The 141,565-nt window shown below is 37.1% G+C and overlaps 1 protein-coding gene across 2 annotated transcripts; it reads right to left on the bottom strand.

The window, feature by feature from the left end:
• Window positions 1-19,891: 19,891 nt before the first annotated feature.
• On the bottom strand, window positions 19,892-137,035 carry GALNT3 (polypeptide N-acetylgalactosaminyltransferase 3). 2 transcript variants are annotated; one of them, XM_043991092.1, is made up of 11 exons: window positions 136,917-137,035; window positions 48,892-49,509; window positions 43,490-43,662; window positions 40,809-40,958; window positions 39,656-39,890; window positions 37,907-38,024; window positions 32,728-32,928; window positions 30,871-31,002; window positions 30,474-30,575; window positions 22,479-22,631; window positions 19,892-21,005 (listed from the first exon to the last, which is right to left on the bottom strand). In XM_043991092.1, exons 2-11 carry the CDS (start codon window positions 49,398-49,400, stop codon window positions 20,883-20,885), a joined length of 1,896 nt encoding a protein of 631 aa, XP_043847027.1. In that variant the 5' UTR covers window positions 49,401-49,509; window positions 136,917-137,035; the 3' UTR covers window positions 19,892-20,882. The 2 variants fall into 2 exon arrangements, with proteins under 2 accessions (XP_043847027.1, XP_043847026.1); XM_043991091.1 differs by lacking the exon at window positions 136,917-137,035 and adding an exon at window positions 71,468-72,270.
• Window positions 137,036-141,565: the final 4,530 nt, after the last annotated feature.

Here is a 141,565-nt window from a genome sequence, read left to right as displayed (position 1 = left end):
AGCTAATCTGATTCAAAAGAGAGAAGAAAATCTCAATAAAATCACAAATGAGAAAGATGAAATAACAGCAAAACCAGAAGAAATATAAAGAATAATCAGAACATATTAGGCATAATCATATGCTAACAAAACTGAGGAAACAAAAGCAATAGAGGAATACTTTCAAAAACAAAATGTGCCCAAGCTATCAGAAGTCCAGATAAAGATCTTAATCACCCAATCTAAGAAGAGATCTAACCATAAAAGAACAACCAAAGGAAAAAACAATCCCCTGGTCCTGATGGATTCACAGGTGAGGCCTATCATACTTTTAAAGAACAACTAGTATCTGTAATTCACAAATTATTTTCATAAATTGAGAAGGAAAGTAGATGCATGTCCCCCTGCCAAACACTCACCCCATCACCGCTATCACTGAGTATGCAGTGTCAGACCATGACATTGGATGGATTCAGAATTTGATCTAGGGAATGAAATAGAATACTACTTCAAAATATAAAGATATAAGATCCACAGCCTATACCTTCCTATCTTGAGACTCTTCTTTATCTGCTCCCAGCTTCCCTGACACTCATGAGTAATTTGGCTAATTTACTATGATCACATAGTTTATCAAACATAGCAAGGGGAGGGGAAAGGAAAGGAAGCCCCAAAATATGACCATCTACCTCCTTCCATTTCATAATAATTCATCTGCTTGTCCTCCCAGAGCTTTGGGAGGTAGTCAAGGAAACTACTGTGCCCCTCCATTCCCTTAGCTAATGAAAAGGAGTAAGTGAAGGATGTGTTTGTGTCCAGGACCTTTCTCAACATCGAGAACTAGTGCAAGGGAATGCAGATGGTGAGTCAGAAATTAGTCCTCCAGCCCTATAGAAATTGCAACAATTGGCAGTCTTGGTACTTAGTATCCCCTCTTGTCACTGTTACTAAGTCTACCTTTGCTCTAAGATCAGAATCTACTCTATAGCACTGGAGTGCAGCAGTCTCAGTCACCAGCCAACTGAATCTTGGGTCCCTACTGCCATACTTCATCTCATAAAAATCTGGTAACCCTACTCCAAAGGCAAATTCCTCTCACCACAATTACCTATATGGCAATCAGTAAGTATGAGTTTCAAGGGCAGCAGAAGAAGGAATGAAGAAAAATACCAGTGAATATATATCATGCCTCCCATTTTACCTGCTCCCCAAGAGGGAGTAGGAGTAGAACTCATGACCTTTGTCCAACCACACTATTCTGAACCTTCCTCTATTCCCAGGGATGCCAACATCTTATCATTGCATCCCCCATGGCTAGCACCAGGACTGACACATAATAAGCACTTAAGTGCTTAATTGATTGATATGCCTGGTTAAGAAGTAATTACTGAAGACTTGTTAGAAATGACAAATGCAAAATTTGTTTCTCTGCATTCTGTTAATTAGCTGGTATCTGTATCATTGTCCCTCTTTACTGTTACTAAACAATAGTAAAACATGTTGACTTATGCATGTACCCATTTGGCTGGCCAGAACAAATATAAAGATCTCTCCTCTTTTTATAGGCTTAGAGATCAAAGTACATGGTGTTTATTGACTTAATGTGGGTGGGGTCCTAGGAGGATGAAGCCTGAGTTGATAATAACATAGACTTAGAGCTTGACAGGCCTTCAGAGGCCATTAGTCCAACACTCTCATTCTACATATGAAGAAAATGAGACACCCAGAGTTTGTGTCTTGTCCAAAGTCATACAAGTAGTAACCGAATTGAGGTTTAAACCCATTCTTGAACTTCAAATCCAGCACTCTCCACTGGACGTTGAAAGATCCTTTGCAAAATGACCAATTAGTACTGTAACAGATGATCTAGAATAATTGACACTGACCTTGTGAACATTTTTTCTTTTATTGAGAATAAACTCAGGGGCAGCTAGGTGGCGCAGTGGATAGAGCACCGGCCCTGGAGTCAGGAGAACCTGAGTTCAAATCTGGCCTCAGACACTGAACACTTACTAGCTGTGTGACCCTAGGGAAGTCACTTAACCACAATTGCCTCACAAAAAAAAATTGTTGAGAATAATCTCAACTGGGCAATGAAGGGGAGTTGGGTCACTCAACTTTGACTCTTGTTCCAAATGATATGGAGTATGAAACCAGGAAAACCTGAGTTCAAATCCTGCCTCAGACACTTAGTAGCTGTGTGATTCTGGGCAAGTAATACTACTACTCTCAGCCTCAGTTTCTTCATCTGTAAAATGAAGTTAAACATGGTGGTCTCTAAGATCCCTTCCAGATCTAACTCTATTGTTCTCTGATCCTAGTTTTGGTTATATGAGCTTTCTCTAGAGTCAAGAATGCTAGAATATAGGGACTTCATAGCCAGATAACAGTTTATCTCTTTCTTAATATGTACATCATATGAGTCAACTTGTGTTGAGTACAACAAATAGTCTCTTTCTCCCCAAATCAGGAAGAAACTATTCACCTGGACCTAAACAGATGACATTAAAAGAGGGACAATTTCAAGTAATTTTAATTAATTTTCTTTTATGCAGTGAGTTCCTACCAGAATGTGGCTGCAATAATATTCTTGATGATTAATTTAGATACCAAAGTTCATAGTAATAACAGAATCAGAGTTGAAAAGGGTCTCAGAAACCATATCATCTAACCCTTGCCTGACCAAGTATCCCTTTCACAATGTGCTCAACAAGTGATCATCCAGGTTCTGAGGGAAGATGTCAGACAACATTTTTTATTTTGGTTTTAATTTTTTTGTTTGTTTTCTTTTATTTTTTTGGTCAAGGGGAAGGGGAAGGCAAAATAAGGAATATAGGGAGGTGGAGTTGGACTGCCAAGGCAGCCCAACCTATCTTTTCCTTATATTGAGTCCAAATTTCCCTCTCTGTACCATTTTCCTCATTTTTCCTAATTCTAATTCTTCTTCCATATAACATTCAGACACTTGAAGGCAGGTATCATGTGCTCCCCAAATTCACCCCAACCCCAACAAGTCTTCTTTGGTCTAGGGTAAACATTTCCCATTTCTTCAACTGTTTGTTTTTTGGGGAAAAAGCTTTTTTTTTTAAATTATAAACATGATAGACACATCAAAATTTCAAATACAAAGGAAAAAATGGGGGGAGATTTTGTGTGGAAACTGGGAACTTCCATGCACTTTTTTTTCTATTACAAATGGATTATGGGGGAAGATATCATTCAAATCTTACATAGTATTAATAACACTGTCCTACTTGTCTGTATCCCCTCTTTTATGTCCTACTGCTGATTTCTATTTTTTTAGGGATTCAGTGATGATCTTTTCTTTCTTTTTTTAGTATTATTTTCTCCTTTTACCCTCCCAATTCAGTCTTCCTCACCAAAAAAGGAAAGAAAAATAAAAAGCCCTAACTTGCATTGTCATGCAAAACAAATTCACATGTTGACTGTGTCTGAAAATTGATGTCTCATTTTGCACACTCATCCACCACCTCTCTGTCAAGACCAGATGATCTTTTTATGGTGTAGTCTCTCCAGGTATCAAACCATTGGAGTCACCCTTCTCTGTAAATTCTCCAGATGAATATCCTTCCTAAAGGTGGTGCCCAGAACTAAAACAATCCTCTGAATTGTGATCTAGAAAATGTAGAAAACAGCATAACTACTCCCTCCCATATCCTGGACATTGCCTCTCTTAGTGGTGCCTGATTTCATATGAATGTTTTTGACTACCATGATATTGTGACTTGGTAGCCAAAGGTGACCCATTGAGCACCAAAATCCTCAAGTCATTTTCATTGGTTTGTTTGTTTGTTTGGTTTTTTTTAGTGAGGCAATTGGGGTTAAGTGACTTGCCCAGGGTCACACAGCTAGTAAGTGTTAAGTGTCTGAGGCCGGATTTGAACTCAGGTACTCCTGACTCCAGGGCCGGTGCTCTATCCACTGTGCCATCTAGCTGCCCCCTTTTTCATTGGTTTGTACTGATGCAAACTTATGGCAAAGAAAACAAATCTTTTGGTCATTCATCTTTACTAAGATTATTAAGAACCATCATATGAGAGAAATATTATGACCTTACTATTTTTGATCTCTCAATACAAAGGAATTTGAGGGGAAATCACAATTTTGTAAAAATACGTTAGATGCCTTTTATGAAATCTCATTTTCTAGTGATATATTTCAGAAATTTCCCATCTCACACAGACATTTCAGTAATTATATCACATTAACACAGGAAGAGGGAAACACTTGACATAGCATTGCTAGTTTGTTATTAAATAAATCTTCCATGCAGAGGTGGAATAGAGTTACAAAAGCTTCTCCTTGATTTGTGTCTAAAACCAAAGAGATGCATATTACACCGAATGAAGCACACATGTCTTTAAATCTTGGGTTCTTTACCTTTTTTATGATACAATTATAAACCAGGTTATTGCTTTTCTAATGAGGGGGTCTAACATCTGTTAAAGGTAGTGTGGAGAATACTATAACCATTTGAATAATCTCAATTGCTTATAGATCTCTTTAAGAAGGGAAATCTTTACTGTTGCCAATACTTTTATCCAACCATTGTAGAAGAGGTGGAATTTAAACAAAAAGAGAACCTAGTAGAATGCAGGGGCAACTAGGCAGCACAGTGGATAGAGTGCCAGGCATAGTGTCAAGACCTGAGTTCAAATCAAATTACTAGCTATGTGATCCTGAACAAATCACTTAATTTCAGTTTCCTTATCTGAAAAAATGAAAACGAAAACATATTGTTGTATCTTGTAAGCAGAAAAAAATGAACTTTCTAGCATGATAGAATTTGATAATAAATTATAATAAATAATAATAAAATAATAGCAAAAACTCAAGTACTAAAGTTTAAAAAATGGGCTGCTAGGTGGTGCAATGGATAGAGTACTGGGGCTGGAGTCAGGAGGACTCATCTTCCTGAGTTCAAATCTGGCCTCAGATACTTACTAGCTATGTGATCTTGGACAAGTCACTTAACATTGTTTGCCTTAGTTTCCTTATCTGTAAAATGAGCTAGAGAAGGAAATGGCAAATCATTCCAGTGTCTTTGCCAAGAAAACCCCGCATGGCATCATGAAGAGTCAGACACACCTGAAAATGACTGAACAAGTAGAGTGGATGTGGAATCAGAGGACCTACATTCAAATCCTGGCTCCACCACTCACTATCTGTATGACCCTGGGAAAATAAATTAACCTCCACATGCCTCAGTTTTCTCATTTATCATATGAAGATCACTATGATATTATGAAGTAGAATTGCCAAAGAGTGTTTTGTTAGTGTTGAGAGGCATGAAATAAACAAGAGAAGAAAAACATAAACTATGACAAAGGAGAATATGGTGACTGATTCCTATGGCTTGCTATCTGTAGAAAGCAATGTATGCACAAAAAGCGAACTGGAACATAAACAATTAAAAAAAACTAAGTGTTGAGGCCAAAATCTCTTAGTGTCACCTTGAGGCATCTGGCAAACAGGGAGGGAGGTTGGCAGTTGCACGTTTAATTGCAAATGTGAAAAATTCCTGAATCTCAGCTTCAGCTATCACTCAAAGATGTGATTTAAAAGAGATAGTTGAGAGGCTGCCTAGTACCTGTCACAAATGTAGAAACATTAACTCTGTTACTGGGATGACAGTAAATATCCATGCTTTTATCCAAGCAGGAGTTCTGCCCTTTGCTTCAAGAAACGGCTGAGAGAAAGTCTTTGATATAGTTTGAGAGTAAAGTGTTTGAAGTTCTAAATAGTCCTCCTGTGCTGAAACACAAACAGTGTTTTAGATCTTCTAACAGTTACAGTTAGGTAGAAGGGAAACATGAGGATGCAATATGCACCAAAGGAGCTAAGCAGGGAAAGATAAAGAACAGACGATGCCCACTATTCTCTATTTCCTCTCATATCCAAAGAAAGGAGGTGTAGAGAGGCCAATGTATCTTTGTACTACAACAATCTGTGTATGGGAGGGCACCAGAATTTTCTTCCATGGGCACACCTGGGTTAAATGTGTTTGCCATGTCACCTGGATTTAAAGGTTAGGGGAGGGGAAAAGTCAGTCATCATTAATTTTTATGAGCCCTGAACCATATTTTCAGAGTTAATTCAACAACCAGAAAATTAAGATGAAAAGTAGATCAGGATTTAAAGAAAAGATTCACCCAAATTTTCAAGACAGTGAAATGATTATATATATATATATATATATATATATATATACACACATATATACATACACACACACACACACACACACATATATATGAAGCCAAAATACAGATGATTATAATTTCCTTCAGGTCAGTAAACTGCCTTTCCTGCAGAACCCAGCACACTTCATTGACTATAGTAAATGCTTCATGAATATTTGAGTGAAAGAACATTATTATCCAAACTAAACAATGCCCCAACTGGCTAAAGATAGCCTGTAAAAATTAGGAACATATATCACAATAAGCTCCCAATAAATACCAAACCAAAATGTAAAAGATCACCTCATAGAAAAACTTCAGTACAGAAGATTTTCAGATCGATTGTGAAAGGGAGAATTCTTAACTGAAGGAAAATGAGGATCATTAAACATAAAACAAACCATTTTAATCCAAGCAATTTAAAAGATTCTTTATAAGAAAAAAAATCAATACAGTTTGAATAAGAAGAGAAGCTGATGAATGGGAGAAAATATTTACAAATCTCTGGCAAAAGTCTGATACCCAAAATACATAAGGGATTAACACACAAAGGTAAAAACAATAACCACTCCCCCAGTAGATGAAGAGGCAGCAATGAGCAATGGAGAGGGGCTCTAGAATTAGACATTGAGGAGACTCAGGTTAAAACCTATCTAAGAAACTTAATGGTTCTGTGACCCTGGCCAAGTTGCTTCTCTGTGTCTGAGTTTTCTCATCTGTAAAATTCGGAGGTTGAACTCAATGGCCTCTAATATCCTTCCCAGCTCTAAATCTATGATATATTCCTAAATGAAAGGGATGAACAGTTCTTGAGAGAAACGCAAAAGATCAAGTATCATATGAAAACCTGCCCTAAATCACTAATAATAAGAGAACCAATTTGGTGGTTTTTACCTCATATCATCAAATTGGCAGGGATGATGTAAAATAGAAATAGTGAGTTGATCCAACCATTCTGAAAATTAATTTAGAATTATGTAAGAAAACACAACAGTGGCTGTTGGATGAGAAAAGATCAGTTTATGTCCCAATTCTAAAGAAGGGCAATGCCAAGGAATGTTCAAATTATGGAACAATTGCACTCATTGAACACACTTGCCAGGTTATGCTTAAGATTCTTATAGGTAGACATCAGCAACATGTGAACTGAGAATTACCAGAAGAGCAAACTGGCTTTCAAAGAGGCAAAAGAATTAGAGACCAAATTGTCAACATTTGCTGGATTATGGGAAGAAAAAAGAGGAGTTCCAGAAAAAAAACAAAAAACAAAATGTCTATTTCAGACTACACTAAAGCCTTTGACTATGTGAATCACAACAAAATGTGGCAAGTCCTCAAAGATATGGGAATGCCAGGTCACCTTTTTTGTCTCCTGAGGAAACTATATGAGGGCCAATAAGCAATAGTTAGAACTGAACATGTAACAACTAATTAGTTTAAGATCGGAAAAGGAGTACAAAATTTTTTGTTATCTTATTTAGTTCATTTATATGCATCATGTGGAATGTCAGGCTGGATGAATCAAAAGCTGGAATTAAGGTTGCCAGAAGTATCAACAATCTCAGATATGCAGTTGATACCACTCTGATAGTAGAAAGTGAAGAAGAATTAAGAAGACTCTTGATGAGGGTGTAAGAGGAGAGTCTAAAAGTTGGTTTGAAGTTTAACATGAACAAAACTAAGATCTTTGCAACTGGCCCCATAACTTCCTGTCAGATAGAAGAAGAAATGGAAGCATTATCAGATTTTATATTCTTGGACTCAAAGATCCCTTCAGACAGTGACTGTAACCATGAAATTAAAAGACACTTGCTTCTTGGAAGGAAAGCTGTTGCAAATCTGGACTTCATACTGAAAAGCAGAGACATCACCTTGCTGATAACGTTCCATACAGCCAAAGCTATGGTTTTTCCAGTAGTGATATATGGACTATAAAGAAAGCTGAGAGTTGCAGAATTGACACTTTTAAAATTGTAGTGCTGAAGAAGACCTTTGAGAGTCCCTTGGATCCATGGAGATCAAATCATTCAATACTTAAAGAAATTAATTCATTCTATTCATTGGAAGGTCAAATACTAAAGCTGAAGCTTACTTTAGCCACAATGAAAAGTGGGACTCATTGGAAAAGACCTTGATGTTGGGAAAGATTGAAGACAAACGGAGAAGGGGATGGCAAAGGATAAGATGACTAGATAGTGTCATGGAAAGAATGAACATAAATTTGGACAGACTTTGGGAGATAATGGAGGTTAGAAGGCCAGTATGCTATGGTCCATGGGATCACAAAGAGTCAGACAAGACTGAACAACAAAGATAAGTAACTAAATTGCTCATATCCATTGACCCCATTCAGGGAAATAAAAGTGGGAAATAAAGGTTATAACTAAGTAGATTAAAATATTCATAGTAGGGGCAGCTAGGTGGTGCAGTGGATAGAGCACCGGCCCTGGAGTCAGGAGTACCTGAGTTCAAATCCGGCCTCAGACACTTAACACTTAACTAGCTGTGTGGCCCTGGGCAAGTCACTTAACCCCAATTGCCTCACTAAAAAAAAAAAAAATTCATAGTAGCCCTTTTTACAGTGGCAAAAAAATAGTAGCCCATTGACAGAGAATGGCTAAAATATTATGGTGAATCTATGAATCTATCATGGCACTGTAAGAAATGAAAAATATAAGGGAATCCAAAGATACACAAGAAGATTTATATGAACTAATGGCAGTAAAGTAAATAGAACCAGAACAATACCCACAATGACTTTGAATGAAAATAACACTAAAGAGCAGTTGAACCCAGATAAATTTGTAACGATTGGAATGACACCACCTGCTGGATACTTACTGTAGAAGAGTTCTGCCCATGAAGGGAAGGTCTTTGAGGGCAAGACCAGGAGTCAGGAAGTGACGCGGGCTAGTGGGAGGAGGAAGGAAGAGACTGGCGCTCAGTCTCGCTCTCTTTCCTGAGGATGCTGGCGGAGAAGGGAGCTAGAAATGTGCTCTCCCTTTAATAGATAGGAATCTAGGCCTTTCTCTCTCTCTTTACCAAATTCTTATTCTCCTTAATAAATACTTAAAAACCTAACTCTTGCTAAAGCTTGTAATTGATTGGCGACCACTCATTAGATATTTTAGACAGACTAGCTAGAATTTTAGTCCTTAACAAATTACAGTGACCAATCTAAGTCCCAGGGGGCAAATAAAAAAGAAGCAGGTGTACTTGCTTGTCTCTCAATAATAGAATGTTGCATATACAGTGAAATGTGTTCCTTTCCAAGGTCAGTTTTTTTCATTACAAGGGAATCAAAGATGGTGGTGGTAGGGTGGATAGGGGAAATTTGAGCATGGCGATTCTTGATGTACTAGGGAAATTGCTGATATAAAAAAGCAACAATAAAATGTTCTAAAATGAATTTTGGTAGCACATGCAAAATAAGTCATTAACTTTATAAAAATCAATGAAAAAGGTAAAGCTTCAGACTTCCTTTTCTAGGTATTTTATTATAGTTGAAATTCCTAATCCAATTTAAAGTCTATCTATACTTTTAAAATTTATTGATCATCTTTCCAACCAGTAAGAAAAATTTGAAAATACAGAAAAAAGTGAAAATTACTCTTATAGCATTTTATGTTGCCAATGCTGATATATGAGAGCGAGATAAAAATGAACATACATTTTGAAGTTAAATGATTAAATAATTTTAAAAAGCATTGCCTCAGTGAGTCAAACTCATGATTCTATCCAGCTAAGTATGCCATCTTCAATTTATGATGGGCCATTGACCTCAAAGGTCACAAGAGACATGATATTTTCCTCCAAAACCTACTCCTTTCTCCTTCTGAACTCACTATTTCTGACAGTGGTACTACATTTCACAAAGTCTCCAATAATTGAAACCTGGGGGTTATCTTTGATTCTTACTTTTTTCATTTATCCAGTTATCAAATCCTATTGATTCTACAACCACAGCATCTCTCAAATCTGTCCCCTCTTTTCTATTCTGATTGCCATTAATATTGTACAGACACTCATCACTTACCTCTACTATTGCCATCCATCTACCCTTCTTTCTTCTGATACATTCTTATTTTTTTTTTTAGTGAGGCAATTGGGGTTAAGTGACTTGCCCAGGGTCACACAGCTAGTAAGTGTTAAGTGTCTGAGGCCGGATTTGAACTCAGGTCCTCCTGAATCCAGGGCTGGTACTCTATCCACTGCGCCACCTACCTGCCCCATCCTTCTTATTTTTGCCAGACTGATCTACTCTTGGCACCAATCTGGTTATGCCATTCTTTTTACTGGGTGGCTCCCCATTACCTACCAAATAAAGTCTGAATTCCCTTGCTTGTCATTTAAAACCCTACAGGTTCTGACACCTCTATGCCCTGTCTTACACTATTTTACTCTTGTTCTTCACTCTAGCCAAACCGAACTATTCATCATCCAAAATAAATACCTGTTAATTTTCCACTTGTGTGCCTTGGTTCTATATTCTTCACACTTAGCATGCCCTATGCACCTCTTTTTACCTTTTAACTTCAAATATCTGTCCTTTTAAAAAGTCAAACTGAAAAGCCACTTCCTCCAAGAAGTCATTTCCAGCTTCAGACTACACCTACCAGTTTGCATTCCTCAAGCACTGGTGCATTATTTTGTATTACAATTATTTCCTCATACAAAGCTAAGTTCCCTGAAGGCAAGGACCATATCTTATCTAAATTTTATATCTCTCCAGAGCCTAACATAGCTCTCTGCTAATAGTGATTTAATTGTGTGCCCAATATTTGCAGGGTCCTGATGATACAAAGAGAAAAATAATCACAGTCCGTGCTTACATTCGACTGGGACGGATATTATATCAATAGCTAACATTTAATAATATAAAATTTTCATTACAAGGGAATCAAAGGTGGTGGTAGGGTGGATAGGGCAAGTTTGAGCATGGTGATTCTCTATGTACTGGGGAAACTGCTGTTATAAAAAAGCAACAATAAAATAGTTTTAACATCTGAAAAAATGCTTTCCATGTACTTATCTCATTTGATTTGATTTGATGAATATGGGTGAACATAAAACAAGATAGGATCTAAAGGGCAAAGGTTAGGCACTGACATAGTGCTTTAGGGAAACTGGAAGAGGGAGGGAATATTTATAGCTGAAGGGAACCAGAAACAGTTTCGTGGAGGATATGGTACCTGAGTTGATTCTTAAAGAAAGATAAAGGATAGTGAAAATAGAGGTGAGGAGGGAGTGTTTTCTAGGTACAGATGCACAACTAGTGGGAAAAACTAATAATTCAGTTTAAATGGAACATAGAAAGGAAAGGAGAATAATGTGAAGTAATGCCTAATAAAAGTAGAGAGAGAGTAAAAATGTTGAATTATATTAAAAAGAGGAGCCAAATATTCTTGCTTCCTTTAGCAATTCATTATGGATTCATCTATGCATATCTATTCACATATTCAGTCTTTTGCATGTAATAAATCCCACATGTACATTACTTTCTCTGTGTAATAGTACTTTCTTTTATTTGTCCTAAATTTACCTTTTAAAAACTTTAAGATTACCCCCTTGGTTTAGTACTCTGAAACTTGGCTTGTCATTTTGCATTCATAGTTTATGGACTTAGATCATATTTCATTGATAGACCTTGTATTCCAGTTCCCAGATTTTTGGTCGATCTTCACACAGCTACCTCCCTGGTTGTTTTAGCTATACTGCTCTGACCCTTCTAAAATTTTTCCTATAGGAAGAGGGGCCATCCTTCTTGAAAAATATACCCTCCCCACAAACCTGTGAAGACCACAACAGGTGATGACCCTACCCCTGATTCTGGCAGGAGGGAAATCTTTGCATTGCATCAAGAAATACGGGACAGGGAAGATTAGAGGAGGATGTGAGAAGAGAGAGAAAGGGAAAGTGGAAATTGAGCCAGAAAGGTGCCCCATAGGTGCATCTTACTTCTGCAACTGACAAGAGATATTCACTCTTTTGCATAGGAAGCAACAGTGGCAAATGTTGACTTCCTCATCTTCCAAATAAAGGGTTGGATCAGATGACCTCCCTCCTAAAAAGCCTCTTTTGCATGACGAGAGCTCCACAGAACCTGTACTAAAATGTAAAATCTCAGGTAAAGAGAGAAATGGCAAGAAATCAAAGTCCGGAGGAGGAAAATAGCTGCATGTCCTGGATAAGGAAGTCTCTCTCATTAAGCAAGAACTGCTTGCTTCTCTAAGTCAGAATCTAGGTAGGCTAAGAAATCCTATAAAAGGTTCCAGCTGGGAGGCCACAAGAGATGTTATTTTCTTGATAGATTCAAAAGTTACAGTGGTATGTGGGGGGTGGGAAGGGTGCCCTGAAGAATTTAACCCTTTAATCTCCTGAATGTCTGCCCTGGGGCCCAACTGTCCTGAATCCTGTCTTACCTAGCCTATTTTAGGAAGGTCACAGATATACCTTACTTCATTCCTTACTCTCCAGTTTCTCAACAGTCCCATTAGCCACCAAACTGTCATGCATTTGCCCTTTCTTCTACCACCACCCATTCATCATTTGGACATTGTTGATGTTCAATAATAACAACCAAGACCAATGTGATGCCTTACAATTTGGTCCTCACCAATCCATCAGCTATAGACATTGTTCTTAGCCAGGCACTCTCCCTTCTTAAGGTGTTAAATATTTGTTCTAGTCTGAGGCTCCTCTTCTTGGAGATAGATCCTAAAGATTATATATTGGTATGATAATTATAAAGAGGGGGAGGGGATATGGGCATATAGCTTTATAAAGATATTTTAATCTTTTCAATTTTCTAGCCTCTTTTTCCAGGGTCGAGGAATAAAGCAGTCAGTTGGAACAGTGGTTTTGAAATTGTCTGATTGGGTTTTTATTTTTTGTACCCCATCTCTCTGTTTCTTCTGTAGTGCTCTAAAATATCTAAGAAATGTGTTGTTACTGAAAGGCAAAGAAATAGGAAGGGAGCGAGCCCAAAAAGCAGAAAAGGCCAAAGCCAACTGGAAACTGCCAACTGAACTGGCTGCTTGCTTATTGGCATAAGAGAAGTGGCTTTATTAGAGAAGTAGAATTAGAGAAGGTCGCCCCCTTTTTTCTGAGATCAGGTCCCAAAGCACCATGGCTTAAATTTGATCTAAGATGATAAAACTGGGGCAGCTAGGTGGCCCAGTGGATAGAGCACCGGCCCTGGGGTCAGGAGTACCTGAGTTCAAATCCGGTCTCAGACACTGAACACTTACTAGCTGTGTGACCCTGGGCAAGTCACTTAATCCCAATTGCCTCACTAAAAAAAAAAAAAAAAAGATGATAAAATTGAATAGAGGTAAATGTTAAGCCTTATACCTTAGTTAAAAATGATCAATTCACAAAGGCAAGATGGAAAAGATGTATCTAATAGAAGTCTATGTGAAAAATGATTGGGGATTTTAGTAGTCTGAAAGCGCAACGATCTAACAATATGACACAACAAACCAAAAGGAAAGTTATCTAAGACTACAGAGGTAACAGTCCTGCTATATTCTGTCCTTAGTTAAGTTCAGTGTAGTACTGTGCTCATTTGTGGTTGTCACATTTTAGGAAGTATGTGGAAAAGCTAGAAAACACAGGTGACTGGCATGGTGAAGTGTCTCTAGGTTATGTCACAAGGGGATCCTCAGAAGGAACTGGGGGCGTTGAGTCAGGAGAGGCTTGGGCCTGGGGTAGGGCATGCATAACAGCTCTCTAAACATAGTAAGGACTGCCCTTAGAAGAGGAATTATTGTTCCCAGAAGGAATGATGGATTGAAGTTGCAATGAGGCAAATGTAGGCTTAAAATAAGGAAATACTTTCTTAACTATAGTGTTAAAGGTTAAAATTCTAGCTAAACTGTCTAAAATATCTAGTGAGTGGTCACCAATAAATTATAAGCTTTAGCAAGAGTTAGAGTTTTAAGCATTTATTAAGGAGAATAAGAATTTTGGTAAAGAGAGAGAAAGGCCTAGATTCCTATCTATTAAAGGGAGAGCACATTTCTAGCTCCGCTCTCCACCAGAGTCCAAAGGGAAGAGCGTGAGACCGAGAGCGAGCGCCAGTCTCTTCCTTCCTCCTCCCACTAGCCCGCGTCACTTCCTTTTCCAAAGAAAAGACTCCTGGTCTTGCCCTCAAAGACCTTCACTTCATGGGTGGAACTCTTCTACAGTAAGTCTCCAGCTGGTGGCGTCATTCCAATCGTTACAATAGCTATCCCAAAGTAGAATGGGCTGCCTCAGGCGCTAGTGGGTTTTCTCTCAAGAAAGGTATTTAAGGGCAGCTAGATGGCGCAGTGGATAGAGCACCGGCCCTGGAGTCAGGAGTACCTGGGTTCAAATCCGGCCTCAGACACTTAACACTTACTAGCTTTGTGACCCTGGGCAAGTCACTTAACCCCAATTGCCTCACTTAAGAAAAAAAAAAAGAAAGGTATTTAAGCAAAGGTTGAATTTTTGGCAGGTATGTTGTGGAGTAGACTCTAGTTTGGTATGGCTCGATTAAAGAACCCCTGAGTTCACTTACAAGCCTAATTCTGCGACTTTTCATATGCCTAGATCATTTTAATATCATCTGTCAATTGTTTAGATTTCACTGGGCATGTCTCTCCCTCAAATTACAGAATCTGAGTTGGAAGGGACCTCAGAGGCCCTGTAATCTAAACTACATCTGAAATAAGAATGCTCTACATTGTGCTCAAGTGGTCACCCAGAATCCACTCCAAAAACCTTCCAGTGATGAGGAACCTAGCATTTTCTGAGTTTCTTGTAAGTGAAGAATTTTTAAGCTTTAAAATGTTACACAAATGTTGGCTGTCATGATCATCATTATCAATGACAGTAAGCAGCAAGTTTAGCGATCCAAAGACATTCAACATTTGAAATCTGCTCTGAGATGATGTGCTTGGACAATGCAAAGTACCTTGTCTGATTGTGTCTATCCTTTCTATAAAATGGAAATTTAGACTAGGCAGATACATTACAGATTTCTTTATTTGTGAAAAACAAAAAAACAATACAATACCTTAAAACATGTTGCCTTTTTTTGGTGGAAGGGAGGGGTAGGGAGCTGTGTGAAATCATTAAGGTCTTTTTGAAACTCTAAAATACATTGCATCGACTGGCTCTTCTCTATCCAGGTGAATATTTACTCCATCCTCAAACACTAATATAGGCAGGAAGTCTCCAACTTACACTGTGGCTTACATTTTAAAAGTTTATGGGGGGCAGCTAGGTGGCGCAGTGGATAGAGCACTGGCCCTGGTGTCAGGAGTACCTGAGTTCAAATCCGGCCTCAGATACTTAACACTAGCTGTGTCACCCTGGGCAAGTCACTTAACCCCAATTGCCTCACTAAAAAAAAAAAATTTATGAATATGCTATCCCAAATAGGAATGTGGAAACATTTTATTACAGAAATACTTTTCTAAATAATTAGGTTTTAAGTCATCCTACAAAAAATCTGTTTAACAATATCATTAAACCCTAATACTATAAACCTCAGTCACCATTTATAGCATTATTTCTTTGGAAAGATATGTTCCAAGTTCCAGATGGAAGATCAGGAACATTTTGTCTAAAGAAGGAATTCACTATTTCACATATGGTACACAATCCCCTCTCCAAATACACACATATGAGCTTGAGGAACACTCAAGTGTAGCAGGTGTTCTGGATAGAAGGTAGAGGATTTGGTTCCTGGGGATGAGTTCCAGCAAGGGGTTGGAAAGTCAGGGATTTTGATAGCTGGGGTCATTACCAATGACTTCATGGAGAAGATTCTGTGATAATCATTCTTGTTAAGAAGTAAGCATTTCCGAGGGGCAGCTGGGTGGTGCAGTGGAGAGAGCACCGGCCCTGGAGTCAGCAGTACCTGAGTTCAAATCCAGCCTCAGACACTTAACACATACTAGCTATGTGACCCTGGGCAAGTCACTTAACCCCAATTGCCTCACTAAAAAAAAAAAAAAAGAGTAAGCATCTCCCATTCTCTCAAGGGCAACAGAATAGGCTTTGGGTGTCAGGGAATAGTAGGCAGTTGTAACAAATTCTGTCTCTGCCACTTCCTGTCTGACATTGAACATTAAATTATCTGAAACTCAGTTTCCTCATCTGTTTTTTTTTGTTTGTTTTGTTTTTGTTTTCGTTTTTGGTGGGGCAATGAGGGTTAAGTAACTTGCCCAGGGTCACACAGCTAGTAAGTGTCAAGTGTCTTGAGGCCAGATTTGAACTCATGTCCTCCTGAATCCAGGGCCAGTGCTTTATCTACTTTGCCACCTAGCTGCCCCCCATTTTCTCATCTGTAAAATGAGCAGAGTGGACCAGATCACCTTTATATCTTATAGATCTAAGTCTATGAACCTATGAATAGAAAGAAGTGTTTGTAAATGGAGACATTTTCCATTATAAAAATTATATTTCCCACCACATTCAATTCTTCACTGATTCTACCAAATTGCCCATTATATAAGTGTGGCTCACTAACCTCTGACTTCTTAGAAATGGGGATCATATCAGCAGTCTGTTAGACTATTGGTATGATGGCCATTTGCAATGAATCGCATTTTGCTGAATACAATTTCAGTTGAATTCTTCTAAAATTCTCAGGGGAATGCTATATAGTTCCAGTGGATAACTTTTCTATTAACTGTATCAAGTGTCAGAATTTAAGGAAATTCTTCCTATTCCCAAGATTCCATTCCCCAATAAAATAATTTGTGTGGAAAATGGGACAATGACAAGTCTTCTGAACTAGATAAGAATATGAATTTCACCCCCAATCACAATCTTTAATCATTACAAGAGGGTGCCAAAACAACTTGCCTTGTTGATGCTGAAATTAAAGCCAAGGATCCTATTGATAGACTAATTTAATTGAAGATCATCTTTGCCTTTCACAAGATGCATCCTCATCTCCAAACAATGGTAAAAATGAGGTTCTGAAAGTCCTCGACCTGCTGAAATGAGGGGATGAAAAAGTTACATAACTCTTGAGCTATGATAAGTAGTCCAGAATATTTTCAATATTAATGGCAGTGTGAAAATGCATGTAGAGATTGTTGATTCTCCCATGAGGGGAAAATTCACTGATATTAATAATGTTTGTATTACTGGCATCACTGATACAAAAAGGCAAAAAGGAGTAACTTTATTTGACCCACTCTTAGATTCATTGATTACTGGCACTGACAGTTGTATCTCTGTATAAACCTGGTTGGGGCAGCTGGATGGTTCAGTGGATAGAGTGTTGGTCCTGGAGTCAGGAGGACCTGAGTTCAAATCCACCTTAGTCATTTACTAGCTGTGTGATCCTCAATTCATCTGTTAAAAAAAAAAAAAAAGAGCTGGAGAAGGAAATGACATACTCCAGTATCTTTGCCAAGAAAACTGCAAATGGGGTCACAAAGAGTCACACTACTGAACAACAACAAAATATCTGTTAATCACTACGACAAAAATTTGATGGAATATTTAATTTTGTTTATATTTTTATGCAAATTTCAGTCACTAAATGTTTTAGTTTCTACATATAGAAAAAAGAATCTCTGGGTACACATCCGAATGTAGAACTGGGGAATTAAGAGTTTGGAATATTGTATATACTGTCAGACATGGCTGATGTGTTGGTTGGTTTGTGGAACTTTTTTTGCTCCTTTGTGAAGGTAGGTTTGGTGGTGCACACTTGGAATCTCTGGGGCTGGAGCTGCTGAGGTGGGGTGGATCTTTTGAAACAGGGAGTTCTGAGCTGTATATATAAGGTACCTAAGTGTTTTACTCTAGACTTAGAGCATATAAAATACATGGATGTAGAGGGTGTCATATGGGATATTACATATTTTGGAAATGGATTTGGAATAACGATTGTGATACAGACTGTGTAGACTGAAGAATAAATTTAAAAGTACTAGTGTTAGTTTTAGGTGAAACTCTGGGTCAATTACTAGCTGTGTGACCCTGGGTAAGTCACTTAACTCTCACTGCCCTGCAAAAAAAAAATATAGTGTCAAGTGTATGAGACCAGATTTGAACTCAGGTCCTCATGAATCCAAGGCTGGTGCTTTATCCACTGCACCACCTAGCTGCCCCTGGGGTCAATTACTATTTAAGACAAAACAAAGCAAAACAAAAAAACTACCCCATCCTCAAGATTATTCTCAAATATTTTTCTCTAAATAAAAGATAATCAGCCATTCAGAAAGGGGGGGTACAGTTAGGTGGCACAATGGATAGAGCACTGACCCTGGAGTCAGAAGGAACTGAGTTCAAATCTGACCTTAGACACTTAGCTGTGTGACCCTGGATAAGTCACTTAACTCCAATCACCTCTCTCCTCAAACCCCCTTCACTTCCACCAAACACATATAAATGTTGAGTCAAATATTCAGTTAAACAACTAAAGCTGACTGGGTGTAGCTCCAGGGAGTTGAGGGACACAAGGCTACCTAAGGAGGGGCAAACTGGTATACCAAAGAAAAACAGCAGATTACAATTTCCATGCAGAAAAGTATTATGACCAATTCTATGAGTAGCCATTGAATTTCCAACCCAAGAGAGAAGAAAAATGAGATCTAGTAGGGAAAAAAATTGTGGGGGAAAGAGATGGCTCTCTGGGTAGAAGGTAAAGGATGTATTTGGAAATGAAGGAAATATAAAAAACAAATTATATGAATAATATTAAAAATAAAATCAGTGAGTTATAATATATATTTATATTAAAATAATACCATGACTGTAACCCTACATTAACTTAATCAGTGGCAAATAACAGTTAGCATTCAAAAGATTTTGTATTTAAAATTCACACCTCAAAAGTAAAAAAAAAAGACTGATATCAATGAAGACAATTTCAAGTCATCTTTGATAAATGTTTAAAATAGGCAGAAAAAGAAGTAAGAATAACGTATAATAAATGAACAAATCAAAGATGATGGCAAATTAAATTTTTAAAAAATATTTTCAAAAAACCTCAAGGAACATCTATCAGTCAATAAACAAACATTTGTAAATTACTTACTATGTGCTAGGTTCTGTGATAAGTACCAAATGCCTATTAAGTGGACATGAGTACAGGATTTATAGGAAGATATGGACAAAAATCACATAAAATGAGGTGAGAAGGGGGTTGCAATCCACAGTTGTGAGAGACATCAGTGAGATCACAGATGCACAGACATTTTAAAGTATATATTTTTTCATTTTAAGGTATTTTAAAATGTAGCCTAAGGAATATAAACGGTAACTTACTTAAGAAAAACTATTTAAGGAAGACAAATGCTTTAAGTAAAGTGAGCATCTAACTTTTTTCAAACAAATAAACAATAAATATACATATATCTATGTATGTACCTATCCCCTCAGAAGTACTATGGGCAGTAATAGTCATCACCATTTTTATACTCCTCTCCCCACTTTAAACCAATAAAGAAATTAAACAAGCGAGAAATTGTTTCAGAGTACAGTACAGAAACCAGTTCTTCTAGAATCGATGAATGAAGTCTTTTTACCTTTTTGCTATACCTCTCTTCCCCTACATCTGGATGAGATGCAAGACATCACCCCACCCCCCCACCCCAACAAATACAAAAGCTTAGCAAATTTTATCTCACCGGGGTTTTTTTTGCCCCCTTCCTTCTATCATTTTAAATGTTTAATCCAGAGAAGAAAAGTCACAAAATGGGAGTTGTACTGTTTCTTTATTGTGTTTTCCATTAGACAAAAAGAAATAAAGCTTTCCTGATAAGAAAAAGTTCATAAAAAGGACTTTTTTTGTAATTAAACCAGTAGCAAATAAAATTTAGTGTTCAAAAGACTTCTGAATTTTGCATCTGAATTTAAATTTCACAAACATACAAGATTAATGAATTATAGTAGAAAAAGAAGACCAACATTAGAAAGCACCTTTTCCATAGAAAGTCATTTATGAAAAGTTTTAAAAAATGTTGCTTAAGGAAAACACACAGTAAAGTTATTTAAGAATGGTCATTTAAGGAAGACATAAGTGCTTCAAGAGGAATGGGCACTGGGTTTGAAAACGGTAGTGTTAAAAATCTGCCAAGACTGTGAAATGCTAAAAATATTCCTCTACCACCTTATTCATTTAATATCATGTTTAAGGATACACTTGACAAACAAGTGAACCAAAGGCAAAAATCAATTACCTGTATTTTTAAATAAAAATATAAATCCTAGACCTATAAAATTTTCTGGTTTGCACACCATATATAAAGGTCAGTACCTGACCTTCATTGATCAGTTTCTAAGTCATTAAAAAAATACAGTATCAAATCTATACTACCTCCCCAGAAACCTGGGGAAATATAATATCTTTAAGTTGTGAGTGTGCATTATCTGTATGCATCTTTGTTTAAAGATATGACACACAAACACCACCTTATTCTGCAAATTAACTTTCAGCATACTGTAAACATCTTTTCCCTAAACCTGGACATCTCAAAAAAAGAGTCTTTGGTATTACTAGTTATATTGTGCTTGAAAACAGAACCTTAAGGGATTTCTGTAGCAGTGATGCCACTTGAACATTTAAAGATATAAATAAGGAAAAATGCACTTGGAATAAGTTACAATTAGCTGCTTTTGCATCATTTTCCATAACTACAGTGTATGCCTAGTCACAGTTTTATAAGAAAGTATCTCCTTTTTTAATTCCCTAATTCTAAGTAACACTTAATTCTGATGGACAAAATCCCACTGCTGGAATACATCTGAGGGGTTGCATGGCACCAAGCTTGGGTGTTCTCCATTTCCCATAAGACACATGTTTAGTGATGGATTGTATAGTAGTTGATCCTGGAGTGAAGAAAAGAAAAGAGACACTCAGTTTCATCCTGATCAAATGGCAAACACATTTCAAATTCTTGTTACGGCAAAACATCGAACCTCACATCACTTCTAGATATGTTACCTAATTTGCTTTTTATGATGACATAAAAACTCTTATAAATAATTTTTGTAGCTCCTCGGCTATTTTACAATTGTTATCACTTTGATCACTACAATAGCCTATAACTTAAATGAAGGTACTAGGTTAAGGAACTTTTAAAAATCCTAGCAACGCTAGAACCAAATAATCAATAAATGTACCTGAAGGGAAAAATAGCATCAATCAAATAATTTATCCTTAAGGCTTGACTTTTTAAAAAGTCTTCTCACACTATCCCTGAAGTAATGGATTTATGTTACATAAGATTATATGATATAGACTTTAAAGTTAGCTTCTAACTTTATAGACAGTTTTTAAAAGGCACATTCAGTAATAAAAGAAAAAAGGCATTTATCACCAGGTTCATGAGGATAGTTGGAATGACACTTGTTTTATGTAAGGTAGGCTTGTTTCTCTTTTAGGAGTCAAGAAGGGCCATTCTCTGGATCATCACTGGTCTGGCTTTCTTGCAGTTTGAGGTCTAATAGGTCCAGTGTAGGGTCTATAAGGCCCAAGGAATTGGTGTTGGAACATTTAGCATAATTGGTCCTTGATAATGCCTTTCTGACCAAAGTCACAGTGAATGAGGAAGTAGAGTAACCTTTCTAACTTTAAGAATTGAATCCTTCTAATCATTCTAAGTAAAGTTGCTTTTATTTCATTTTATGATCCACAAAAGTATCTCACTGAATTCTAACCTGGAATCTTAATAATTCAAAAGGTCTGAGTTGAGCTTTGTCCAGAAAAATTAAAAAGTGTCAAGTAGGGGCAGCTAGGTGGCACAGTGGATAGAGCACTGGTCCTGAAGTCAGGAGTACCTGAGTTCAAATCCGGCCTCAGACACTTAACACTTACTAGATGTGTGACCCTGGGCAAGTCACTTAACCCCAACTGCCTCACTAAAAAAAAAAAGTGTCAAGTAATTCAAATAATGAAAAATTTCTTCTTTCTTATGTAAGAAACAAAAAGATGCATAAAGTATCACATGTATCAAAATATTGCTTTAACGTGGGATAAGGTTAAAGGGATTAATAACACAAAGTATTTACCAAAATATACCATGAAATTGTGAAGTCTCATGAGTAGTAACTCATGAAGATATTCTTTAGGAAGTACAGTGAAATAGATGGGCAAAAAATTTTTTGTAAGCTTATCAGTATAATAACAAAATATGTCTAAAATACCTTATGAGTAGAGTTACATATCAGCATAGTTGACATGGCAAAAAATTTCCCTTGGGTACTATAAATGAAGTGACATTTCATATATTCCCTTATCAAGTGTGCAAATGTTTGCAGTCTAACAAAAATAATTCCACAAAAGTGTAATCTAATAAATACCTTTCGAATCTCCCATTTCTGTGCATCAATGGTAAGTGTTCTCTGACCTTTGTAGCTACATGCCTTCAATTGAACCGGGCCTTGAACAGCGTGAAGACATAACTCCTGCTGGATACTATGCCTAATTTCATGCTGTGCAGAGTATTCAAAATACTATGGAGAAAAGAAGAATTCTATTAGATACCGAGCAGCCACATAAGAATAATGGTTCAGTTGTAGAATAAAGTACTTCAAACAGAAATACATTCAAAAAGCTTATTTTAAATCATCAGTTTATCTTATGACCAAGTAAGATGTCAGGAGATCTGGGTTCTTGTTAACTGGATTTTGTTTGTCCTTTGTTTTCAAATAGGACCACAACATCAGGGTGATGTCATGATTTGCAGTGAATTGGATTTAAGTGAGGGAGGGCTGTGCAAGGTCACCAACCTCACTCTCTCCTCCAGAGCTATCTGGGTCCAGTGGCAAGATATAGACCAGGATGACTGGAGATAGTCCCAGATGTTTAAGGCAATTAGGGAAGTGACTTGCCCAGGGTCACACAGCTAGTAAGTGTTTGAGGTGAGATTTGAACTCAGGTCCTTCCAACTTCAGGGCCAGTGCTCTATCCAGCTGCCCCTAATCCCCTCACTAACTAGCTAAATTAAATTAAGTTTCCTTATCTGTAATTTCTTAATATTTTAATATCTCAAATTTCTTAAGATATTTCTTGGGGAAGCTAGGTGGCGCAGTGGATAGAGCACCGGCCCTGGAATCAGGAGTGCCTGAGTTCAAGTCTGTCCTCAGACACTTAACACTTACTAGCTGTGTGACCCTGGGCAAGTCACTTAACCCCAATTGCCTCACTTAAAAAAAAAAGATATTTCTTAAGATCTCTTTAATATATTAAATTTCCTTGTCTATAATACAATGGAGTTGTATTATATGACTTCTGACATCTCTTCCATTTCTAATATTCTATTATCCTATTACTACTTTTATTCTTCAACTACATAAACACCCCCATAAAATATGCAATCAAGAATATATACAATTTACAAGAATATTTTGTTAAGGCTAAAATTCTAGCTAGTCTGTCTAAAAGATCTAATGAGTGGTCGCCAATAAATTATAAGCTTTAGCAAGAGTAAGATTTTTAAGCATTTATTAAGGAGAATAAGAATTTGGTAAAGAGAGGAAGGCCTAGATTCCTATCTATTAAAGGGAGAGCGCATTTCTAGCTCCCTTCTCCACCAGCGTCCTCAGGAAAAGAGAGACAGAGAGTCCGGCTCCCCCTTCCTCTTCCCACCAGCAAATGTCACTTCCTGACGCCAAAGAAAAGACGCATGGTCTTGCCCTCAAAGACCTTCCTTTCATGGCAGAGCTTTTCTATAGTAAGTCTCCAGCAGGTGGCATCATTCCAATCATTACAGTTTACATGCTCTCTTAAATAATTATATAACAAAAGAGACTATGATTTACATTAGTCTACTACCAACATGAGTGCCTAGTAAGGGATTAAACAATTGGTTCATATTCTTTTTTTTTTTTTTTTTGCAGGCAATGGGGGTTAAGTGACTTGCCCAGGGTCACACAGCTAGTAAGTGTCAAGTGTCTGAGGCCGGATTTGAATTCAGATACTCCTGAATTCAGGGCCGGTGCTTTATCCACTGCATCACCTAGCTGCTCCTCATATTCTTTCAATACTAAGATATAGGAAGAATATCAAGAAAGTTGGAAGGTGGGAATCAGAACCCTGAAAACTCAAGGAGCCTCAGTACAACACTAATACCCAGAAAACCACTGAATAGGTTGTAAGAAGCACACACATTGTATGTTAAAAACATGCCGTCTGCACTTTTTGTGGTAACAAAGAATTTACAAAAATTGATGCCCACCACTTAGGAAATGGCTAAAAAAATTGTGATATGGGAATGTAATGGAATATTGCTGTGTCGTGACAATGATGGATCCAAAGAAGCATGGAAAGTAAACAGAGTCAAGGAAGCAATATGCACATCAACTATAAAAATATAAACACAACCACAAAACTTCAAAAAATGTATATTGCAAAATGAAAAAGAACAAGCTTACCTCCCTCCCCACCCCCCACCCCAAGAACAGATAGAAATAAAAACCTTCCTGCTACTCCTATGTAGAAGTTGGAGGACTGGGGAGGGGGTTATGATATCCTATGGCTGTGAAAAATTCCACATGATGCAGGTTTCTAATGTATTAATCAGTTTTCCTGATTTTTTCTTTTCTTTCTCTTTATAATTCTTTCTTTAAAAAGTTTTTATCCTAATAAATACATTATTTATTATATAATATAAAGGATAAATTTCTGGGAGGAGGAGAGGTAGAGAGGGAAATTCAGGTGTTGTAGAAACAAAATATATTAATAAAAAATTTTAAATGCTGCTTTTTCAAGTACTTCTGGTCTTTTTAATTCTATCTCAGCTTCCATTTATTGGTGAAGAACTTTTACATATTAACAATGTTAACTTTTTAACTGATCAAGAAAGAACATTCTTTACACTGAGACAAAACCATGATCACAAAATCTTGAGCTAGAAGGGCCTTTAGGGACCACTGAGTTCAACCCCATCATTGCAAAGATAAGGAAAATAAAGTTTAGGTGACTTAGCCAGGGTCACAAGGTTAGTAAACATCTGAATTAGGATTTAATACCTTCTGCCTCTCTGTCCATACTCTATTATGCTGCCTCTGAGAAGCTTAAGATATGGGAATTTTTTTTTTTTGGGGGGGGGAGGCACATATGGTGAGAGGTAGCATGACAAAGGTAGACGAAGAATCAGCCCTGAAGTCAGAAAGATGTGGTATCAAGTCCTGACTCTTATACATATTAGCTCTGTGACCATGGACAATCCATTTTAATGACCTAAGCAACTCCCTATAGGAATTTTTCTTAACTGAGGGTCTGTGAAATTTTTTTTTAATACTTTGAGAACTGTATTTCACTATAATTGACTTTGTAATCCTGTGTTTTATGGTCTTAAAAACACTATTCTGGGGCAGCTAGATGGTGCAGTGGATAGAGCACCAGCCCTGGAGTCAGGAGTACCTGAGTTCAAATCCGGCCTCAGACACTTAACACTTACTAGCTGTGTGACCCTGGGCAAGTCACTTAACCCCAATTGCCTTACTAAACAAAAAGAAAAAAAACCAAAACAAAAAAAAACCCACTACTCTGAAGAGGAGTCCACAGGCTTCACCAGACTCCCAGATGGGCCCAGGGCTAAAGAAAAAAAAGTGACAGGTCTGGACCATCATGATCATTTAACAGGGGAAAAAAGATAATAAGACATCTTTCATGTCTTAAGAATACAAATAAAATGCTTCTCTTTAGGAGTTCAGGGGAAGGATAAAAATTTCTTCTGGGTAAGAAAAGAAAGGATTAGGGAAGGCATCTTGAAGAACCTTGCATTTGAATTAGTTTAGGAGAGAGGGCAGGATGAGGCAAAGGGCATTCCAAGTGGAAAGAACTGCATGAGTCAAAAGCATGGAGGCAAGAAGGCAGGGATCACATTCTGGCAATAAATTAATAATCCAACTGGGATGGCTAACAGATTAAGATTAAGGGAACTATGGAGAAAATGGATGGTATTTTATAAAAAAAAAAACAATGATTTTTAGAGAACTTCTGAATAACACGACCATTAAGATGGGGAATTAGACATTTTCTCTGAACCTCAACAATCTTTCAAACTTCTCAAAAACAGAAATTGTGCACTAAAGACAAAGCAGCTTCAGAAGTCTTCATGGTCTAAGATGTCAGGAACCCAAAATAAAAAAAAAAAACAAACCAAAACACCCGCAACCTCATCTTAATTAATGCCTAACCTGTACTCTTTTTTTGCAACCCTTTCATGGCAGCAAGACTGCCTTAGCCAACCAGACCCATGGATTTACAACAAAATATAACCTCATATCATAGTCTCCCCACTTCTTTCCTCTTTCCAATGCCTTGGAGCTCCAAGTCCCAAACTACAGATATTTGCTGAAGTCTCAAAAACACCACCATGGCAGTGTTCTGTGCTGCAAAAGATCTCTACAGGAGAATGGAGAAACAGAGATCAAGGGGGCAAAATACATGTCTGGCCTTGAAACAGAGCTCAACTCCTCACCCCAAGTCCCACCCATCCCCCAAATCCCTGGTCCTAGAGAGACAAATTCCAAATGACAGAAATTTCTCCAATGTGCAATATTATCAGTATTGTCATGCCAGAGAACTGAGAAACAGAAGGAACTGGACAGGACACCATGTTGAGGTTTGTGTGGCACTCTACTAATCTTGAGAGAAAAGGGACCATAATCATGCTGGCTCAGTTCCTCCCTCTACCCAAATCACTTGGACACAGAGACCTAGGCTGGTGAACCACTAATAGCCCAGTGCAAAAGGAGGCTGAGACACTTTTGAGATCCAGTCAACAAGGAAATCACTATCAGAAGTGAGAGAATCATGGGGCAGCTAGGTGGTGCAGTGGATAGAGCACTGGCCCTGGAGTCAGGAGTACCTGAGTTCAAATCCGACCTTAGACACTTAACACGTACTAGCTGTGTGACCCTGGGCAAGTCACTTAACCCCAACTGCCTCACTAAAAAAAAAAAAAACAAAAACAAAAAGAAGTGAGAGAATCAGGGAAAAATAAGCAGGTGGGGGGGGACCCTGAAATTCCCAAAGATTTCAGGAATGAGAAAATTCAAAGATCTTGAGCACAAGCAGATAAGCCAAAAGGGAAAATTTTAACAGCAGAAAGAAATATGATGTCCAGAGCTAGTAAACTAGTTCAGGCATCAATGAATAAATACTGCAAAACAAAGGAAAATGATTCCACACTTGATAAAATAGAGGACCCTGTGGATTTTGAGGAGAACATGGGTTTAAAAGTGAAATGAGACTTGTGAGAGCAGAATTTGTAGCCTGCACAGCAAAAATAATGGGCAGAAAAGAAAAACATGCATCTGTGATGTTAACTTGCACCAAAGAAACAAACAAAAAGGACAACAGATTAGGAAGGCAAATACACAGAAATAAAGGACAATAAACAAAAAACAATAACATCAAAAGAGAACATGGTTTTTTTTGTTTGTTTTTTGAGTAAGGCATTTGGGGTTAAGTGACTTGCCCCGGGTCACACAGCTAGTAAGTGTTAAGTGTCTGAGGCCGGATTTGAACTCAGGTACTCCTGAATCTAGGGCCAGTGCTCTATCCACTGCACCATCTAGCTGCCCCAAACATGTTTTCTCTTCAAGTAAAACATACTGATATTGAAGACAGGATGCATTGAGACAACCAAAGAAATATAGGTCTCCCAAAAGAACACAAATCAAAAAACCTGAACATCATAATACAAGAAACAATTATGAAGAAACTGCCCAGAACTTCTGAACATAGAAGTCAAAATGCCAATTGAAAGAATTCATAGATAGCTCAAAAAAAAAAAAAGAAAAAGAAAAACAAACTGGGGCAGCTAGATGGCGCAGTGGATAAAGCATGGGCCCTGGATTCAGGAGGACCTGAGTTCAAATCTGGCCTCAGGAACTTGACAATTACTAGCTGTGTGACCTTGGGCAAGTCACTTAACTCTCATTGCCCCACCCCACCTCCCCCGCCAAAAAAAAGAAAAAAGAAAGAAAAACAAACCACAAAGCTGTAAACTTGAGACACTTAGTGGTGGTTCAACTTAAAATTCCACTTAAGAAATGACAAATTTTACAAGCAATCAAGAAAATATTTTCAAATACAAAGAAAATCTGAATAACAAAATTATTCTGCATCACCTACAGGAATGAATGGAACAATGTATTCTGAATAAAGAAGGTCAGAATGCACCCAGGGTGACCTATCATGAAAATCAGCTTAATCTCAAACGAAAAAAGGTGGACATTATAAAATAAAGAGGCATTTGAGGCATTCTTAAAAGGATGATTTTTAGCAGTGCAGCATATTGTTAGTTCACACAAAAAACTAATTAAAAATATCTTAATTATTTATATCTTTTTTGGTAATAAACATTTTTATTTATAGTTTTGGGTTCCAATTTTTATCCCTCTTTCTCTCCTCTCCCCCCTCCTTGAGGCAGGAAACAATCAGATATGGGTTATACATGTATGATTATATAAAACATTACCATATTTGTCATTTTGTACAAGAAAACTTGATTAAAAGAAAAAAATGAAAGAAAGTGAAAAATAGCATGCTTCAGTCTGTGTTCCATCAATATCAGTTCTTTCTTTGGAGGTGGATAGTATGTTTCATCAATAGTCTTTTGGGATTGTCTTGGATCACTGTATTGTTAAAAATAGTGAAGTCATTCACAGTTCTTCATCAAATAATATTTCTGTCTCTGTGCACAATGTTCTCTTGGTTTTGCTCACTTCACTATACATAATTTCATACATTACATCTTTTAAAATGAGAGTGCTAGGCCTGAAGTCAGAAAGACTCATCTTCCTGAGTTCAAATCTGGTCTCAGACACTTATTAGCTGTATGACCCTGGGCAAGTCACTTAACCCTGTTGGCTTCCTTTTCCTCACCTGTAAAATCAGCTGGAGAAGGAAATGGCAAACTACTCCAAATCTCTGCCAAGAAAACTCCAAATGAAAAGACTGAATAACAAAATGAGGTGGGAAATGTATTGTTGTTGTTTGTCCTTCATTCTGGAAGGGGTCATGCCATCACCCCAGTGAACTGGATTTAAGTGAGGGAGGACTGTGCAAGGTCACCAACCTCACTCTCTCCTTTAGAGGCGTCTGGGTCCAGTGGCAAGACACTGACCAGTATGAGTGGAGATAGCCCCAGATGTTTTAAGGCAATTGGGGTTAAGTGGCCTGCCCAGGGTCATACAGCCAGGATCTGAGGTAAGTGCTCTTGACTCCAGGGCCAGCACTCTATCCACTGTGCTACCTAGCTGCCCAGGCAGGAAATGTAAATTGAAAAGGAAATGCTAAAACAATCATTTCTTAGTTTTCCATTCTTGGGCCCAACCCATCATTGTCTCTAATCCTTTCCCTTAGTCTCTTCAAAATTCATCCCCAAGTCACAATAGATTCACTTGGTATTAGTATTAAGAGATTGGGCCTAGATTAAGGAAAGTTGAAGGAGAGGAAAGCTGGGTGGTACTGAAGGGCAAAGAAAGCATTCTTATCTTCTTAGGTCTCACATTTTCAAGACTTCATGCTTTTAATGCCAGATATCACAAACATTTTCCTTTCATGCTCAAAGAGTTTATACAATCCTGCCAACAGCTGCTTGCAAAGGTCAAGGAAAGAAAATCTAGTGATTGCTTTTTTTACATGGTTTTTCTATCTTCATTTTCTGCAATAAAGAGAAGTTGGTAGGATGGTAGGAAAGGAGGAGTTTGTAACAATGCTGATGCTAATCAGAGAGCACCAAGAAAAATGAATTTGAGAGCTGGGTCTTTCATTAATTTAGAGGCTATAGATGACAAGAGTGGAAATGCGAAGGGGATGCTTCCTGCTGTAATAAACTTTCACATAATGATAATGGTTTTCACAGGAATAATTTATAATTGTACCACTTAGGGATTAACTAGAAATATTATATCATAGCATGGAGTCATCTACTTTGACACATGGCCTTTGTATGTAATTTTCTACTGGTTTCATGTCAACAAGAAAAATTTTAATAAGCCATTAATAGTAAAGTATTTAATAAAGTGAATTATAATTTTAATAAAAATGATATTAATTAAACTCAGTTATTTCTGCTGGATGGATGTGCAAACAAGTTATATAGGTACAAGCTGCTGCCAAGGTCAAAGAACCAATGTTTAAAATAGTACACTCCTTGAACCTTAACTACAAATTGTTTAATTTTATCTCAGTTTACATAAATACAAAGTGGATAGTGCTTAAAGCAAAATGTGATCCTGAGCATAAAATATTAGACAAGAAAAAAAATTAACCTTAATTTACATTAATGTATGTGTGCTAATATGGATTATATATCACTTAATGTGATACTTTACCTGGTTTCCTCCAAGACCATGACATGTATACATAATTAGTGGTTTGCCCCCTTGGTTGTTTTCTCCAACATCTAAGCACGAATGGCGACCTTTATTTTGTATCTACAGAAAATTTTTTTCATGTTAGTTATATTTAAAATTAAAGAAATTAGTATTTATATACAAGCTTAATTAATATAAAATTAATGTGAATGAATAAAATAAAGGATTATTAGATTGAAAAATCTCATAAGTAACCTATCAACAAGTTCAGCATTCTTGGACATCTATCATGTGGTCAACAAATACTAATTTTACTTGAATAATAGAATCAGTAAAAAAATAAATAAATCACAGAATCTCAGAGTTGAGTGTCTTGGTACTATGAGTAACCAATGAGGAAAAGGAAGATACTTACATATCCAGATATTACAGGGTTAAGATCTGGCACATATATTTCTGGATACACATTGTTTAAATACCAAGTAAAATTTTTACATTGGAGACGGTGTTTTATTTCAAGTCTTTTTGAAATATCTCCAAACGATTTCTGAAGGAAGATAAGAGAAACAATCAGAAGCTATAGGATATCTCATATAAACCCAGATCTAATTTTAAATTTTCAAATCGTTTTTTTTTATGGGGGGGAAGGGTGTGCTCATATTAAGGTCTCTCAAAAACTTGGGGTCACCACTAAGTTTCAGCTTATTTGCACCAATTGGTGTCTAGATGATGATCTGTCTTCACAGAAGGTATCACCAATGCTATTGCAGTGATTTAGAAGTCATGACAGTATTTGCTCTCCTACTTCATAAGTGACATCAGAAGTGACAGAACTTCTCCCATTCAAAGGCATTTACTAAACCTTGTAGAATTTGAGATAGAAGGGATCTTTCTAGATCAACTGGTCCAATCCTCTTCATTTAACAGTCTGGGGAAGTGATTTGTCCAAAGTCAATTGATGGACTTGACAATGTTGGAACTTGAACCCAGATCTCTTGAGTGTAAATGAATTAAAGTAGGAGTACCTATAACTTACCAGGTTTATCTATAAAGTAATTTTTTGTAAAATCAATGAAACTTATCACTAGATATAAATAAAAAAGAATATTTACAGACTGATTTCCCCCTCCCCATTTAAAATTAAGAGTGACAAAACAGTAGGCTCAAAGGGTAATCACATTTAGAGAGCTCTGTTTACTTATTTCAACTGATATTAGAGAAAAACAATTTTGATTAAAGCTCATTACTCAAAGTATTTTTCTGAAAGTTATGACCTCCCTACCCCAAAATAAATAAAATCACAAATAAAAATAATCACAAATAAAATTAAAACTAAAAACAGAAAATCAAATCAAAAACAAGAAACATTATGTTACTAATATATCTTCAAGCAAAGCCAAGAACAGTAATCAGTTTGCTAAGTATTCAATCTTATGTTGCATTTGTTTAAGAGTTAAATGTGTGGGGGCGGCTAGGTGGCGCAGTGGATAAAGCACTGGCCCTGGATTCAGGAGTACCTGAGTTCAAATCCAGCCTCAGACACTTGACACTTACTAGCTGTGTGACCCTGGGCAAGTCACTTAACCCCTATTGTCCCACCAAAAAAAAAAAAAGGAAAGGGAAAAAAAAGAGTTAAATGTGTAAATGTAGTAATTTAGCTAAGGATATTTTGTTGATAACTGTCTACTAGTCCACAAGTTCTATGAGGTAAGGGCTCAGTCTTGTACATTTTTATATCTCTACCAGTGCCTAGAAGAATGCTGTGCACATAGTAAATGCATAACTATTTGATGAATAAAACTGAAATTATGGTGTCAAATTCAGCATATGAGAAAGCCTTGTAACAAAATCTGAGGGACTTCTGAAGTGAAAATATATTGTTCTTGAATTTCTCACCAAAAGTGACTACTTAGAATATGTGCAAATCACCATCTATGTCTATCAGTATGTGTCTGTTCTTTGCAGTTTCAGTAGCAGGGTGAATGGGAGTTTGACCTAAGGGAAAGGGCAGTAACCTAGCATAATACTACTGCAAATGTGCTATCTATTTGCTGTGTTACACTAACACTGAACTACTGATCCTAATTATTTTGCATAAAAGATTGAAAATGTAACTTTATTAAAATGAAAAGTTTCATTTAAAATTATCTTTCTACAACTGAAACAATGATGCAATTGACTTTTTTTTAAAGCCTATTTTATGGCTTCTGGTTAAGAAAATTTCAATAAGGAATCTGATGTCTGTAACATTGATTTTTCCTTTATAACTTACCTCTTTAACAATTTTTGCTGCTTCTGTGTTTCTTCGATAAAATATGTCTTTAAATTCATCCATCCAGACTTCTGCAAGACGCACTTGGTTACGAGCAATCACCTGAGTGCCTTTTGGAAACGTATGAGGACTTTTGCTGCGAAAAACATGTCCAACAACAGAGCAAGGCATAATCTCCAACTGCCCACCACATTGCCATACCTGATAATTAATGATATTTTTGTATAAATTCAGAGTATTTGTAAAATTTTAAATGTAAAATAAAAATCAAAGTGGTTTTCAACTTCATCTTTAAGCATCTTGCCAAAACCCCCCCCCCAAAACACAAAAAAACCCCACAAAAACAAACCAGATGGGGGGAAAAAAAAAGAAATCCCAACTTCATAAGTAGGGTCATTCTCCTGAAATTTAATACACTTCCTTAAATTCATTTGTATTACTTTTTTTTTTGTTTTTTTTTTTTTTTTTTTAGTAAGGCAATTGGGGTTAAGTGACTTGCCCAGGGTCACACAGCTAGTAAGTGTTAAGTGTCTGAGGCCGGATTTGAACTCAGGTACTCCTGAATCCAGGGCCAGTGCTCTATCCACTGCGCCATCTAGCTGCCCCATTACTTTTTATAAAATGATCCATCCTCTAGTGGCAACTAATTATACTTTTATTTTAGAAGGCCTTCCATCCTTAGCTCAATTATCTCCCCAGTTCCATACCTTAAGACCTTTCTAAAATTCATCATCTTTCCTTTCTCCCTTTGTCCCAGTTTCAGAGGATGAAGTTTCCCTTCTCTTAGCCAAAGCTAAGGGCTTTCCTGTGCCCTTAATTCCACTCCTTCACAACTCCACAAAGAACATGCCCCCTCAATCATTCCCTCTTTGTTATCTTCAGTCTCTTCCTATCCACTGGTTTCTTCCTCATTTATTCCCAATAACATACTTTGGTCTCCTCCATATATGTGTGTATACACACACACACATACTTAATCTTGCCATCCTCTCAAATTATTACCTTGTGTCCCTTGTTATACTGATGCATTCACTTCTTTACCACAAACTTGCTTCTTAACCCTTTGAAATCAGACTTTTCATACTAGACTTTTCATACTATCTACCTCCAAAGAAAGAATTGATATTGATTGAACACAGACTGAAGCATGCTATTTTTTACTTTCTTTCATTTTTTTCTTTTATTCAAGTTTTCTTTTACAAAATGACTAATATGGTAATGTTTTACATAATTACACATGTATAACCTATATCTAATTGCTTCCTGCCTCAAAGAGGTGGGTGAAGAAGGAAAGGAGAGAGAGAATTTGGAACAAAACTTGAAATAAAAATGTTTATTATTTTTTTTAGAAAGAAAAAGGGGGGCAGCTAGGTGGTGCAGTAGATAGAGCACCGGTCCTGTATTCAGGAGGACCTGAGTTCAAATCCAGCCTCAGACACTTGATACTTACTAGCTCTGTGACCTTGGGCAAGTCACTTAACCCTCATTGCCCAGCTCTCCCCCACCCCCTCAAAGAGTAGTATGTAGTGCCTCAGTTGTTGATGTTAATCTGTGTGTGTGTGTGTGTGTGTGTGTGTGTGTGTGTGTGTTAAAGATTTATTTGGTCTGAAAGATTTGATATTAAAGAATTCTTTATTGGGAGAAAAAAGAAATCTGTCTTTTAATCCCATTATCCTACTGAAACCACTGTCTCAAAGATTACCAAAGATTCCAAATGCTAAATCCTATTTCAGCTTCATCTCCCTGACTTTTCTGATGGCCACTCTCTTCTTCTGGATTCTCTCCTCTACCTTATATTACATGACCTGGTTGGTTTTTCTATCCGTGCAACTGATTTTCAGCAATTTTTTTGCTGAATCATACTTAATCTTTTCTAGCTTGTAAGCATAATTGTTCCCTAAGACTCTGTCCGGGTACCTTTTTCCCTCTCTTTTTCTAAACTATTTGATCTCATTCAATGGGTTCACAGATTACTACCAAGTCTTTACATACAGGCTTAATCTCTTCCCTAAACTCCAGCATATTGGACAATCATTGCCTGGATATTTAAGGAGAATCCCAAAACTCAAAACTAACTAAAAGTGAACACATCATTTTCCCCTTAATATAAGGAGGGCCAGAATTTAAGAATACCTGAAAGGACCAACCTGTATCAATTGATGGTACATTTTTTCTTAATCTATGAGGCAAAGAAAATAGAGATAGTAGGATGAAAATTTTTATTTTAAAGTAAAATTATAATAATTTTTGTATCAAAGGATGTTCCTGGTCCTTCTAGTGTCAAACTTGCCTCTTCTCTGGAAGCAACACCATCTTCCCAGTCATCCCTGACTTTCCCCTTTCCCTTGACTCCACATCTAGTTACTGCCCAAGTCTTTCCTTCTTGCACATTCCCATTGCTACCACCCTAATCCCTGTTGTCTATTCTTCACATAACTGCTAAAATGAGTCTTCCTAAGGCAAAGGCTTAAAAGTGTCACTTTGCCTTATCAAAAACTTTCTGTAGTTTCCTATTGTCCAGATGTGCATTTAAGACCTTCTATAATCTGACTGCTACTTACACACCCAAAGCCTTATTTCACATTACTCTTCCCCTCTTGAAATCCATATTCCTGTCAAACTAACCTATCAGCTGTTTCCTGAACTTAACATTCTGTCATCTGTTTCTGTGTACTCACTATGATTCCTAGGATTGCAATTTATTCTTTATTTTCACCTTTCAAAATCTTCCTACAAAGATCAATTCAGATGCAATCTTCTCCATGAAGTCTTCTCTAATGCTTTACCTGCTTCACCAAGTTAGTGTACTCTCCCACTTCAAATTTTCTAAAGTCCTTTGTCAGAGTTCTCTCTGGCCCTCTTCACTGCCTACCTTGTATTATATTTTGACCATGTATATTCTGAGTTCCCCACATAGAATATAAGCAAGCTCTTTGAGGTCAGGAATTATTTGTGTCCTTGTTTCTCTGGAGCCTAGCTTAGTGCATTACATGTAATTCATGTTTAACTCACAGCGCTACAATTCGCATGTTTATACTGAATGAACTAACATCAATATGAACATCTAACAACCTACAAAGCCATATGCCAGTAACCAAACGTTGCAGTATGTTGGATTGAAAATTCTGACTCTATTTTAGATGTTTTATATAAAACCGCACAAAATTCAGCTTTTAAATTATTCTATTATGCACTCATTTATGCATTTTCCTCTGTCAACAGGTGGTATTTGTACAGTGTTTTAAAATCTGGGAAATGCTTTACATCTATTTGATTACTTGATTACTTACACCTTTGGTGTAGATTCTACAAGTGTTGTCTACCTTTTATAGTTGAAGAAACTGAGTCTCAGAGAGATGAAGTGACCAGTGAATGGTCACACAGCTAGTTAGTGACAAGTCCAACACCCAAAACATTATGCCACAGTGTATTTCTATCAGTAAGTTGGAGGTCTACTTACATTCAATGAGTATATCAAGACAAAGCTCTTTTGTATTATACATACAGTAATTGACACAACTTTTACTGGTCATCATACATAAATGATGTGGGCAAATGGAGGCACAGATCAGCAATCTAAGTGCAAGAAGGAGCAGGCTCTACTTACTCTACCCTAGCAAGATGTCTGTTTTATATATATTTTTAAATTCTCATAGCAATTACAAATTGATGTTTTTGTTACCATGAGGGGGAGGAGGAGTCAGGTATAAGTTGTAAAAACAAATACTTATTCTTTTAAGTTGAAAATTCTCAATATATCCTTCTTCCATGATACTTTTTTGTTAATAAATGCTTAGATTATGATTGTATCAATATTTTTCTCTTATTTTTAAAAAAATGAATTTTGTCTTCTTTGATCAAAGGCTCTAAATAACAAGCATCTGGAAATCTGGTTAGTTAAAAATATTTACAAGTGAACTTTAATCACAGAGTCATATTGTAACGTACAGTTACTGGCATATAGCTTTGTAGGTTGCTAGATGTTCACATTGATGTTAGTTCATTCAGTGTAAACATGTGAATTATAGCTTTGTGATGTAAAAGGTATTTCTAAAATTTCACAGTATGAGCAAAACCTTTTTTAAGCCTTTATAGCTTTCCAATCTGATGTTATACTTCTGAAGCAGCTGGTAGTATGATGGATAGAGTACTGGGCCTGGAGTCTGAAGCCTTGGATTCAAATCCAGCCTCAGACACTCACTAGCTCTATGACTCTGGGCAAGTCACTATTTCCCTCAGTTTCCTCAACTGTAAAATGGAGAAAATAACAGTACCGACTTCAAAGGTTTTTTGTGAGGATCAGATGATATTTATAATATGCACTTAGAAGGTCTTGTACAAAGCAGGCATTATGTAAATACTTATTCTCTTCCATTTCTTTCTAGTTATGAATATTTAATTGAATACTATAAAATTTGATTATAATCTGATAGGTTAAATTCAGATGAAATGATTCAATATGTTACTCATACGAATATCTTCAAACTTCAAAAATATATCGATAATAAGGAAATTAAAACAAACCCTCTTTTCAGGAAACCAAGGCTTCCTGATTTGTAAAGTATCTGCCCAAGGTCCTCTGGTTATGAAATGTATAATAGAGACTTGATCTCAGGTTTTCTATTGCCCTAAAACACACCAGCCTAAGGGGTGAAAACAAATCATGACAAGCACTTCAAATAAACCTCATAAGAAGAAATCATTCAACCAAAAGCAGTAAGTGCTACTTATGTGCCAGGCACTGTGCTGAGCAGTGGATCAAATAAATATGAGTCACATGTGGGCAAACATTGAAAACTGCTGCTTTGCTTCTTAGAGTTAGTATTCTAAGTTCTACATGGAAAACTGCTCACTTTGTTCAAACAGTTAAGTCCTATGACCTTTAAAACCTTATATAATTATTTTCCATGGATTCCTTTGGCAATCAAATTATTTCCTGAAGCATAATTTGATTATATTTATCTTAACGATAAGTGCATTAATAGGTATTATTACCCAAACACAGGGGCTAAACTCTAAAGAAATAATTTGATATATCTATAAAGGGAAGGTTTTTCTTCCAAACTTCCTAGCACTTAAGATTTAAAGTACATACAATACATACTTTGTAATCCATTATCGATTGATTTGCACAAAGTACATACAAATGCTTAATATAGTTAATCTCCAATAAACTTACTCTGAAAGACATTTCTATATTCTCTCCTCCCCAGATTTTCATTTCTTCATCATAAGTTCCAATATATTCAAAATATTCTTTTGATATAGAAAAAAGACCTCCTGCAAAAGTGGGTGTTCTGCAAAACAAAATTCATGGCAAAACTTAAAAATAAAAGAAAAACCTAAAATCACTAAGTGTTTTAAGCACTAATGGAATCAAATAGAAGTTTAAAGATAGCATTTTGTAAATGTCACTTCAAAATCAATTTTTGAAGAAAATATTCAAAGATGCTACATACATGCACTCACCCTTCACTAGCCAAGTCATCTATGTTTTACTTGCTACTCAGTAATTTATTAAGAGAGCAAGATTCAAGTCTTAGCAGCTCTATCTATAAGCTACATCTCCCAGGCAAATCATTTACCTTCTTGAATCTCAGTTTCCTTACCAGAGTAAAATGAGAATGTTACCTACCTCACAGGATTATGAGGAAACTACTTTATAAATCATAAAGCATTATATAAAATTTGTGGCATTATTTGTATAAAGATTATATAATACACGTCAGGATGTATTGAAAGATCAAAGCAGAATGAAATTAATTAACTTCATATCATTCTCAGTGGCATGAAACATAAAGAAAAAGAAACATTATTTTCCTATTTCCCCAATATTTGATGGAAACTTCTCTTGCTACTAGCATGAGTTGGATCGGCAGTGCTATGCTTTTGGGAGTCAGAAAACCTGAGTTTGAGTACCAGGCATGCCAATTGCCAGAGGTGTGAGCTTCAGCAATTCACTTCACCTTTTGGGGCCCAAGTTTCTTCACTTGTAAAATGACTACATAACCATGCTACCAGGACTATACATACACACACACACACACACACACACACACACACATGCGGTTCCAAAGGTTTGTCATGCCCGGGTGGGATTGGGGATAAGCTCCCACTCTCTATAAAATGCTCCAATAGCGTGCATCTCAAATAGCCGAACTGAAGCCCAACTCCTGGCCTTCTCATGGTGGAACTGTTTCCACTAACAGGAGAAGGGGTGAAGGCCAGTCACTGGAGCCTTAAAACCAGTCACTTCGGGCAGGTGGGGCTCGTTAGCCTTGGCAGGCAACCCACCTAGGGGACGGGACCCTGATTTTAAACCTCCACTGCCTTGCGACTATACCCATAAATGGGAAAGGCTTCGAGAGTTAACCCCGAGGAAAAATCAGGCGTCAGAGTCCCTTAGGCAGTTGGATGTTGGACATCACATCCCTCTGGCAACTCCTGCGGTGGCACTGGTGCCAAACTGTATTGGCTCTGCCTCTCCTTTCCATCCACCAATGTTGCAGAGAGGGAAAACCTGCTGCATGGGCAACAGCTTGTTTTCCATATTGATCCGCCCAGGCCAGCGCCCTGGAGAGGACACTCCAGCTACTCCTAATGGGGTAGATACAACACGGGATGTGGCAGTCACCAGTTATAAGTCACTCAGGAGCTACAGCTCCCACATCGGACTGCACAGCCACACTGTGGCCTGTGGCTCTTCAAGGCACTGATCCATGGTCCTCCGCGACTGGTGGAGGCCTACACACACACACACACACACACACACACACACACACACACAAACTCCATTCTTCCTCTAAATCCATGATCCTATGACTCTGTATGTCAGGAATAACCCAAGTGTAGAAAGTGCAAATAAATATCTGTGGAGTAAATCAATCATCTTGGCATTTATTTATTGATATAAGATTTTGTTAATCACCTAATTGGATAGGTTTCATCTTTTCTTCTTTGTTTTTCATGATCAGGAAGAGATTCCCAGCCAAATGATAAACTCCAGTCAAAATTTCCACGATTATGGTTATGTCCATAAGGAGAAGGTTTGCTGAATTCAAAAGTATTAAGATCTATTGATGCAATATCTGGACTTACAACTGCCGTGTAGTTCTCAGCTATTCTTGACAACAAAGGCTCTAACCAACCATAAAAGCACTCGCCTGGTGGGAACAAAATTTTGATTACTTCAAAAAAGATCTGAGATTTTTTTTTTATTTAACAGAAAAAATAAGTATGCTATAAAATTATTTACAATTTGGATCTTACTCTATACTTAAAAACTGGCTGCCAATTCTTTTTTTTTTCTTTTGCCTAGTATGCTCTGTCAAAGACAAAAAGCCTTAATGGAAATGCTCCGAGTTATTATTGACATTTAAAATGCATTGAATTCATAAACCCAAGAGATAAAATGAGTATCTAAAAAGGAGCTGGGCAGGGAGGAAGAAGTACACTCAAACATTCATAGCAATGATTGATAATAGTAAAAGATTAAAGAATGCAAAAAACACATGCTCCTAGAAGAGATAATAGAGAATAAAGCTGGGTCAGGACAAAAGCAATTTGGCCCAAAGACTGTTGATGATGGTTATTATCAAAAACAAAAACTAGTAAGTAGTTTATATTTCCCATAGCACTGATAGAAAAAGGGTAGAGATTAATAACACAAATCTAGCATCATGTAGAGGCACTGATAGAAAAGTTTCTTTGAAGGCCTTGTAAATCTTGAAAATAATAAAGGGATAGGATTATTATCTTCTGAATAATTTGCATCTAAAAATGAAAGCCTGTTAAGAGAAAGGTTATGACTAGCTATTGCTGGATAACAGCAGGTTCAAACACTATAGGGAACAGAGTTTCATGTGACAGAGTGATAGTTCACACCCTTAGTTGGTCATGGGGGGCAAGTTGTCATGGTTGTCACCTTCATTGTGGAGGAGCTGGTCCTGAAGAAGAGTCAACAAAACCAATCAGTGTTCCTGAAAGGCCAAAGTTAAGGAATTTTTGGGAAAAGGATATAAAGAAAAAGTAGATTCTCTTTAAAATTTATAACATTAGAAGACTTAATTACAGATACTTACAGTGAGAATCTAGAAAGGTGAGTGTTTCAGCAGTTGCTACTGATGCTCCTAGCAACCGGGCATTGATCAGACCTTGTCTTTCTTTTTGTCGGACAACTTTTACTACTTGAAATTGCTTAACATATTCATCTAGTTTATCATGCAAATATTCTGTAAGAAAAATATTCTGGCTTAATATTTAAAAATTTATTTTCAGATAAATACCTAGAAGTATAATATACAAAGTACAAATATGATTTAAATATACAATGTACCAAATAAAAAATAAAAAATCTCCAACAAAACCCAGTGCTAAGACACTGTTTTAGTAACCAGTTACATATAAACCTTCAAAACAAGAAAAAATTAATGTTTTAATCTCCAATTTAGTTCTTCTAGCTGAATTAAAAATCAACTTTCTCAAATATCCTAAGCTATGACTTAGTCCACTAACACACAAATTACTTACCCATTATCTTTCATATAGATTAATAACTTTAAAGGTTTTTGAAAAAAAAATAAGAGGGATTAGAAATAGGATGAATGGCTGTCAAGTGGGGCCAGAAGAAAGTAGAGGTCAAGGGATTTTACTAAATGACAGATGAAACACATTTGGATTGAAAGCAGCAAACTCTAATAAATCATTTTTAAAATTGGGGTGAAGACAGGGGTCTTAGAGAAAAAGGATGAATATAGAATCTGGAACAGATTTGACTTTTCCAACTTGACAAAGGAATCCAAGCTGCAACTATCTGGGAATATGGTTTCCCAGAAAGTAACTACCTAGATGTGTTTTCAGAAGACTTATTAATACCAAACTATCTACTACTAAGTCTTAGAACCTTGCAAAATGGAGTTTCCAAGGTATAATTATCATGAAGGATATGTTAATTAAGAGTAAGAAATTTTACAGCAACATGCCTATTAAATAAACTTGTAATTCCAAACTAAGTGAGATTTCTGTTGGATAAAAACTGGGACAAGCATATAATGGGAAAAGCCAACAAGTCAATCAAATACGGTCTCTATTTATAAACAATGGCCCATCTGCTCATATACAGTTAACTCGGTTACTTATAAAGGATATATGTGACCTTCCTGTACTGGTTCTAGGTTTTCATCATTGCCTCAATGAGATATGAGAATATGGGAAAGGCAAATGCATATTCAAATATCCATATGTGCTTCAAATTTATCGTTTATCCTATCACTCATTAGAAAGGACAACAAAGTTGCCTGCTTAAAACATAGAGGTGGTATTCTAGCATTAACTGAGTAGAAAACTAATCCTATGTAAACTGCTCCCTAAATACATTAAAACTGGTTCCTAGAAACATAAACGGAAATAAAAATTGTCAAGAAAACACATTCATAGGTGTGTTCTGCTTTAACAAAGCAAGAATTTACAAATAGATGTATTATAGGTATTTAAAGGTATACAATTCTTTTATCTATCCATCCATCCATCCATCCATCCATCCATCCATCCATCCATCCATCCATCCATCCATGGGGAAGCTGAGATTCTCTATTTAACTCAGGCTAGAATTTCAATAGCCACTTATAGGCCTGATACCACCATAATGACTCAGAGCCACTGAACGGTTGCAGAAGCTTTGACTTGCTTTGTTTTCTGACCTTGGCTAGTTTGCCCCTCCTTAGGCAGTCCAATGCTTCCCTCCCCACACTAGTAGGGGGTTGCAATGTTGGTGCTAGACTTGTTGCTGACATCCAACAGTTTAGCCCTACTACTGAAGCTCAGAACTCCCTAACTTGAATGATTTAACAGTATCAATTTCCTTAGCCATCAGTAATCACAGGCATCTGCTATGACTTTTTGGCTTTTAAAAAAAAAAGAATCACAGGTTTCCTTTCACAAAAGCACCCCTCTCCGATGTTTAAACAAAATCAGAATTAGAATATTTCGATTTCAATGCAATACCAGTTCGTCATAATTATCTCATTCTCCTCTAAAATCATAGTCAACACTATTCATTTGGTTATTTGTAATGTTTTTGTCATATATAGCTGTTAAACTCTTACATTCTTTTAGTGTGCTTATATCTCATCTCCCTAACTAGATTATAAAATCAAGCAGAGAGCAGAGACAGTATCTTATCCTTCTTCCCTAGTGCCCAGCAGTTACTTTGTTGAACATGTCTTCAATAGGTAATTAGGATTGTAAAATTTTTAGAGGTGGAAGGGTTTTTAGAGATCATTTACTCTGGTAATTTTTTTTAAACAGATGAAGAAGCTATGAAAGAAGGAGATGGAAAGGAGATGGAAAGCTGCCCAAAGTGACAAAAGTGGACTGAATGCATAAAGTAAGGTACACCTGCCTATAATTTAGACAAAAAGTTAGCCTAACATCCAAAACTATTTATTCCCACAGGGACTATTTAGAAACCTGGAGAGAAGGAAATAATCCCCAAACTGATTTTTTTCAAAACACTTAATTCATCCTATTTAAATAGTCCTGTAGTTATGAGGAAAGGTACACTTTACAATTTTTCTTCAGCCTTCAATAAAAACCTCAAATGTTGACTCCCACTGATCTCAACTTTCCTTCAACCCAGGTCATCCAAAGGAGGATGGCAAGTCTCTGAGAAGATAGACTGATAGGTGGATAACTGTTCCTAAATAATTTTTAGCCAATCCCACACAATCTTATAAAGGATAATCTAATTGTATGTTTTTCTTACCGTCCTCACTGGCATCATCTACCAAAATGATTTCTTTCAGCAGTATGGCTGGAGAAGAATAGAGTACACTGTGGACTGTTCTAAGCAGAGTAGACCAAGCTTCATTGTGAAAAATTATTATGACACTTGTGGTAGGCAAAGGAGGACAGCGTTTAAATTTTTGCTCAATACATCTGGAAGTTAAAAAATAAGTCTAAGTTACAAATTTCACATTTCACCTCAGATCTAACATTACTTACATTAACATTAGGGATTTTTTTCTTTTATAAACCTGAGGACTGCAGTTATAGGCATTGAGTATTTTATTATACTTGCTAAACTGCTAACAGATAATTAAAAATTATTTTAGAAAAGATTTTTGCCCCCAAAGACACCAAATCCTTGAAAAGGCAACTGTCAACAGTATACTAGGTATATACAGTATAAAGTAATATAGCACAGTACTATAGCTTCAGTTAGCATAACAATTATACATATAATAAAAATATCTTATACTAGAAACAATCTGTAGATATAATCTGAATAATAATTTTCCCCCTCAAAACAACCTGATTTTCTCCTCCCATTTAACCTCTAAACATATATTGTTAAACATTCTATTCAATTAAATTCTCAGAATACAATATTCATGCAAAAAATTTGTTAAAATACTATTTTGCAAGTAAGTTGAACAAAATTACTCTTATGTTCTATTAAGAGAAGAAAAAGCTGATTTTCTCAAAATATTCTTATATCAAAAAATACTAATCCAAAACAAAATACTAAATGAACTAGGTCACCATAGTGTACATTAGGATTTGAAGGGATCTCAGAAAGAAATTATCTAACTATTGACCTAAAACACAAATTAATTCCTTCTACAACATCTCTGATAAATGGTCCACAATAAATTCTATCTACGTGATTCCCAAATCTGCATATCTGGCCTTCATTTCTCTCTCAAGTTCTAGTTCTCCATCTCTAAATACCTATGGGACAACTCTACCTGGATGTTTCATAGGCATATCAAACTTAACATATCCAAAGCTAAACATCTCTCTTGTTTCCTACTCTACTCTCTTCCTAACTTATCCATTCTTTTGGTGGCAGTACCATTCTTCTAACCACTCAGGCAATCTAGGAATTATCCTCAAATTTCACTAACCCTCACTTCCTACATCCAATCAACTGCTAAATTTGTCAAGTACCCCATCATCAATCTCTTTCACATCTGTCTCCTTCTGTATGCCCCCAGGAAAAGACACACACACACACACACACACACACACACACACACACACACTCTCAACTCCTTTTGCTCAGGAAGAGCTTAATTGCTTTCCATGCACCCAGTCACTCCCTACCATAATACATAGTGTTGCCAAATTTGTTTCTAAAGTTCAAGTCTGACCATACTACTCCTTGCTAAGAAAGCTTCATTAGTACATTTGAAATAGAAAGGGTGGGGAGACCCTTTGACACAGAAACACTGCTACTAGGACTGTGCCTCAAAGAGGTTTTTTTAAAAAAAGGAAAAGCAGCACCAGCCCTGGATTCAGGAGGACCTGAGTTCAAATCAGGCCTCAGACTCTTGACACTTACTAGCTGTATGACCCTGGGCAAGTCACTTAACCCTTACTGCCCTGCCCTCCCCCCCCCAAAGGAAAAGGACCTATATATACAAAAATATTTATAGCAGCTTTTTTATGGTGGCAAAAAATGGAAATTGAGGAAATACTCATCAATTTGGTAATGGCTGAACAAGTCATGGTATATTACTGCAATGGAATATTGTTGTGCTATAAGCAATGACAAGCAGAATGGTTTCAGAAAAACCTAGAAAAACTTATATGAACAGGTACAAAGTGAAGTGAGCAGAACCAGAACATTGTATATATTAACAGCAATATTGTATGATGATCAACTCTGAAAGATTTAGCTATTCTCAGCAATACCATGAACCAAGACAATTCCAAAAACGCTAGCCACCTCCAGAGAAAGAACTGATAGAGTCTGAATAAAAAATCAAAGCATACTATTTGTCTTTACTTCATTTTTGGTGGGTTTTTTTTTTTTTTTGGTCTGTGTTCTCTTTCCCAACACGACTAACATGGAAATGTTTTACATTACTGAGCACCTATAACCTATATTAAATTGATTTCCTTTCCTTCTCAATTGAGAAGAGTATCAAAGGAGGGAGAGAATTTGGAACGCAATTTCTTTTTAATGTCAAAGTTGTTTTTACATGTAATATACAAATTTAAAATTTTTTTAAAAATGGAAATAGGGGTGGGTGGGATAAGTAAAGAAGCACTCCTGGAAGATTCTAGATACCAGGAAAGGCCTCATGCATAATGTGGGATCTTTAACTGAATCTTTAAGGAAACCATGAATTCCAAGATAGTAGGCTAAAGGTATTCCCAAAATAATCACTGCAATATTTCTTGACAGCAAAGAACTGGAAAAAAGTGGGTTTCCATCAACTGAAGAACAGCTAAAAAGTTATCTCTCCTCTGTGATAGCAAAATAATATTATTCTGTAGTAAGAAATTACAAAAATGAGGAATACAAACAAATGTGGCATGATTTATATGAATGGATGCAGAGCAAAATTAAATAGAACCAAGAGAAATACAGAAAGACTACAACAATGTAAATGAACAACTAACTGAAAGGATGAAGGTGGAGAAAAATGAAAAGTCAAATAAAGTCCAGGACAAAAGAAAATAAAACTTCCCTCTTGAGCCAAAGGAATACTAAAGCAGATTATGTACATTTTTCAGATGTGGCTTAAATTTTCCTCTTTCTTTTAAGGTATTCAATCAATGAGAACTGGGGCTAAAATCACCATATAAAGACAAACCAATAAAATGTTTTGTTTTTTATATCTGGCCTTGATAATATCTTTGTGCAGCCACATCTATCTTTTTAGATAATTCCCATTTTCTTCTTCTTATAGGAATCATTTGTGATTACATCATCAAAATTTGGTTGTTGAGAACATCTCATTCCTTTTTTGATTTTTTGAGTTAACTTTGCTTTAAGATTCTCAAGACCACACTTGACACTTACTAGCTGTGTGACCCTGGGCAAGTCACTTAACCCTCACTGCCCTGCAAAAAAACAAAAAAAAAAAACCCAAACCCCCAATAACAACAACAAAAAAGATTCTCAAGACCATGGAATCCTACATCTCTTGTCTCTCTGAAATCTTTTTTGAAACTTAGGATACTGTGGCTGAATTCTAACATGATCTCTAAGATAGTATGGTCCCTTATTCCCAAGGTTTCTACTTATTTCAAAAGTTAATTCCTCCTGGTTGAATCAGGCCCAGACTAGCTCTCCCAAAATGGTTTTCTCTACTGTCTGAGGGATGAATTTCTCAACAATGCACATAAGAATTTACCAGATACTTTGTCTTTAACAGAGGCCCCTGCAGCAGGGTTTGGAAAGGTTAAATTCCTAATCTCAACTAGATCTTGCCCCTGTCCCAGATCATCAGGAACATGCATCATCCATTTACTCCCTTTTGCTGGACAGTCTATATGCTCTGACAATGTTTCCTCCCACTCTTTTACCTAATTTGACCTAACAATTAAAACATTAATTATAAACTAAATATATTAGAAGTTAATAAATATATTAGAATATATATATATTAGAAGTTTATAACTTCTTTAAAAGAAACTAAACAAGCTGAATTGCTGGGTAGGGGAATAGAGAAACTTCATCTAGGCAGATAAGTCTAGGTTAGTTAGGCTTCACTGCACCCAGCCCCCTGCCTCCCCCCCCCACCCACTGCAACCTTTTTAGCTACCAAAATTGAATACTGTTAAAAAAAGAAAAGGCAAGTGTTTGTATCTTGTTTGCTTACCTTTTATGCTTATCTTGTACCCTAAGACTCAACAGGTATACTGATAACAATGGTATTCATTCTAACAATTTTTTAGTGTACCTAACAGCCTTTAATTTCACCTCTCAGATATGAAAAATCATAGTCAACTTGCAACAAGACAAAATAATGACAAAGGCTATGCACCCCAATCAAACTATTGCATACAGGATATCATATAAAATTATTTTAAATAAATCTTATTAGGCAGAAAAGTCCTAAATATTAATTGGTACAAAAGGAATTGGATTTTAAGAAACTGCATAATGGCTATTAATTCCTAGAAGACAGAACCCAGGTGGAAATAACTGCACCAGGATGCCTTCAAAAAAGTAAACCAACAAAACATTGGGCATTTTATTAGACAAACTACAACATATATTAGTATTATTCCTGCAGAAATAAAAATGTCTAATAGCTTAGTTATACTTAATATCTTTATTGTCAATATTCCTCTAGGATAGGGAGGTATATGTTGAACTGTCTCACCTTTACATATTACACAAATCTGAAATAACATGCATGAAATGCTTCATAAACCTGTACACACACACACACACACCCCATACAAATACTCATATCAGAGCTAGAAGGAACACTATATTTAGTGTAAGTACACATCTGTGCGTATATGTTTAAATACAAATATAGAATGTATGTATAGATACGTATACCCTTAGATACTTAACAGAATGTAGAGTTCCTTCTAACTCTAATATGTGTTTGTGCCTATGTGTGTATGTATATTCAGTGTGTTCAGGCTTGTGAAGTATGCATATAAATTAATACTTAAGACATATAGGGATTAATATTATTAATTATTCCTCCCAGTTTTAATAACATGAGCAAGTCAGACATAGAATTTCATTTCTTAGTTTCTAGACTGTATGTACCTAACTTTTCCCAAAAGGCCAAAAGAATGAACTGGAGTTAGGAAAACCTGAGTTCAAACATCCTTATTAATAAGACACTAACTGTGTGACCCTGGGAAAGTCACTTAACTTTTGCCTGCCTCAGTTTCCTCAACTGTAAAATGGGTATAATTATTATTATTATACCTCTCATAATTATCAAGATAAAGTGATATGGTATTTTTTAAAGTGCTCTGCAAATCTGTATGCACTATATAAATGCCAGCTATTACTATTGTTGTTGTTGTTGTTATTATTATGGACTTGAAGTCAGGAAAACCTAACTTCAAATCTCACTGAAGACACTTGCAAGATGAATGATCATAAGCAGTTTGCCCTTTCTGGGCCTTAATCTCCTCATCAGTAAAATGGAAAGGGGGAGAAGGGGTTTGGACCCAACAACCTCTAAACTCTAATATTCCTTAAGCTCTAAATCTTCAATACAATGATACATCAATAGCTATGATAACAGAAAAAAGGTTACTTATATATTGAGCTTAAAAGTTATTTATCAAAAGGTTGCCTTCAGACTTTAGCCGAGATACCCAGGTATTGAACTAAACACACTAACACCATTGTGAAAAGTAAAACCATAGGTAGTTAGGTAGTCTTCCACATACTCAGGAGGTCGAGTGTCTGGTCCAAGGTCTCGGTGCAATGAAATCCGGTCACTAACAAAAGCATTAAAACAGTGTTTAGCTTCCCCTTTCTCTTTTTCCTTTTGTTCTTCAGGACTTAAATTGTCTGGCTTGAATGATTTCCCAGAAGCACCAGGGGCATTGGAGTCCTGAGGAGGGCGATCTAGAAGAGGCTTCAATTCTGCTGCAGTGTAATATCCTTGCAAACACGGTCTATCCCCTGCATGATTATTTTGTCTAACAGGGGCTCTTATCTGCAATTTGGGCATTGCATCTTTAATATTGTTCACAGCTTCTATCATTAGATCAAACATCTTGTTTTTGTTTTTCTCGATCCCTGATACATCTTTGGAATCTTGAACGCTTACTTCTCTTTGCATTAAAATCAAAAACACCATAAAGAAAAAAATCACTGCACCAAACTTCCAGAATTTTTTGTGGTGGAAAAGTTTTTTACAGAATAATCTTATCAGTAGTCTCACGTGAGCCATTCTGACATTAATAGTTTGTCACTTGAAAAATAACAGTTATAACTTCCTCTGTTACTTGTGTTCTTTAACATAGATTTGCTTGCCAAAAGGTTTCTTGAAATAGTAACACCTAGAAAGAACAACAGGCAGCATTAGAATATACGCAATCTGAAGACAAGTGAGGACACACACCACCACCACCACTAACATATATTCTAAAGAATTTGATACATAAAATCGCTGGGATCCTCCCCCAATAATCATTTGTGTTTTATTATTTCTCACTCAGTAATAATGTTTGCGATACCTTTTTTCTTTTTTTTTCATATAAAAGAATAAATACATTTATTTAACTTATTACCAGTCGAGAATCTAATTGGGCTAATTGTTAGGGACAAGGGCTCCAAAAGAAAATAAGCATTTATGGGTGTCAGCTAAGGATATGAAAAATAAGTAAATAAGAAGTCCACATACATTTTCAAGCCTAGGAGGAAGGGGCTATTATTACCTTCATTTTACAGCTGAGGAAACTGAGGCAGACAAAGGTTAAGTGACTTGTCCAGGGCCACATGTCTAATACATATCTAGTAAGAATGGATTTGAACTCAGGTTTTCCTAATTCCAGGTCACTCATTCATGAACTTTTGGGAAAAATCAGGGACACATGGCCTAGAAACTAAGACTAAATTCTAGATCTAACTTGCTCATAAGGTTATTAGAACTGGAAGGAATAATTAATAATAATAATAATTTCTACTTAATAGAAATAAGTCTATATTCTCAACTCCCATCTCACCATGATCAGGACTGTTCTAAATTTGACACATTGAGTGCTATCTTCTAACTAAAATTAAACAAGTAAAGATGATTCAATCTGCCTAGTAAATAAACTTGGCTAATCTTTAAAGTAGTTGTAAATATATGTTTACATTGGTAAAACTTTCAAAGCTTGACACAATATAAAAAAGTGAGAAAAACAAATTTACTGATCATGGGGCTTCCTTACATGCAATACAATCCCAAGGCTCTATATTGCTCTGAAAATAAAATGTAAACTCTTCTATGTAGCTTTTAAAGCCTTTGTTGCCAACTGGGACTGATACATATATCAGGAAAATACATTTTGCTGAGTAAAAAAAAATCTGACCTTACTATCTATGTGACCTGGGGCAAATCGCGTAACTCTGTTTGCCTCAGTTTCCTCATCTGTAAAATGGGCTGGGGAAGGAAATGTCAAATCACTCTAATATCTTTGCCAAGAAAATTCCAGAGGGAGTCATAAAGAGTCGATCACAACTGAAATGACTGAACAATAACAACAAATCTCTCCCTGACCAATCACTGCAGTCTTACTGGTCATTTACTCTTTCTTCTAAACTCTGCATTCCAGCCAAACTAAACTTCTCTCTGTTCTTCACATACAACACTCCATGTACCATCTCCATATCTTTGCACTGACTGTCCCACGTGTTCAGAAAGTATTTCCTTCTTACCTCTGCATTACAGAATAGTCTTTTCTTAAGACAGCTCAAGTACCATCTTCTTCATGACATCTTCATCACTCTTCCCAACTGCTAGTTCCCTCTCTCCCATGCTACTGTGTATTTAACTGCTTTGTACACATTTATATTTATTCACTTTATATTCAGGTTTTATGTGCTCATATGTACTTGTTTTCTCCCATTAGAACATAAACTCCTAGGGAATAGAAATTGTTGCAGTCTTTGTATTTGTACCCTTCACAATGCCTGACACATAGTAAGTAGGCAATGAATAAATTCTTAAGTGTTTTTAAATTGTTTTAGAATTGCTATTTTTAGGAGATGCAAACACTATCCAGTCAAGCATTTTTTAAAAGTGGATTTGAGCTTTTTGGAAGCTTATTACCAACAAATAGGCTTAGGTCAAACAGGTCTATTAACCAATATAGGCTTGGGTCAAACAGGTCCATTACAACCTGCCAAGTGGCATATGATGACTTCCTGATGGAAGAAGTAAATTTTTACAGAACACATCTAATGACCACCATGCACCAGGGAACACTGCTAGGAAGAAAGAAAGCCAATGGCAAGCCTGTTCTGGGCCCCCTAGGCAGTAATACTAAAGACAGATTCTGCCAAAGTTGCTAGAGATAGCCCATGAGAAAAGAGAGTTAAAGCCAGGATTGTGCTAGAGCCAGCTCTAGCTGATTTTTAAGTTTTCAGTGTGAACAAACTTTCTGGCTTGGAAATTAGAAAACTACAAATCAGGCCTTGATTTATTGCTTTGTTGATTGTATAGACTTAAAAAAAATGATGGAGAAAATGTTAATAATGCGATTTAACCTTAAAAGTGCCATATGTACATTTTTCTCTCAAAAAGACAATTGTTAAACATTAAACAGCTCACCTCTCTCTGTATAAGGACCATCATAAATACCAAAAAAGCAATAAATGAAACAATAATAACAATAATAAACAAACTCTGGAAGGAAGAGGTGAAAATCGACCTTCCTTTTGCTCGTCTTAGGGAAATGATACTTTTAAAAATCCAATTCATTAAACATTGAAGGCCCTTGCATAAGACACTCCAACCTCTAAATCGAGGCATTTTCACTGGATTTTCCTCACACCTGGTATTCTCTCTTCTCATTTCTGCCTCCTGGCCTCCTCAAATCCCAGTTCAAGTCTCATTTTCTTCAAGAAGTCTTTCCCTATCCCCCTTAATTCTAGTATCTTCTCTTGGTTAATTATCTTCATTTTTTCCTTTATGTATACAATTTGTACGTACATAAGTTGTTTTCAAGTTGTCTCCATCATTAGACTGTGACCTCCTTGAGAGCAGGGATTGTTTTTGCCTTTTTTTTCTTGGCATCCCCAAGGCTTCGCACATTGCCTGGTATGTAATAGGCACTTAATGTTTATTGGATGACTTATGATGTGCCAGAAACAGTGATAGGTATAAGGTGATAAAAAGAAGAATAAAACATTATCTATCACATCAAGAAGTTTCAGTTTAAGGGGTCATTAGGTGGCACAGTGGAAAAAGCACCGGCCCTGGGTTCAGGAGGACCTGAGTTCAAATTTGGCCTCAGACACTTGACACTTACTAGCTGTGTAATCCTGGGCAAGTCACTTAACCCTCACTGCCCTGCCCTCCCCCCCCCCCCCAAATGATGGCTGAGGGAAGCATTTCTTCTGGCTGTAAGAATCTGACCCTTTATGGATATTTATAACCATCAGTGCAGTTTAGATAGAGGAACCAAGTTGCACATCACATTGCAACCCCTGGCAGGACAGGTTTAAGCTTTGTTAAAAAGCTTTTTCCAAGTGAAGTTATTATGTACCACTTTCTATTAGTGATACAATGGATTCTCTTTGGGGAAGAAAACGGGTATTTATTAAATGCCTAATATGACACAGTGCTAAGTGCTTTATAGATATTTCATTTGATTCTCAAAAAGTAGGTGTTATTATGATCCCCATTTTACAGCTGAGGAAACTGAGGCAGGCAGGTTCACATGGCTAATTAAAGAGTCTGAGGCCAGGTTTGATCTTAATTCTTCCTTACTCCAGCCACTGCTCTCCCCACTGCTCAATCTAGCTCCCTCTTTTCAGTACAGAATAGCTACTTCAATCTCAGGCGAAAATCCAGCCAAATTATGTAAGGCCTAAAATGCCAGGCTAATAGGTTTATATTTATTTTATCATGTAGGAAATAAGCCAGAAGGTTTTTGAATGGAAGAGTGACATGATCAGAACTTTGTCCTATCCATGTGGTGGGGGAGGAAAGGAGGGAAGGAAGCAAAGAGGGAGGGAGATAGAGAAAGACAGAGAAAACCAGAGAAACAGAAATTGAGTTCACATAGGGATGAAGTTGAAATTTTGAATGCTGAGGAAGAGGAGAAAATAAAATAGTGAAATCCTGTTAGTTTAGACACCCATTAGCAAGGATTCGAGAACTGGGAGAGTATGATGCTTAATTCTCCACAGATCATTTTCTGAATAGTACCCTAAATGTTGCAGCAGACACTAGCTTCTTGAAGATTTTAATAAAATATTCAATCTGGTATAGAGGGAAGCTTTCTAGAGCTGTTTCCTCCAAATACTGACAACATGCAACATCAGGGAACATATTAATGGTAAGTTACACTTACATCAAGGATGTTAAAAATATAGATGTTTTTTCTATTGCTATATTATAAAATTTAGGATAAATCAAATGGTTTGGCATTTCTCATTAGGAGAAGGTTGGCAGCCCCTAGCCTTTGGCTAGTGTCCAACCCTGCTGATTTCTTAACACCCAGTAGACTTATTATGAAAAAAAAAAAAAGAGGCCCACTTGAGTTTAGACATTAAAAATCTATCCACCAGTGAAAACCCAGGGCAGCTGAAAATGAAAGCCAGATGGAGTTGGCACAAGAATAATGACCTAAAAGGATTTAACTCACAGAGAAGGGCCAGAGACTGAAAGTAACGCAAACGAGGCATTAAGCTATTACAATTCTGTAATGCTATAAAAAAAATTGAAAAATGTTTTGTAGCCAACTCTTTATTCCTGTTTCATCCATATTTTATAGATGGTGAAAATGAGTCAAAGAACAATCCAGCAACTTAGCCAAGATCTCACAGTAAGTGGGTGAAAAAAGGACCTGGATTCAAATTTTGGTTCTATTTTACTACCCATGTGAGCTTGGACAAGCATCACCCTTGCTGATTCTCAGCTTTCTTACCTGCAAAACAAGAGGATTGGTCCAGCTGTCCTCCAAAGTACCCTTCTGCTCAAAATTCTATGCTTTTTTCACTCTTACACCTAGGCCCGGGTTAGGCAATTTGTAATATTCTTATAATCATACTTTTTGAAGAGTAGCATTATACTTTGTCCTTCTCTAAATAGATGCACACATGTACATCATCTCAGTCAACAAGCATGCAAGTACCTACTATGTGCCAGGCACTGTGTCAAGTTCTGGGATTACAAAGAAAGGCAAGGTCCCCTGCTCCCAAGGAACTTACATACTTTTTAAAAATTAATTTTATTCCATGTTTTTCAATTAAGAAGCATTTATTTTCTCTCTCTCTCATTTCCTCCCATCTTTCTCCCCCACCCCCAACTGAGGAAAAAGAAAAAAGAAAAACATCATCCTTCAAATAACCCAGGTTCACAACCTCAGGGTCATCCTTGATAGCTTATTCTCCCTCAACCTGAGTATCCAATAAACAGCCAAATGTGGTCAATTTTACTTCCATGACATTCCTCACATCCACTCCCTTCTCACTGCTCACAGAGCCACCATTCTCATGTGAATTACCAAATAGAGACTGTTTATTTATTATCTTAGCATTTCCAGCACTTAGCACCTATAAGGCACTTAATGAATGCTCATCAACTGATCTCCTTCCTGGATTCCTCACTCATTTCCCTGCTTCCACTTTCTCTCCTCTCTAATGCATCTTCCACAAAATATACAATAAAAACTCCAGCTGCTATTGACTTCCTTCCAAAAGTTACTCTGTATTTTTTGTGTATGTATGTGTGTCTGTATGTATATATGTATGTATGCTCATATTTTTTCTCCTGAAAGAATGTATGTTTCCCAAGAGAGGAACAGTTTCATTTCTGACTTTGTGTTCCCAGTATATGACCTGGTTCCTAATAAGTACTTGGTTGCTTTTCATTTATCTTATGTGTTAATATAAGATAAAGACCAAATCCACATCTCTAAAACCTTGCTTTGCTATAATATGGCCTAGAAACTAAGCCAGCCCAGAGAACTTTTTATGGCTTTCTCCAACTAGCACCTTTAAAAAGAGGGTTCATCAGATTAAGTCTATTCACTTTGGCCTTTGGGAAGAGTCTAGCTCTAAAAGAATGAGTGGTGAGCCTGGTTATGCCAAAGAATGGAAACAAGAAATATATCAGATGAGAGGGGACAAACCCATTGGGAAATGACCAAAAGACCCTAGTAGAGTACCCCAGCAGAGGCCCTATGCCTTAAGGAAGGGAAAAGGAATAAGAGAGTTCAAAGCCTGGGCTCTATCAAGGTTAGAGATTCATTGTTAAGTATGAATTGGTGAAATGTGGTCAGCTCTCCTCTAGACAATGCTGCTTCCCCAGCTCAGGCTGTTTATATGGTTTCTGAAAGAATGTGAAGAGGGTTCATGAAACCAGGATCTCCAAAAAGGCAAGCTTCCAGGGAGGCTTTGAAGCTTATTGGAAGAATGTAACCTCAACAAAAGGCTTATTAAAAAGCAGTTGTCAGTTAGTTATCTTTGTATACTAGAGATGACTGAAGGCAGAATGTTTGTTTCTATGCATTTTCTCCAAATAGGTTTTTTCAAATACATATAAACTTGACAACTGCAAACCATAAAAGGTCATATATGAAGAGCGTGAGAGATATGCCTCATCATGTTCTAATGCACATGTGGTAAAACTAGATCATATTAAAATACATTCCTTCCTATCCTAAAAAGAGATATTAATTTGTCTTGAATTGTTTAAACCACATGGTAGCAAAAAGAGAAATTTTGAGTTAACTATAAAGAGTCTCCTTGCCTGTCCTGCTGCATTACTATGGCAACTTTGAAAAAAGTTATTTAAAAGCAGCATCTTGCCTCCTTACTTTTATCATAGAACGATAAAGCTGAAAGGGAAGTTGGATACCATCTAGCCCAGGGGTTCTTAATTGTCTCTGAACTTTTTGTTTTAGTTTTAGTTTTTGTTTTGGGTGAGGCAATTGGGGTTAAGTGACTTGCCCAGGGTCACACAGCTAGTAAGTGTTAAGTGTCTGAGGCTGGATTTGAACTGGATTTGTCCTCCTGACTCCAGGGCCGGTGCTCTATCCACTGCACCACCTAGCTTCCCCTGAACTTTTTTTTTAGGTTTTGATAACTGCATTTCAACATAATTGGTTTCCTTTACAATTTTATGTATTGTATTTTATGCATTTAAAAACATTCTGAGATGGCCAAAGTGGTCCATGATACATAGAGAAAAAGTTAAGAACTTTTATTGTATGCCAACCTCCTCATTTTGCAGATGAGGAATGAGGCCAAAGAAAGTGACAATTCCTCCCCCTAAATCAACACAGCTTTTAAGCAGAAGCACTGGGACTTCCACCCAGTCTCCCTGACTCAAAATCCAATGCCTCCTCTCTAAAATGCTGCCTTTCAGGCTTCAGAGGTTGTTGCTGTTTGCAACAAGAATAACTTGTTGTCCTTAATTTATTTTTAAATATAGTTCTGGTCACTTGACAGTCAATTAAAAAGGTAAAGTCTTGCTCTGAGAAACAGAAAAGCCAGAAATTATCCTAAAGAACAGATAATGAAGCATACCTCCTTCATCTAAGAAAAGGCAGTGGAGGTGGGGTGGGGTTACTATGAACAATATTTTAAGACGAAGTTACTGCATAGGTTGTTTTTGTTTAGCTATTTTCTTATTAGAAGGTCAGGTTCAAGTGGCCTAGAATGGTGAATAACCAGAAATAATTGTAAAACCGAAAATTCAAAATTCGATGGATTAAATACATGGTTTCAGTTTGAATTTAATTGGCACTGGGAATAATCACACTAGCTTAGTTTGCACCTGATTCATAGTTTTAAAATGGCTTGCAAATCATTTGGATAACCGTACTAGGCAAGAGGTGGTCAAATGCAGATGAAAATCAGAGTGTAGATTAAGAAAAATAGAGTATTGTGGATATTTCACTGGAGCTTTGCCAGACTCTCATAGCATTATCATCTGGATTTCTTAATTTAATTTAAAAGCCTTGACCTACTAATAAACTCTTAAGTGTGTAGGAAGAAATTTTATTAAGTGTCCCAAATCTCCCTCTGAAAGTGTTTGGGGGAGTGCCAGGAAGTAATTTCTCCTTGCATTGGTGTCAAATTTCATGGTGACTTAGTCATGTGATTTGTTAGTTTTGATTACATCTGTGGCTCTGCATTTGGATCACAACCTTCAACCCCAAGTAGAAAATGGTTGAAGGATGTCACATTCTATGGAAGAAATACGACCACTATTGTACTGCAAGTTGAAGTTAGAAATAGGGAGAGAGGGAGAAACAGAAATGTTATGAAGGGATTCTTCGCCCAGTTATCAACAATCCAGTATTTCTGTGGACTACTGAAAAAAGACCAACAGAAGCAAATTAACTTTGCATACATCTAGCTATCAGAAAGGGTTACTTTTTGTACAAAGGTCTCATGTTTACAAAACAGAGGCAGAATAAGGCGGTCTCTTAGGCAGTTAATTTTTAAAGGCACACAAACCCTATTCACTATAAAGACAAAACCATTCAGAATACTGATTAAGATATGACCCATGGCCAAACACCCAATATATCAGTGGCATAGAGATAAAAATCAACATTAGCATTATCTTTGAATGTGAAAGGATCATCAAGACCCAGGTTTAAATCAGGACAAACTCTGAGGGTGTCAGTCTTGAACATAGTAAAATGCATTCTTGCCAGCTTAACTATTTTATTACCTGTCACACAATTTTCAACTATACCCCTGGGTACCATTAACACCATTGCTGGATATAGAAAATATTTCATATAAAGATATACATGCAAAAGGATAATCATATGAAGAACAGTACTGTTAATAAAGGTAAAGTGTCTTGAAACCATCTATGTGACCATGAATATGAACAGCAATTATAATTGACATCCTAGGAGTTAGATGTTTTTGTATAGAAGTCACTCTGTTGAAGACCCAGTTTAGACAGGAAACCTAGTTTTGTTTTTGTTGTTTTTTAATCTATTCACTCCTTCAGCTCTGATGACATTGTAAATATAACTGAGGGGTTTGTAAATACTTGTAGCTATTCTTGAAAGGATTCACTCAGACACAGTAGAGGGCATTGTTTTTGTTTGCATTTTCTTCATACATCTTTAGTCATTTGGAGCAGGCCTTCTTAAACTTTTTCCACCATAAAATTTTACATGACCCCCAGGTACATCGGTATATAAAATAAGTATACATAACCTCTTAATGGTGCCAAATTTTTCTCGACCCTTATATATAGTTCCAAGACCCCATATGGGGTCACAGTTTAAGAAGCTAGGATCTAGAGAGATGTCAATTGATAGGGAGCTAGAATGAGAAGAAATGATTCCAACTCCAGCCCCTAGAAAGCAGCAACTTGAACAACCCCCATGCATTACAACTATCTTGCTTCTTGTTTGGTGAGTCATTTCAATCGTGTCCGATTCTGTGACCCCATTTGGGGTTTTCTTGGCAAAGATACTGGAGCAGTTTGCCATTTCCACCTTGCTCCAGGCAGCTTTAGTCTGTAAACGACACTGAAGTTACCAGTCAGTATATCAACTCCACCCCCACCCAACTTTCCTCAGGAAAAGAGGAGGGTAGGAAGAAGAATATAAAAAAGAACACTGAACCTTGAATTAGCTTGCCCATCTCCAAGTATAACTACAACAATGAAAACTAACTTTAGCATTTGTAAAAACCCTTCAAAGTTAGATATCTTACAAGAGTGTACAAAGGTAAAATAAACTTACAAAGTTTAAAGAGAGAAAAACAAAAAACTCCAACACAGATAAATCAGACAAGCAGTTTGGTCCAGTGAAAAGAAGGTTGGATTCGGTATTCAGAAAACCTGAGTTCAAATACTCCCGATGTGGCCTTAAGCAAGTCATTTCTAACCTTTCTTGATCTCAGTTTTTTCTTAATTTGTAAAATGAAAGAGTTGGATTAGATCAACAAAAAGGTCCCTTTCAATTCTAAATTTTATAATGCTGTCATTAGTCACTTTACTCTGTTTGCCTTAGTTGTTCATCTGTAAAATGGACTGAAGAAGGAAATGGAAAAACTATGCCAGCATCCTTGTCAAGAAAACTGCAAACAGGATCACAAAGAGTTGGAGGCGACTGGAAATGGCTCGACAATAACATAGGCTCACCCAGTGTCAGTGATTTGAATGGACATGGGCCCTGACTACATTATTCATTCTTTTGGTTAAGAAGTTTAAACTCTTTTAAAAATGCACATGTTATCTTGGAGGAGTTACACAAACTATTTTCATCCTCACCTTAGTTTAGAGTTTATAATTTAACAGGGCCCCAAGAAAGCAGCATGCCTGGCAAATTTTTATTTGATTATATTCTGAGGGGCCAAGTGTTTTGGGTTCCCTGTGTTCTCTGCAGTGGAAAGCCTCAAGCAGCCAAGAAACAGTGTGAGAACACTGGATCTCCTGAGGAGGAAGGTACTAAAATGGGAATGGAAAAACAGGAGACGAGTTTGCCTACTTTACTATTTGTCACAAAATACTTATATGAAGCCAGGCAAAGAATTCACCCAACTGTCCATTGGAGGGGGTGGGGAGAGGGTGCATCAGATGACTTAGTTGCTGCTCCCACAGTAATTTTCAGTTGTTAGGTTTTCACCCAGTTAGGGAAAAGATCCCATTTAGCTTTATGCCAATTTTGTAGTGTTCCTATAGGATTTATCCTTTTGGATCACCTGATAAATTAAATTTTAATGGGTACTTTAACTTAAACAGCTTGAGCAATAAGTGAAGGCTCACCCAAAGCTGATTTTTATACAGCAGCTGCAAACTGATCCAAAGATCTTTGGGGTTAGGGCAGATGAAGGTAAAGCAAATTTATTATTTATTCTTCATATCAATACATTTTTGGGGGGGGGGGCAGTGAGGGTTAAGTGACTTTCCCAGGGTCACACGGCTAGTAAGTGTCTGAGGTTGGATTTGAACTCAGGTACTCCTGAATCCAAGGCTGGTGCTTTATCCACTACGCCACCTAGCTGCCCTATTATTTATTCTTAATGCATAGTTGAGTTAGTCTATCAATTTTTCCATAGTTCTCAGTTAGAAGAGGTGCAAGATGTGATCTCTTAGCATTTATACAACTCTTAATTGTTGAATAATTTGTCAACCTACATTAGCATTTATAAAACCTTTATTTATCTTCAATTTATGGGTCAAAAACAGCTGGCTTATACTAGTGGTTCAGATGTAACTCAAATCAACAACAAATATTTAAGTGCCTATTATCTGCAAGGCATTTAGGTGGTGTGATACCAAGACAAAAATGAAAATTGATTTCTCTCAAGGATTTTATATTCTACAAGGGCAATACATCAGATACATAAATAAAGTATATACACAAAGTGATACAATGTAATTGCAAGAAGAAGAAAGCACAAACAACTGGGATCCAGAAAAGTCTAGTCTAAGAAAGAGCACCAGAGCTGTGCTTGGAAGGAAGATTGGAGGTTATGCAAATGACTAAATGTCTTCTCAAGTAATTAGTAAAGAATAAAAATGTCAACCTTGGTTCCAAAAAAAGGAAGAAAAAAAATCAACACAAGGGTTTAAAAGATTGGTGGAGTAGTTTGTCACTACTCAGATCCTGAATACTGAGATCAAAGATACAACTTCACAAATTTCATTTCTGTCCCTATCCACAGAACTAAGTGGTTGCTTTTCTTAATGCTGAATGCTAAAACTAAGATCTCCAAATATCAGGTCAGACTTTTATTTCAGCCCAGTAATTAAATAGCAAAAGGAGCAATCACAACAAAGAAAACAAATATTGCTGAATGTTGTTTCCTGCTGCCTAGTTTTATAGGGAAAATCTTCAAGAAAAATATATTTACCAGATAGGTTATATTACCAGATACATTACATTTGCCAGATATATTATATTACCAAAACTGTATTACAAACTCCTCTTTTACTTACATTTTCACTCTCTAAGAGGTAGGGTTTAGGAGGAAAAATTATATATACTTTTGAATTACTTTCAAGTTTCAGAGTTAGGGCTAAAAGACATTCACTTTAAGGGAAGATAGAGTAGCAACAAGCTAGAGCTCACTTGTTGAGTGACTTCTCAGCATGGAGGTTGCATTAGGGCATCAACAACCACCAACAGCACAGCAGTAATAACCATCCCAAGTCTCTGATTGGGAGGTTGTAATAGAGAAAAGAGAAAAGACACAATGGGGTAGTATAACTGTTCCCATCTTCCATTTTAGATAGTTTTCCCATTAACCCATTGCTTGCTCCAACAAAAGGATCCTCTGCAAAAAGAAATCTCGATTTTTAATCTTTTAAAACTGTGTGCAAAATGATATTTTTTCATAATACCGTAACATTCAGCCAATAATTACAAAATCTAGAACTGTAAACATTTTACATACAGCACTGGCTCTGAATGAATATAGTACTGAAAATATCGTTTAGGGAAATCAAAGGAAGCTTTGCTTGCTAGCTTGCTGAACATGACTGCAAATTTATGTTCTGAATTCACTGGTTAATAATTCAGATCTGTAATTCAGGGTACACAGTGAATAAGATATTGCAAAAATCTGTCTACTTCATAGTAAAATCACATAAAAGTGTAATACTATGAGGCAGCTAGGTGGAACAGTGGATAAAGCCCTGGAGTCAGGAGGATCTGAGTTTAAATCCAACCTCAGACACTTGACACTTATTAGCTAGCTGTGTGACCTTGGGCAACCCTCATTGCCCCACCCCACCCCCCAAAGGAAAAAAGGTATAATACTAGCCTATGTTCATATTAAAGAAATCTTAAACTGTTGAACTGAGATATATCTGTTTTTGTATGGACAGGTATTTTGTATAGACCAAAAGCTTTTAGATTACTTATAAACAAAACTACCTCTCTACTGCTAAGAAACATTTACTGTATTCAAAAGCTTAAGAGATATGATGAATGTATGATTTAAAAAGAAACCTCACAAGACTTCTGATTTGGTTAACCTTTATTGGTGTTATTTGTAGAAGTTGAGAAATTTGGCCATACCTGAAGACCTAACGTAAAAGACCTGGTTGTACAGGGTGGGCCAAAAGTCATGATGTTTTAATAACTTTTAAAAAAAATTTTAATTTTTTTCATCATTTATGAGATTTGATTTTTCACACATAATGTAAATTCGTTTTCTATGTATAGTATATGATGCTATGGTATTATAAATTGAAACCCCTTCATGACTTTTAGCCCACTTTGTACCTTAATTTTAAGCCTTTAAATACTAGTTAGAAATACTTTGCATACAATTTATGTGTCAACGTTCTCCCATATTCCAGTTAAGAATAATTTACAAATGGGGGAGGGGGAAGGGAGAGGTAGACTGGGGAGAGGTAGTTCACATGAAGGAAACAAGAAAAAAAAGCTTATGGAGGGGAGGGGAAGAGGGGGAAGGAGTAGGGGAGTGAGTGAAATAAAAAAAAGAATAATTTACAAAACTTTACATCTAATAATGTTGCATAGAGGGGAAAAACTTCTTGTCACCACATTTTTGGGTAATTATTTGAAGAGGCTTTCTGAATGTTAAATGTATATACTGTTAATAGAGCTTAGAGGGAATTTAGACAGGAGCGGGACAGCGTGTGTGTGTGTGTGTGTGTGTGTGTGTGTGTGTGTGTGTGTGTCTATAGAAGTATGAGTTACTATCCCACTAACATTTTTTTAAAGGAAACGCTGAAATGTATTTGCTCCTTTTTAGCAACCTTTGCTAATATGACTGGGTTTTTTTTTCCCCATAAACTATTCTAATATTTTTACCCAACTGAAATGCACAATCTACCCTACTTCCTTCCCCCCTACACCCCACCGCCCCACCAATTCAAGCTTTCTTAAACATTTAAAAAAAACGAACATGTGGGGGAGCTTAAAAACTAAAAAAATTCAGTGGGAAAGTGTATATGGGTAGATACTTTCTGAAGCAGATGAGCAAAAAACATGTGTTAGGCTTATAGAATGACTGACTTATAAAGAAAGAGGATTCATCCTACTGTCACTATGGGTTATTGTTCTATCAGTCATTGCCTTGCTGTAAGTTAATGCATCTTGGTTTCTTGCCACACTGACATTAAGTTGAAACAAACAGTGCCATTTGCAGTATGTGAATTGTGTTAAGATTACTCAAATTAGATGAAGTGCATTACATTAATACTCACCACATGATTTATATTTGTGGGGCTATATGAAAACACTTCCTTCCCAATAAGATTTATGAACCATCTAGGATTTTACTCTGAGAAAGTTTACTTGGTGATTTTTCAATGGATACTATCACAAATTTCAAAGATCAAAGATAAGCTACAGGACAGTCAAGGAAGTAAAATATATAAAATATATTATCACCCAAACATGATAGTATTATACTTTGAATAATCCTTTTCTTGATCTACACCTGATATCAAGAATCTGAGGTCCTAGTTACAGTTCACAAGCTTTCTAAGACTCCAACAATAACAAATCACCTGGTAAAATAGTATTACTTATTTCACCGGGAGAAACAATAAAAATCTCTGGTTTTTCCTCAAAAGATTCATGAACTCCTTTCTCTTCAGTGATTTTGGGGAGGTTGGAGAGAGAAGTGGACTTTGGGACTTCTAAATAGGAAGGCCTTCTTTAGGTCAACAATCCATTGTTTGACTCCTTCAGCCTATCCTAGTGTCTAGGCATCCCAGGTCTTTGGCTACTTTGAACTTTCCTTATGACCTAATCACATTAATTTCTTTCTTCAATTCCCATTATTCTGGGTTCATATGCTCCTTTTGAATCTCCTATGTTCCATACCTACTAGAATAGCCCCCACTGTCCCAAATACCTCAGTTGCCATCACCAATGCTACCCATACATAAAAATAGGTCCAAAGGCAATTGCATATGGTCTCAGGGCCATTCTTTTTATTATCTCTAGACTAGGGGTTCTTAATCTGTTTTTATTTTCATGTCATGGCCCCATTTTGGGGTCCAAGGAAGCCAACTGACTCCTCACAATATTGTTTTTAATTGCCAAAAATAAAATACATTAGAACACAAAGGAAACCAATAACACTGAAATACAGATATCAAAGTATTTTAAAAAACAAACCAAGTTCATCAAATAAAACAAACAAATAAATAAATAAAAGTTTTTGGAAAAATTTAAAAAAATTAAAACCAAGTTCATGGACACCAGGTTAAAAACTCCTACGAGAGAGAGCAACCAGCAGCAGTGTCCTCTAGGAGTAATCATGACATGGAACAGCTGTTTTAGGAAACAAACAGCAGTATTAAAGAACTTACTCAAAACAATTTGGAGCACCTACACTAAGGAAGCTTGCAGGGTGGCAACTCATTGTCACAGTTGGCCCCTCTGTTCATTCAGTTAGGGCACAGGTCTCCTAATTCTTCCTTGGCTCAGATTAATTTCTCATATTCTCTAAGGGTGCCCTCCTAGGGTGTTCCAGTATAGAAATCACTTCCTTTTGGCAGTGTATAAACTCAGGTGTTCAGGAAACTTAGGAACTACTGTAATTCAAAATGCTCTACATTTAGGGAAGGAAACAAACTTTGGAACTATCACATCATCCTCCAAAGTAACTCCTACCCTGAATCAAATTTGCATCTTTAAAAAATATTTCACCTAATATACTCTGTGTATACACTGTATTATATTTAACTTTTTTTTTCAAATTTAACAAAAATTTGAGTGCTTATCATGCATGAGGCAGAGTCCCTGATGTCAAATATCTTAAAAAGTAGTCAGGAATATAAAATGCATAAAGAATTACATTACAAAGCAATGTGTGATGATTGACTTGATGTGGGATCAAAGATGGATCAAAGATGGTTGAGATTTCTAACCTAATACCAAAAGAACCATGTATGTCAAAACCAGGTATCAATACAAAACAGTTTATTACAGTTTTACTTTGAAATAAAAGTTTTTGTCCTATATTGTCTTTGCCTTATGAATTAATTGCCTCAATTGACACCACTTGGTCCTCTGAGGTGCTCTTAAATTCCATTCCTTCCAGTCCTTGGTAACTGGGAAAAGGGTGATACCTTTAGCAGAAGGAGAAAAGTTAGGAGGATGACAAGTTTTCTGAGGAGAAAAGGTTAAGCTGAGTTTTGAATATATTGAACTTAGGTTGTAATATGATTTCTAAATGGAAATGAGGCTGCATGGCATAACAAAAAGAGCTATGAGCTTGGAAACAGGAAAGACCTGGGCTAAAATCCTACTTCCAATGCCTGCTAGTTCTCTGATCACAAGCAAATCATTTAACCTCACTTTCCTTCAGTGCCTCAATTTCCTTATCCATGAATGGGAATGATAATAAATATAGTGCTACCTTAGGACTGTTGTGATGAACAAATGAGATCTTGTATAAAATTTCCTTCCAAGCCTTAAAGCAATAGCTATGGTAGCTATTTTTATAACTATTAATTATGCCTGCCAAATAATGAAAATACTGGTTGGAAATGTGGGAAAGTTTCTGTCTAGAGTTATAAAGTTAGAAGTAATGATCATATACGTGATAGTGGGGGAAATGGATAAACTTACCAAGGGAGAAAATATAAAATATATTTCTGATACTGAATCATAGCATGTGTTTGTGTATATATGGTGGACTTTAGAAACAAAAATTCCTTAGCCCATTTTTTTGGGAGAGGGGAATTGGGGTAAAGTAGTAAAACCTGATGGTCTTCCAAGAAGTTATATGGTGGTAATACAAAATATATTAACATTATTTCTATTCTCCAGAGTTATTTGCCCTAGATACATAAGAGGGGAACTATTTTCATGATTGTCAGGTATTTCTATAAAATAAATGCCATTTCTAATATACCTGTAAGCTAAGAACTGAATACAGAAGCTAGACTTAAACCAGTGCCTATAGCTACAAAGGTGAATCTTTTCCATAATAGTATTATTTTCAGAGGGAAAGTCCTCACATACCTTGTCCTATCTTTCCTATGTCAAGGCAACTTTGGGCAAATAAAATTGAAGGAGTTTTCTCACTCTCACAAAATTTTCACTGCTTCTAATAAGACGATTTGGGAAAATAAAATGCAACCAAATTTTAAAACAATATGACTTGTTATTCTTTTTCAGGTACATTATGAGCCATTTCAAGTTCCCTGAAGCAAAGTCACATATAAAACTCACTTTGATATTTACAAAGTACTTTAGTAAAAGCTGAATATAAACAGCTACTCACTTTATAGAATACTTTCTCCACAATCCTGGTAAGTATACAAGTATTAGCACCTCCCAATTTGCTGGTGAGGAAACTGAATCTCTTGGAGCCTATGGGATTTGCTCATGGTCACACAGGTATTTAGTGCCTGAGATGGAATTTAAATCTAGTTCTCCTTGTCCACTACTCTATGTACTACACCATGCCGACTGACAGAGTATAAAATGGGCACTAATCTGTTTCCCAATGTTTGTAAATACAGGCACTCAACACAATGCTTCCCAATTGTAGAATAACTCATCTTCAGTCTGACTTGTGGGATATTACCTATTATTTCTTTTTTGTGTATTTCACAGTCAAAAAGTTAAATGGAATATCAACTGATTGTCTAAAGAGGAATAATAAATTAGGACATTCATGGTTAACGATGTTTTTCTGGCCCCCACAAAAGAACTCTGACAAAATATGGCACATGATGCCCTCTTCTTTATGTTTACCTGATACAATCTTATCATTCTTTCTCAAATACCAATTTACCAGAGACTCCTTCAACCAGAAGTGATAACCTCTTTCTTATGAACTTTGTTTTCTTCTCTTTTGCATTTTTTCCTGTTTTATAGATTACCTAAACCTAAATTTTCTAGGATCAGAAATTCCTTCCTAGCAGCTCATTTACTTAGCATTTAAGTGCTTTGCATGAATGATCCTCATGACAACTCAAAAACAAACATTATCTAAAGTCACATGGTAATAAGTGGATCTGAGACTCAAACCCCAATTTTTTGTCACTAAAGTCCAATTTTTTTTTCTTTCCCATTACTCCATACTGCTTCTCCTTGAGGGTAGAGGTCTTCTCATTTGTCTTTTTGATGATGTTGATAAGGAGAATAGCTGGACCTGAAGTTAAGAAAACTTAAGTTCAAATCTGGTCTCAGAAACTTATCAGTAGTGTAATTCTGGGCAAATCACTTCACCTCAATCTTCCTCAGCTTCTTCATTTGTAAAATGGGGATAATAATAGCACCTACCTCCTAGGGTTAAGATAAAATGATATGAGTTAACTTTATATAGCACTTTAAGGTTTGCTAAACACTTTACAAATATTAACTATTATCTCATTTACCTTTATAATAACCCTAGGTGGTAGGTACTACTATTACCTCCATTTTACAGATTAAGAAATCAAGGCAGACAGGGCATAAGTGACTTGCCTAGAATTACAGTGTCTGAGGCCAGATTGACTCAGGTCTTGTCTACCTGACTTCAGGTGCAGTATTTTACCCACAGTACTACCTACCGAGTCTCAGCATCTAGAGCAATGTATTACAGAGTAGATACTTAAATAAATGTGTGCTTGATGTTTACTGATGAATGGACACATCAAATTCTGGTTTTCCCCCCAAAAGTTTTATGCAAAACATTGCACTCCATTTCATTAGAGGGAAAAAAAAAGACTTTTCAATTTCACCTTCCTAAAATACATGGCACCTGGATGAGACCCAATTAACATAAAGTTAAAACTTTCTGATTGTTGAGATAAATAACTCTAATTCAAGAAACTTATCAAGTCCTCCAAAAGAAGAATTCTATTAAGTACTGAATATATCACTGAACCTTAGCATTAGAGAGTACCTTGGAGGTGAGTCATCTCCTAACCAATAACATGAATCCTTTCACAACATGCCCTAAAATGGTCTTTTGTGCCTTTATTTTAGCATAACTTTCTAGTTTAAAAAAAAACATTTGTGTTTTCATTGTTTTCTACCAGTGGATAAGTAAAAAAAGACAGATTCTGAAACTAGTAATTCAATGCTATTACCATAAAAAAGGCAGAAATGGCTAGTTGACTGTACCATTAATCTAAATCATGTTTCAAATGGATGGATAACCAGAGAGTTTTGTTTTAGGGATCATAATTAAAACTACAGTGGCAGAAGCTGAGAAGACTGAAAGTCTTGAATGTTGATTCATGAAAATCTCATTCATCAAAATGACATTCAAAGCAGATTTCTAGTCCATAGCAGAGTGAAGAGGATGTCTGCATCACTGAGTTTCTCTGGGACCAATGGCATCATTCAGACAAATGGAAAATAAATTTAATCAGAAGGACAAAAATTGTAATCTGGGCCCTATGTATGAATTGTATAAAAAAAGATAAGCTATACATCCTTTGTGTTAAGTGGTTCTTTCTAAACCTACACAAGCATATGACATTTCATTCATTCTTTCATCAAACATTTGTTGAACAGTGTGCAGTGCCGAAAGATGAAGTAAACAGAAAGCTAGAGAGCTGACCTTCAAGTCAACAAACATTTAAGTCATCTGTGACACTTAAGAGCTATGGGGCCTTAAGTCACTTCACTTCTCTGACACCTCAGGTCACTCTCAAAAACTATGATATGCAGAACAGTTACAAATTTACATTGGTAAATTTCCTAATTGGGAATTTCCTATAGCCAATGGGGGGGGGAGGGAGAAAACTTCACAGTAAGATGCTAGTAGAGTGGTGGATACAGTGCCCAGCCTGAAGTCAGGAAGACTCATCTTCCTGAGTCTAAATCTGGCTTCAGATACTCACTGGCTGTGTGACTCTAAGTAAGTCACTTGGCCCTTTTTACCTCTGTTTCCTCAACGGTAAAATGAGCTGGAGAAAGAAATGGCAAACCACTCCAGTATCTTTGCCAAGAAAATCCCAAATGGAGTCAGTCACAAAGAGTTGGACACAACTGAAATGATGGAATGACAATCAAAAAGATGCTAATGTGTAAAGAAAAGTCTACAAAGCAAATTTATAAATCAAAGTATCAAATATGTGTTAAATACTTTGAGAGAAGTAAAAATACAGATAGGACGCAAAATGGGTATTTCATATATATTGTTATATAGACCTCAGTAAAGTATAATAGAAAGAGTACTGGGAGGGCAGGAATCAGGAAGACTGTTCTAGTTAGTCTCTCTTCTACCCCTTTTTAGTTTCTATGCCTTTGAGTAAGTCAATGAACTTTCTCTGGCTTACAGTAATTTCATTTGAAAAATGAGCACGACTAAATGGTCTTTGAAGTCTTTGTCTAGCTCTAAATTCTATAAATTCATGTCAGTTTCTTAAGGCCCAATTATCATAATCAATGAAAAGTAGGTAGCATTAGTGCCATCTTCCAGCTGGATGAAAGAAGGCACAGGTGTTATTCCTCACTAACTTACTCATACCCTAGCTAATAAAGACTTATTACATTTCTCCTATACATAAGAGTAGAGACAGCACAACAACATTTGGCTCCATTCCCAGGAGCAATAAGATTTCAATTTTAACCCAATGAAACTTTTTACTTTTTAAAATTCCTTTCTGTGCAGCTAATGAGAGAAATTTAAGGCAGCAGAAGAGTGGGTAAAGTAGGAAAACCATGATGAGAGTATTCTGCATAATTATATCATGGTACAATACTGTGGTTAGTTTTAAAATTTTTAATTGCACTTTTAAAACTGTATTTGTGCCCCAAGGCACTTTACATTAAGGAGTGTAATTTAAAATAAAATGCTAATAAAATGAAATAAATTCAGTACAAAATACTGGGGGAAAAAAAGCATAATTACGGATTTCCATGCAAAACTGAAAGAATAGTCTAAGGATATAGTGGACAATCCTGGTAATGGTTAAACTAATAACTAATAATAAATAATAAACATATATATATACACACACATATACATATATATCATAGTGCTACTGCTACATCAAAAAATAAAAAATAGAAGTCCAATTACTGAATGCCTTTTACAAAAAACCTCATATCAAATACCAACATATTGAATTATCAGTCAGAGAGGCTTCTTAGAATTTGGCATTTTCCCTTCAATATAAATGGCAGTAATTTTTTAAAAATAAACGTATCTGGGTCTTAAGATAAGTATATTCCTTCTGTTACTCTTTACACATTTTATAAACATGGTACTTTGAAAAGGTCATCTAAAGACCATAAGATGTGGCAACTCAATGGGATGATGAAAATGGAAACAAATTTCTTGTAGAAATCAATGAACTTAACAGTAGCCACTGACATAATTAAGTGAAGTGCCACAGCTTCACCCTGAAATCTTAGGGATCAGCACTCGGAGTTTTAGGGTGGGGGAGGTATCTGGGCACGGCACACCCAGCATCAGACGTGGCAGTATCCTGAAAAAGTTTTTCTGAACTTTTGAGTCATGAGAATACCACATGCAAACAAGAGCAACAATACTCACAGCCCTTAAGTCAACAGGTTCTTTAATGAGATGGTGTGTGGTTAGTGCGTGGCAGTTGGATTTCCTTCCTCCTGCCAAGAAGAAAATAACTCTTCCCGATAAAACCGGATAGGGGGTGCAGTTTTAGTTCGGGGAGCCCACCCAGAAAGAGTGGTGTGGGGATGAGAGGTGTATTGTCAGCATCCAGACCGCAAAGGTCTTTCCAAATCACTCAAGAAACCACTTAAACTCTCAGAGCCGCCAAGATTTCATGCCCACGAGCTGTCCGGGGTCCAGTTTGGAAAGCTGCGCCGCCAAGCTATCCCTTACCAGGCATTTGGGGACCCGGACACAGGAGAAACTGGGGTGGGAGACAACCCACCTGTCCTCTAGGTAGCAACACCTTCCTCTTGCACTCCCTCCCATCAAAAAAAGAGCCTGACCCTAAACTCTTTCTACTAGAGACCAGTGTATGTGTGGGTGGGTCTCCTTAAAGATCCCGCGGTTCAACATAACCCTTCAAAACTTCTAAAGTTGCGCCTGACCCCGAGGCTCCCCCTCGGAGAAGGACAAGTGTTAAGGGGAGTCACTTCGGGGCAGGCATTGGGGCGAAGGGGGAGGGGGGGTGCGGAGTGTCTCAGTCATCATTTAGCAACCTTCTCCTTCTCCTTCTCATGCAGAGGTGAAGGGAATGGTGAGAGGGGAGAATGGAAGAGAAAAGGACCCCGGGGGAGAGCTGATGCAGACCCCAACGAGCCTCAGGGCACGACCTCCTACCCGCTAGCCCACCGCTCCTCTCGAATTTCAGGGACTCTGGGCACTGCTGCCCGCTGAGCTTCTTCCCCAGCCCCGACCCGCTCGCCTTCCTCCCCCTCTCCCGCCGCGCCATCCCAGCCGGCTCACCTGGGCGGGCAGCTGGAAAAGGCAGCAGTGAGGTGCGCTGGACGTGGTTCAGGCGCCAGGTGCAGGTGGCGGCGGCGGCCGCCGCGGCTTCGGTTGCTACTGTTACGGCTCCAGACCGGGCTCCGGCTCCTCCTCCTCTTCCTTCTCCCTTCCCTCCCGGCCGGCCGCGTTGCCAGGAGAGGCCGGGCTGGGGCTCCGCTTCTTCCGGGCGGCTCCCAGGTGAGCTCCAGTCTGCAACGTCGGCAGGGGCGAGCACCCCCGCCTCCCCCCCCTCTTCCGTGCTGCGCCTGCGCGACAGCCACCTGCCCCGCCCTAGCCCTTACCTGAGCAGCCCAGGTGAGAAATGAGGAGGGGGCCTGGGCTGGGAAGGGAGAAGCTCGCGGGATAACGTCCACGGGTGGTTACATGCCTCTTCCGCCACTGCCGCAGCCGGTGGCGCCGCCGCCCTTCTCTTTCTCCACCCCCGCCCTAGGCTGCCCGCGGGGGCGGCTCTCCCCTTCCACTCGCCGCCGTCGAGAAACTTGTCCAGACCTGGCGGTGCTAGTCACCCTGGGAGCCGCATCAGCGGGTCCAGGGTCCGTCGAAGTCCCGACTCTCCCCTTTACTCTGTGGCTTGTCTCGCCGGTGGAGGAATTGGGGAGGGGGGGCGGGTTTAGGAGCTCTATAGTTTAGAAAAGCTCTTTATCTTGAGCAACAAATTTGAAGCTCATTTGGATAACTGAAGATTCAGTGGCTACTGCTGCAAATTCACTTCACCCTCTATTGAGGGGAGCTGGCAGTTTAGTCTTTTTTTTTTTTGATCACTTGACTCAAACGCAGTGCAGCTAGTGGTTTCCGTTGCTGCCGGCTGTCTCAGCACCCTGCGGTAGGGATGCTTTACCTCCCCCAAAAGTCTCTCCAAAAGGAACATGTGGGAGGAAGGACCACTGAGAGTTGGGAGGTGGGGAGGAGTTCCTTACCAGTGTAGCCCAGACTTCCTTGTCCTGGGTTGCAGTCCCAAGGGGAAAAGAATGCCAAGTTCAGTGAGCGCAGTTAGAAAGAGATTACCTCTTGTTGAAAGGGAACCTGTGGTTTCCTCTTTATTTTGTGAAACAAGTCTCATCTAGATTTTGGTAGAAGCTTAAAATCTAATTTGGAAAGTGGAAGGAAGCTCATGCTCTGGGAAGATGTTATTTAAAGACATTTATTTTTAAAATTTATTTTCCCTTTTTTTGTTTTGTTCTTATTTTAAAATGGCACTTTAAGTTATCTTTTGCTATTTTGCTCCACTGCTGGTATGATAAACATTGCCACACCTTAAAAGTAGGGCTTAAAATGACCTTTATAGCTTCCTGTTAAACCTACTGACTCTTTAGATACTCGGTTCTATGTTAAAGGTAAATGGAAGAATAAAAAGAAATGGCAGAAAAGAAAGGCTGGCAACCATTTCTTGTTTTTGGTGGGGTGGTCCATTAAAAAGTGATTTATTTTTTCCTATTTTCACTTCCTTGCTTGCTATGTACAGTCTCATCTATAACCGAAGCATAAAGTTCTGTTCGAAGTCAGGAACTCAATACTAGACCAGTCTTAAATGCAATTTTTAGATTTCAGAGTACTGTACCGTATGTAAAACTGGGTCTAAAACATTTCTTTTTAAAAATTCTCATAAATTTTTGGATTTGAGTGGTTGTTTTCTGAGGGTTTAATGAGATAGGAGGTGGCTGCTAACCTCCACAGCCTGGGGAAAGAAAAAAGAAAAAACCTGGGTAGGGATATAAAGAAGTGGATAAAGAAGGCCAAGCTGGTAGTGCTTAAAGAAAGAAAAGAGTATAGGAAATATATAAAAAAAAATTTCTTTCAGTCACTGAAAATTAATTGACAAAAATACAATTAAAACAGATCATTTAAGTGAGGGAGATAATTGTATCACCAAATCCAGTACTGAATTCAGAAAGTCAGTTTTAAAAACAAAAATTTATATGACTCACAAATAAAAATGTAACCCCAGTTAATATTAATATGTTAGAATTTTTCATCATCCTAAGTTTAATCAGCTAGGATTATTTTAAAGTGTTATCCTGTTAAAATTTAGGACATGACTTTGCTTTATTTGTCCTTAATCATAAAGATGAAACTATCCTTAATTATTCTTAACAAAATCATCACACTTTGGTAGTTTGTATATAGTTTGTAAACACAGATTCTAACAAATTTTAGATGATAAGCAAGTATATACAGATTTAGAAGAGCACAGAGCCAAGGCTTGTTTCCCATCCATTACAATAATACCCCTTTGTGCTGTTGTAAGAACAGAAATAGACATAGATCACTGATGACATTTCTTTGGATATTTGTAGGTTTGTTTCAAAGATGCAAAGTACAACTCCTTCATGCCTGTACTCTTGTGTGATTTTTAAAATGTTGTCCCATAAGAGGACATTATGAAAATAATTAAAACTAAACAGAAAATTCCCTAAAGCAACAACTTTAGTTTATGAGGCACTAATATAAAATATGAAAGCATTGCACAGGTTTAAGACAATCCTCTATTTCAGAAAATGTTTAGATAAAATACCATTTAAAAAGAATCCTTAGCTTAGTAGCATCTGTAGATTATAGGCCTAAATAGTGGTTTAGCCATATAAACATTGCATTCTTAAGAAATTTTGAAAATATTCCTAATAGAGTCTTTATAGACATATGAAAGAATGCCAAAGGAATTGGTTATATTAGTGAGTTTTCCTTCATGAAATAGATAAAGGGGGAAAATGAAAGGAAAAAATATGTGACCAACCAATGAGATCCAATGAAAAACTCACAATAGCTCATTGTAATGTATAATGAAATGCATATAATTGTTCAAAACCACCATGCCTAACTTCAAACATTTCTTTTTCTGGATAGTGATTATTTACATCTAAGAAACTTTAGTGCACAGTTCCATTTTGCAAAACCTTTATGACAAAATACAATACAGTACAATTTCTACTTTAGTTCCCACATTATATTTGTGGGAATTTCTACTTTAGTTACCACAAATACAATGGGTATCAAAAGACAAGCTGAGAGATTTGGCTCAAAAATGAAACAGATTGAAGCAATTTCTACCAAAAGAAATGAAACTATAATGGAGATTGACTCAGAAGAAGAAAAAAGGCTAGTATCAAACCAAAGACCTAGAAATATGAGTACTTTTTATAACTGTTCAGTATGTCATGATAATGTTTTAAAACATTACGAACTTTATAGCAGTGCTGACAAGAATAACTATCTGATACATAAACTGCAGGGAGGTGAGGAGGTAGGGGGGAACTTGTTTTACACACAAGTTGCATTTGTGAATTTTTTTTTACTCTGAAGAAAATCAGGAAGGCACTCAGAAAGATTCACTGGAGAAGAGTTTTGAGTTTCATTTTTAAAAAAATATTAACATAATAAAAAATCTTAATGAAGTAGACTAATAGTTTGCATGTCTCTCACTGCAACATAAATGGTACCCGAGGATATTTTATCAAAAATGTAGTAGTGGCTTTCTGTTATGTTTACTGCAAAGATTAGAGAAGCAATCTAAATATCCCTTACTTTTTTTAAGTAGCCTACAATTTATTTGTAATCTAGAAATATAACAATTTCAATGACTGTTTATACTGCACATACCTTTAGCCCAGATCCTCTTCTTGTTCAGTCATATTTTATTCTTTGTGACCTCATTTGGGGTTTCTTTAGGAAAGATATTGGAGTGCCTTTTCCTCCTCCAGCTCATTTTACAGATGAGGAAACTGAGGCATACTGTGTTGTGACTTGCCCAGGGTTAACATAGCTAGTAAGTGTCTGAGACTGAATTTGAACTCAGGGATATGAGTCTTCCTGACTCTAGGCCCAGCTCTCCATCCACTGTGCCACCTGGACCAGATGTCAAAAAGACCTTATGATTGTATTAAAATAACTTGTTCTCTTGGTTCTGCTTAGTTCAATCTGCCTCAGTACATACACATTTTTTCCAGGTTTCTGGCCTCAGACACTTTATGTAACTTGGGTGTGGGGGGTGTTCAGGGAGGACTAGCGCCCCTGGTGTGAGGGCTTGTTGAATCCTTTTCAGGGCTCTTCATCCACCTTTGGTGTTTGCCTTCCACCCAACTCTCACCTGTAGCTCCAAAAAGTTGTAACATACACAGTGGCCACAATGCTCAGGTAAAAACATCTCAGTAGATGGCTTAAACCAGGTTGGGAGTAACCCACAGGCCTCAAACCTGTTGATGAGCATATGAACACTTCCCCCAGCAGAATGAGTGGATGAGAACAATTTGTTCCATAGGCCATGAAATCATCTGAAGCAGGGGCTGTGGGGTGCTTAGAGCTTGGCAAAACATGAAAGACCCCAAAGTTATCCAGTGTATTGCAGGCCATCACCAGTCATCCTGACTTTTGTCTTGCCACTGGACTTAGATGACTGAAAGAGGGAGTGAGGCTCACAACTTTGTGCAACTTTGCCCCCCTTAAACCCAATTCATGCTCAAGTCAAGACATCCCCCTGTGATGTCATTGGTTTGCTTCAAAAACAAAGGACAGAATAAGCAAATCTAGGAATTAAGGCATTTTAGTATACCTAAAATATTAATAAATCATGTAGGACATCGTAGCAAGAAGTCAAACTAGCAGTTGTTTGTTCTTTATTCTCAAAGAAGATATCATGTCGGGGTCTATGTACAGTGTGTCCAGCTGTGGCTGATCATACCAATATGAGCCTGGAAGGTTCTACCACAAGTCAGGCACAAATAGCCTATTTGACCATTTGGGAGGGAGATGTATCCAAATGTGCCATCTCATGTTTCTTTTGAGCTTTGCTTCCAAATTCTACTTTGCTCATAAAGCATAAACAGAGCAGTACCCATATTAGAAATGGGTTATTTCAAAAGTTTACAAATTAGTTATTTGGAACTCAAAAATACTTTTTTTTAACCATAAATTGTTTTATAAATGGTGGATAACTTTATGGGCTAATACATCAAAATTTAACTTTTGATGTGTCAAATATTATACTGACAGAAATATAAAACTTTTTCATAGTTGAAATGATAAATCCTGAATTTCTGTGAGACAGTGGAAAGATCACTGGCTTTGGAGTCAAATCCCAGCCTTTCCCAGTTGCCTGGGAAACCCTTTGCTACAAGGGTTTCCCCACCTGCAATTTTAACATGTTCCCCTAGACCCAAACTGCTGTTATTTATTCTAATCACCTACAGAAGAAACTCTAGGATAATTGGAGACTGGAAGGTATAGTTGGAAAGTAAAGTCTGAGAGCAAACCTGGGGACAAGTAGTTGTGGGTGTCCAGGATCTCCTGCCAGTGAAAGTCCTACTATCTTCTTGGTCTTTGTAGTTTTCCCTATCCCACCTTTTTCTCTTCTTTTGAGGGCTTTCCTTTATACCTTCTCTGGTTTTCTACAGAGCTTAAATTAGCCTCTTTCAACCCTGCTGGGATTTTCCAAGGGTATTTTTTTGTTGTTCATTCATTTGAGTTTCTCAGGCCAACCTTCTTTTAAAAATAATTAGGTTACTCAAAGTCACAAGCAAATTCTTTGTGCCAGTAGTTTGTATACAAAGGATTATGGGATCATAGAATTCTAGAGCTGGAAAAGACCTTGGAAGCTGTCTGTTGTCTCATATAGAGCAGTGAAGTGACTTGGTCTAGGCCACACAGTACCAGACTAAAGAAAATTATCAAGGGTTCAGAAGAAAACTTCACTCAAGCTACCTTAGAAATTATGAAGGGCAGGGGTTCAGGACTGGAGAGCAGATTGTGGGATGAAAAGATGAGATGAGGGTTGGGAATGTTGCTGAGATGAAAAATGCTAGGACTGTGGTCATTGGTAGTTGAATGTTGTGGTAAGATTAAAGATAAGCCAAAGTAAAGTGACTTCCCTTCTCCTTCCCCAGTCTTTGTACTTTCAATTTCTCTTTAAGCTTTCACTATTTTCTCTCTCCTCCATCAAGTCCTGCTCTGAAGCTTCATCATGGCTTATAGATGAACTTGGGATTTCAAAGTCCAGGCCAGTGATGTACATACCCTGAGTGGTTCTACCATGCTGGAAAGATTTCAAATATAGCTCTAGCTAGAGGCTAAGTCTGCTTTCCAAGGACCAACCTAGCTAAGAATGGAGAAGCTCCTCAATAGTAAACTAACCACTTGATGATTAACCGCTTTGCTCATTCAAACCATGAAGGAAAAAAATTATTAAATGACTCTCAGTCTAGTGTAGCAGTAGCAATAGCAGTGGCAGAATGCTTAGATTCACAGAGTTTTCAGTATATCTATAAACTTTAACTTTGCTCTTGGAACTCTGTGTGAGATTCTTTTTCAATGACCTATCAGTGGTCATGCTACTGAGGGACTGAATCATATCAATCTGGGCATTCTCATGATAGTGAAACCAGAAGAAGGAATTTTAAGCTAAATTGAAGAATGGCCCAAAGTTTCTCCTTGAAGAAGCAAGTAAGGGGGTCAGGGAAGTGGTTTTATTGTACACCTAAAGGCAACAAGAAGCATTTCTAAGACATTTCAATTATCTTATCTTGCAGTGTTCATGATAAAAATAAAAAAAAAACAAATATGAAATAATTACAGCATAAGCATCAACACCTTGCAGCTAAAACACAACCATAAAAATACTTGCAGCAGAGGGTGAAAAGGTAGAAAGATTCTACAAAGAACTTGATGAGATTTTCCAAAGCAAATTAATATACACTTTTATACTTGGTGACTTCAGTGAACAGGTGGAACTAGATGACAATGATGAGATATATATTGGAAAACAAGAGCCATAAATAAGAAATGAGAGAGGCCACATTCCTCTAAATCTTGAAAACTCTCTTGGATAAAAGAAACAATAGGTACTAAACATGGTGAGTATTGACTAATTACAAAAATGATATTTATTATATATTCTAATAGATCAGAGATAACTTGTAACTAATGGGAGAATCATTCTTAAACTGTATAGTCAGATTAGTCACTTGTTAGAGAAAAGATAAAAATAGTACAAAGTTAGAAGGAATAAAAAATGAGAAAATAATATGTGTTATTGCTGAAAACTAAACAAAGTCCTATACTTTATTTAAATAAGCCATTAATGATGAAAAATGTGATATGGATGGGAGAAAGATACAGACACTAATGACAGCTATATCCTAGTGATAATGTGGGTGAGATTTTCCCCACCCCTTATTTATAAGAGATTTAAAGTGATTTAATTATGATAATAATCAGCATGTTAACTGAAAAAATTGTGATTCATTATATTTAAATATCTTATTTTAATTGTATTAGTAGATTAAGTCTCTCTTCTTACTACTTAATAATGTCAGATAATACTTTCCAATGTCAAGCATTAAGTAATATCAGAAGATACAATAGTCAGTAATACTATATTTTAGAAACCACAAGTGTTATGCTTGACTCAAGGGGGTCATGCAGCTCACTAGTGATATGCTTGATTAGAAGAGGTCATGCAGCAGAATTATGACCCTGTTGCCACAAGAAGGCTGATATGAGTATTGGAAAATGCTGACATTTGTCACATAGACAGTTTCAATGTTCCTTAAGAATATGCTTTAATTTTAGATACTTTTAATTAGTATTGTACAGAAGCATTCAAGCTCTAGAGGGGTATAAAAACCCATTGATTTTGTAACTCATTGTCTTTCAGATGCAACACCTGAATGACCAGCTTTATTGTGAGGCCTTCTCTCAATAAACCTATTTTCCATGGCTTGGAGACTTTGTTGTTTCTGTTCCTCCATCGGACTTAGAAATTTTCCCCACAATATATAACTTATGTAAATATTGCAACAAGTAGACCAAAACTGCCTACAAAGTACCTTAAAAAGAAAGCACTTGACTTGCTTGACAAATGGATATGGCAGTTAATTTAAAATCAAGATTGATTTGTAAAATTTTATGGAGAAGGATGATGAAAGAATATGAGCAGTATTAACTGGTAAAACAAAAAAGAAGTGTTTGAGAGAAACCCAACTAAGCAAAGTCATCCTGAAGACATGTAATGATGAAAGGACAACAAAAGAAAAATGGAAAAGATCTGTAAATATTTTTTACCTTCGAGTACAGTAAGAGCTACTACATTGGACTTTAGCATCATGGCCCCAAATATTTTTATAGAACATATAAAAGTGGCACTCAAGTTAAGAAAAATGGCAAAACACATAAATTGGATGAAGTGCACATAAGTGTACATAAACTAGAAGGACTACAATTGTGAAAGCATTGAGGGATTAATGCACGAGGTATCTGAAAGAGGGGAAACTATCATAACTGTGGAAAGGATCTTAGATTGTATTATTTTATTAATGCTGAAAAAAACATGACGAAGAGAACACCAGCAATTATCAACCTATAAGCCTTTTTTCTGTATAATTTTTTATTTATTTTTATTTTTTAATTTTTAATTTTTTGCAGGGCCATGAGGGTTAAGTGACTTGCCCAGGGTCACACAGCCAGTAAGTGTCAAGTGTCCAAGGTCGGATTTGAACTCAGGTCCTCCTGAATCCAGGGCCAGCACTCTATCCACTGCACCACCTAGCTGCCCCTGTATAATTTTTAAAATGAGAATCATCTACATACCCATTAGAAGCACTTTTGATGAAAGTATGAAGAACAGGCAAGCTTTTATAAGAGATATTCATAGTAGACCACATTTTACCTGGACACAATTGTCCAAAGGATAACAAGAATACAAAATCTACTTTGTTCATTATAAAGAAAAGTTTTGATTTTGTATAGCAGAATGCACCATTAAAGGATGTCTTCCAACAAGATGTGACTACTCCATACATCAAAATTATTCAAGATTTTTTAAAGATATTACAGTGGAGATAACCTTGTTCAACAACCTTCAGATCACAATTATCAGGTAAGGCATAAAACAGGCAGACATGCATTTGCCAAAGGTGTTCATTATAATTTTGAAAGGAGAAAGTGAGCTGGATCATATTTGGAAAATTATAAAACTCCTTTGGTGACCCCTTAACTTTTTAATACCAGTTTAATCCCCCCCCCAAAAAAATACCTAGTATCTACCAGCATTTCCCCACATCATGGACTGAGCCCACTCCTCCTTCCCTTCTGCAACAGGAATTAGTTTTCTCTAAAAGGAGACAAAGCTCTTCCAAGACCTGCTTGTTGCCTAGTTCCCTGATGCATGTTCTTTCTTCCTACCCCCAACATGGAGGTAGGTCCAGGCCCCTTTGCTTCCCTTCTACAGAGATGTTTTCTATAAAGGAAAACAAAGCTGTCCCCAGAAACTGAATGTCCTAGCTTCCTTGGTTTAGCTTTTTGGTCATATGGAATCTAGGCCTTTCAGACTTGGTGGGTGCCTGAGACCACTGTGTCTTACCCTGATGACTTGCTCTCCAGAGTAGTTTCTATGAGGAAGTGAGGGAGGAAGTGAAGATAAGTGCCATTTTATTTGTGTTGTGTATCCTTGCTGTGTTAGGCCAAAGTAAACTTCATTTTTGTTAACTGTTCAGTGATTTACGAGTGCCTCTATTCATCTCAGAATTTCACCTGAACTAAGAGAGTGCTAGTATCAGGTCTGCCTCTAACAACATTATTCTTCCTATGTTGCATGGCTGTGAGTCATAGAAAATAACATTCCCCATTGAATTAAAAGTGAGTATCACTCATAAGGCAATGGAGAAATGGGCATTTTATGTATGAGTTAAGGTATAACTTGCAAACAAATTTAGGAATTTTTAAGAACCAGAGTAGTGAATGTCATCAGGACTGATCATGTGACAAGGGTAAAGGTAACAGATGGTCACTTGTATCCTGATGATGTCAGGAGAAAGTGAGGAGAACCTTAGTACATTGGGTGGACCCCCTGTGGCATGGGAAAGAGTCACAGGATGGGCAAGCATGGGTCACAATCTGCATCAGTGGAGGGAACATCCACTTGAATGAGGTCACATCCATTTCAGGACCTGAATATTTTCTCCTTTGATTTTTTAAAAAGCAGGACCTACGATTTCATCAGTGCGGGGAACTTCTAATGGAAACTCCCTCTACAAAAACTGATCAATATTCATTCTCATAGAGAGCTGCCTGGGGAAGTGAGAAGTTAAGCAACTTGTCCAGAGACAGATATCTCTCACTCTGAGGCAAAAAAAGAAACAAACCTCTAACTTCCCACCCCCAACCCAACCTCTACTATCCTTAGCAGAAGTAAATGGCAATTATTACAGGATAATGGTGATTCTGGTATTATTGTCACGAGCCTGTCATTCGATGATCCTTGGGTTTCTCTAGACACTTTCTTCCACTAACAGCCTATGACTGCAGCCAGATTTAGATAAGACCTATGAGACTAAATCTGACTAGAACCCTCTAATACATTCCCTTTTGTGCTGGTACAATGGGCTAGGGTCTAAGATAGAGCCTTCTTTCTTTCCTGGACCACTCACACTCAACTTGCTCTTTGGGACACACTGGAGTGACTTGACATTTCCTTCTCCAACTGAATTTACAGATGAGGAAAATGAGGAAGATGAGTCTTCCTGATTTCAGGCCCAGTGCTCTATCCATTTTGCCTCTTAGCTGCACTTTAGGACTGAAGTCTGCTCTATTTGGGGGTGGGGACAAGAAAATTGAACCTCATCAACCCTATAATTGCAAGGAGCTGCTCTAAAGACGCAAGTCCAGATGAATTGGAAATATTTGTCCCACACTTTTACAAAGTGGTGGTGGTTTTTTATTTTCTTCCCTTACTTTTGGGGAAAGTGTCATGGGCAATGTGGGTTCTTTATGTTTTTGTATTTTTTTTGATGGGCTCCTTTGAGTTTTTTTTTTTTTGTTTCGTATATTTTCTATGGGGGTGGGGAGGAAACTAAAGGTTACTCCATACCAGATACAAGGTGATTTTCAAGATCCCTTACAATTCTAGATCTATGCTCCTGTGACATTCTCGATCTCAAACATACTCATTCAGTCTAATGACATATAATACAATAACTTACATATGTAAATTTTCTTCTATGTACAAATATGTAGAAATATGTTAAAAATAGTGCTTTACAATTTACAAAGTAACTTCATAGTTTTTCTCATTTGTTCTTCACAACAGTCTTGTGAAGTAGATAGTTGAAATATTTTCATGTGAAAATTGAACTCTCTCCACATCCAAAGAAAAGAAGAGAATCAATGTAATTCTCTGGCTAATTCAGATTAAGAAAACTTAATCCTATTTCAATTCAATTTACTTCAGTTCAACATGGATGTGTCTGGAGGTCCCAAGCCAAAATAACATTGTTCTTCAAGGATAAGGCATCATAAATTGAGAATTCCACTTCCCAAAATAACATTTTTCTAGTATCATTCTTAAAAATCAGTAGTGTAGGGGCAGCTAGGTGGCGCAGTGGATAGAGCACCGGCCCTGGAGTCAGGAGTACCTGAGTTCAAATCCGGCCTCAGACACTTAACACTTACTAGCTGTGTGACTCTGGGCAAGTCACTTAACCCCAATTGCCTCACTAAAAAAAAAGAAAATCAGTAGTGTAATTGTTATGTGTGTTTAATTGTTATAGCAAAAAGCAGGAACATTTAAGTGACATCATTTATGTTCTCTTAAATTGACATTACTGTATTAATTATACAATAAGGTTCTCTCAACTATAAAAAGCAACTAGACAATAACTTTAGAAAGGAAAATTTGTCTTTTTTTATAAAGGGCTTACCATTTACCCTTTTTTAAAAAAAATTACATTTTATTGATACCTTTTGCTTTATATCATATCATTTCTGAAAGTAGCTTTTCCAGTATTGAATCCTTTTATAACAAACCAAAACATTCACCACAGTTACTATATCTGATAAAAACCACAATATACTGCCTTTTAGCCCCTTGCTTCACTGCCAAGAAGGGGAGGTGTCTTTAATTAGATGTTATCTGGTTCTATTATTGGTTTTTTAATTACTCAGATTTTCACTTTCTTTTAGTGATCTTTTTATTCACATTGCTGTAGTCATTGCATATTGTTCTTGAGGGTCTGCTTCTTTCATGTTACATCAATTCTTACAGATCTTTCCAGTTTGTCTAAGTTCTTCATATTCCTTACATCTTACTACATGAAAATATTTCATTACTTTTATATACCACAACTTTCTCAGTCATTCCCCAATCAATGAACACCCACTTTGTTTTCAGTTCTTTGCTACCACAAAAAGTAACACTATGAATATCTTGGCATATTGTATTTTTACCCATAATTGGTGAAGCAAGGGAGATGCTGTTCATTGGGTAGAGCTCTGAGACATCAGAATCCTGGGAGATGTGTTTGAATTTTTTTTTTAATTGTTTCAGGAGGTAAATACTTCAAAGGTTAATATAAGAATGGGGGGGGGAAGAGAGAGGGAGTCAGAGAGAGAGAGGGAGACAGAGAGAGAGAGAGCGAGAGAGAGAGAGAGAGAGAGAGAGAGAAAACGAACGAGAACAGCATGGAAAGGCAATGTTTTCATGGGTTCCCAGAACAAAATGAAAGAACATAACCATAGAGTCAACTCCTGTGGTTAGAGTTGGCAAACAGGAGGAAGTAGGAGAGTTGTGGCATCCCTGAACTCAGGTATACCAACAGAATTCTGATATTCAGTCATTCCTCAAAGTTAGAAAGCTTTATTAGATTCCAGCATGCTCTGAGACTTCTGTAAAACACCATGAGGCATATGGTATTGAACCCTAAAATTTTAGTTTTACGCTGAGTTCTGAAATAACTATGTTGACTGCCTTATATGCCGAGAGGGATTAAATTCAAATGTTCCTAGAGCCTATAAAAGACTATACACTTGTGTATGGAGGGAGAGAATGATTACTACTTGCTTTTCTCTCATTATTAATATTGATATTATTAAAATTTCATGTCTTTGTTAAATGCTCTTTGTTACTGGAGTTATATTTTATATAATCTGTTAATAGAAAATATTACATTATCAGGGGGTTGGCTATAATTTTAAAAAAATATTCCAAACACATCACATCATGCTTAGGAAAAGTAGCATGGGGATCCAGATCTAGAAGTCTCAGTTTTCAGGGGGTTAATTATGCCTATTCATTAGAATACTTTCATTCACTCATTCATTCAATTAATATATATTTATTAAGTACTTTCTATGTTCAAAGAACTATTTTAGGTACTGTGGAGAATAGAGAATAGAAAAATCACTGCTCCCACAGAGGTTACCCTAGAGTAGGGAGGGACTGTATGTGTTGTATTCCTTTCTTGTAAATGAGGATATTTAATGGTTTACAGATTTTAAGATTGCAGTATAGAAGTTTTCTCAAAGAATCAAGAAAGATTTGGTAGATTTTTGCCATTTGCTGCTGGGAAACAAACAATTAGAGAAAAATTTGGGAGGAATGTTTGAATATGATATTAACAGATGGAAAAAACAAATGTATTTACTTTTCACTTGCCGTTCATTACACTACTGGCTTCTTAATTCATTTTCAGTTTTGCTCAGATTGAAACATTCCATTTCCAGATTTTGTTCTTTGGTTCCATTAATGAAGGTAAAAGGTTGCCTTGTGACATTCAAAATAAATTATAGAGCAACACAGTGGTCTCAGAGATGAGAGAGAGCAGTATTCCTTCAGATATATCTACTAAAAATCATCAAAAGGGGAATACTGAAAAAGCCTTCGCTCCTTCTTTCTTCTATAAATGTTCTTTTGGGGTATTTGATCTTTTAAAACAATTCCCCCCTTTAAGTTGGAGATAGGCCCTTTACTACTCAACTGGGTGTGTTTAACATACTCTAAAAGTTCAGACTATACTTAACAGGGATCCTTTGGGTAAAATGCCACCAAAAGCACATGCTTCTCATTTATATCTAATAAGGTTTCTTTAATCAGGTCTGGCCTATAAAAAATGTGTTGTACTCTAACAGGAACGTTTTACAAAATGCCAAGAAGCATTTTTTTCTTTTTTGGCTTTTTTGTGTAAACATTCCCTCTCCTGAAAACTCCGCAATGTTACAAGGATTTCAAAATGTCCTAAATTAAAATCAAAGAGGCATCATGAGCATCATGTTCCATGTTTCTTGGGTGGTGCTCTTCCACAATCTTGAGTGTGATTATATCGTGTTTTAGGCCTTTGGTCACTGAGCTAGTTTACTGGGCCTGCACAAGAAGTCTTCAAAGCCCCACCTAAAGATGTTCAAAGAACAGAGAGCTAGACAGTCTGTGGTGATTTGAGCCTACTCAATTATTGGGTGGAGGGTGAAAATATGTTAATATGATGGTTGTGTCCTGTGTGGGATTTTTAGGGTGGGAAGGGTCCAAGTGAGTCAATGACAATCATGAGGAAGAAAAGTAGCTAGATCCCTACTTAAGAACAAGAGAAGGGGCCCAGTTCCCAGCAAGTATCTGTCAGCTCAACTTAGTTAAGTGTATGGAACTGTAGCAAACACCACAATGTGGTAAAATTTAGAACACTGAGGAAGTTTAACCTGGAATAGAAAAGCATGTTTTGGGGAGGCCCAGAGTGGATTTGATACCCATATAACATTAAGTAGAAAATGTAGTTTCATTGTTAAGGGCCAAGCCTGCCATGAAAGACCTGTGTGTGTGTGTGTGTGTGTGTGTGTGTGTGTGTGTGTGTGTGTGTGTGAGAGAGAGAGAGAGAGAGAGAGAGAAATCGATCATTATTGATCAGAGAAATGTAAATTAAAACAACTCTGAGGTACCATCTCACACCTATCCGAGTGACTGATATAACAAAAAAGGAAAATGTTGGATATTGGAGGGGATGTGGGAAAACTTGGGTGCTAATCCACCACTGGTCAAGTTGTGAAAAGATCCAACCATTCTGGAGAGCAATTTGGAACTATGCCCAAAGGGCTATCAAACTGTGCATACCTTTGATCCAGCAATACCAATGTTAAGTTTATATCCCAAAGACATCCAAAAAAGAGAAAAAGACCTATTTGTACAAAAAGATTCATAGCAGCTCTTTTTGTGGTGGCTAAGTATTGGAAATCAAAGCGATGCCAATCAATTGGAGAATGGTTAAACAAGCTGTGGTATACGATTGTAATAGAATATTATTTTGCTACAAGAAATGACAAGCAGGATGATTTCAGAAAGGCCTAGAAAGATTGATGTATAGTGAAGTGAGCAGAACCAAGAGAACATTGTGCGCAGTGACAGCAATATTGTTCAATGAAGAATTGTGAATGATTTAACTATTTTCAGCATTCCAAGACAATCCCAAAGGACTAATGATGAAGCATATTATCTACCTCCAAAGAAAGAAGTAATGTTGATTAAACACAAACTAAAGCCTGCTATTTTTTTACTTTCATTTTTTTCTTTTATTTGAGTTTTTTAATACAAAATGACCATCTATTCTATTCCACTGATCTACCTCTCTCTTTTGTAGCCAGTACCAAATTGTTTTGATAATTACTGCTTTATAGTACAGTTTTGAGATCTGGTACTGCTAGACTACCTTCTTTTGTATTTTTTCATTGGTTCCTATTTTATATATATATATATATATATATATATATATATATATATATATATATATATATATATATATATATATATATATATATATATATATATTTTTTTTTTTTGTGGGGCAATGGGGGTTAAGTGACTTGCCCAGTGTGATGAAATAATGGGATTTAGCAGATACTCAAAGACCCACCTGGAGATTAATCTATACTGATTGAATCAAGTGAGAGTGATTGACTGATTAAGCCTACTTCAAGTTAATTGGATTGTAATCACACCTGCTATCCCTTAAGAAGGTATTGTTCTCAGAAACTAGACTGTGAACTCAACTTGAGAACACCTTCAAAGACAATGGATTTGGATGACGCCAACCAATCACCTTGAAGCAGTGTGTAAGGACCACCTCTGTTCCAGATCTATAAAAAAGCTTCCACAAACAGCTTGCTAGGGGTGTTCCTGATTAAAGCAGGCTCCAGGACTTCAGGAAGAACTCAACCAGGCTGGAACTCGGCTAGACTGGAGCTGAAGCTTCTGATTTAAGGCGACCACAATTTAGCTTTTAAACATCACACCAGGGTCACACAGCTAGTAAGTGTCAAGTGTCCGAGGCTGGATTTGAACTCAGGTACTCCTGAATCCAGAGCTGGTGCTTTATCCACTGCGCCACTGTGCCACTTAGCCGCCCCTCCTATGATATTCTTGAACTTTTGTTTTTCCAGATGAATTTTGTTATTATTTTTTCTAGCTCTATAAAATATTTTTGATAGTCTGATTGGTATAGCACTAAATAAATAAATTAACTTAGGTAGGATTGTCATTTTTCTTATACTGATTCTGCCTACCCATGAGCAATGAATATTTTTCCAGTTATTTAGATCTGACTTTATTTTTGTGAAAAGTGTTTTGTAGTTCTGGTCATATAGTTGCTGTGTTTGCCTTGGGAGGTCGACTCTCAAGTATTTTATATTGGCCAGAGTTATTTTAAATGTAATTTCTCTTTCTATCTGTTGTTGCTGGACTTTATTAGTAATATAAAGAAATGCTGATGAATTATGTTGATTTATTTTGTATCCAGAAACTCTGCTAAAGTTGTCATATTTATGGACAGGGGAAGAATTTAGGATCAAAGAAGATATAGAGAACAAAATGAAATGTAAAATATATAATTTTGATTATGTAAAATTAAAAAGCTTTTGCAAAAACGAACTAATGTAACCAAGATTACAAGGGAAGTAGAAAACTGGGAGAGAATTCTTGAAACAAATATCTCTGATAAAGGCCTCGTTTCTCAAATATATAAAGAACTGCATCAAATTTTTAAAAATACAAGTCATTCCCCGATTGATTAAATGGTCAATGGATTTGAACAGGCAGTTTTCAGACAAAGAAATCAAAGTTATCAAGAATCATGTAAAAAGCTCTAGATCATTACTGATCAGAGAAATGCACATTAAAACAACTCTGAGATATCACTTTACATGTATTAGAATGGCAAATATAACAAGAATGGAAAATGTTGGTTGATGGAGGGATTGTGGGAAAACTGGGACACTAATCCACTGTTGGTGGAATTGTGAAAAGATTCAACCATTCTGGAGAGCAATTTGGAACTATGCTTAAAGGGCTATAGAATTGTGCATATCCTTTGATACCACTACTTGGTTTATATCCCAAAGACATCCCCCAAAAGAGAAAAAGACCTATTTGTACAAAAATATTTATAGCAGCTCTTTTTGTGGTGGCTAAAAATTGGAAATCAAAGATATGCCCATCAATTGGGAAATGGCTAAACAAACTGTGGTATATGATGGTAATGGAATATTACTGTGCAGTAAGAAATGACAAGCAGGATGACTTCAAAAAAGCTTGGAAAGACATGTATGAAATAATGCATTGGGAAGTGAGCAGAGCCAAGAGAACACTGTACACAGAGACAACAATATTGTTCCATGAAGAACTGTGAATGACTTGATTTTTCTCAACAATACGATACAATAATCTAAAACAATCCCAAAAGAATATTGATGAAAACATACTATCCACCTCCAAAGAAAGAACTGATATTGATGGATGATTGAAGCATGCTATTTTTCACATACTTTCATTAAATGACAAATATGGTGATGTTTTTCATGATCATATATGTATAACCCATATTGGATTGTTTGCCACCTCGGGGAAGGGGGAGGGTAGAGATTGGAACAGAAAAATATAAATAAAAATGTTTAACCTGAAAAAAAAGGTGGGAGAGGGGTTTGCTGGGAAGGGTACAGGATGTATATATGTATCTCTATACACACATAAATATATATGTTGTGCATAAAAAATGACTGATACAGTAATGCTTTAAGTAAGTGCACATGTATAACCTATAGCTGGTTGCTGCCTCAGGGAGGGGGAGGGCAGGGAGGGAAAGACTCAGAACCTTAAATAAAAATGCTTAGTAACAACAACAAAAAAAAACCTATAAAAGGAGAGAGAGAGAGAGAGAGAGAGAGAGAGAGAGAGAGAAAGAGAAAGAGAAAGAGAAAGAAACAGGCCACTGTACAGACCAGTGGTAACAAGTCAAGTGGAGAATTGAGGGAATTAATCAGGTCATTTAGAATTGTTATTTCTTTTTGCCTGAATGATCAAGGATAATTGTGTCAAAATTGTTCTGGCCAGGAGTAGTGTTCTAAACTCTCTTCTATTAGCCACAGCTAAGTGTATTTTCATAATAAATTTTAGGCAAAATAACAATGTATATTATACCTACACATCAGATTATTTTGAACCCAATTCTCAGTGGATGATATTAATCCAGAAGTATCAACAACATCAAAAAGAAAAATTGCATAAACACTTAAAGAAGCTTATAAATTCCAAATAAAGTGCTGATATGCATCCATTCAGATAGTGACTCATTATGTGATACCCTTATGTAATACCATGTCATAGTTTGATACCACCTTAGACAAACAATTAGTTGACAGCCATTTGTTTCAAAATAGGAATCTAGAACTCTACAACTTTGCTATGCTTTGTAACTAAGCATTCATTCAACAAATCTGTATTCTGTGCCAAGTATCAAATGATTAATGATCATCTAATAAATGCCTAAAGTACAGCAGGTACACTGTCAAATGCTGGGTATGCAAAAATAAAAATGGAATCGGTTTATAGGGAAACAACAGGTGTAAACACAAACTATGTACAAAATAAATATTGAATAATTTGGATTGTGGGGGCAGCTAGGTGTTGCAGTAGATAAAGCACTGGCCCTGGATTCAGGAGGATCTGAGTTCAAATCCCGACTCAGACATTTGACACTAGCTGTGTGACCCTGGGCAAGTCACTTAACCCTCATTGCCCCCCCCCACCAAAAAAATTGGATTGGGTGGAAGTCAAAGTCCTCTCCACTACAGTCCACTATCTATAGTGGGGCAATACAAAGGCATGTAATAGTCCTTGACCTTGGTAATGCATTATCTAGTTTGGCAGAACATAAACTTGCAAATGGTAAGCAGAACCCAACACAGCCTAAGCAACTAATATATTTGTTTGCATCAGTAAAAATATTACCAGTATGAATAGTACCATGTGATTCTGTGAAAATTTGTGTCATGAAGAGATAGTTTTAACTTTGTCACATTAAAGGAATATAATGTCATTGCGCTAAATTAAGTTCACTGGTGAACTGATTTTTATACACTTTCTTAAATTTGACTCCAGTCATCAAAATGACCTTTCTATTTTTATTTTTTGGTTTTTGCAGGGCAATGAGGGTTAAGTGACTTGCCAGGGTCACACAGCTAGTATGTGTCAAGTGTCTGAGGCCGGATTTGAACTCAGGTACTCCTGAATCCAGGGCTGGTGCTTTACCACTGTGCCATCTAGCTGCCCCTATTTTTATTTTTTAATAGCCGAGTTGCCATTTGCCAGGTACCATATACCTTCCCATATCAGAGCACGGAGGGATCATCTTCTGAATGTCTAGAGCCTATGAGTGGCCAACCTCTTAACATATAAGTTAGTGGGAAAATTCAAACTGCAACTGTGGCCAAGTAAACAAGCCCACGTTTTCAAGGAGCACTTTTATTTTAATTTGATGTTGCTTTAAATGACTCTGAGTATACTAAAGGAAGGTGATGTTCAGTGACTTGACAAATAACATGTTTCTTTCTTTTTTTTTTTTTTTAGTGAGGCAATTGGGGTTAAGTGACTTGCCCAGGGTCACACAGCTAGTCAATGTTAAGTGTCTGAGGCCTGATTTGAACTCAGGTACTCCTGACTCCAGGGCTGGTGCTCTATCCACTGCGCCACCTAGCTGCCCCAAATAACATGTTTCTTTCTTTTTTTTTTTTAATGTATAAGGTATTTTATTTTTTCCGTTACATGTAAAGATAGTTCTCAACTTTTGTTTATACAAGCTTTACAATTTCAGATTTTTCTCCCTCCCTCCCCACCCTCCCCCCTCCCCTAGACAGCAGGTAATCTGACATAGGTTATGTCTATATATCTCTATACATATACATATAGATATAGATATATACACACACATATATATACACATAATAACATTAATCCTATTTCTGCATTAATCCTGTTACAAGAGAAAAAATCAGAGCAGTGATGCAAAACCTCAAAATAGAAAAAAAAACAACAGCACCCAAAACAAAAGAAATAATATGGTTCAATCAGCATCTATACTCCACAGTTCTTTTTTTCTTTTTTTTTTTCTTGGATTTGGAGATCCTCTTCTAAACATGTTTCTTAAACAAGAAAACCAACTAGAGTAGAACCATTCAATAAAGAATTTCATGAAGAAAAACACTTAAACAGAATTTTAGCTGTGATCATAAATATCCTCTTATCATGAAATTTTCAATGAGGTGACCATTGTCTATGTTTAAAAGTGTTTCATGGATTTATGGAAGTAGAACTTTGAGATACAATGACTATGACAGGAAGACAACTGAACAGAAAGGGACAACAGTAGAAGTCTGTAATAAATAAAAGCACTTTAAATGTATTCATAGGATCATCAATTTATAGCTTGAAAGGTACCTTAGTGGTCATCTAACTCTTTAATTTCATAGATGAGGAAACTGAGGCCCAGAGAGATTAAGTGATTTACTACTACATAGCGAGTCACAAAGCTGGGATTCAGTTCCCATTGTTTACTCCTAAATTGAGTTTTCTTCCTCCTCTACCCCACTGTCTTCCCAATGATCATGAGTCTAGAGTTGGATGTCCTGAGAAAGAAGGCCTAAAAGATTTCAAACTGCCTTCCAATGAAATGAAAATTAAATGAATAAACATGAATGAAAATGGAAACTCAAACTCACAACATTGGTACTATGGTTTTTCAGGTCATGGATGCTTAATTATCCTGAGGATGAATCATCAATACGACATTCACATGTATGGAAGCAATTGATATTGCAGTGGTTCATAATGTGATATATTTAATCGTGAAAAAGTGTCACAATCTTATTTATAATAGCATCAGATTATTTTGTGTATCTAGCCCACTTTAGATTTGAAAAGAACTTATGTTGGAACTTTCTCTTTCTCCTATCTTTACTAATATCTAAATTTTAAGAGCTTTTAAGAATCTATTGCATAATAGAATCTATGGTGATTTCTATTATGCATGTTCCTCAACACATCTACTTTGGGAACATTCTAAACTGCAACCCACAGTGTTTTCTTCTTATGCAATAGCACAGACAGCTGTTCTGTATTTCACTTGTCCTGCTTCTATTCCCTAACAAAGTGAATGTTTTCTTATTCCTTGCATTGAATGAGTGATATACTTCTCATGGAGAGAGCCCCAACAGGACACTTTCCTTTTCTTAGTATCTACACCAATAGTACTTCCCCCTGTGCCTTATCCTGAGGTTAGCACATAAGAGCATTAATGAGATTGTGGTATTATCCTTTATACCTTCACCTGTTTCAGTTGCAACTTAAATTAAAACAAAAGTTCTTTGAAGACAAGTACTTAATTCACTTTTCATGTTATTTACATTTTTATCACTGAAAGCTGGGTGCTAGATTAATCCATTATCATCAGGTACCAACTAGCACCAATATCCATGAAATATTAAAAGGACCAGAGGAAAAACTAGTATATTAAATAGATCTTCTATGGGAGATTAATGGAAAGACATAAAAATCACATAGTGAGAAGTATGAATATAATTATTTGTGTTGAAGGTGAAGTGCTTGACAAAACTTGGGGAAAAATATAAAGTTGTTTTGGGTTGATGAGCTTGTTTGTGATGTTTAGACTTATCACACAGATTCTTCTAATGATTGCTTTAACATCAAATTTTCAATTTTGCCAATGGAGGAATCCCACTGAAGTATTTCTTGCTTGATTGGCCAGTGACTAGCACTGGAAGTTCACTTAGCTGATTACTGGGGTTTCCTGTATAACAAGGTGCTGAAAAGATCATGTGCAGCTAGTATGTGATTTTGTTTTGATTATGCTTATTTGTTTTTTCTTCTTTTTATCATTCAATTTTATTTTTATTTTCTCTTGCAAATTGTCTCCCTCTACCATTTCTTCACTCATTAAGAAGGCAAAAATCACAATATCTATTATACAAATGAAGTCATGCAAAACACATTTCAGAATTAATCGAGTTAAAAAAGCAAGAAAGAGAAAAAAATTGGTGCAATCTGTACTCTGAGTTAAGTAGTTCTTTATCTGGAGGTGGATAGCATTTTTCCTCACAGGTCCTGTGGAATTGTGATTGTGCTGGATAATTGTATTTATCAGAGTTACTAAGTCTTTCTCAATTGATTATTTTTACAATGTTAGTTACTGTATAAGTTGTTCTCCTGTTTCTGCTTGCCTCACTCTGTATCAGTTTATCAGTTCTTGCAAGTTCTCCCAGGTTTTCCTGAAACCATCTCCTTCATCATTTTTTTTACAGCACAATTATATCATATTATATCATAGCCATAAACCTTAACTTGTTCAGCCATTCTCCAATTGATGGAAATCTGAATTTCCTATTCTTTGCCACTACAAAAAGAGCTCCTATAAATATTTTTGTATTTATCAGCCATTTTCCATTTTCTTTGATCTCTTTGGTGTATAGACCTAATAGTGGTATTGTTGGGTCAAGGGGTTTACATAGTTTAATAGTTTTGTGAGCATAGTTATTATTTGCTCTCCAGAATGGTTGCATTAATTCAGTTTCACTATTAGTGGATTGCTATGTTGGTGTACCTGCTCTCTCACATCCCCTCTAGAATTTGCCATTTCCTTTTTCTGTTACCTTTGCCAATGTGATGGATGCGAGGCAGTACCTGAGCATAATTTTAATTTGTATTTCTCAAATTATTAGTGATTTAGAGATTTTTTGTATTATTATTAATATCTTTGATTTATTCCTCTGAAAAATGCCTATTCATATTCCTTCACTACTGACTGGGGAATGGTTCAGTTCCCTATATATTTGAGAAATGAGATCTTTATCAGAGAAACTTGCTACAATATATTTTTTTCTGTTTCCTGATTTTCTTCTAATTTGAGCTGCATTGGATTTGTTAAAAAAATGTTTGAATTTTATATAATCAAAATTATTCGTTTTTTTCTTCCTATGAACATCTCTATTTTTTAAATCACGAATGCTTCCTCTACCGATCTGACAAGTAATTTCTTCCATGTCCCCCTAATTTTCTTATGATATCACTCTCTATGTCTAAATCATGCACCCTTTTGGAGGTTATCTTGGTATGCAGTGTGAAATGCTGGTATAAATCTAGTTTCTGTGAGACTATTTTCTACTTTCTAGTTTTCCCAGAATTTTTTGTCAAATAGTGAAATTTTGTCCCCAATAACTAGGATCTCTGGGTTTACCACATACTAAATTATTGTGCTCGTTTGCTGCTTATAAATTGTATATCTAATCTGTTCCATTGATCAACCACTCTACAGTACCATTCTTTTTTTTTTTTTTTTTTTTTTTTTTTTTTTTTTTTTTTTGCGGGGCAATGAGGGTTAAGTGACTTGCCCAGGGTCACACAGCTAGTAAGTGTCAAGTGTCTGAGGCCGGATTTGAACTCAGGTACTCCTGAATCCAGGGCCGGTGCATTATCCACTGCGCCACCTAGCCGCCCGTCATTCTTTTTGATTATTGCAACTTTGTACTATAGTTTGAAATGTGGTAGCTAGGACCTATTCACATTTTTTTTCATTGATTTCCTTGAATTTTCTTTGCGTGTGGGGGGGGGCAATGAGGGTTAAGTGACTTGTCCAGGATCACACATCTAGTAAGTGTCAAGTGTCTGAGGCTGGATTTGAACTCAGGTCCTCTTGAATCCAAGGCCAGTGCTTTATCCACTGAGCAATCTGGCTGTCCTGATTTCCTTAAAGTTTGACTTTTTATTCTCTAGATGTATTTGTTATTTTTTTCCCTAGCTCTATAAAGTAATCATTTGGTATGGCACTGAATAAGTAAATTAATTTGGATAGTAGTGCCATTATTAGTATGTTGGCTTGGCCTGCCCATGAGCAATTCGTATTTCTCCAATTATTGAGCTCTTCTTTTGTTTGAAGAATTTTGTAATTGTAATCATATAATTCCTGTGTGTTGGCAAGTAGTTTCTCAAGAATTTTATACTACCTATAGTTCTTTTCTTTTTTTAGCTCTTCCTGGTGAGTTTTATTAGTAATATATAGAAATGATGATTATTTGTGTGAATTTATTTTATATCCTGCAACTTTGCTAAAGTTGCTAATAGTTTCAGCTAATTTTAATTGACTCTTTAAGTATGCCATCATATCTGCACAAAGTGATAATTTTGCTTCTTCATTGATTATTACTTCAATTTATTTTTCTTCTCTTATTGCTATTGCTGGTATTTCTTATGATCTTATTGAAAAGACTTCTAATTTGTCCCCATTAAGATTATGCTTGATTTTGGTTTCTGATGTTGTGTCATTTTTCAGTTATGTCTGACTCTTTGTGACCCCATTTGAGGTCTTCTTGGCAAAGATACTAGAATGGCTTGTCATTTTCTTCTCCAGCTCATTTTACAGATGAGGCAATGAAGGCAAACAGGTTGAAGTGACTTGTCCAGGGTCATACAACTAGTAAGTGTCTGAGGCTAGATTTGAACTCAGAAGATGAGTCTTCCTGACTCTAGGCCCAGCATTCTATCCCCTGTGCCACCTGCTTTCTAGTGGTTTTAATAGGAACGAGTATTGTCTTTTGTCAAAAGCTTTCTCTGCAACCATTAAAATAATCATGATTTGTGTTGCTTTTATTATTGGTGTAGGCAATTATAGTTATAATTCTCCTAATATTGAACCAGCCCTAGATATAACTTCTGCTTGATTATAATGATTTTAAAATGTTGCATCAGTATTCATTAAGGAAATTGTATTTCTCTCATTGGTTTAGGTATCAAAACCATATTTGTGTCATAGAAGGAACTTGGGAGGAATCCTTTGTTCAAATATTTTATATAGTATTAGAATTTATTATTTTTTAAATTGTTGGTAGAATTCACTTGTAAATACATCTGGTGCTGGTTTTTTCCTCCTTAGAGAGCCCATTTATGACTTGTTCAATTTCTTTTTCTAAGATATGGTTATTTCAATATTCTATTTTCTCATCTGTAAATTTGGCAATTTAAATTTTTGTAAATATTCATCCATTTAATTTAGATTGTTTAATTGGCTTATCTTTGGGCAAAATAGCTCCTAATAATGCTTTACTTTCATTTTCATTGGTTGTGCATTCACCCTTTTCATTTTTATACTGATAACTTGATTGTTTTCTTTTTTAATCAAATTAGTCAATGGTTTGTCTATTTTGTTGTTTCTTAAAAAATAAAACCAGCTCCTACTTTCACTCATTAGTTCAGTAGTTTTTTTCCCATTAAATTTTATGAATCTTTTCTTTGACTTTCAGGATTTTTATTTGATGTTTAATTAGGGGAGGTTTAATTTGTTCTTTTCCTAGATTTTTTAGTTGCATGACCAATTCATTGATTTGCTCTGTATCTCTTTGATTTATGTAAGCATTTCTAGATAGAAAATTTCCCCTAAATTCTTCTTTGTGTTAAGGGCTAAAATTCTAGCTAAACTGTCTGAAATATCTAATGAGTGGTCGCCAATAAATTATAAGCTTTAGCAAGAGTTAGACTTTTAAGCATTTATTAAGGAGAATAAGAATTTGGTAAAGAGAGAGAAAAAGGCCTAGATTCCTATCTATTAAAGGGAGAGCACATTTCTAGCTCTGCTCTCCACCAGAGTCCAAAGGCAAGAGTGCCGAGACTGAGCACCAGTCTCTTCCTTCCTCCTCCCACTAGCCTGCGTCACTTCCTGACGCCAAAGAAAAGACTCCTGGTCTTGCCCTCAAAGACCTTCGCTTCATGGGCAGAACTCTTCTACAGTAAGTCTCCAGCAGGTGGCGTCATTCCAATCGTTACATTTGGATGCAGTCCACAAATTCTGGCATGCTGCCTTATTGTTGACATTATCTTTAATAAAATTGATTGTTTCTATGATTTGTTTTTACACCCACTCATTCTTTAAATTAGATCATTTAATTTCCAATTAATTTTCAACATTTCTTCAAAGGCCATTTGCCAAATTAAATGAAAATTTTAACATGTTATTGGTCCCAAAAGAATGCATTTAACTTTTCTGCATTTGCTTGTGAGGCTTTTATGCCCTAATACTTAATCAGTTTGGGGGAACATGTCATTTATAGCTGAGAAAAGGTATACTCCTTTTTATTTTCATTCATTATTCTCCAGAGATCTATCATATCTAACTTTTCTAAAATTCTATTAATATTCTTAACTTTTTTATTGTTTATTTTGCAGCTAGATTTATCTAGTTCTGAGAAGGATAAATTGAAGTTCCCCACTAATATTTTATTATCTATTTTCTCCTATAACTTATTTAATTTTCCTTCAAGAATTTGGATGTTATGCCAGTTGGTGCATATATGTTCAACAATGAATTACTTCATTATCTATTGTATGATTTAGCAGAAAAATTTCCCTGATTATCTCTTTTAATTAGGTCTATTTTTGCTTTTGCTTTGTCTGAGATCATGATCACTATTGTTTTTCTGCTGAAGTTTAATAGATTTTGCTCGAGTGCCTTATTTTAACTCTGTGTGTATCTTTTTTGTTTCAAATATGTTTCTTGTAAACAACATATTGTTGGATTCTTGTTTCTAATCTCTTTTTCTATCCTCTTCCATTTTATTGATAAATTTATCCTATTCACATTCACAGTTATGATTGCTCAGTGTGTATTTCTCTCATTTTATTCTCTTATATGAATCCTTCTTTTTTGTTTTTACCTTTTTCCTTTCTCAAGAGTCTGTTTCACTTTTGACTACCACCACTCTTAATCTACCTCCTCTCTATTACCCCCCTTTCTCTTAGCCTCTCCCTCTCCTACTTCCTATTGGGTAAGATGAATTTCTGTACCCAACTGTGTGTTATTTATATTCTTTCCTCTGTGAACCAGTTCAGATGAGAGTGAGGTTCAAGCATTACCCACTCTGCTACCCTATTTCCCCCTTCATTCTTCTTTGCTTGCTTCATTTACATAAGATAATTTCCCCTATTCTCCCTTTTCCTTCCCAATTTTCCCAGTGCACCAAGCTTTTTCACCTTTCCATTATTATTTTTTTTTTTAGAAATTATCTCTACAGAGTAGACTCACAACCCCATCCTTTTGGGGGGCAGCTAGGTGGCACAGTGGATAAAGCACTGGCTCTGGATTCAGGAAGACCTGAGTTCAAATCTGGCCTCAGACACTTGACACTTATTAGCTGTGTGACCCTTGTTGCCTTGCCCCTCCCCCCCAATACTTTTAAAGCCTATATCCAGTCCATATATTTCTTTGAGGCTTTGCTTGTAAATATTTTCAGTCATTGTCTTTTGAGTTTGTTTCCTGAGCTTCCTTTTCATCATAGTAGCTTTTTATGGTCAGGTTCTTTTGTAGTTGTTTGCTCATTTTTACAGCCTATTTCTTAACTTTGGACTTTTAGTTAAAGTTAGACTCTGCTCTCCCCTGGAGGCAGGGGGAAGGTGTCTGGCCTGAGTTTCCAAATTTTATGTCCTCCTGCTGATTTTACACCTCAGTCTGGGGAGCCTGTAAGTTTTTAGTGCTTTTTTGTTTCTTTTTTGTTTTTGTTTTTGCAGGGCAATGAGGGTTAAGTGACTTACCCAGGGTCACATAGCTAGTAAGTGTCAAGTGTCTGAGGCCAGATCTGAACTCTGATACTCCTGACTCCAGGTCTGGTGTTTTATCCACTGCACCACCTAGCTGCCCCCAGTTTTTGGTGCTTTTAATGATGTGATCCACAGAGAGTTCTTTTTACTGTGCCCCCTGCCCCAAGTCAGTCTGTTTTCTTTTCCTTAAAGAGAGAGGGGTGCTATTCCCTTATGACCAGGGACCACTCACTCCTCTCTGCCCTGAAACTATAACCCAGAATTGGATAATGAGTGATAGAGATGCCAAATGGCACTCAATTCTGTATCCAGTGCTAGGACAGTGGTTCCTGGGATCTTTTTCTGGTTACTTGTTTGGTCCCCTTACCATCCCTGGGGACTGTACTGCTCTCTGAGTCTAGTGCCATGATCAAAGTCTCCTGGATTCTCTAGCTATCTTCAAATCTCAGCTAAAATCCCAATTTCTGCAAGAAACCTTTCATGGACACCATTAATACTAGTACCTTCTGAGACTACCCCTAAATTATCCTATATATACCTTGTTTGTACATAGTTGTTTGCATGTTGCCTCCCTCACTAGACTGTGATCTCCTTGAGAATAGGGACTGCTATTTGCTTTTCTTCATATCCCTAGTCCTTTAACACAGTGCCTGGCACATAGTAGGTAATTAATATATGCTTGTTGATTTGAACTATGTATTGTACCACCTAGTGGCCTAGCATCCAGAAACGGCAATGCAGGAATTCCAGCTGAGGCCCATCCAAGAAACAATAGGTTCATGGCAAAAACACCCACATTACCAGGACATATGGGTGGCATCCCTATCAGACTGCTATTGCTTTCTAAGAATATGTGAAAGTTTGATAGCTTTTCAACATGACATTGGATATTTTGCTGTGTCTTAAGGCTTTTAAACTTGTAATTAGTGTTTTGGGGATTTAAAGGAATGTTGGCTTATTCTTTTAATGTCAGAAAACTAAAGAGTTTAAGAAACAAAGCTAAAAATCAATAAATATTTGTTTCATGTCTACCATTTTGATAGTATTAGAAATACCAAAAAATATTTCCTAAGTACTCTATACATTAGTCAAACTAGAGTATTCACTGTCTTGTCCATTTTTGACACTCTATCTTTGCTTACTATTTCTTATAACTGCAATGTCCTTACCTTACATTTTCAACTTTTGACATCCTACTCTTTTTTATTTTTTAAGACTTAGCTCAGGCACTACCTTTCTTGATTTTTCATGCTGGAAGTGAATTTTCCTTTATTAAATTTATATTATCCTTAGGCACTTATCTTCTAACTTATATTTATTTTTGTACACATCTGGTGTCCCCTATTAGTATGCTTTGTCAGGGCAGGAACCCTGCCATACTTATATCACCTCTAGTATGAAGCACAGTGCATTGTACAAAGAAGGTACTTGGTAACCTTTGTTGAATATCAGAAAGGGGGCTAAATGTAAATCTGTTTTACCTAGATGGAAAAAGGAAGGAAGGATCACGGGAAACAATTAGGAGATTAGGAAATGAGGGAAGCATAAGAATTTTTGAAGCCTGTGGAAAGAAGAGGGACTCTAGGAATTCAGATGCACACCAGCAGCCAGCTGTTACAACTGAAAGGTGTTGCTACCCCAAACTGAATATAATCACGAGCGGTTGGATCCTTCACTAACACAGTAACCCTCTTAAGGAGTGATCTGCCAGAACAGAATTTTGCAGTTTTCCTGATTGTCATTGCTATTGGAACCTGGTGCATTTATCCCCTCTCTACTTTCTATGTCACCCCTTGTTCATGGCTCCCTTGTGAATTTGCATCACTTATCCTTCAGAGTTTCCACCTCTCTTTAAACTTATTTATTTATTGCATATAATTTTATCATGGAGGTTTTACCTCCAGATAAAGATAAGCCAATTTTTGCCCATTCTGAGTATTTACTATGAAGGTGCAAATCTCCCAATGGGGAAGTATGAATAGGAATCTATGGTGTCAAGTCAAGTCAAATCAATTCAAGCAGCATGTTACCAGCACTGTGCTTAGTGCTGGGGATACAAATAAAGGCCAAAATACAATTTTAAAAAGTTCCAGTAGCATTAGACTTAACTGGGGGCCCATATTGAAGTTCCCTCTCCTTCCTTTCCCTCTTTTCCCCTTGTCTCTCTCAAATGGATTCAGATGGAGTCTCAGAAAGTTAGAAGGTCAGACTTAAAGAGAGAAGAACACAAGAATTTATTAAGCACCTACTATGTGCCAGCCACTGGCTTACACACTTTGCAAATATTATCTCATTTGAATAATTATTAATGGTTCAAGGTAATCATGGCAGGAGATGTTTAGTAGAGCACTTTATGTATTTGTGTTTGGTCCTATGCTTTTTTTTCATATAAATATTTTATTATTTTCCTGTTACGTCTGGAGATAATCCTCAATATCCACTTCCATAAGATTTCTAGTTTCAACTTTTTCTCCATTCCTCCCTTCCCTCCCCACTTTCCAAGATAGCAAGCAATCTGATAAAGGCCATATATGCACAACCACATTAAACACACCCCTGTACCAGTCATGTAATGAGAGAAGAATCAGAGCAAAAAGGAAAAACCTCAAAAAATAAAAACAACAACAAAAACAATAGAAATAGTATGGTACGATCTGCATCCAGATTCAACAGTTCTTTTTTTTTCTGGATTTGGAGAGCATTTTCCATCATGAGTCCTTTGGAACTATCTTGGACCATTGTATTGCTGAGAAGAATAAAGTCTATCACAGTTGATCAACACACAACGTTGTTGATACTATGTACAATGTTCTCCTGGTTCTGCTCATGTCACTCACCATCAGTTCATGCAAGTCCTTCCAGCTTTCTCTGAAATGTACCTGCTCATCATCTCTTACAGCACAATAGTATTTCATTACATTCATATGCCACAACTTGTTCAGCCATTCTTCAATCAACGGGCAATCTCTCAATTTCCAATTCCTTGCCACCACAAAAAGAGTGGTCCTATGTTGTTTAACACTTTAATCAATGACTTGGTATCATGGGTTAGACCTGACTAGTTCCCTTGTAGTTTTTGTCTAATAATGGGACAGTTAATGAAAAGTGATTTACTTAGTCTTAGCAGAGGAAGACTATTCAACAAGTATTGTTGTTGCTTCATTCTTGAAGAGGACCATGATGCTGGGGTGATGTCATGACTTGCACTGAACTGGATTTAAGTGAGGAAAGGTTGTGCAGGTCACCAACCTCACTTTCTCCTCCAGAGCCAATCTGGGTCCAGTGGCAATATATACATCAGGACAACTGGAGATGGCCCTGGATGTTTAAGGCAATTGGGGTTAAGTGACTTGTCCAGGATCACACAGCTAGTAAGCATCTGAGAAGAAATTTTAATTCAGGTCCTTCTGACTCCAGAGCCAGTGCTTTATCCATTGCACCACCTAGATGTCCCTCAACAAGGATATTCAGAGGCAACACCACATTGATTTAGCTGTCCATGATTAGAAGCTTCAGCAAGAAGCCAGCTCACCAACCTGAGCCAATTAAATTTTTTTTTTTTTTTTTTTTTTTTTTTTGCGGAGCAATGAGGGTTAAGTGACTTGCCCAGGGTCATACAGCTAGTAAGTGTCAAGTGTCTGAGTCCAGATTTGAACTCAGGTCCTCCTGAATCTAGGGCCAGTGCTTTATCTACTGTGCCACCTAGCTGCCCTCTACTTTTAAATCTTAAGGAAATTTTCCTGTTGTGGAAAAGGCAAGGCAAGGTAAGGCAAAAACACATTTATTCGGTATTTATTATGTTCCAGGTACTGTGCTAAGGGCTAGAGTTTCCAATAGAAGCAAAAAAAAAAATACAGCTGTGGACTTTAAGGAGCTTATATTCTACTGGGGAAAGAGAACATAAAAAAGAGGGCTGAAAGGCGGATGGAAGAGAATATTATCCACACAGATAATGGTGATGACATCCAGAAAGTCAGAAGCACAATTGGAAGGTTGTCTGACCTATGCCTCTCTCCAAAAAAGGAGACACCAGAAGGAACTCACTAATGGGAGGAGGCTGACAAAAAGGATCTTCTGGGGTGAGAAGGCCTCAGGACATTCCAGGATGAGAAGGATTCAAGCTCTAAAGCAGATCTCAAGGTAAAACTGCAACTGAGCCATGGTGTCACAGTCTGGAAATTCAGAGGCACAGCTGGGAGAAGAATGAAGGTCTTTCTGGACATCCCCAAAATGGAGGCACTAGAAGGAACTCTTGAGTAAGAAAAAGGGGCCAACATGGCAGAAGAATCTTCCAGAGTGAGACCTACTCTAACCTGTGTGGAGTAGGGCCCCAGGAAAAGCTAATCCAGCCTACATGTGCAGGACCTAGGGCATATTGCTCCTATCACATTTGAATAAAGGTATAGATGGCATGCTCATCACATTCACAAAAAGCTGGGAAGGAAAGCTGACATTCTGGATTACAGAGTAAGAATCTAAAAGGATCTTGGCAGGCTAGAGCACTGTGCTGAATTGAGCATGATTAAATTCAATAGGAATTGATATAAAGTCTTCCACTCAGTTATAAAAAGTCAACTTTACAAGTACAAATTTGGGGGAGGGATGATCAGGCAGCTGTTGTCTGGAGACTTTAGTGAACTGTAAGTTCAATATGAGTCAGCAGTGGAATGTGGCAAAAAAAAAAAAATCTAATTCAATCTCAGGTTCCATTAAAAGTAGCCTAGATTCTGGGAACAGGGAGATGATTTCCCAGTGTGTTCTGTACTAATCAGACCTCTTGAAGAGAACTGAGAAAGGGAGAGAAAATGTGAATATCAGGATGACAGGGGAGAAGATATTGGAAAAGTTGGAAAGGCTACACACAATAAAAGGAGTAAATACGTGATTCATTATTATATGTCTGTGCATCTCTTATCCCTGAGTAGGAGTTGTTCCATTGGGGTATGGGAATGGGGTCCATGGTGAGAACTATACTTTCCCTAGAACCTAATACTTTGGTGTTTTTCTCCTTCCTGGGTGCCCTATCATGGTTAATATCAAACTATAAAGCCACTTAAGTATGCTTATTCTCAAATAAGCATAAAATCAATGCTCTGATTTTCAGTAACCACAGTCTGAGGTTAAATCTGGCTTAATATCATGTCCCTCCTCCCCCACCCCCACAAAAGAGAGAAGACATAATGACCTTTTCCAAACTCACTCTGAAGAATTTTATTTCACATAGAAAATAGAGATGCCAGTATATTATTATCTGCCTTTAACTCTCTTACCATACTCTCCTAGCAAGCTTCTTTCTCTCAGTAGGAAAAAATAAGTTTAAATCTTTGGTATGTAAAATTATCTGGATGATTTTATTGTTTATTCACATTTACTTTACTGCTAACAAATGTTTCGGCTTGTGTGCTTAAAGCACTTATATGGGTACCCATCTGTCCTTGGCCATGTATTCTACTTAAATTTGGGGACTCATAATTCCAAATCTCTATTGCTCATTTGGGGCAGCTAGGTAGCACAGTAGATAGACTGCCAGGCCTGGAATCAGAAAGACTTCTTCCTGAGTTCAAATCTGTTCTCAGACACTTGTTAGCTGTGTGACCCTGGGCAAGCTGGAGAAGTAAATGGCAAACCATTCCAATATCTTTGCCAAAAAAAAACCACACACACAACAACAAACAAACCAAAATAGGGTTAAGAAGAGTTGGACACAACTAAAAATGACTGAACAACAACACCACCACCAACAACAACTGCTCTTTCAGGCTCTTATTTTATGACTGTTTAAAGTGTTTTACCTTAGGGTCTCTTGAGAACTTAGCACTACTCTCTCTTAGGACCTTTAGAAGTAAACCATTTGCAGTGTCCACGTTGATCCCTTTACTTGAAACTATGTTATTTCACTCCCTACACTATTATTGAAGCCCCAGGTCATCTCTTACAGAGGATGGCATAACTCTATAAGTGAATTTACTTAGAATTCTCTAGCATTGCAGCAAGGAAATAAACCTGTGTGATGCCATAGGGTAATCCTTCAAGGGGCTTTGTCTCCTCTGTGGTACCTAGAGTGTCAAAATACCTCTTTGCAACTATTACCCATTGCTCCTAGTTTTATTATCTGGAGCAAAAGAACAAATCTAATTCCCCTTCCATATATGTCATATACTTGAAGACTATCAGCATTCCTCCTCCAAGTCTTCTCTTCTACAGGTTAAACATTTCCAATTCCTTTGACCAATCCTCATTTGGCCAGGTCTTGAGACCCTTCAACAATTAGTGAAATTTCTCTGAATTTTTCTCCTTACTTAAATTCCATATCCATAACTTAAACATAATATTATAAATGTTACCTTCCCAGAGCTGGGCAAAATTGAATTCTCATCTTCTTTTTTCAGGACACAAGTCCAGTCTTAGATAGTATTTGCCTTTATGGATGCCACATCATACTGCTGACTTAGACTGAACATATAGTCCATTAAAAAACCTAGATCTTTTTCAGATGAACTGCTGTGTAGTTACATTTTGTGAAGTTTATTTTTTGAATCCATGTTTGAGTACACATTTATTTCTATTATATTTCATCTTATTTGATGTAGCTCAGTGTCCTAGCCTGTCTGAATCTTTTTTGAATCCTTATTCTTGTATACAGTGTGCTAGCTATCCTTCCCACGTTTGTATTATCTATAAATTTGATAAGGATGTCATCTATGCCTTTAACTATTGATAAAAATATTAAAGAACACAAAGATAAATTCATACTCCCTGGAGAATACAATGAATTTTATTTATTCCTAGGGAATTCTAACTCATTCCTCCGGATATTCTCCAACTTGTCAAGGTCTTACCTAAAATTTGGCATGTAATCTTGAAAAAAATACTCTAGATAGGGTGTGACTGGGGCAGTGTACAGAAAAGGACCATTACCTTCTTAGTACTATTTTCTGTGCATCTTTTTATGCAGCCGAAACTCTCATGAACCTTCTTGTCCATTATATTGCAGTATTGACTTCAGTGGTCCCTTAATTTCTTTTCTTTTTTCTTTCCTTCCTTCCTTCCTTCCTTCCTTCCTTCCTTCCTTCCTTCCTTCCTTCCTTCCTTCCTTCCTTCCTTCCTTCCTTCCTTCTTTCTTTCTTTCTTTCTTCTTTTTTCTTTCTTTCTTTCTTTTTATGGGGCAATGAGGGTTAAGTGACTTGCTCAGGGTCACACAACTAGTAAATGTCAAGTATCTGAGGCCAGATTTGAACTCAGGTCCTCCTGAATCCATGGCCAGTGCTTTATCCACTGCGCCACCTAGCTGCCTCCTGTCCCTTAATTTCTATGAAAAGTTTTGGCTATAATATGTAGGGCAGAGAGCTATTTCTCCTTGACCAGCCATTACTACTACTACTTATAATAATAATAATAATAATAATAGCATTTTCATAGCACCTATTATGTACCAGGCACTATGCTAAGCATTTTACAAATATCTCATTTTGACCTCATGACAACCCTGATAATAATAAATGATAGTTTATATTTATATGGTCCTTACTATGTGTCAGGCACTCTGCTAAGTGTTTTAAAATTATATCACATTTGATCCTCACAACAACCTTGGGAGGTAGGTGTTATTATTATCTTCATTTTGCAGATAAGGAAACTGAAGCAAACAAAGGTGAAGGGACTTACCCAGGGTTACACAGCTAGCAAGTGTCTGAGTTTGGATTTGAACTCAGGTCTTCCTGACTTCAGGCCAAGTGCTCTATCCACTGTGCCACCTAGCTTACCCACTAGTATTATTATTCATAAGTAGAGGAATGATAAAGGACTATTCTATTGTCTGTGCTTGCCCAGTGCTAGTCAGCTCCCTTGCTGCAAGCTCACAAACACGTCTACATCTAGGAATTGCTGATAACAAAGGTCATCATTCCAACCTGCTTGGACTGGGAGGCAAGTATTGACCTGGAGCCAGAGGAAATGGGTCTGCATCCCAGTATCATTTCACTAGGTCACAAATATGGTTCTAGAGAAATGAATGGGCTGAGATTGTACCTGTGATTTCATTGGTACAAAAAATATATAAGGAAGAAAATTCCCTCTCCCACCCAATGCATAGTCACAGTTCTGTAATTTAGAGTCTTAGAGAGTTGCCTCCCCGTGAAGTTAAGTAACTTGCCAAGGATCACACCTCTAGTTTGTGTCAGAGGCAGCATCTGAACCCAGATCTTCTTGACTCTGAAGCTGGCACTCTATGCATTGTGCTGTGACGCCTCATCTGAGAGAATGGTAATTTCTAAACACACTGGTAATTTAAAATATAGGATTCATTTGTAGCTTTCTGTTTGTTCAATCTGCCTCCTTTACTGTCTGGTCTCTTCTTACTTTTAACACTTTTAACACTTCTTCAGTTCCAGCTCATTCTCTAGGCTGCTCTATTCCACCTCCACACCAGCTGGCTAGCCCCTGTGCCAAATCTCCTCCCTCCCTACTTTTCCCCTTCCTACATCCCTTTTGTGTGTTGTCTTCCCTCATTAGAACGTAAGCTTCTTGAGATTTGGGACCATTTGGTTTTTGTATCCCCAGTGCTTACCCCAGAGATTGGCACATAGTAAGTGCTGAAAAAATGCTTCATTTGTAAGTCTGTCTGACATTAACTGTAGTTGCCTAGTGGGAAAGAAATTGGGAGTTGCTTTGGACTATAGTACAATCAGTTTAATAATGATACCCAGTGCTGTCTTTTCCCGACAATGTCAGTGGCTTGCCAAGTCTGGGTTTTGGACAACTGAGATTCAATAGAATTGGCTGAGATTCAAGAGAATCAAATAACCAACAAATGTTTATTGAGTATCTCCTCTATACAAGATACTGTGCTAGGAGAAACAAGAGATACAAAGGGATAGAAGGCTTCAAAGAATCAATAAATCAGTTGAAGAGATGAGACATAGACATCTAAAAGCTAACAATATAGGACTCCAGACTCAATGAGTGGTACAGAGAGCACAGTTTCAGAGATGTCATAGGTAACTTAGAGGGGTCAAAGAAAGCTTCTCATGAGGTGCAGGGGCTTGAGCTGGCTGTATAAGGATGGGCAGGATTCAGATAAGTCAAGAGGAATAGGGGGAGTAATTCAGACAGTGTTCACCAAGTCTTATGGTAAGGATGTTCATAAGCTATTCTGTGTAAAGGTTGAAAATGCTTTGCAAAGCTTTAAAAACTATATAAATGTGAATTGTTATTATTTGGCTAGCATGAAAGAACTTTTTATAGGAAAGTAATGGAGGGGTGGGCAGGGAGATTGTAGAGTGCATTGGAACCTACGCAGTTTGGATCTTATCCTGATAATAGTAACACGCATTTATATAGTGCCTTAAATATATTTTCCACAACAAACCTGTGAAGTGGTTAGTATAAGTATTATTAGCCGCATTTTATAGTTGAGGAAACTTAACAGAGGTTGAGTAGTTTGTACATGGTCTCACAGCCTCTTTCAGAGCTAATATTTGAACCCAGATCTTGACTTCAGATCCAAAGCTCTTCCCTCTATATGGTATAACCTCTGTTTGCTTTCTGAGAAGGGAAAATGAAGGATATTTTACTAGATGGAGAAGGAAATTATCTATATATGCCTTTTTTAGGGGTGGGAGGGTCTGTATTTCTGATTTTATTGTTGACTTTGGGGACTTCTGATGCACATTGGCAGACCACTAAAGAGTAATGACTTGCTCATAGTCACATAACTAGTATGTGGCAGAGGTAAGACTTGAACTCAGCTCTTCCTGCCTCTAAGGAGGTTCAGTGAATAGAGCACTGGCTTTAGAGGCAGATAGACCTGAATTAAAATCCAACCTCAGACACTTAATAGCTCTGTGACCTTGGACAAGTCACTAAATTTCTGCCCACCTCAGTTTCTCCAATGTCATCATCTACCTTCCAGGGCTGTTGTGAGGATCAAATGAGATAATATTTATAAAGTGCTTAGCACAGTTCCTGTCACATAGGAGGTGTTTAATAAATGCTTGTTTTCTTCCTTCTGACCACTACATCATACTACCTTTCATATATACTACTAAATTTCAAACCAGGGTCTCAAACTGTTCCAAGTAGGTTACAAAGATTTCAGAAGGTTTAGCGATTTGTGACTTTGGTCAACAGTTTCATTGTTGATTTTCTCCCTTTAAAATTTTTATTTCTCCCTTTAATTTTTCATCACCTTAATTCCCCAATATTGTTAGCTTTTAGATATGTATGTCTCATCTCTCCACACAGAAAACCTTATAAGAAAAAATATAAAAGATGGGAAAAAAATCAATTCAGCAAGACTAATAAACATACCAATCAAATTCACAAGTATTTGCAGTGTCCCACATCCATAGTTCCTTACCTCTTCAAAGTGAAGGAGGTCCATTCTCATCTCTCTCCTTCATAGCCAAATTTGTTCTTAATAAGAGGCATCCAATTTTGATTTTCCTATTTCCATTTATATTGTTGTGGTCGTTATGTTTGTTTTTCTGGTTTTATTTACTTCATTTTGCATCAATTCATATAAGCCTTCTCATGGTTCTCTGTATTCAGCATATTCATCATTTCTTATGGAGTAGTATTATTCCATCACATTTACATATCACAGTAAATTTAGTTATTCCCCCAATCAATCATTTTCTTTGTTTCCAGTTCCTTGCCACTACAAAAAAAAAATACTATAAATATTTTGGTATGTGTTAGACTTTTCTAACTTTGAACTATGATGAGTATTCTTTCCTCTCTACAAAAAGTACTTTGCATACCCTATTTAAATACTAACTATTATTTAAGAGCATACTTTCCTTTGCCACTCAAGGTCACAATCTTAAATGACTTCTTTGGAAATGACTACCTTTCTCCATCTTAATAGAATATAAATATTGGGTTTTGTTTGTTTGTTTTTCTCTAAGATGTCAACCTTGCCACCATCAACTCCTTCATAACCTCTAATGTGGATTTTCCTAGTGCATCCTTCATAGACCTACCTGAAAAATCTCCGTAGAAGGGACATACTTAACCTGGGGTACATGGACCCTTCAGAAGTCTATAGATAGATTTCAATGCCTATGAACTTGGATAGGAAAAACATATTTTTATTTTCAATAACATTTATTTTCCTTTGCAATGCTATATATTTTATGTAATGCATTTAAAAATATTATTCTGAGCAGGGGTCCATAAGCTTCATAAGATGCACCAAAGGGGTCCAAGACACAAAAAGTTTAAGAACTCCTGCCCTAGAAGCTCTAAGTAGTATCAACTACAGCCAAACATAAAGTGCTGGGTGGTCTATACGTAGCAAATCATAATGTATTAGCACTGGAAGAGGCCTTAGAGACCCTGAACCAAACCCCTCTAGTTTTATAGATGAGGTTACTAAGCCCTGAGGTAGAACCTTTCTCATTCCTTTCTGAGAGCCATTCAGTGTTGCTCTATAAATGCCTCAAAGATCACCTTTCTCTGCGTCACCATGGCAAACCATTTTCCAAGAATTGAAAGCTGGAGGCTTTCTGAGCTTTCACTTGTGTAATTCCTTGCTTAACCTTGGTTTGGCAGAAGATGTCTGCTGGCCTTTAGGATATGGGACCATATTATGCCTTTTAAAATGAGTGTTTCACTGATCTTAAATATATGCCAGTCACCTTATCTTCATTTGCACTTTGTATTTAACTTAATTCCTGTTTTTTTTTTTTTTGCTTTTTTGTGTCTGTACTCTGGGATAAATTTAATCACAATGGGTACAATTTTATACAATCCAATATATAAATAATTTATAGACTCAGCCAAAGAGCTTTTTAAATTATGTAGAAGAGAACATTTCAATCTGGAAAGTAGAAAGCCAAAAAAGCTATTTTTGATCAATCCCTTAATGAAGAATTTATTGATAGTTGGAGAATAAACAACAAACAACCTTGATACTACTGACTGTAACTTAGAGGTATTCATGATTGGAAAAAAAAAATTATTCCTAATCCCACTTCATTGATAAGGAGGGCATTTCCAGATATTCAAAAGGATGTAAAATTTGCTACTTATTTATTTCTGTATTTGTAGTTTCATCAGTGTAAATACTTAATATGTAATGGGAGTCTGTTACATGCCAAAACCACCTGAAACGGCATCTATCCACACGGGGATGCTGGGAGCTACTTCCATGAAAATCCACTGAAGCCTGGAGAATGCACAAATATTCAGCATTGGCTAACCATATGGTGGTAGTGGGGTGGGGGAAACTTTTTCCATTGGCTGTATAGCCAGAACTGTCATCATCTTCAAAATGGTCTGACTCAGCACCCCGCCATGACTTTTGCTGCACTTGAATCTGAGGGAAGAGATGACTCCTGGACCCATATCTTTGAGTAGAATCTCAAACCTGGCCCAGGAACTCACACTACGGGACTTGATAGTTCAGGAATCTAGACTAGATGAAGCCATCAGTGGAAGCCCAGAGGAGCAAGGGTCTGGGGACTCCAGCCCAGAATACTGGTTTTGGACTTTAACTAAGTATGATCCACCTATATGCAAATTAAAACTAATCCCCCTGGCCCACACCCAGAGGATAAAATAGGGTATGAGTGTGTTTGTGAGAGTGTGTGTGAAAGAGATTATGTCCCCAAGTATTAGGAGAAATGTTTGTATTTTTGTTCTTTTTATAAAGGCTGATCCAAAGTTAATGGGCTAGGTGACTCAATAGAGTCATCTTCCTGACCTCAAATCTGGCCTCAGACACTTACTAGGAAGTCATTGAATCCTGTTTGCCTCAGTTTCCTCATCTGTCAAATGAGCTGGAGAAGGAAAAGGCAAACCATTCCAGTATCTTTGCCATGGGGTCATGAAGAATTAGACATGACTGAAATGACTCAACAAAAACAACAAATCTGAAGTTAAGTAGAACTGGGATAATAGTCACTGACCCCCTAAAATGAAGAGGAAAAAGCCAGTAGGGTCTCAAGCTGATGACAGAAAAGAGAGATACCTCAAACACCTTAGTGCCTGAGAAACCTGAGGGCAGGAGCGGAAATAACGGCCTGGTCTTGAGTGGGTCCAGAGCAACTATGTTGCATGTAACTTAGTTTCAGGAATTGCTTTGACTGAAAAGTCTTTACCTGGATCAATGGAAAAAATTCCACCCCTCACCCCCACCCCACTACCACCATATGGTTTACAACTTGGCTTACTTTAGTTTGTCTATTCTCATTTCAGACAGAAATTTTCATAGTAACAAGTACCAAATGTTATCACCATGACAAAAAAAAATCCCTTAGATATTTTATTTTACATCATTTCTATTTGTGTGTGTGTGTGTGTGTGTGTGTGTATAGGGAAAAGTGAAATGCCAGGAGTCAGTCAGTGATTTCTCTTATCTGTTTCAGGAAGCAACCCTGAAAAATTTGAATAACCCTGCCCAACAGCCCAAGGGGAATTCTAGTGGACTGAGAGACAATTGTAAAGATAAATAGATTGCTTCACTAGAGCATCTATGTCCTGGAGGATTACTGACTCAGAAGTTAAGCTACGCTGCCTGAGTGATGGGAAAAAGAACAGTCATGTGAGAGAATGTAGATCTCTATTTAAGGATAGAGATCTGTTTGTAATACACAAAGAAAGATGGTTTCTTTTTGTCAGGGATTCTTAACCTTTTTTTTTTTTTTTTGTATTTCATGTATGCTTTTTGCAGTCTCATGAAACCTGTGGATCCTTACTTAGAATAATGTTTTTAAATGCACAAAATTCTATTAACAAGAAACCAATTACATTGGAATTGGGTTATCAAATATATATTTTTTAAACAAGCTCATGGATTGAGAACCCTTGCTAGCTCTTGGGATTTATTATGGCAAATTATGCCAAAACCACCTGATCAGGCCTGAGACTGACATAAGAAATCAAGACCCACTCACTTGTGGGCTTATTTGAGCTGTCATCCTGTCTGTCCAGATCTTAGAGGAGATTTGGTAACTGGAGAATGACCACTATTTCCTAGAGGCTTACAAGGACTACAGTGAGAGAAACTGCAGGAAAGGCTATCCAAAGGGGCCTTTGATGGGAAGCATTGAACGACCACAGTCCTTTGTAGCAGTTATGGAATTGAGTGGGTTTCCTCAAAAGAATCAGAGAGAATGTAATAACTAGGACATAACGGGGACAAAAAGGTAAGAAAGATTTGGGGCAAAGGTTGCCTCCAATTGGTCCCAGTTGCTGCAGTAGTCAATTTCTTGTGATGCTGGGTGAACTGAGATTTCTGCCAAAGCAGGAAGAGCCCACATCACTGGTGGTCCTGCCAGGTTTCCTTGGAACATCTAATTTCCCCAAGTTCATCATCACTACTTCTATTCTATGTGTGAGATATATTTGGGTTCCTATCATTTATATAACAGGCCCGATCACTGATGGTGCCAAAGATCATTGATTTTATAAGGAAAAGTAAATTCATACTTAGGTTCATCTGCTTGGTTTCCTATCTCTGATGTCTCAAGCAAGGTATTGCCTAATTAAGAACAAATAGAAATAAAGAATCCAAGAATGGGGAACAGAAATTTTCAATAAAGAGCAGGAAGAGGGGGAGTGTCTAGACCAGAGGCAGCTTCCTGAAAGTGATCGTTATCTATTTCTAAGGAGGTCATTAGGGTCTAGGTTTTTTTTTGGACTAACTGGTATCTCTTGGAAGCTGAACATAGCAATAATGATAGGACCATGACAAAGGAAAACACTAATGCACCTTAATGGTGAAGAGCATCCCTTGATGGTCCTTTACCTAGGATAGTACTGTAAGTGACTGAAATTATAACAGTCTTTGGAGGAAGGTTGCTCATTGATCAGTATTCTTATTTTCTATGGAATTTGATATAAATACTTTTTGTAAACCTGTACATGTATCAAGCCTTCTAAGTTTCTGAATTTGCAAAGGTAGCTGGTGACTTCCACCAAAAGAGAGTTGGTTATATACTGAGAATCTCAGATATCAAGCAAACAGTGGTAGAATTTACAGAAAAGGTTGTAAATCCCTGCATTAAGAGAGAAAATGACTACTAGCTCCACAAGCAATTTGTAGGCCAAAAAACAACCACCCCCAAACAGTTTTTACCTTGATTAAAAAATCACACAACACAAACCTATAAGAATAGAAGCAGGAAATAAGGATACTCCAGTGAATAATAGCACTAATACTTCCTATGCATATTTATTTAATCTGAGTAGAGAAACTATTTCTAAAGAGTTATAAAATAAACTTTAATTGTATTGTATAATTGATAACTAAATATACCAGGCAGTCATATTTTTCTTTTCTCATTTCTTGAACAATAATTTGTTTGCTCTCACCAGTGATAATTTCCTAGGTGTGGACAATGATTTTTCGCAGTTTCTGACTTTATTGCTTTCTGTCTTTCTCTTTGCATTAGTGCAGGTCAGTCTCACAGATAAGCATTATGCTCTGAATGAAACTGGCTCTATTTATCTCAACTAAGAAATGAATAGAACCAGTTATTTTACTTGGGTTTATTTGGAACTAAACCAAACTAATTTCAACAGTACACAAATTGGAACTGAACCAAGATACTTACCCAATTTAGTTTCATGTGCAGTAATTGGTACAGACCAAGTCTGCAACTGAAGCTTCCTTGCAAAGGGAGTTTGCATTTCCTATCAAGAGAGGGAACCTTGCTGAGTCATACAAAGTGATTTACAACTGTCTGTAGCCAAAAAATAATGAACAATTCTATGATTTTGGGAGAATGTAGGTCAAAACCACCATCTATTGCTAGATGAGGGGCTGTTCAGTTTGCTCAAAATTCTCTATAGTTAGTTCTCACCTTAAGCACTCCAAGCTATTCGTCCATGCAAGATGTTTGTATGTTCCAGGCAAGAAAAGTTTGCAGGCTATACAGATAGTGACAAAGAAATTACTGACAGAAATAATTGCAGGCTATGCTTATATGTGATGTTAATATTGATATGATGTAGTGGGTATGTCCCACCATTCCCAAGGACCCAATAAGTCCTTGCTTCTTGTGTCTCCTTGACTATGATAGATTCCTTATACAAGATGAGAATTTCCATGGCTCAGAGTCTTATTGTAGGAAGGATGATTCGGCACCAGAATGAAAGCCTCAAATTCTTGACTACACCCGAGGATGCCTCAGAGCTGAGTAATTATTTTATTTGCCTTTAAATGTGAGATCACAAGCAGATATCATCCATACATAAAGATAGTGAGAGACAAAGAAATAGAAACAGAGAGAGAGATTGAGAGAGAGAGAGAGAGAGAGAGAGAAAGAGAGAGAGAGAAGGAAATACAGGAGGGATTCCCTGCTATGTGTATCAACAAACCAGTGCCAGGTGAAGACATAAAAAGAAGCAAAGAGAAGAAAGGTCCTCCTGAGAGAGGAGAGATGTAGAAATAACACAGACATACCAACCTGAAATGGAACTGAAGATGTACTTGAGCATACCTGTGGCCCATAAAGGTAACTCAGATGAGAAACTCAGAAGCAAAGATGAGCCACAAAGCGAAAGAGCAACCCAGACCTTTCTGTTGGTTGGTATTGTGAGTTAGACAGAAAGTATATTGCTAAAGAAAGGACCTAACACAGGGTACAATTGACTCCCTCCCTAACAACCCTTCCCCCACCCCTTCTGAAGGCTGGGGCAGGGGTTAGGGGTGGGGGAATCCATGGAAGAAAATAAAATCTGGAAGATTATAGAGGTACCTGGTCTCATCAGTGAGGAGAGCTGTTTTGGTAGTTTATCGGCTTGTGTGTGGGTCTTTTGAAATTTTTGGAGAGTTAAATGAAGCCTTTTCCATAATTATTTTTGTACTTATATGAAACCTGAGACCCTTCTTTGACTTTTAGAGTTCCTTTTAGGGAGATTTTTTGAGAGTTTGAACTCTGCCCATATAAACCCAGAACTTCAATTTTATTGGATTTTTCGAATGAAAATGAAGTGGCTTGTTTGGATTTTAGAGGCTTGTAAAAATAAAATGTGGGATATAGTTGGTCCTACATAAATGAAACAAATACTATTGTGATTTATCTGATGAAATTGGAACTATGTACCCCAGCTGAGGGATTCCCATTTGTGTCTTGCTGAAAGAAACTCAAAGTCCTATTTGATACCACACCCTAGAAGATAAATAAAAGTGGAGATTTAACCTATTAAAAAGTTGCCCCCCCCCTCCCCCGGCCGTCCTAATTGTTCTTCATCAATCTTTGCAAGTTTCTCCAGTGGCATTCCTATAGTCCAGCACACTCAAATGGTTTTGTAACGATTGGAATGATGCCACCTGCTGGAGACTTACTGTAGAAAAGCTCCACCATGAGGTGAAGATCTCTGAGGGCAAAACCATGCGTCTTTTCTTTGGTGTCAGGAAGTGACGTTTACTTGTGGGAGGAAGAAGGGGGAGCCTGGCGCTCTGACTCGCTCTCTCTTTCCTGAGGACTCCAGTGGAGAAGGGAGCTAGAAATGCGCTCTCCCTTTAATAGATAGATGAATGTAGGCCTTTCTCTCTCTCTTTACCAAATTCTTATTCTCCTTAATAAATGCTTAAAAGTCTAACTCTTGCTAAAGCTTATAATTTATTAGCGACCACTCATTAGATATTTTAGACAGTATAGCTAGAATTTTAGTCCTTTAAAGTTTTGTTGAACAACTTAATTTTACCATAGTAAAAAGGAATTTCAGTATAAGTTATATATCAGTCCAATTTAAGGGATTTTTCAGATATTACATCAAACCTACTTAATGAGAGTTATCTCCTCTGGTTCATTTTAATTAATATCCATTGAAACCTATTGATTACTCCTCAAAGACTCAATAATCAGTAAACATTTTAACCACCCAACAACAAAATACATTAAAATTTAAATAGTAACAGTGGTAGATAATCTGTATCTGAGATATATTTTAGGCATTATGTCCATATTTCATCAGTAATTTGTTTTTTAATCCCATTTTCCTTATCAGCAAATCTATCCAGTTCTATACAGATAAATACTAGTAATCTTTAAAAATTCAAGTTTCTTTGTATAAGAAACTCTTCATTAGCCAAGAATCTGCTCATGTACTAACCAGCTATTTCAATGGGAAAGAATCCCTGCAATTAATCCTTTTCTATATCAACTATACATCATCAAAGTCATTCATTATATACCTCTTTTCAATGTTATATTATAAAAAGTACATTTAAAGAATTGAATTTCTGTTCTCAAGACATCATGCAGTTACTAGTATGTACATTATCAGACATAAAGAGGGTCTTTGCTCAAAGGATTTATAATCTAAATTTGCCAAATAGGCAAGATTCAAACATAAGAAAAGGAAGAGATCACACTTTTGATTTGTCTGCATGAGGAAGCCAAGGTGGCCACCACACCTTGACTCATTTAGTCCTATGAATACTTGCTTCCAACTGAAGTAAGACAAAGTTCCTACTGGTCTATACTCTGCCATTTCTAAGTGGTTCCCACTGAACAGTTGTGCTCTGGCAGAACTGGTAAGATTTAAAAGCATATCAACATAGTAAAAGAGTTTTAGAAATAATTGCTTCTAGGGGATCAGCTGATATTAAAATCAAAAGACAGAGCAATGCTATATACTATGTCCAACTGGCTTATTTACAAAAGATTTTTTTTAAAACCCAGAAACATTTAATTTAAAGACTATTTTGCACTCCCCCTGCCCCCTTCTACATTGTTGGGTGACCATTTAGCCAAAGTTAGCATTCTCTTTGAACCTTAGGATTCTTCCCCAAATGCCACAGTCACAGTTGAAAAAGAAGTCCTACTAGGTCAGAGCAATTACTTGGTTTGTAAGACTGGACATAATGTGTCATTGTCAATACAGAAGTCAAGGAAGGCCATGATAGTCTTCTATTACTGTTGTACAGTTGTGAGTCAGAGGATATTACTATAATCTTCAAAGAATTGAAAACGAGGATAATCCAAAGGCCAGTGGAGAGGCACAAACTGAATACAAGCATGGAGCAACCCATTCCAAATAAGAAGTTATGAAGGAACCCCCTCCCCCCAAAAAGAAGATAGGAAGTAGTAGGAGATCATCAGAGAAAGGTATAAATGAACAAAAGACATCCAAGTCCTGTGGTAAGAGTGAGAGTTAACCAACAGACAACCTGTGTGTTCTTGTGATCTTTTGGTATGACCATGATGACATGAGGTGAGGAAAACCCCAATACTTTGGGTGGATTTCCTTTACCTCATACCCATCAAACACTCTTATGGGAGGAAATGGACAACAGTCTTATAGGATATGTGGAGATAGCTGTATTATAATCTGCATGTTCTTTCTTCTGATAGAACATCAATTTCCTCTGATAGAACATCAATAGAACATCATGGAAGCAGCAGTTTTGTTTTTGTCTTTGTATCCTAATGTTTAGTACATTGTAGGAACTTAGTAAGTACCTATTGATTAAGTGAATTAATGGGAGGCAGGGAAAAGCCACATTTATGAGATCACAGATCCATCTGATCTCAGTTTTTGTGCTTCAGTTTCTCATTCCCCTCTCAGTAGGCATAAGCAGTGGGAATGTCAACTAAGTTCGTTTATATACCTGAATCAGGATTTCAAGGAAATGGAATGACTGGAAACTCATAACAGTATGCCAAAACTCTGAAGAGAGTGAGAGAATGATGAGAGAGGAAGTTTTTCAGGAGGCTAAAATTCACCAAAAAGATAGCAACAGTAAATATTTTAATTTGGTTACAAAACTCCAGATAATTCTAAGTGCAAAATGACTTGTATATTAGTTCTATGTGAATTAGTTTCTGTTCTTTTCAAAAACAAATCCTCAAAAGAAGAATTTTAGACTTATATATTAACCTTATACTTTAAATATATTTTATGTTTATAGTAAATCTATAAACATTATTTGCATTCTACTACACTTATTCTTCCCCCTCAAAGATTAGAATTCTCTCAAAGAAGTGTTTGTTATACAAAAGGATATACAGAATGAGAGTCATGGAGAGGGTGTTAATTAACAAGCTTAAAATAAAAATGCTACAGTTTAAGCATTTGGAAAGTAAGAGGCCAACCACTAAGATTGGTTTCTATATATGAAGCCAGTTTCAGTGATTGAGATTCTCATTATTATATGGCTATAAAACTATTTTTTCAATGTCATGTTTTAGTAAGCATGAGACACTGTAAAGTGTGTACATAACATGTTATATATATTCACACACATATACCTACACACATATACATATATATACATATACACACACAAGTGAATTGTCTAAATGTGGCCTGTGAGGAGGTCTGGATAGATATATTAGGTCTGGATCAATCATAAGAAAAGGAGAGCTGAGTCAGCATGATAAGTTGGGAGATGGGAAAAGGGGAGAGACAGGAATGTCCCAGGACACTTCAAAGCATTGATGTACTCGACTAGAATTAAATTTATCTGCCAGTTTAAATATTGCTGGTCTAAGAATCAGTAGGTTCAGAACAAAAGGGGGCAAGGTAGCCCTTAGTTTATTCACTAGTTTCATTCTTTCCCACCACTTGCTAGTATAGGAGACCATTACAAATAGCAAATAATGAGTAAAAACCCATTTATTCAAGCCAATAGCTAATATAAATCAGAAAAGTTATAGAGTTTGGAATATGCCAGAAAATGAAGAGTAAATAAGCACTTTAGCTGGGAAAGAGACATCTCAGTTCAGAGAGAGAGAGAGAGAGAGATCTAATCCAAAAAGAATTTCTCCAAAGTCCCTATGAAGACAAATTGTAAATCAGGGACATGTTGAAGAAGCATTACCTATATTTCTATTCCCTCTAAAGTTTCTCTCTCCCCATAGAAATATGATATTGGCTCCAGAGTATATAGAACCACACCTGTCCTCTCTCAAAGAAAAAGGATTTTCCTCTCATCAGTATTTTCTCCATCAGTTGGGAGTATCTCATGTAAAATCTCCCAGTCTTGATTAGAAACCTGGGTTACACTGTTAGCAAAAATATTTTAGAATTTTTATGTTATATGTCATTAAATACAGAGCTTAACATACCCTGATATAGCATTATAGATTTAAAGATGAAAGGAAACTCAGAGACCATTTCTTCCACATACCTCTTCCCCCTCCCCCAATTTATTAGTGACTCAAGGGAGGAAAACCCCACAGGCAAAAAATATCTGAGGTGAGATTTGAATCAAGACCATGGGGCTATAGAGCTAGCATTCTTTCCTTAACATCATGCTTGTTGCTTGGAACTCATTTGGTGAAAACCAGTCATCTACCCACACAAACTTTAACCTTCCTTGTATGCTGTTGGACCAAAGAAGCAGGTCACTGGGACTGGAAATCTTGTCCCTAAGGACAAAGTAAATACAATCTGAAATTTTGCACTTCCACAGTGTGATATAATTTATTTCACCATGGTTATCATTTCTCCTCTTTGGGCTTCCATTTCCTCACCTGGACGAATGAGTTAGGTAGACTAGATAATGGCCAAAGTCACTTAACAATTAATGAGTGTATGAAAAGAGGATCTTGAATTGAGAGGAACTGACAAAACGATTTCATCCCTGTCCTAATGTCCACCTTTTCCTAAAGTGTAGGTCTGGCCAAGTCACCCACTTTCTCCTCACCCTTGGGACTCCCCACCCCTGCTCAGTGAGCAGCAGAAGCTCCCAACTATCTTCAGGCTATAAGAGAAAATCCTGATTGGCCTTTAAAGCTCTTCCTTTTCCATCTTACACTTTACTCCCTTCCATGTACTCTGCAATCCAGCTACCCTGACCTGCTTGCTGGTCCCTAAAAAGTGATACTATGTGTCCTTGTGCTGGCTGTCACAAACAAATGGAAAAATCTTAGAATTTCAGGCTTCTTTAAAGACTCAACTCAAATCCTGCCTTCTGCAGGGAAGCCTTTCCTAGTTCCCCCCAATGCTAATTCCTTCCCCTTTCAGATTACCTCCCATCTACTCTGTAAATATCTTAGTGTGTGTGTGTATGTGTATGCGTGTGTACATACACATAGATATATACAGATACACAACATACATACACACACACATACACACACACACACACACACACACACACACACACGGGACAGCTAGGTGAAGCCACAGAGTGCAGGGCCTCAGGAACTTACTAGCTGTGTGACACCAGGCAAGTCACTTAACCCTGTTTGCCTCAGTTTCTTCATCTGTGAAATGAGCTAGAGAAGGAAATGGCAAACCACTCCAGTATCTCTGCCAAGAAAACCCCTATGGTGTCACAAAAAGTTGGATATAAGTGAAATGACTGTACATCAATATATGTGTGTGTATACATATATATATGCACACAATATATATGTCTATATATGTTTATATGTACACTTCATATGTATACATGTGTATATATGTAAATGTGTATATATGTGTTGTTTTGTGGGTGTGCGTGTGTGTATCTTGCAATCAATTATTTGTATGTTTTCTCCTACTGACAATCTGTGGGAAAGAAAAATATACCATAAGAAAATTGCTTTCCTTCTCTTGAATCACCTGTTAGTTGATGTACTCATGGGGTTACTGAAAACATATTTCCCAACAGAACCACTAGTAATTATACAGTTATCTAAATTTCACGGTGAAAACAATAGCCCAGTGAGGTCATTGCTGCATATGCTACAAGCTGTTCCAGTTGTCTTGACACAGCAGTTTGGGGGATTTCTTAGGTGGTGTAAAAGGCCCCAGCTTGGCAGGAGCAGCCAAATTACAGGAGGCACAGCCAACCTCACCTGCTTGGCTAATCAATGCCAGCTTGGGGTGGGGCTTACAGGCCACTAGGACTAAAAACCTAAGCTTTGGGTTGGATAGAGTGCCAACTCCTGCAGACTCAATGCAGTTTGACATTCTAATTTCTGTATTCACATAGCTCTGAATTCTTTCACTGACAACCAGTTCACCCACTTGTCTCAAACCTGTGGATCTTGGCACTTTGCAGACATTCCAATTATTGACCCAGCCTAGTTTTTTGGATGACACCTAATCTCCTCCCATCTCCTCCTAATTTTGCCTCTCCTGCCCCAGGTGAAGATTATCCTTCACCTCACCCTAATCTCTGCCTCAGGAGGGGTGTGTAAAAGCCCTCCAATGGAGCCTCTTGACTGAAGTAAATCTCATGTTGAGAATAGTTTAAGACTAGCTCCTGGCCAGTGGGATTGCATCACTACATGTCACAAAGGCACCCTGGAGTTCTTGGCAAATGGATTGGCAGAATACAGGAAATGTCTTCTCCAAAAAAGCTACAGATCATTTCAGGCCCAGCAACAAGCCAATACCTGCTCAGATTGGGGAGAAATACACTGATGTTTTCCTTAAATATTCCAAGAAGCAGAAAGTGGATTTTTGTAACACAGGTCATCTTGAGGGAAGTGTACCATTCAATATTCACCCAAGGGAAGACCGAGCATTGTCAATGCAGTGCATATCACCCAGCACTGGGTGATCTGTAGTACAGCCAGGTTCCAGATTAGCATGAATAATAGATCCCTTGGAGTGGTTGCATGTATTCTAATTTGCATAATTCAAAGTTATAATAACATAAAATATGGTCATTGGTTCCAGCCCACTAGAAATATGCAGTGTGATAATGTGAGTCAGGACTTAGCTGTAATTAATGGCAAAGCCTGAGAGTTGTGTTGTACACATATGGTCAATGGTAAGATGCTTCAGAACACTGCAGTATTTTAAAAAGTTCTCACAAATGACTTCGGAACACAGGACAGAAGCCAACTCTGGTTATGTTGTATCAATAGCCATTAAAGATATATGTCACACAAAATTTTTTTTGCCAAACATATTACAAAGTTATAGAGGCCCTCATATGGCCTTTAAGATGATAACATTCACTTAGCTGATATTTGCTCAAAGCTATATTCTAAATGTTCTTTTTTCTCCCTTCGTGGGAAAATTTCTACAAGCAATTGTTGGGTGACAAAAAAGTACTTTGGACAGGAACTGATTCATACCACCAGTGATTAGTACCCACTCTGGTTATACATTGAAATAGGAAGTTATCAATGTAGTTCCCAGAACGTTATTCAAGGAATAAACTTACATGGAAAAAGTGTCCTTAAAGCATCCTGATCTCCTTGGCAAGTCAGTACTACTGAGCCATCATTCATACTGTAATGGAATTTATTAATTTGATCATTGACAATGCTATGCTAAGGTTTAGTAAAAATACAGCAATTCAAACAGTTAAAGAAGAGAATCCAGCTTTCCAGACCAGAGTCCAGAATCCAGTTTTTCCAGACCAGAATCCAGACCAAAGTCCAGAATCCAGTTTCCTCCTGATGACATCTTACCACTTCAGGAAGACAAGAGAACTCAGAGACTTTATATGTTTTGTTAGTTTTCACTATCTCCTTTCTGTTATAATATACACTATCTGTAACATGTACTCTCTGCAGAGGCTCTCCCTTTGCAAGACTAATGTCAAAGCATCGGTTCATGAGGACAAAAAAAATCGCTCCTCTGGACAAAACTTTCCTCTCTTCCTTTTCTATATTGTTGTTCACATATTATTAGTTAGCAATAGTTATTATATTCTTTTCACTGTTCCGTCAAGGAAATATTTTGTTTCTTGAGGAACAAAAGGGGGGAATGTGGTAAAAAGTTTTAACAGTCGGTTAGATAATGGAGAGACGCCAGGTTTTTTTTTAGGACCACCCTTTTGGGGAGGAGACCAACAGCATGAGCTACGCACGCCAGTCCGCCTGCGATGCACGCCAGATTGTCTGCTGAGCACTCGACTTCCGGGGTGTGAGCTTAAAAGGCAAGGAGAGAACGGAAGTGGGACCTTTTTTCCTGCTCCGCTGGTCTCCTGGCTGCGCTGCACAGACAGACGCGGACTGGAGTTTGACTCCGCCCAGCTCTCGGTTAACAGCACGCACTTGACTCGGTCTCTCACCCCAAAGGTAGCCTTCCGCTTTTGGTGAGTTTTATACAGAATATAGACTAAGCCTAGACTTAAGACGATTTGTATTGTATTTCTACTTTCCTATCCTTCTAATCAACATCACCTTGTGACTACCATACAATAAAGGCTCTATCTAGAAAACCAGAAGCTTCTTCCATTTACTAGTTTGGGAGATAAATTAAGGGAAAGGTTAAGTAGGGTAGATTTATGATCTAATATCCAATTTTAGTCTCACAATACCAAAAGGTTTTACTTTTGTAAATGAATTTTGGACTGAACATGCCTGATTGTTTTTACATTTCTACAAAAAATCCTCAACATTTTGTTGTATCCGTATTATTGTCCTTGGTACAGAGGGAAAACCTCAGATTGATATTTCTTAGTTCTACACTCATCTGTAAAATGGGAATAATGACCTGTCTCCCAAGGTTGTTGGGAGGACCAAACAAGATATGTGTAAAGCACTTAGCACAGCGCCTAGCACACAGTGGGCATCTAAAAAATGATTCTTTCCTTCCTTCCTTCCATAGATTATCAGAGCCTAGGACAGACCTTATAGCAGACTTATTCCCCCATAAATTGAATAATCCAGATTTACTCTGGGCTAGAACATATTGCTCACAGATAGCCAAAACAAAGAAGTTCCCAACCAGATATCCTGGATCTCCCTGGGAAAACAAACAAACAGAGCCAATCCCCTAAGTTCCAGATTCTATGTATGGAAACCTGAGGTGTCATGATCTGCATAAAGATCTTATGTCAATAGCTCTACAGGTTTTTTTCTGATTTCTCCTGAACCAAATGGTTAATAGCCAGATCACCACTGTCAGACAATATTCTGTTTTCCACCAATTGGTGCTAGGAAAGAATCAAAAGCAATTGCCCTCCTGTGATTAGCTGAGTCTCTCGTTATACCTGCTTTCTTCATTTATGTGTCATCATAGTGGGATGGCAACATCTCTTTCCTGTAGGTGAATTTAGATCAGACTCATAGATCATTATAGGTGCTTTCATTCAGAGGCCCTAGGGTTTTCTTGGAAAATCAATTCTATTTTAACTCCATTCAGTTATTAAATGAATGTGGAAGATGCTGTTACATGCTTAATAAAAATATCACTACTGAATTCCTGAAAATCCTGAATAAAAAGGTAGAGCCTACTGTGAACTATTGGCTCCCATAATGGACACATTTGGTACTTTCACCAGCTATATTTTGCCATACTCTTGTTTCCACCAGAGACAGAAATTAACCAGAAATTATTTTTTCCCCCTGGAATATTATTTAGGATGTCCTCTAATCAAGGTATCCCCTTCACTCATCAGGTGTTAGACCTATAGTCTGGGAATCAATTTGATATATCATAGAACCTTTACATACTATAGTATATCTATATCTATATCTATATCTATATCTATATCTATATCTATATCTATGTCTACGTCTACGTCTACGTCTACGTCTACGTCTACGTCTACGTCTACGTCTACGTCTACGTCTACGTCTACGTCTACGTCTACGTCTACATCTACATCTACATCTATATCTATAATCTATCATTATAAATTATATATCCCTTGTAACCTATAAATGCTAAGTTCATGTTGTTGTTGTCCAGTCATTTCAGTTGTATCCAACTCTTTGTGACCCCATTTGGGATTTTCTTGGCAAAGATACTGAAGTAGTTTGCCATTTCCTTCTCCAGCTCATTTAACAGTCTTAAGTGACTCGCTCACGATCACACAAGTAGCAAATGTCTGGGGTCATATTTGAACTCATGAAGATGATTCTTCCTGGTTTCAGGCCCAGCACTCTATCCACCGCACCACCTACTTTCTTTTTTTTTTTCCACCTACTTTCATAGAAGGGTAGAATGAGTTATTGTAGTACTACTGACACTATCTGCCAACCTCTCAGACAGACTTTAGTGCCCATCATACAAAGACAACCTATTGGTTGAACCCTTTATGACATCAACCTGTTAGCCAACTACCTAATAGGAAAGCAGATGAGGAGACAATCAGATTCTGCAGTGGAAACTTCACTTGATTTGGAGTTGGAGAACCTTGGATTCAGATTCTGCCTTACTATCTTGGTGATCTTGCAAATAATCACTTCGCTTCAGTTTATATACATATATATATATATATATATATATATATATATATACATATATATATATATATACATATATATATATACACATATATAAAATGAAAGAGTTGGATTAGATATTCTCTAATAGCTTTTTTGAACTTAACATTATGTTCTGTACAACTAAGGGATAGAGAAGGTAGAAACAATGATTCAATCAATAACTCTGCCTACCTTCTCAAACCAAAATGAAAGCCAAAATTCACCCCATTAGGACCAAGTTTTAGGCTAGGAAGTTGGCAACTCTAACGCTGGGGGACATGTTCTCAAGTACTCAACAGCACAGGAAGGAGAGTCATTGTATCTTGGTGAATCTCCCCTGTCAATGGAGAGAAGGATTTTTTTTTTTTTAATATGTGCTTCATGAGAATTTGGATTGAACCAGGATATTGTTTATGAGTTATAAGAATAATCATTCAATAATTAATACATTTTGAAGAAAAATAGAGAACATATGGGTCCTAACAAGTCTTTTTTATTATTAATTTATTAGGGCACATCTATATCCATGGAATGTCAGCCTGTGTCACAGTTGGCTGGTTCCCCAACTTTCTGCTGTTGTGCAGGTAAAGGCATAGTCTCAGAGCTAAGGCAGCTCACTGGCTGCTGGCTGACTGGCTACTGCTTCAGCTGACACCACACTGTCTGAACGTTACAAACTCTTGAAAGCTGACAAAGAACCACAGGACACGATAAATATTTCACCTCCAGGGCACAGGGATAATTAACCCAATTACAGACTGAGCCAGTGAAGGAAGCCTGGAGGTGGCACGTGCAAATCATGGCACAAGAGGAAGAGGGAATCCCACCATATCTCCAGGAGTTGGGTGTTTCAAGCAATGTGATCTTTTCACGCAATGACACTACAACCACAATCCAGATTCAGCCCCCCATGTTGCTTAGCTTCAGCAAACAGAGGCAGGGAGCCCTTCTAGTACTTATAGAATCTGTCCTTACATGAATGCATTTGTATTCCAAGCACCTGTCACAGGACCTAGAACACAGTAGACACTGAAAAATCCTTATTGATTCATTGGGCAACTACTACTACTTTATTCTTTGATTATTGCTCTCAGCCAGTCTTATGAGTGAGAGAAGTGAGTGGGGGTAGGGGAGAAGATGAGAGTTTCAAGAGTGACAATTCACTGAGCTGGAAGCACACTGCTTTCCCAATTAATCAACTAACAAGCATTTATTAAGCACCAACTATGTGCCAAGCACTGTGCTGAGGAGGTGCATATAAGAGTGAGATAGTCCTTGGCCTCAAAAAGATACATCCAGTGCCTGTAAACACAATTGCTGCTATCTGCTATGCTGTCTAAGTGATTTTAATCCTCTGGGCTTCAGTTTCCTCATTTGTAAATTGAAGGGATTGGACTAAATGTCCTCTAAGATCCCTTCTAATTCTAAACCTCTGATTCTATGACCTTATGGCCTAGCATGCTGTGGGTATATTTTATAAGTTAGCTTATTTGGCAGCTAGAAAGCTTGTCAGAGACACCTCAAAACACAACTTCAGTGCAGTTAAGCAGGAAGAGAAGGGTGGTTGGATGACCACATACACCAGCACAAATAAGTTTTGCAGAGAAGATAACGGCTAATCCAGCAGATCATCAGTTCTGGCGGTTGTGACTCTGTGGAACCCCTCTCTGCTTATTTCTGGCCCACAATCCTTATTGATATTCCTGGAATTCAATGCCTAGCTGTAACTTTGTCTTCATTGGTCTAGGAGATCAGTTCCTCGACTATGCAAACCTTGCTGTACACTATTTCCATTAGATCAGAAATGTATACCCTCCACCCCTTCCTCCCTTCCTCCCAAAATTGTTGTGTTAGTACTTATTTAAAGTATCAGGCTCTGAACCAGGACCTCCATTCCTAAGGAGGGTGCCCAGGACACTCATGTCTTTATTCTCCTCTAAGCTGCACTTCTGACTTTCCTCCCCAACTTCCTCTCCATTGCCCTAGAAGCTTCTCCAGCATGGAAGTTCATCGCATCCTTCTACTTGGCTAGTTCCTACCAGAATCTCCATTGTAGGAAATATGCCCAGGTCATCATGTGCTCATTCTTCTCCAGGCTGCACTCCTGATTCTCTTCCTAGACTTTCTCTACCAGTGCCCCTGAACTAGGTACCTTAGTGCCAGCCACCCCCCTCCTTTTCCAGTTTCCTTTCAGTGTTTTCTTCTCCTATTAGAAGGAAAGCTTCATGAGGTCAGGGACTGTCTTTCTTTTTGCTTCTATTTGTATTCCCTGAGCTTTGTACAATGCCTAGCATTAATAAATAATTATTGATGCAATTTGATGTCCTTATTTCCTACTGTACTACAGGGGTCCATCTTTGTAGGGGCATATACTCACAACCCCCTTTCCCCCCACCCCCTCCACCCTTCTCATACCTATTAATACAAATTCAATTCAGGATAGGAAAACGTTACTAATTGTTTTACCTGAAGAGAGAATAAATTAGTCAGTTCTCAGTGCATTCCTTTTTTAGGCCACTCCATTTAAGCTCTTTAACAGGTAGATACAGACCTCTTTACCTTTGCAATAACTTTTTATTAAGTGATTATTAAATGGAATGAAATAGCTTATAAACCTATGAGTACTGGACTATGAATTTGCAATTACTTTCCTTTTCATAGGCAGTCCTAGCATAGTGTCATTGTCAGAAAAATGATAACCCCTTTAAGAAAAACATACCAGTGATCTTTCACACATTTTCTGCTGAACAGATAATATTACCCCTTGATGAGTTGTGCACAATGTGATGTTGAAGCCAAGCATTGCTGGGAAGCCTGTGCATCTTATCAAGAAAAGTCAAAAGTGACCCTGAGTTAGGAGGCCCAACTTGTTCTTGCTCAGAATGAGCCTAGCTGCTGCAGAGCTCAGTGCAAAAACCAAGACAGCTTACCCGTCCACCTGACAGCTGGTGAGGCAGAAACAAGGCTATTTTTTAGCCTCTAGGCATTTAGAAACATAAATAAGCCATCCTTGGAAGTAGAGAAGAGAGACCTTATGGGAGGGGTTCACCTCCTCAGGGCCTCTGAGACCCACAGGACTTTAAATAGGCATAATGATTCCTGCATAGGCATTAGGCAGCTGATGAAGCAAACTCCAGAGATGAATCACTCACTGGGAGTGGGCAGTGAGTCATTGGAAGGAGCACTGGGAAAAGATAATTGGGAAAAGTGGGGGGGTCCTAGGAAGTCAAAGGAGCATGTATGGATTCTGAGGGACCAGTGGGAGAAGGGAAAGATAGAAGTTATCAGAATATGTGAAGTGTAGGGTGATGTGGGTCCAGACCAGGGTTTCTTTAAACTTTTTCAATTCACTACCCCTTTTTGCCTGAGAAATTTTTATGTGACCCCAGGTATATAGGTATATAAAATAGGTATACATAACCTTTTACTGTTGCCAAATTTTTCACCACCTCCACATTCAGTTATGTGACCCCATACAGGGTTGTGACCCACAGTTTAAGAAGCTTTGATATAAGTGATGTCGTAGAATCTAATAAGTGTTGGGGACAAAAGAAAAACCAGAGAAGGAATAACATCATTACTCAAGGTGGATGGGACAGTGATAAAAGGTGAAAGGGAGAAGGAAGAGTTATTATCCTTATTTTTCTTCTCTTTTCTCTGACAGAGAGAATAATCTTCATATGTAAAACTGCCTAACAGAGAGTTGAAGTCCAAGATAAGGAGAGTTGAGAAGAGAGTATCTAAACTGTCCTGGGTGATTTCAAGGCCCACTCATCCTTCAATACTGTTGGTTGATTGATCAGTCTTGGTCAATGACTTCTAAGAGATCATGGAGAATGGAGAAAAGCTACAGCTCTGGAAAAAGCAAATGTTCCAACTCTTTTAAAGATAATATTACAGAATGTTCAAAGTATAAGTCAATGAAGTTGATTTTGCAAAAATCTTGCCTGGACTATTAAAGTGAAAAGTGGCATGGCATAGTGAATAGAGAGCCAGCATTAGGGTCAGGAAAACCTGGGTTCAAGTCCCGCTTCCTTGTCACTTAACTTTTCACTATCTATGGCAACTTAAATTTTAGAACTGTTGCAGACCTACATTCTTGGAAGGCATTCCCTGCACCAGTCACAGATTCCTAAACCCCACCCCTCACCTCTACCCCAGTCCCAATTTTAAAAAAGAGAAAAATTATTAAGGGATGGTTAGTGAACATATAGAAAAGAAGTTGGCATGACTTCATCAAGAACATTATAGAATAATATTTCCCTTTTTCACCAGGTTATTAGACTCGTATAAGAAGGACAATAGATAGTAGATTGAACCTATATTCAATCTCAGCTCTGATATTCACTAGCTATATAACAATGGGCAAGTCATTTAACCTCCTTGGACCTTGGGTAACTGTCTAAGACTAATTATAAATGGCAGTAGTCTATCTTGGTAAATCCCCATGCTGTCAAAATCATCATTTCTTAACACATTTGGCTAGTAAATTTGGGGGTGCTATAAATATAGTTTATTTAAATTGTAGCACAATATTTTGCAAAGTCACTCATAATATTCTGGTGGAAAAGATCAAAAGATGATATTGAAAGTTGAATAGTGTAGGTGAATTAGAAACCAGTTGAATGGCTGGACCCAAAGAGTAGTAATTAACAATTTGATGCCAACTTGGAAGGAAGAATGTAGAGGAATGTCCTACAGCGTGGCCACAGAGCATACTACAATTTCTTGGAGCCACAGATGAGAGTTGGGTGAGAGGTGGACATCAAAGGTGGATGAGCAGCCCTGAAGAGGGCTCAGTAGTCTTCACACCAGAGATGCTAGTCCTCCCTGAGCACCTCATACCTCCTATTACACCTTACTCCCCAACATATACTCTTCAGTACAGTAACACTGGCCTCTTGGCTGTTCCACCCAACTAGGCACTCCATCTCTCTGCTCAGGATGTTTTCTTGGGCTGTCTCCTTTACCTCTGGCACTCTCCTTCCTCCTCTCTGACTACTGACCACCCTGGCTTCAAGTCCCAACTAAAATCCTACCTTTACAAGAAGCCATACCCAACACCTCTTAATTCTAATGTCTCCCCTCTCTTAATTATTTCCTATTTATTCTGTCTATACCTTGCTTTGTATGTATTTATTTGCATGTTATCTCCTGCACTAGATTGTAAGCTCCTCATGGGCAGAGACTGTTTTTTACTTATTTTTGCATTCCTGGCACTTAGCACAGTGCCTGGCACATGGTAGGTACTTAATAAATTTTTATTGAAATTGAAAGCAATGGCCTTTTCTGATGCCAGCCACATCATGGTATGGTAGTAACCCTGACTTTTTGATGGCTCTGTAAGCAGTGCAGAAACTCTTTTGAATCTGGAAAGGCTTTGATTATGAGCCCATTGATGGACTGTATGTCTGTAATCCAAGGGCTAGCCAATATACATATGAGAAGCTTATCCCAAAGTTGTCTAAAGAAAGGTGAATTTTTCAGCCACAGCAACTTTCAAAAACAATCAGCAAATTCAAAGAAGGGTCATGGTCTTTGTGGGTGGAGAGAGCACAAAGTTATCGAGACTCTTGGACTTGAATCATTATACTTTATAGGTTATTAAGATGTATAGAGGGGGCAGCTAGGTGGTACAGTGGATAAGGCACTGGCCCTGGATTCAGGAGGACCTGAGTTCAAATCCGACCTCAGACACTTGACACTTACTAGCTGTGTGACCCTGGGCAAGTCACTTAACCCCAATTGCCTCACCAAAAAAAAAAAAAAAGAAAGAAAAAAAAAGATGTATAGAGCTGTTTGTACCTGTCTTAAAAGTCACCAGATTTTGGTAATGAATTTATGTGTGTGTGTGTGTTTTTAAATATAGTTCTCCTAGATCCTTTCATCTACCTCAGGCATCTTGCCATATGCTCTTCTTTTGACCCTACTTCCCTGGAACAGCACCCCCCTGCTCTAGATCAATAGAGGTCATGATTCCCTTCCCCTTCCTAGGGGAACTCCTCCCCAGAGGTTGAGCAGTCCTTATTAGTTGATGAGAGAAGGCAAACTGGTCCAAACCACTCAATCTAGCTGGGTCCCTGACAAGATTCCCCCATCCAGTTATTGAGTCACCCATGTGCCTTGCTTGATGCACAGGGTGCTTTACTTTCCACTTCTTTCTTTGATAAAGGTTATCAGATCAATAGGTAGTTAGGTGGCACAGTGGACAGCGTAGCCCAGACCTGGAGTCAGGAAGACCTGAGTTCAAATCCAATCTCAGACATTAGCTGTGTGACCCTGGGCAAGTCACTTAACCCTGCTGGCTTCCTTTTCCTCATCTGTAAAATGAGTTGGAGAAGGAAATGGCAAATCACTCCAGTATCTTTGCCAAGAAGAAACACAAAAAGAGTCATGACAAGACAGACATGACTGAAATGACTAAGCAACATCAAATCAATACTGCCATTGTTTGTGGAAAGTGCATGATTATTGCTACTTATGGCTCCACTCACTACTGCTGTGACTCCTCAGACTCAAACTCCCCTTTTTAGCCACTGCCAATTTGTGTTGTCTCTGATTAGAATGTAAGCTCCTTGAAAGCAGTGGGATGTCTAACTTTTGTATTTTTATTGATAGTGCCTAGCACAATTCCTGGCACATATCAGGTGAGCAACCAATGAATTTTCATTCATCCATTCAATCGAAGGTGTTTTTTTTAAAGTTTTATTGTTTTCTTTTAAAAAATATTTCTCCTTTTAGCTCTCTGTGATTTCTTATAATAAAATAAATATTCTTATAATTATAATTAAATAAATTCTTATAAGAAATTAAAATAGTTAAGCAAAGTCAAGCAATACTGGTAGCATATACCCCTTTCTATAATCACACTTCCTCATCTCTCCTTTGAGAGGAGAGGGCCATGCCCATTCCTTCTAGTCTACTGTTTGGTATAATCAAGGAAAAGCTAAATGCTGGGCAGTAATCTTTATCTCATACATAATTCTAAGATATGAGATAAAAAATAAATAGCATTTTTAATGCTTTAAGGCTTCAAAAATGCTTCACAAATATTATTTAATTTAATCCTTACAGCAATCCTGGGAGATGGAAGCTATTATTAATTTCATTTTGCAAATGAAGAAACTGAGGTAGAGGTTAAGTGACTTGCCTAGTGTCACACAGCTAGTAAGTGTCTGAGGCAGGATTTGAACTCAGGTCTTCCTGAGTTGAAGCCTACCATTCCCTCCATTTAGGAAAAACCCTTGAGGGTGGTTGTATGATTCACTCTCCTTAGGAAATAGACACATTTGCTAAATGACAGCTGTGCTCAAAGACTTTTCCCCACTAACTTCAAGGTTAATCTATTGAACATAGAGAATTTAAAAGAAACTTTGAAAACTCTAATGGAAACTAGAGTAGGTAATTCAACTTTATACTCAAAAGTGGCTTAAATGAAAAAGAGGAAAGCTTTTCATTAGCATTTCCTCATTTAATAGTAACTGCAGCAATCCCAAAGATTTTGTCTCATCCTATATGAGCACATAATCAAAAGCATCAGTTGTACTTTCAGTAATCTCCATTCCATTTTGTAGCTTCTGGATGTTGTTCATGTTGAGTTCAATATTATTTTCCATTTCCTCTCCTTAAACTAATTTCAATCATATGTGCTCCAGCGAAATCTGATTTAATGCTAGCATGTTGGTCACAAAATCCAGCCATAGAAGGTACAAACATTACCTCATTGAAAAGAGGTGGTAGGGGAAAATAATTAGACTTCTCATTTTTTCCTTTTTGGAATCCTCCATTGACACATGAATGAGGCTGTGCCTACACATTCTAGTAGAACCATCCAAGGACCAGGTTGCGTGGAAGTATGAGTCAATCCCATTAGCCTTGAATGGGCTGTGTGATAGGCTAACAATGAGTTGATGGAGCCAAGGCATTGTCATGTAGGCAGTTAGGACAGTTAGGACAGGAAGTTGCAATAGAGAGGTCTGTAATAGTTCTGCTGTTGAACAGACAGAGATAACCAAAGTTACTTTACTACCTTTAAAAACATTTAAAAGTGATCCCTAAGCCCTAGAACTATTCTGCCATTCTGGTAACTCAGGCTGTAAGGGGGAAAATCTTTCTGAACTATCCTGCCTCCCCCAAGAAATACACACAAAATCTTCCTTTCTATCAGAGAAAAGCAGTTAAGAACCAACTCATTCAGAGACCACAATGATCATTCTGCAGATGTAGTCCCCAACTTCTCTTCTTAGAGGAGGGAAGTGTAGTTCATTATTTTTTCTGAGACTGAGAATCATGGTTACAAATAACAGAATTTCCAACCATAACTTTGGACAAAACTAGCCCACCATAGTCAAGTCACTGACAGAGATGCAAGAGCATTGGTCATTGGAGTATCTTGTCTTTAAAGTGCCCTGAGATCAAGCAATCCAAAACAAATTATACTCAGAATAGCTGAAGTTCATGTAGCACTTTAAATGCATTATCATATTTGAGTCTCATAACAATCCTGCAAGATAGAAATTACAGGTAATAACAATAACAATACTAGTAATTATTATTATTATTTTACAAATGAGAAAGCTGAGGTTGAGAGGCTACATGCTCAGGGTAACCCAACTAGTACATGTCGGAGGCAGAATTTGAATTCAGTTCTTTCTGGACTCTAGGTCAAACATTCTTCTACATAGACCAAGAAGTTTAGTGTGATTAAGCCCAGTGACTGAGATGTGCTAAGTACATAATTAATCAGTCAGTAGGGATATAATTCAGGGTGACCCAAAAGTCTTAGTGGTTTGGTTTTTTAAAGTTTTAATAAGTCTAACTGATTAAATATTTTACATATTCTAATGAAAAGAAATATATCATCAAATATTTTGTCTAAAAGAAATATGATTTTATTGAAAAGAAATATTAGCATTATATTTTATTTAAAATAGATATTATTATTAGATATTTAATAGCTTATGGACATTAATGCTTAAGACGGCAGTAAGACTTTTGTGTCACCCTATATATCTAAAAAGTATAAGTATTTCAATATGATGGGAGTATTATATGAGGCTCAGACCTCCAAATATGTCAAAAGAACATTAGTTGGGGGCAGCTAGGTGGCACAGTGGATAGAGCACTGGCCCTGGATTCAGGAGGACCTGAGTTCAAACCCGGCCTCAGACAGTTGACTTAACACTCACTAGCTATGCGACCCTGGGCAAGTCACTTAACCCCAATTGCCTCACCAAAAATAAAATAAAATAAAATAAAATAACCACTAAAAAGAGCATTAGTTATGGGAATGAAACCTCAAACTCTTATTTTTAAGTCACCTGTCCACTTGATGAAACAATTTGCTTATTGATAGGAGTGAAGTATCCTATATTCCTGATTTCCATATTTTCCCCCTACATTGTGAAGTATCCCTGACTTCACATCCAGGCAACATTTCTACTCAGTATAAATCTCACATAAAACAACAACAACAACAACAATGCTTCTCGATGCTAGGAAATGATAATTAAAGTATAACAATTTAACAATGGATAACCATCTCCACCCTCCCAAAGAAGATTATATCATGGCCTACAAAGTAAGGAAACATTCACGTATAAAAACTTAGATAGTATAGATAGGTGGGTAGATAGACAGACAACACTTTATAATTACAAAGCATTCTATACTCAATGTGTCCCAGAAGTCTTAGTGCAGCTTTAAACTTATAAAGCTTAAAGCTTGAAACTACACTAAGACTTTTGGGATATTATTTATATTAATCTGAGCCTCACAATAACCCCGTGATATAAGGAGTACAAGTATTTTTAACTCCATTTTGTTGGAAGTGAATTGAGTTGACTAGTTCCCTTAAAAGTTTACATTCAGGGGCAGCTAGGTGGCGCAGTGGATAGAGCACCGGCCCTGGAGTCAGGAGTACCTGAGTTCCAATCCAGCCTCAGACATTTAACACTTACTAGCTGTGTGACCCTGGGCAAGTCACTTAACCCCAATTGCCTCAAAAAACAAACAAAAACCAAAAACCAAAAAAAAAAAAAGTTTACATTCATATTTCTAACACTGACAGTTGAGAGAAGCAGAGAGTTAAAGAACTAACTATATAGTTAGTTAGAAGGGACCATGATGGTCACTGAGTTCAACTCTCCTCATATTTTAAAATGAAGAGACTAAGTTCCAGAGAGGTAAAATGATCTTCCAAATTCCCACATCTAGTTGAGGGCAGACAAAACAATTTTTTCAGCAATAAAAAAATGCAAACTGAAAATAATAGGATTAGTTCTTTGTCAATAGTGTTAATGAAGTACCCCATCGTCACTGTTGCAGGCAGAGCATCTCTTTGGGGAAGGAATTAGTAAGGGATTTGAGGGAAAGTAGTGCTGTTGAGAATTTGATTTGGGATTTTTTTTTTTACAGAAACAGAATAAAGTATGCACATTTTTTCGGAGGGGGGACAAATGCTAACAATTAGCAGCAAATATATTTAATTCAAGAAGATTCAATGAAAAGGCATTTTAAAAGCTGATTATGACAATAGTTGAAATTTCTACATTTCCTAAAATTAAAATACAACATAGTAATTTCTTATCTCTGCTACAAGCCCCAAAGAAAACCTATTGTATAATTTTCTTGTTAATTTCCCCCTGAATTTTATAGTATGCTTGAAAGATTTACTTACCCCTTCTCTCCCATAATAAAAATCATTCTTCATAGGACTAGAATATGTATTCTTCTCTGCCTTCTGAAAATATTGATTTCATTTTCTCTCCTCGAACTATTGGAACAGTTGCTTTAAAAAATGCCTGAGGACAGGAATGAGAGGGTGCTCAGTTATGCACTGTCTTCTGTTAACCCAGAGCAGGGTGGGAGGGGGCCCAAAAAATAAAACCACCAGCCAGATTCTGCAAGTAGTTTATTTTGGTACCTTCTCTTTTTTGCTCCTAATGAAATAGAGAAAAAGAAACTATCTTCATTCCAAGCAAGAGGTTCTGAAGACTAACACCCAGCATAGTTGAATAGGAAACGCAAATGCTTGGCAGTGACTGTAATTAAAATTTAGTAAATATGGCTGTTTAAGGCACTATCAGAAAAGCCTGGGGTCCCTACAGTGCCTAGACTGAGGCTTATCGTGATCTGGACTCTCTGCAGCTGAATGTGGAGGATGGGTGCACGGAATGACAATGGAGATACTGTATTTACAACTTGAAATTGTGAGCAAAAACTGAAGTGGTTTCAGACAGTAAAAGAAACCCTTATCATGAGGTAAGCAGAGTATCTGTTGTATTTCCATGGCAAAGATGAAAAACAGGGAAATAAGTAGCAGACGAATTCCCCAAGAGATGGTAAAATCACACGGACTAAGAAATGAACTCTTTGCAAAGGAAATCTAATAAACATCAGATGACAAGACAGGCACACAAATACCTTTAAGATACACACTTTGCTAAATGGCCTGTTAAAATAGAGAAAGTGGTTCATTGTTTGAACCATGACGACAGAGTACACAATGTCCACCATTCTATTGCTTCATTCATCTGGAGCCAGGTCAGGCTTGTATCACTGAAGATTACGTAGTTATTAAAACACACACACACATACACACACATAAGAACTGGTGGTAAGCCAAGGGGAAAGGGAAATGTCAACAGTATGCTGTGTCTAATGTATCTGGGATTTACTGAACTACAATAACATTAAATGCCTATAGCAAGCAGTATACATTTAAAAAATTTCCTGTGTTTATAAAAAGTTTGGTTTTTTTTCAAATGATACCATATGTCAAGTATCAATCAAAGACAGCTCTTCCAATTGGCACATAGCCATTTATAAAATGTACACATGTTAGGTCTTAAGGAAATGTAAATGTTTTGCCATTTTCCCTTGGCAAAAGTACTGTATTACATCCACAGCCTTTTAATTGCTCATCCCCCTACAGCTGTTTTGTTTAATATGCCTGAATCCACGCATATTTTTTTTTGGAATGCATGTCCCCTATGTAGGTGAAAGTGTTTTCTTTGTTTTCCTTCAATATCCAAGCTTCTGTAATAATGTTAGGTACACAGTGGACACTCAAGATTGGATTTGGCAAAGAGTTCAAATTGTTTTTCTGCTACTTGATGATGGATTGCTACTGAACTGGTCACTCTTTATTGCTTGCCCCCTCCCTTTTTGTGACCAATGAGATGTTCAGTTGTTAAATGGCTAGATGGGATTAGCAAGAGACAATCTGTGGATAGGGAATGTAAGGAAACTGGCTTTATGAGAATGTTGTTCTAAGTCAGTGGTCTCTAACTTTTTTGATCATGAATCCTTGTCAATAAAAATTTTGAACATGTACCCGTAATACGCATATATTTATTTATAAATTATGTGCATGCTACTATGCTATTAACTAGGTTTAATGTAAAACTTATACAAAAATAGATATTTTAAAAAGATGAGATACAGATGAGTTAATGATTGCTCATAGAGTCAATAAGGAGTGGCTGAAGTTTACTAAGTAGGGGAGTGGCATGATCAGATTTGTCATTTAGGAAGGTTATTTTGGCAGTTCTGTGTAAAATGGATTGGAGAGAGAAGATACTTGAGGTAGGGAGATCAGAGAAGAAAGTATTGTAATAGTCCAGATGAAAGGCTATGAAAACCTGAACTTGAGTGGTAAATATGTACTTAGAGAGAAGGAGCAGATGTGAGAAATAATGGGACAGAAATGATAATACTGGGCAAGTGAAGTGGGGGTGGGGTGGGGGGGAATAAGAGTGAGGAGTCAAAGGTGACACCTAGGTGATTGGAAGGATGCTTTGTAATACTTAGCAAAGTTTAGAAGAGACAAAGTTTTGTGGGGAAGATAATGTGATCTGTTATGATGAATACAACTTTTCCCATGTTTGCTCATCCTATGTAATTTACTCTGTTCTACCTGTTAAACACCCAAAACAAAAATGGAGGAGATGAAACTTTTGCTCAATGGCAGAGGTTCTGCCTCTGCCTTTGTGGCCTGAATTTGCTCTCTAAGAATTGCCTGTCGTAGCCACAAGATGATATGGGTAGTAGGCAATGGTTATGCTGGGGTTGGGGAGGTGAGGTGGGATTTTCCCAATGCATATGCACACCTATTGCTATAGGTGCTTGGTAGCACTTAGATTATAACTACCCCAAAGGGTTGGTATTTGGCTGAAAGAAGTGGAAGTTGAGAGCTTCCACAGCAGAATGATGAAAAAGTATGAGAATTATATAGTATTAAGGGTAGTGTGGTAAAATAATGGAATTTGGCAGATGCCCAGGGATCCGACTTGATTGATTTAGTAGTGTTTGAATTGGGTGTCAGTGAGAAACTACTAAGTGCCCACTTAAAGATGATTAGGTTTTAGCCACACCTGGCCTGCCTTGTTAGCCACCTAGTTTAAACTTGGCCAACCCTGAAAAGGAGTGTCTTCAGAGGCTGTGGACTGTGTCATCAACAGAGAACCAGTCTCAGTCACACTACTTGAAGGACCTCCCCTTTGGGGGAAGGAGAAAAAGGTAGAAAAGGGGACCCCAACAGGAGGTAACACACACACTCTCACTGGCTCTCTGGCCTTGAAGGAGCTTCTGAGTGGACTGGCTGCCGTAGAAATTATGGACCCCTGGTGGTGAGTTAAATCCAACCCTTTGAATTAGCTGAGCGGAAAGCAGACAGGGAGATTATCCATTTTCCTTTTTCCCTATTCCCTTGTCATTGGATTAATTAATTTCACCTTTGCTGTGTATTTTATTTACATGAAATAAAACCTGATTTATTTGTGGAAAAGAGGCTGTTAAACTCCTTTCTTATTGGCCTGGGAGAAATAACTAAAAAGGACAGTTCAGAGGGGAGGAAGCTTTGGACCTAGGGGTCCCTCATTATTTTCTAAACCCCAATATTTTGGCAAGACACCTAATTAACTCTCCCCATATTAAATTTGGCCCCTACAGTAGGTATAATTATGTTGGAGAAAATACCCATGATTGATTGATCACATGTACCATGGGGTCAGATCACCATAGGTGAGGCCTAAGAAACAGAGGCTTCTGTATATATCAATTTCATAAGGCAGTACTAAATGCCAACTACACATTATTGGGTATATTGCTCTGACATGTGATAGAATTAGGAAGATACATCAAAGTAATTCAGGAATTGGGTGGGAAAATAGTTGTATACATTTTCTCTATTCTATTATACTTTTATAAAGTTTTTATGGAAAATTTTGTGTGTTTAGGGCCTTTTGAAGTTGTTCAGTTGTTTCAATCATGTCTGACTCTTTGCGACCCCATTTTGGGTTTTCCTTGGCAAACATACTAGAGTGGATTGCATTTTACAGATGAGGAAACTGAGACAAACAGGGTTAAATGACTTGCCCAAGGTCACACAACTAGCAAATGTTTGAGGCTGGATTTGAACACAGGAAAATGAGTCTTCTTGACTCCTGGGCTGGCACTCTATACATTGTGCCACCACCTAGCTGCCCAAAGAGGGCCTTAGTATATACCAGATGCTACAATTAAATTATTATGTGACAAAAAACTCCAGCAAAAAGTTGGCTTTATTGGAAGAGAGGAACTAATTAATGTGACTAAAGATATGAATTGTGTAAAAGTTTAAAAATTTAGATTTTCTGCATTTTCTAATGTACCTTCTTCTTTTCTCTAAAAGACATATTCCTTATAACAAATAATAAAAAAGAGGGGTGGAAATCAGTTTAGCAAAGCTAACCAACATACCCAAAAGGTCTAACATTATATGTAGAGTTCCATACCTATAGTCCCCTATTTCTTCAAAGAAGGGAAGAAGGTGCCTTCTTATATCATAGAAAATATGTTTCATTATTTCACAAGCATTCAGTATCAATTGCTTTATTGTTCCTTACATTTACATTGTTGTAGACATCATGCAAGGGCACATTGTTTTCCTGTTTCTGCTTATTTCACTGTGTATTAGTTCATGTAATTCTTCCCTTGCTTCTCTGTATTCATTATTTTTTATAGAGTAAAAATATTCTATCACATGCATGGACCATAGTATGTTTTTTTTACAGGATAATTCATTGATGACTTACACAATTTGAAGATTGATCTATTTAAATTATTGTAGTCCATTTTTGCCTATTTTGTTAACTATTAATTTAATAAAGTATTTCCTTTAAGTTCTCAGATTTAATAAATAGCTAACTATAATATTTTCTGTTGATAATCACTTCTTTTGTGTTTGCTAGTTATTCTTTCTCATTTGCAATTTTGTAGATTTTAATTTCTTTTCCCATTTTTTATTATTTGCTAGTGTGTAATTTTCTTGTGTTTTAAAAAAGT

The sequence above is a fragment of the Dromiciops gliroides genome, chromosome 3 (assembly GCF_019393635.1).
Source record: "Dromiciops gliroides isolate mDroGli1 chromosome 3, mDroGli1.pri, whole genome shotgun sequence".
In the NCBI taxonomy this organism is placed as follows: Eukaryota; Metazoa; Chordata; class Mammalia; order Microbiotheria; family Microbiotheriidae; genus Dromiciops; species Dromiciops gliroides.
Note: the sequence above shows the minus strand (reverse complement) of the source record. Positions and strands in the feature narration are given on the sequence as shown.

What these genes read in the sequence shown, in the direction of transcription:
- GALNT3 (XM_043991092.1), bottom strand. Translation starts at nt 49,400, where the DNA reads ATGGCTCACGTGAGACTACTGATAAGATTATTCTGTAAAAAACTTTTC. An exon ending in CCAGACACTCGACCTCCTGA is followed by an intron (nt 43,663 to 48,891) that starts GTATGTGGAAGA and finishes TTTAACTTCCAG; the next exon opens with ATGTATTGAGCAAAAATTTA. An exon ending in AGATGATGCCAGTGAGGACG is followed by an intron (nt 40,959 to 43,489) that starts GTAAGAAAAACA and finishes TTTTTCTTACAG; the next exon opens with AATATTTGCATGATAAACTA.